Here is a 144,179-nt window from a genome sequence, read left to right on the forward strand (position 1 = left end):
TACCCAGTTCGAATACCAAGGACAACCTTTTCTTTTCAATCTGCCAAATTCCTTACAGAGAACACAAATCTAGACATCTTTGTTGATGACTCAGACGCCGGCAAAGTTGTCGTACATCTGTATTTTTCTGACTCAAACACCTACAGAGTTATTGTCGTTTATCTGGATGGGCAACTCATGTTTAAATATACAGGCCATGCCATTTCTGATTTTTTTTATCCAGAAACTATAGCCAGGACAAAATATTAAGTGCAAACTACAGTGGTGAAGTGGTGAATTCATACACATCTCAGATCTAAAAGGAAAGTTTCTTCCTCTAATAAGTGGAAGTTAAATAGCCAATAGGTATAAATGCTAACAGTTACCTGACCCAAACAAGAGGCCACTGGGCCACATCGTTTACCTTCTTGTAGCCGACGTCAAATATAAAATGTAAAGCGTCCAATATCTTTTTGAAAAAGGCACAACGTCACCTTTTTTCTAAACCAAACGAATGTTCTCATTTTCATATAAAACAGACACCCTGTATCAAAAACGTAAATTGCTAAGAAAATCATTTTATTTTCTGTTAATGCAAAGAAAAAAGGAACAATAGCTTTTTCAGAAATATATACAATATTGACTATCATCGTTGTTCAAAATTCCGTCATTTACATTTTTTTTCCCTTTTCACATTCAAGTATTTTCCATTTCATTTTCTCTTCGGCAATTGCTGCTCAATAAAATGATCAGATGACATGTTACCTACAATTCCTTTTTCGCGGTAAAACCAGATACGATTTTTTTGTCGAAACATTGTTATGCAGGGGCGTGGTCACTTATTATGACGTCATCTCACACGATGCTGTACCCGCCATCCATGGGCGTGGTCAATCCTGTCATGTTGTCAGCAGCTCGTGAACACAGAAAGACAACGTAGTCCCCGATCTGTGAGAATAAGATTTGTTATTATTATTTTTCTCTATCTCTTTTTCTTTATAAAAAAGAACAGGCAGTTTGACCTTACATGATATTCAGTTCACGCAAAAATCAAGTAAATTCACATGAATAAATACATGAGGCAAAACTGAGCAATGTCAATATGCCATTTTTTTCTTTCATCAGTAAAAATCTTAGAAATCATGCAGAAAATCTTCACCTGAAGATATCATTTCATAAACGCTTATCAAAAGTTGATTACGTTTAAAGACGTTTTACAACTGCGACATTCAAGAAGTTTCGATGTGTAATACACATTTTAAACGTGGCTAGTGTTTGGACACAATTTACACGCATAACACATGTGGTGATGATTTTGACATATATTATATGAATTAGATTCCAGAATACCTTAAACACATTATAAATAGGGAAAAGGATTAAACACGTTATACCTCTTACAAATAAAGCATTGACACATTTTACTCGCATTGAGTTAAAGGGACGTAAACAAGATTTGAGCCCAAAAATTAATGTTTAAAATGGTTAATATATGTATTTTTAATATTTTTCAAATTTGAAAGTCAAATATTGAATTACAAGCAAGATACAGAGTTTGAAATTCTTTCTTTTGTAAACAAATCTCGAGTCTTGTTATTGTTTATATACGTGGTTTATTGGTATATGTTTCAAGCAAATGTTGCTTTCATCTGTTGATAATATTATTTATAAACATATTAAATCAGATTACCTTGTCTACCACGATTTTGTCAAAGAAATGATAATTCTTTCTTTACATTTTTTGTAAACAAATATACGACTCGATCTTTGTTAACATAACAATGAATTCGTCTCCCTGTATCTCTCTCATTACTTGACTTCTAACATTCAAACTTTGGTCAACTATTCCAAATGCATTAGTAAACAATTCTATACATAAAAAGTTGATCTCAAATCGTGTTCAGGTCTCTTTAATAGGTATCGAAAGGTTTTATATATTTACCAAATGTGTATTAGGTTGACTTTTGACAATATAACTTTAGCATGCCAATAAGCAGAAAACGTGTCAGCAATGAAAACTGTTAAACATAGCTAATCGAATTTAAAAAATAAAAAGCTAAACAAAGCATGTATGTTAGAAAACTATGTATTTTGTATCCGACAGCAAGGTCGTGCTATGAGTTGCGTATATAAGTTGACAGTGTATAAAATTTCCTAAGCAAGAGAGAGGAAACATACTTACCAGATGTAAACATACTCATATATTAGAATGTCTTTGAGGCACTGACCTGTTTTGGTGTAGTGAACGTTTTTGTCGGACAAGAGTTTCGAATATTTTCCTAAAAGGAAAAAAAATTGTATATCAATGAAATCATTTTCTTTGATTTTTTCTCTAAACTTTGTCAATTTTACAATTTTACTAGATTTCTTTAAAATATTACTGATATTGAGGAAAGAGAACAATTATAATTTACAAAGGTACCTTTTTGTCTTTTATAATCAAATCAAGTTATTTTATGCTGGTGTTAGTTTTGCGTAATTAAAAGCTAAATATCAAAAAACAGTTTACCATTGATTAAATAAAAGATTTCAAGCTCTTAATAAAGTCTTAAGTAAATAAACTCCAAAAGATTTCATAAGAAAAAAAAGACATGGATAAATTTAGGAGAGACCTCACCCCGTCTTCCCGAAAACACTTAGAAAAAAAGGTAATGTAAATGATTTCTTTTTGCACAACCTTCATAACAAAAGAAAAAACCATAAAATAGTATAAATTTAAGATTCCTGTCCAGAATTAATTCAGCTGTTTAGAATATTTTTCTTTTCAGTGTGTTATATTTATGAAAAAAAAAAACATATGGTTAAAAAGCTACGTATACACAAACAGATCAGCGCATGTTATCATTTTATTATCTAGACTTTAAATGTTCATGAAAATTACAGGTTGGCGATATTTCTACATTAAATCTAATAGTTAGACACATCTAACTAAAAGTTATCAAATTCAATGTAATATTCTTACCAAAGTTTCCTCACGAGACTGTCCAGTTTCTTCCTTCAACGAATCCAAAAAGGGTTGAATAACTTAAAAAATAAATGATAAATTTTACATGTAACACGGGCTAAGCATTAAAAATTTTTTTTTCTAAGCAATTAAAGTTGTCCGAAAGGTAAATGAACATCAGAGATCTGTCATTCAGTCAGCTTTCCGTATATTTAATATAAGTTAACATTCAGTTGAATTAAGGGCACAGGTTATTCCATCGTCTCAAACCACGAGTCCGTAAACCTTTCTCTTTGATGGAAGAAAATCGTGTGTATTGGTCGTGGGTTTTTAAGATCGTAAATATTGACATTATAATCCATAGATTTATCTTTCAATATCTAAGGAACAAAATGATGCCATTTTTGGGGTTTTGGTTTTTAGGTTTTTTTTTTTTTGTTTTTTTTTCTATTTTGTTAGGATGTAATTTCGTGGATGCCCCGATGTTGAGTTCAGTAAGAAAACTAACTCTTACAAGATTTGTTTTTCGTCGAGGATGTACTGTTTTTAGCTGACAGATGTCCACGAATACCACGAAAACTGAGTCACTACGAATGCTAATGATTCCACAGTATAGGAATTCGGGTTGTTTTGTGCCTATCGGATACGACCGAAAAGTTCCAACTTACAAGGAGTATCCACAAAGTACGGACAGATGGCGTTGCAAGTCACTCCGTGCGGGGCCAGTTCCACTGCTATGGCCTATAATTGAAGAAAAAGGAATTTCAGCAACCACTGACAAATAAATAATAGATTCTCATTTTATATCCACACATTTATGATTCATTAATATATATCTATAAATGTTAACAAGGTTGCGAAATTGCTCACTGATGTATTTGACAGTGAGACACACAATGCTGGACCACACTTTGTAAAGGTGATGGTGTTTGTTTGACATACCTTAGTGAGGCCAATGAGTGCTGTCTTAGAAGTGCAGTACCCGATGGTACACGGAAAGGTAAGCATACCGGCCACCGAGGACATAATCATAATTCGACCCCATCCTACACAGCCAATCAAATCAAAACAAAAACTCACCTAATATGAGTATATTTATCACATTTTCATAATCAAATGTACCAAGTATCTGTCATTTGTCTTTCTATACCTCTCTTCATAGAGTACTTCTTCGAGTTTTTTATCCGTCTGAATATCCATAAATATTTTTGCCTATTTCTGTCTGTCACTCTCTCTATCTCTTTATATCTACATTTATATCATCTGATTGTCTGTCTCTATCTCTAGATCTGTATATCTTATGTCCGTCCATCCATCTCTCCGCATCTCTTTCTCTTTCCCTTCATTTATTTTTCATTACATTTATGTTTCCTTGTTCGCTTATCTGTCTATCTGTCTATCTGTTTGTGTGGAGATATGTCTGTCTGTCAGACTGTCTGTAGATATGTCTGTCTGTCTGGAGATATGTCTGTCTGTCTATCTGTCTGTGTGGAGATATGTCTGTCTGTCTGTCTGTCGTCTGTCTGTCTGTCTGTCTGTCTGTCTGTCTGTCGTCTGTCCGTCTGTCTGTCTGTCTGTATATATTTCTGTCTGTCTGGAGATATGTCTATCTGTCTATCTGGATTTATGTCTGTCTGTCTGCATACTGTGGTTTCATCAATATTCATTGAATACCAATTTTCGTTGATTTCGTTGTTAAGTTGATCAACGAAATTAAATGTTCATTAAAGTGCAATTTCTATTCACTTTTTGTATTGATAGGGTCATTAGCCACGAATTTACGTATCCTTAATACAATGATTTTCACTTTATACCCGAAAATTGATACCCTTGAATATGAATGAAACCACAGTATATGTCAGTATTTTCTTTCTCTATATTTCTCTCATTTTTTCTCTCTTTTATCTACACAAAATATCCATATGTTTTAAAAGTGGAAAACCATCTAGGCCTATAGATCGTAAGCTTTTATTTACCTTTCTTTCTCATGGATCCGGCAAAGTGTTTAGACAGCATAAATGGAGCCGTCAAATTTAGCGCCATTTCATTGTCCCAGCTCTCCAGAGTTTTCTCTTCCATTGGACAGCGCTCAGTCATGGCTAAAAAATATGGATTCTTTATGCACGCATGCGTAGTCACATCCCGACACATTCTTTCAATGTATCTCTGGCCAGGCACCATTGTGAAAACTTTCAATGAATGCTTTGAGTATTATGATTGTGTGGGTTCATTTTAGACTATCGACATCGAAACATAATTCTGTTTTTAATCAAATTTAAAAATAAAAATACATTTTTATACAGGGTCAGGTAATCTTTGAACAGCCTCACACTAATTTTCCCAGCGGACAATAACTGTATCCTATTAATGACAAATTTGTACTATTCTTATCTTTACACACTATAAAACAAAATCAAAGTATGTATTTACGTAATGTTTAAACAAATTACATGTATATGACTGAAAATATGTCAAGATTGACTGGTATTTCACTAAATGTTAACTTGCCTGCATTGTTTACAAAGTTGCTGCTATAGTGGGACATTTATTAAATTCAATTATAGTTTTACATTTAATTATATTAATTAGTACGAGGGTTGTTAGAAAGTTATTTAGACAAAACAAATAGTTATATTTTTAAGCGTCGATATTTGGTGAAAATGGTAAAACATTTAAAAAAAAAAACCCACAGCAAATAATTGAACAAATTACTATTTGATAAAAAGGGAATTTATCAATTTGTCCAGAACGGTTTATGAATAAGGTATTTGGCCCAGGCATAAACTAGGAGATTAAAAAAATGAATAATTATTTGCTTACTACGTAAGTGTCGGTAGACGATCAGTTGATAAAACAGGAAAGCAATTAATATATCCTCATTTAAAATTTGTTATTCATTGTGACAAATGCAAACTTGTATGCAAGTTTCTCAAATTGTTGAATTGAAATAAGGATATAGTAAAGATATATTTGCCAAGCAATAGAAATCTGACTAAGACGCTATTAAGATTATTGTATGTTTTAAGTTCATTTTTAGGCGTTTAAAACAATACTGGTAGAGGAAAGAATAGCGTTAAAATAACGTTTCGATGAGTTGGCGGTTAACCCGGGTCACTGAACGAAGGCAAGTTTGTCAGCTTACTAATAATGTTATTGATCAAAAAATTTCATGTCAATTAAGGATATCCTAGTTTACGTTTGGGTAAAACTTATATCAAGGTACATAAAAGTGTTTAATAGGGGTTAACTCCAAAAAAGTTTCTACGTAATGTTTTGACTGACCTTTCTCCAATCAGATCGTAGCTGGGCGGAGTTAAGACATTGCCGCTTGTGACTTGAGAGAGAGAGAGAGAAAGAGAGAGAGAGAAAGAGAGAGAGAGAGTGAGAGAGAGAATTGAGTATATATGAATTATCTATTTGTTCGAGGTAGTAAGAGAAAATGTCTCAAACATTTCCGGAAAGACCACGCATTTAAGATATAATTTGTTTAGTAATTCTATGTTTAACCATCCAGGAAGAAAACCTAGGTTTACCTGGCCTAAGTAAATAATGTCCTTAAGGTATCTTTACTTATTAGAACCATTTTAACAATACCTTGGACTTTCGGTTGGACGTAGCTATTTATTTCTCTCGTCAAAACAAGTTAAAAATGACGCGGTATCAAGTGGAATATGCACCGAGTGCGTAGTTTTAGCTCAGAAGCCAGACAAATCTTGTTGATTTCAAACAGCCATGGCTGAGTGGCCAGCAATGAAATAGTCAGGCCTACGTCACATTGCTGTTTGACATAACTACCCAAAGTTCAAGCTCTTGTTAAAATGGCTCTATGTCTGTTTCTGGCTGACTACAGAAATATATCGGTTTAATCTATGAGATCGATCAACCTGATATATATTTCTACAGTCATTCAATAACAAACCTAATAAATGTTTTGTTTACCCTAGGTCTGTCAACTAAGACATTTATTCTCCAAAAAAAAAAAAACAGAAACCAAAAACAACAAACGATGATCTATGGAATTCAAAGTCGTCAACGTTATCTCTCTCACCTTTCAAATACCCTGTGAAAGTCTTCGCTGTACCATTGTTTACCAGCGATGTTTTGATGCTTTTCAATTTAAACGGTTTCTCCTTTTTCTTCCCAGAGGTTTGAACATATCTCGACGTTGCCATTTTATTCTGCTCCAGATATAACAATATGTCAATTCAAAGAGTCAACTACTCTAATTTAAAAGTAATTCCAAAGGGAAACTACTGCAAATATTTTACGAACTTACGAAGTACGGTCGCAGAATTAAGTAATGAACGTGTAGAAATGAGTGGGTGAAGCGCGGTTCATATTGCTGGATATTAATCCCACCGAAGGACATAGGGATATATTAGCAGTAATTTAGTGAATTTAACTTACTTTTTACAATCAATTTGTTAATTTTTCTTAAAAGAAAGGTGTAAATATAATCAATCAATTGCTTTCTTTGATGATTATTGCGGGTTATGATGGTTGCGTTCAATGCAGAAAAAAATATATCACCCGCAATGTCGCCACCTTTATATCCCCATAAGTCACCAAAGAAAACATTTTATTGCAACAGTTATAATATCCTGCATTTACTTGTAATGTATAAACCAATGAATGTGTAACATTTCATTCGGGGGGGGGGGGGGGACAAATTGTTTATATTTGGTTAAAAAGGTGTGTTTTTATGCTTGAAATCTATTGGTTTTTACACTTGATCTATTGGTTTTGGACACATTTATAGGGCGTTTGATTGCCCATTTCATTACGAAAAGTATGAATTATGCTTTAATTCTACCCTTAAAATGCTATTGAATCTAAAGATATCCGATATAAAGCTGTACATTTTTTTGGAATTTGTTTTAAAAAACGTGTAAGTACGTGTATAATCATATATATAAGAGTTATTGGCCGTTAATGAGAGAAAATTAATGTGTCTAAAAGATAATTTTTATGAGTCATATTTACCATTATTATCAATTTTATTCCAGGGTATTAATACTTATTTATGTATTAATTGCGTCGGTTAGCACGAAATTAAATAAATGTCAAGTATTGTACACAGTGTTCCTTATCTATGTAAAAACCAGTACTGTTCCTGTTCTCACACTAAATATCATCTTACCTGCATTGTTGACTAATATGTCGATTCCAGATGGGACCTCGGACGCTATGGTTCTGAACAAGTGGTCAATGTTCTCCCTATTTAGAAGATCACACTCAAAGAAGAGGACATCCTTGCCAGATCTGAATGTAAATATATATCAAAATGTTGCATAGTTTTAAATGTAATATTTATAAACAATGTACTATTTTATTAAATCTTCCAATTCGAGAGAAAATAAATGTGCGGGTTTTACGTGTATGTCAACAGAAATCTGAATTAACATGCTGGGGCTGTAATGTCATGTAATATTAAAAAAAAACCACGAAAAATGAACCCCCGAGAATTAAACTGACGCAACATACATATACATTAAACATTGGTTTACATCTCTCTGATTTTCTCCATGTTTTGTTTGACGCTGTCTGACAGACTACGGTCGGTGCCCACTACAGCAAATCCAGCCTCAGCTAGTGACACAGCTATGGCGGACCCAATACACCCGCCAAACCCGATAACTAAAGCGGTTCTACCTTTCTGGGACATGGTTACCTGAGTTACCTGAAAAAATTAAGGTGTGCATTAAATCGAATGATCAATGTTGGATAAAAAAATGTATAAATTGAATAAGTTGGTACATGAAAGAGGGGGGATGTTAAGGGTTGGGTTGTAAAATAGGCATCAGGTATAATATCATTAGGCATTGGTTATTGCCCAAAGGTTCACAATATGTATAAAGTTTTTCGTTATTAATCATAAAAATGCTCCTTTCATTGTAGCAATGAATATAATAAAGGCTATTTATACTATAATAAATAAAAATAACTTGAAAAAATCCGTCTATGCAAACTTTAAGTGCATCTACTTAAGCGCTCTCAATATGCACACATGCCTGCACGTGTACATCCCTTGAATGAATGAGCAGTGCGCTTATTATCTTTACATAACCACACACAATAATGTGCAAGCATGGTGCACTGAGATAACCTTGACCCAGAATGTCGACGAGAACCGTCTGTACTCTAATTCTATAACTCGTGACCCAGTTCAAACAAATCAACCATTGTTTTATGTAATTCTGTTTAAAAGCACCAAACTACCAGCCCTTCCCTTCTTTTATAGGATCCATTAATCCTTTTAGTAACATTACTTATTTTTGAGTGATGTTGGGCTTTTTCATGTGATCCAACGTTAAGGTCAGACGACACGTTCCTGGGGCATCTCTTTTGTATCTCCTCGTAATAAAGAATACGAGGAGAATAAGCAATAAGAATACATCTGATTTTAATCGAAATTCGTTTCCAAAAAATTACTTGATTAGCCACTGTCTTTGCTCTTCTACGATTGGAGATCAATTTGTAATTTCAATAAGATTATATAGGAAATTGCATACTCTAGTATCTCGCCCACATACTTGGTAAGATACCAGGTACTTTTTTGCAAGAAAGCTTGACATAGTAGTAGTAAATAAAAAAAACAAATTCCTGGAAAAAAGTAATAATTGAGGAACGTGTCGTGTCTCACCTTTTGAGTAGGTTCAATATCATCAAAACTTTAAAGTTGTCCACGATAGAGAGAGAGAGAGAGAGAGAGAGAGAGAGAGAGAGAGAGAGAGAGAGAGAGAGAGAGAGAATTATCAAATGTACACAGTATAAAACAATAGTTGTTATCTATGCATTTGTAAAAAAGATAAATATTCAAAAAAATATCTATACATAATATGCGATGCATTTTTAAATTCCTCTAGCAATGCCAAATCAAGAATGTTTTAAATGCCGTTTTGATGAGGATGGCGTCGAAAAAAAGATCGTTGACCCCTTCAAATATGAAATGACATTACTGCGACTCACATGCACGTACTTACTCGTAAGCTGGTTTAAATTTGGAATGTATGTCAGTACACTAACATTGAGAAGTTGATTTGCGCAAGCGCTAATAAAATCTTAACCACAGCCAAGATTTCTTAGGCAGTTTTATGCAGTATTTATCTTATCAAAGTGCTATTTGTGTGCCTTTGTGCATTAGGAAAATAGTCTATTCACAATATGCGTGTTTTTATTACTCTAGCAATGACAAAATCAAAAACATATTATTATTTTTTTTATTTCAGAGAGAGACAGACGGACGGACGGACAGACAGACAGACAGACAGACAGACGGAGAAAGAAAGAAAGAAAGAAAGAAAGAAAGAAAGAAAGAAAGAAAGAAAGAAAGAAAGAAAGAAAGAAAGAAAGAAAGAAAGAAAGAAAGAAAGAGGGGAGGGGGAAGAAGGGAGGGAGAAAGAAAGAGAGAGAGAAAGAGAAAAAGAGAAAAAAAAAAGGAAAGAGAGTATGAGAGAGAGAGAGAGAGAGGACAGAGAGGACAGCTAGAGAAACCCATGAAACAAATAGCAGGTATTTGTCTTCTTATTCCCAATTCAATCCTCGAGACCGACCAAACGCCCGTTAAGGTGTCTTACACTTGCTACCATGACGGTGTATCGCAGAAAGGAATAAAACACCATCACGGCGTCAAAGAAAATACCCCAAAAGTATTCTCTAGAGATATATATTTCAAAACGAAATAATTTTCTTTAAGTTAATTTATTTTAAAGCATACCGATTAAATCTTAAACGATTTTGTTGATCCTGGATGCAATGTTTCTTCTACCTGATATACATGTATAATATGTAATGCGTTTGTGTAATAAGAACACGTGTTTTAATGTGAATTTAAAAGTCTTCATACCCCCCCCCCCCACAAAATGAAATTCAAAAAACAAGAAATATTAAGCAACACATTAGATAAGAGTAATGGATGCAAATGTATCCACAAGTAAGAGAGAGAGAGAGAGAGAGAGAGAGAGAGAGAGAGAGAGAGAGAGAGAGAGAGAGAGAGAGAGAGTAAAATGAATATCGTTTACTGCTACTTGTGTATTTGATCGCGCACGGTGATCGGAACTCGTACAAAGATTTTCTGGTGATATTTGATCTGTTTAATTTTTGTAACTTTTCTGTTGTTGTCCTAGTTATTTCGTTAAATTCAAAGTCCGACAACTCAAACTTGTTTACCAATAACAAACACAGAATCGACGGTTTACCTGGATACATGAGTTGAGTAAATACAAAATAATATTTGGGCGTTGATCAAACATGAAATTTTTTTTTTTTAATAAAAGCTATGTGCGCTTAAATTTCTATGCGCCAATGTAACAGCACTTAGATTTGCGCAACAATAGGTATGCGCCAAAATTTCTAAATGCGCCAAATTTGCTAGACATGGTCTACACCACTTATCAGTATAAAAAGAACATTTTTAAAAACACTTATTACTGTTTTATGTACTAGAAATATATGATTGTGATACGATCAACAATAATCTAATTTGCAGCTTATGTTTAATTGTACATGTGTTTATATCAGTATTTGGGGAATATCTTTTCCATGATTCAACATTTGTTGGCATTAACAGAATATATAAAACAAACTGCACATGCATTTTCTTAAACAGTGATGTACATGTAATCATTATTTAAGGAATGTCGAACCATTCTTGAAGTATTATGAGAATTATTACGGTCGGAGATTAAAATTTATGACAATCACAGTGATAGTCAAAATCAAATAAATTCTGATGGCTTATGTTTCGACAATAAAGACAATCTCTTTGTCTGTGAGTATTTTAAACCCTTGTAAAGAAAATGAAATATTTATTATATAATTTTTTCCACTTTTGTTCATATAACTTAATTAACATTGCGTGGTAATTTTATAAATAGATATTTGAAATTAAATCACATCGACTTTTTGAAAACTATACAGATATTTTCGTTTCTAAAGGATTAAAGTATTCTCCGGAAAAACAAAGTTCAACGAACATTTTTCTCTACGATAAATTCATTCAAAACATTTCGTTTTAAATTCTATAAGAGCTTTATTCCCAGAGGTTAACTCCTGCAATTTTCACCCGACTGTTAGATGAACCATGAGCCTAAACCTCCTCTGTCTAATATTTATCATAGGTCATGCATTATTTTTGAAAACTGTGCTGTAAAAGAATACCAAATTTTACATTGGCACTCGCTTTCTAGAAATAATACGGGAAAATACCCCATGCTTTATGGAAGAACCTATCTTCCTTGATATCAAACATGTTTATGCCCTGCGTTTGTTAAAATAGACAATAATTTCTTCTTTTTTTTAAATGCCATAAGAAAAGAGTTTTTTGAAAAATATACAGGAAAAGAATGCTACATGAGCTTGCAAAACTCATAAAAATTAAATACATGTACATGTAAATATACTTCCTTATTCCACTTCATAACAGCGACATGCTAATCACGTGATTCCAAACATTCAGCAAGAACAGGAAGATCTTTTACCATCAGGACACGCCATACCTAAGGTCTGTAGATTTTATGACAATTATTCTATAGTGTAAACTAAATCAAAGATAAAGTGCAGAACTTATATTTATGAATGATCTCCGATATCTATATATCTGTATGTAACTTCTCTAAAGATAGTGAGCAATGATAGCAAACTTGTGAATATGTACAATGTACTTGTCTTTGTTCTTAGATTTAGATGCATAATTTATTATGCAATAAAATGTAGCGTGAGAAAAAGTTTAGAGATAAGTAAAATGGCAAAACACTTTCTAACCCTCTGCATATGTGAAACTGATTAGTTGGTCTACAGAAGGGGCGATGAATTTATGCATTTTTCCCAACATAGGATACAAACAGATATTAAAATGTGTAACTCAACAATGATATAATTTTGGGAGAGAGAGAGAGAGAGAGAAAGAGAGAGAGAGATCTGTAACAAAATTTTAAGTATTCAGGTTAACTTTTTAACAGTTGGCGCAATAAATGTTATAAACCGCATTAAATTGTATTAATATAAATCCTGATTCATATGCTTGTGTATTTTCATGTTGTAATCTCAAGTGTTCAAGGACTTTGAAACAACTTTACAAATAACAGAAATGGAGATAGTCTGGTTCAATTACCTCTCTTCAAAAAAAAAAAAGATAACGATACAATATCATAAAGTGGCCTAGCAAACACATTGTATCGTAATTAAGCTATGCCAAGAGTAATAAAAGATATTGATCTTTTCGAAAATAGCGTTAACTTTGTCAACATGGCAATTACAAATGGCGGATAGATACATTTATATAATCTTTCTTAAGGGCTCCTGAAAGGAAATATGTTTGAGTAGTATACTATTTTTACCAATACACTATCTTTTAAAACGGTCATTATATAACGACTTACGCAACGCTCTTTTAGAAACCACTTTAGGCTCCGTAAATTTTAATAACAACGTTACTCCGCAACTTTCCGTGACAATGTGCTCAATTTATTTATAAAGTTTTCAGGATAAGACCAACCAAACTTTCAAGCTAACGTTTATATTTGTACTAAAATTCAAAACTGTGACATATAGGTCCGATGGGTGTGATAATATATGTTATATTTCAATGTGTAAAACCACATTTTCACTTGTTAGCTAAAATCATTATTTAAAAAATATAATGCTGACATATAAATAAGTGTCTCTTAAAACTTATGAACATTTAAATTTACCAAATTAAAATTGAGAAAAGAATGCATGCAGTTGCATAAGGTATTCTGATTTTTCATGCAATGTCACGATACTTAGAAGTTTATTTTATTGATTTATATTGTACAAAACACCCAAAAGAAATGCAGTTGCATAAGATGTTCCGAAATTTTATGCAATCTCACGATTCTCAGAAGTTTATTTTATTGCTGTACATTGTCTAAACACCCATGATAAAACTTCATGACAATCAAAATTGCCAATATTTGTGATTTCTTTAGATAAAAAATAAATGACAAAACATCGTACACAACATAAATTAGACGTCCATGCATGTTATTTATAATTGATGTCCTACCTGTAGCTTTCATATTCATCGATAATTGTGTATCGATTAAACGAAAACATTCCGATTGCTTACATCTTATGTTTTTTGTTTTTCTTTTGTTCCTACTCAACATGCGGTTTCACTTTCATTCAAAAGTGACGCAATTCATAACGTGTATACATGTAGCTTTGATAAAATTATTCACCATTTTAAACATATTTCTTACATATGAAAACGAAAGTCTCTTCGTAATGTATAAGTTTAACAGCTGATGCTAAAGGAAAGAGGCGAGCGTTTGCATATAAATAAAAGAACAGGTAAATATAATCAATGTGGTGTCTGCACGATTGCTGTGGGACAATAAACAGAACTGTTATGAAATCTGGCTGTCGGCCTATTTGAAAAACGTTATTTTCACCTAACTAATTGTTTGTCTCATGCTTTATTCCATTTAAGAAACTTTAGGAAAAAAGTGGTTGTCCGCCATTTCGACATAAAAAGTGCCGTTTTAGTGGAAACCAGTATCATTCTTCAGACTTATCATGCCTTATTTATGATTTAAAAATTAGCTGAACCGAATTATAAATGCTTGTTTTACGCTTTTACTCCATTTAACAAACATAAGGACAAAATTAAAAAAAAAAAATGGATATCCATCATTATGAATTACCATTTATTTTCTATAATACATTCCATTATCCGACATTAGAATCGCCATTTTGACCTAATTAACGATATTTTGATATATCATTATTTTAAGACTAAGCACACTTTGGACACAATGAAAACTATGCTAGATCAATGCATTAGCGTGGCTCGTTTTTTCCCATTAAATTTTTAAGCTTAAGCCTGGTTGTACGCCACTTTGAATCGACATGTTGACTACTTAACGCCATATTCATGAAAGCAGCATATATTTTCTAACTCAACAAACTTCCTTTATGATAAAAACCATGTTTGACCAAATAAGAACTATTTGCCGTTAAAACATATTTCTAAACTCCTTCTTATAAATCAGAACCAGACTAATAAACTTGAACATTAATTTTATTACTGATTTATCTGTTACCCTGAAAGAAAAGTATAATTTAAAATTATTGATCTCCAAACCAAAACCCTAAGGCCATATTTTTTAAAAAAATAAAGTATACTTACTACACAGTGCTTGAAATCTTGTGCATATTATCAATCTGTCTTAGATTATTGATATGCAATAAATTATTATTTTTAAGCTGTTCGGGATTTAAAAAAAAGACTTACCTAGAAAATAAACGAAACAATTTACACGAACGAATGAAATAGAATAGAATGTTTGAATTAGATCTATATGTATACCTGCTTGCATTTATTTCACACCGTTATGAGGATAATGAAGTTTTTGATGAGTATTTTTTTTTAATTCTTAAAATGCTATTCAGGCTCAACAATGCATCATTACCCACTCCTGGTGCAATGAAACTACAAATACGACAGAGAAAATTCAACACCATATATTGGGGCACTTGATACCTATTAGCACAGAAAAATATTCAAGCAGTAATAAATGGAAAATAAATATTCTGAAAATTATGTCAATTCTTAAAGTAAATAACTTCTGATAAACTAGTGTTAATACTCTTTCTCAACCTTCGTTACATTTTCAATTTCTTATCCATTCGATGTGGCAGCCAACTTTATTTAACATTAACATTCTTATACAAACGATGGGTTTTAAAGATACTTCAAAATAGTTAGACAAACATTTTCTTTTTTAAAATGACATTAGAAAAGAAATATTAAATCCGCTACCCTAATCTGCCACCAAAATATTTATACAAGTAAAAGCTTATCACATGATCTCTTACAGGTATAACAAGGCAAGATAGAACAGGCACATTTTGCTATCGCCATGCTGGATTAGATAAGGTTTGTATTTTACCTTTTTCGTCTTTTTTTTATTAAAGAAAATTTACAACTATCATCAAATTTCATTGTTTTATAAAATTCAACATTGGATTGTTTGCTCTTATTATCCTGCTAACATTTTGCTAAGTTGTCAAAAATAACTCTACTTAAAAGTAATTGAACGTTCTCTAAATTAAGACTGATGGCATGGCTCTGTCATTCAGTCATACTTCAGAATGTTTTGATGAACAGTCTGTTGGCTAACGATAAACATTTATCCTGTGTATACATATGCTTTGGTGCATGATTGGTTTTTTGTATTAGGTTAAAAAAAAACAAAGAAGATAATAGCCTGCATGTTTTATTATTTACAAGAAGTCTCTTGGGTGAAATGACAAAATACTTGCACGTTTCACGATTTAAGCATCACTTAGCTTAAGGAGATGAATTTCCTTTGACAATTTAACACGCCATAAGTTTACATGATGCACTGTTTTCTTTATATAGAATAAATTTTTTTCAGTAGATCTGACTATGGATCATGAACTCTGCGCACAGGACGCCTTACGATGCAAACTATGTGGTGTTACCGGTGTCCTCCTGTACTGTGATCTTTGTCAGGAACATATGTGCAAATTATGCGTGGGGGAACACATTTCCGACGAGTCCAAAGATCACAAAGTGGTGCCGTTCAAAAAGCGAGGATGTACTTTGAAGTGTCAAAAACATTGTTTTAAAATATGTGACCTATATTGTGAACAATGTGACATTCCTATCTGCACACTTTGTGTTTCAGCTAAAGAACATAAAACGCATGATGTAGTAGATATTTTGAACAGGTTAGAAAGCAAAAAACATGAGTTAGAGAAAGATCTGGATGAACTAGAGAAATTCATTTATCCGACGTATCAGAAGATTTCATCCACCCTCGCAGCTCAAAAAGCTGATCTTAAAGAACACTCCCAAAAATTAACAATAACAATTGACAGACATGGCGAAGACTTGCACAGAGAAATAGACCTCAAAAAACAATTTATGAAATCGGATCTTGAAGAAATGAATTCGAAATACTTAAGGGTTCTTACTAACCAGGAAGATGAAATCCAGCGCACTATTTCTGAAATTACACAAAAAATTGCTGATTTAAAGAAAGTGGTAAACACAAATGATGTCAGCCTCTTCTCTGCCTACAAATCAAGGAATGAGGAATTCGGAAGATTTCCTCCTAAACTGTCGGCTACCTTACCACGCTTCACTCCTCAGAAAATTAACAAAGAAGAGATCTATTCACTGATGGGATCTCTATCAGCGTTAACTATCGCAGAAGAAGAATATGATTACACGTCTAATTCTCCAGGTTCGGAGTCCTTTTCAACAAACAAACCGCTAATTGATGAACCAAGAATCATTACCGACAATAAGACCGAGTATGGAGGCTCAAATGGACTTCGTAGCGTGTCATGTCTGAATGATGAAAATATATGGACTTGTGGCTGTGACAAAATCATGAGACTCCTTAACCTCAAAGGAGAGATTGTGAAGTCCATCCAAACTAAGTCCGGGAATGATCCAAAGGACATAGCAGTGACCAGCGCTCGGGATCTTGTTTATATTGATTACCACGATAAAACGGTGAACATAATGAAGGATGCACAAATACAAGAGCATATCAGACTAGCAGGATGGTCGCCTCTCTCTGTCTGCAGTAGCCCCTCTGGTGACATACTGGTTATTATGCGTAGTGACGATAAAACACAAGCGAGAAGTGTTCGTTACTCTGGGTCTACAGAAAGACAGATAGTCCAATTCAATGACAATGGGGAGCCTCTATACTCATCTGGTTACATCAAGTATATCAAAGAAAACAAGAATCTAGACATCTGTGTGTCTGACCAAGAAGCTGGCGCAGTAGTGGTGGTCAATGAAATCGGGAAACTCCGGTTTACATACACTGGTCCTATCTCTGGCAACAAGAAATCATTTACTCCAGTTGGTCTTTCTACAGACAGCCAGAGTCGGATCCTGATAGGGGACGGTGACAACCACTGTATTCACATTCTTGATCAGGACGGACAGTTTTTCCGCTCCATTGACAACTGTCATTTGCACGCTATCTGGGGGTTGTGTGTGGGACCTAAGGGCACCGTCTTTGTAGCTGAGTTTCGCTCTGGTAAAATCAAAGAAATCCAGTATTGTGTGTAAACCCAGATATGACGTTATCATTTGTTTGCTCTTATTTTAATGTATTAGATTTGAATGATATTAAAGACATTGAAAGTATATTTTATATGAAATCAGTTTGTGTAATATAACGAAAATATACTTTGTTTGTACTCAAACCAAACGCGTTAAAATTTTATTTCTAATCAGACTACATGAGTTCGGGTTAAGGTTGAACACCTCAAGGATCTTAAGATATTTCATCATTTCTAACTGTTAGAGAAAATCGTGTTTATAATTCATTTTCACATATGTGGTACCACCGTTAATATCGCCATATTATTTGGGGTGTCATTTTTTTCTTTTGGAAAAAATAAAACGTCACTTTAACCATACGTGCATTTACCTTTAGAAGCTTCTGACAAAAATCGTAAAGAATTTACTAAAGGTTTCTAATAATGTGTGTGAATAAATTTTTTACGGAATTATTCGAGAAACGTTTCACATATCTTCACAGATATCCATCAGCATTTCCAATTTTGGTAAGCTGAAGGCTCCAGAACACTGTAAAATATATTAGAAAACGCCAACAGTCAGAGTTTTACAGACTATTCCTTACATAATAAGCTTACGGAAATGCACAATTAATAACAGACATATTGGTTTGCGGCGAAACATCTTCACAGACCCTACATAATTAAATGTACAAAGAATGTTGGCTAACTGTAAAAAAGAATGTTACCCGCAATTATTTTCCCTAAGCGACATATGTGGGAACCAGAAGAGGTTTGGGTAGGAATATCAAGATTGCCTAGTAATATATTAATCAAATGCAAACAAGAGAAAAAAGATGTGTGCCCTTTGGTGCCTTGATAAATCTTTCCATATTTTAGCATATTGGTTTCCATTATATAGTACTTTCTGCCTTTTAGAATAAATGAACTTTGTCATCTGCATAAAGATATTTGGACAAACGTGGAATATCACCAAGCAGGTGCAAAAATAAGTAGCGTCAGAAAACTAGTGAATAACACTGAAGAACACAAAAATAGGCATTGTTTATGATTCATACAGGTTTTGAATATAGCGATCATTGCAGATAAAAATTAACATATTGACGTGGATGTGTTATTTTTCTGCAATATTGCTTCCTTCATATCTTCATGAATCGCAGAAGAAAGCATTTGATTGTTAAAATGAACACCATTAAAATATCAATAGAACACATGGACACTTTTATGGCAACAGTTACAGAATGTATGCATTGTTTTATGAAGTCGTAGAGCAGATGAACACAAAGATGCACCAAATTTTTTTAAAAAAGCATATCAGCAGCGTACTATTAAAATCGTTATTTATGAAAATCATTTCTTCCTGGTTAGCGCGATCAGCTGTAAAAGGAAATAAAGATAATCGTTTTTGAGTTTGTCGGGAAACATATCATTAAATGAATGACGTTTGTGCTGTTGGAATAGTACAGGGTGTCCCAAAACATATGTTACACTTTTAAACTGCTATACAATTTTGATACCTTAAGGTTACAATTATGAAATCTACAACATATAACAAAATAGTTCTAAAATTTTTGTTAAGCATACATTTTTTACAGTTTCTTTGTTAATCGCCAAAAAATTTCTTTGGAATAACATAATGTCATTTCACAACATATGTTCCAAATGACGTCCCTTTGCCTTCAACATCGTCTGAACACGATTTCTGAAGTTTTTTATCACAGCTTTACATGTATCAACAGAGATTGATCTTATTTCTCGTGTAATTGCTGTTTTTAGGTCCTCTGTTGTTTGTGGGGAAGGAGAGTACACTCTGTCTTTTAAATAACCCCACAAAAAGAAATCAAGGAGTTTTAGATCGGGGGAGTGCGGTGGCCAAACATTTGCTGTACGATAAGAAATGTATTGGTCACCAAATGAGTTGTCAAGCCACTGAAGAACACAACCTGCAGTGTGTGTCTCTTTTAAATGCTGCATCACACTTATTTTGTTAGGAATCAGTTTTAAATCAAATTTGAATATTCTATGAACACTGGATTTACTAACATTGCCATCTAGTTCATGCAGTACACGTCTAACTGATTTTTGTGAAGTTTCAGTATTAAGTCTATCAATGGCATCAATGTTCTCTTTAGTACGGACACTTCTTGGTCTCCAAATACCAGAATTGTGCCTTGTGTCATTTATAGTGCCTTTACCTTCACACTTCCTTACAAGTTTGTAAATTAGCATTCTGTTGAGCATTTTCATTTCAGGATGTCGTTTTTTCATTGTTCTTGTGACTAAAGTCACAGATTTACACTCATAGTAAAGTTTGACAATATCTGCCAGCTGTTCACATGAAGGTTCCATCTTGATAAGTGTGATGACATCATTATGCCGGTTTAGTTTTAATAGGTTTAATAGATAAATCATATTGTCATATGTATAGGACCTGGCATTATATATAAGAGCATGTTTATATATGTATTTATGATAAGATATTTACTGAAAATAATCCAAACTTGTGAATTAATGCAAATGCAAATTATTGTTTAAGTTTTCATTTACTTCGAAGATTTTTCAATATTTGATTGTCAAAAGGCATGAACAAACAAAAAATGCATATGACTATCGACTAAAAACTGGCTGAATAATATTGTACCCATCAAATTTAACCGAATATTGGAAGAAAAAATATCAAATCCATAAAATGGAGTGGAAGGTGTATTTCTTTCTCTTACTCCATTTCTTAACGGGGAGAAGTTGATGCTAAAGATGTACTTACTCCTTTGTATGATTACCCGTTTTATATATAAATACCAATCCTGTGATTACCAGTATGTCCTTTTCATTGATTACCCGTATGTTCAATGCAATACATTACAATGTCAGTATTTGCTAGCCCTTTTTATTGGCCTCTCAGTTGTTATTATGTGGTCTCAAGCATTAAGATTAACCAGGAAAAGCAAGCTAGTTTTGGACGGTCAACGTAAAAATAAAGGTTTGTACATTTTTTGGATTGACTTTTATAGCAGCTATTTTCTAAATTTACATTTATACACGACAGGAAATTAAAACTATATATCTCGTAAAACATATATTTGACTTCAAACAGTACATGAACCCATAGTTTAAAAGAAAATCAATCCGATAAATTAGATCTGGGGCTGAATTATGTACACATATACCACATTGATTGGCACGTTAAATATTTATCATGTATATGATTTTTCAAACATAACAAACGATTTATTAATCAAAAAGAGTGTTATATTACATTAATTGTCAGATGATATGGTCGTGCCATAATGTATTACATGCACTATTGTATAAATTTAAGAAATAAAGGTTCAGTTAGGATTCAATAGCTGCCACATTTAACTTTATAGAGAATCATTTATAAATAATATTTTAGGTCATTTATTTTTCGACTTGATAAAGGATCAGACCATGGATCTCCGGCGGTGAAGGCAAGATGTGCTACGATGTCATTGGTGGGAGACTCCGATCCCACCTTTATACGGTGAATTTTGTAATGAAAAATGACTATAACAAACTGTCAACCATCTCAAAAATCCATTAAACGAAATACAAATTCAAAGCAGAGCAACACAGACCTCTAAAAAGATAGAGGTAGGATCAGGTGCCATGGAGGAGTGATGATCGTCTGCTGACCGGTCACATCCGCCGTGTGCTCTTTGTGGAAAAAATGGGGGAAAACAGAAAAGTCCGTAGACAATTAGGTTATAAAATATGATCAAACAGTTAGTATGGAAAACGTCAGTCAGAATGCGACCCAGTGAAAGATGATATTTGCTGACAAGGTCGTTGTATCGATAATAGAACATACGAAAAGATGACTTCAAACGAGACTGTTGATAGTTCTATTTTATCAACTTGTTTGTCAGTAGCTTGCCTCGCCTAAGAAACTGTTCATACGAAGAGCATGCCATTGTGTATCAAATTAACTGAGAGACAAAAACACAATATGTAAGTGCAACACTCATTTGTGCGCAGAGTCTAGAAAAAATTATCTTTTAGGTTAATCCAAGGAGAACAAAGAAGGACACGATTTGTAAACAATGTCATTAAAAACAACTTACTTGACAAAAGTTACACAATGTTGCAAAGGTTTTCAAAACACACCTTCACACTGAAATATTCCTAATAAACTCGGTAAAAAGCGTTTTTATCCCATTAAAACCGCTCTCTGCTGCAAATATTTAATCTTTTCGCCCAAGAAAAGATAACCACTATTTCCTTGTGTATTATTTAAATATATGTCATAGAGTGTAGAGCGGATACGATGCCTCTGTGCTTGCACAGAAAAACAGGAAATTAAAAATAGGCCTCGATGATAAGAACTCCATACACCTTAAAGTCCTCATTAAGCAGGAAATTGAAATAACATTCATCATCTCTATAATATATAAGCTGACATTTTCTGTACCAATTTTTTCCACTGAGAAATCCAAAACCTAGAAAATATATGTATCAAAAGTGATTTCATTTCCATGACAATACCAACTATCAAAACCAAAGAACATGGATACTCAATGGATTATTTGAAGTTCTCTCCTTTAGACAGGTATCTCATCGAATTCCACACATCGTTAACGAGATGGAGTCTTGAGAGAGTTGCACAGTGTGTCCTAATTAAACAAAGATGAATTATGGAAGAAAGATGGTGACAGAATCATTGGACTTTATAACATTAGAAAAAGAATCGTTGAAGTTAATTCAAACCAAGTCAGGGGACAGGCCATGTGATATAACAATGACACAGAATGGCAATCTTGTTTATACAGATCCTAAGAGTAGAACTGCTGACATCCTGAAAAATACACAGACCCCACGGTGACTCTAATACGGGCACTGGCGACCTACTGGTTACTAGTATCAAGCACAAAACTGATGGCGAACAGACAAAAGTTGTTTGTTACTCTAGTTCAACTGAAAAACAGTGCATTCAATTTGATGAATAAAGCACCCTTTTTTCAATGGGTAAATATGATAACTTTTATTGCATCATTTGTATTATTTGTAGTCTGCATGTATTTAAACTTTTTTTAAATATTGATACGAATATTATATCAATTGACTGAATGATACCTCCCCGAACAGTACTCCTATTTTACTTTAAAATTACTTGTATTACGTAGTATTATTTCATATCTACGTCTATGTACGCTTTAAAAATACAATTATAAATAGTGAAGAAAACAGATACTGTGTACAATATATATAAATGCTCTACAAATATATGTACAATATTGATACGAATATTATATCGATTGACTGAATGATACCTCCCCGAATAGTACTCTTATTTTACTTTAAAATCACTTGTATTACGTAGTATTATTTCATATCTACGTCTATGTACGCTTTGAAAAATATAATTATAGATAGTGAAGAAAACAGATACTTTCTAAAAAGGATATAAGCCTTCCAGAATAGTACTCTTATTTTACTTTAATATTACTTGTATTACGTTGTGTTACTTCATATCTACGTCTATTCACGCTTTGAAAAATACAATTATAAATGCTGAAGAAAACAGATACTTTGTACATTATATATAGATGTATGATTCATTTATACCGCTGAATAGCATTACTGATCCATGGGGCCCCTGGCACCCCATGTGATGTATATCTAGAGAGCCTCTGCGGAGGTATTGTCTCGAATCCAAATGTATTGTGTTTAATAAATACATGGAAAAAAAAAGGAGATAAGCCTAAATTCCTTCAGTTTTCACACAGGTAAGATGTACAAATGCGACAATGAGTGATGATCACTTCATAACCTTCTGTCTCCCTCACCTTTCTTTAGGCAGCTAATGTTGGTTTTTTCAAATTAATGTTAATTAACATTGTTTAAGATTTAAATTAAAAAGTATGTCTGAAAATTTTCCTCTAAACGGAAAAATAACAATATAAAAAAAAAATGAGAAGATACTCACTCTAATGATTTAATTTATAAAGCTTACACTGGTATGCAGGAAAAATGTTAATTACCAATGACATTGCATGGATCCCTTTTTCATGTTCAACATAGATTAAAAATAAGTAGAATGTTTTAAAAAAAAAACACACCGTTGTTTTGAGAGAATATGATAACGATATTAAAAAATCAATTTAATTCTTGATTGTAAAATATTTGTGTTAATTTTGGATTTCAGTGTGAATTTCGCAGTAAATTATTGCAGACTAACAAGTCTCGACGGTAAAGTAAATAGTCGGACTTTACACTGATTCGTATTGAGTAAACATTCATATTGAATGATGTTTGTTTACACACATACTGATAACAGAATATAATCAATTGAACCGTTTTATTATCCTTAAACTCTATCAATATTACCCTTGTATATCAAACCAGCTGAACAAAAATATGAATGAGACGCAACATAAGCAATGTTGTACGCATAACGTCTTTCAACGTTAAAAGGTGAGACTATCATATTTTTAATGCCCTCAAATTTTCAACATTTAACACAATCTGTTATTCTTAATCGTTGATTAAAAAAAACTCATTATCCTAAAGAAGGTGTTGCAGTTCCTATGCTAATTTTCCCTAAAGGAGTTGCAGGTAAAATGGAAAAATTAAAGTTACAGAATTTGATATCATATGTTTTTGCTTGCAACGTTGAAAATATTATATCTGCTCACCTTTATCGATAATCCGCGACATACATATAATCGTCTGTTGCAGATGACATGACAAATATGTATTGCCAATAGCAGGGAATCAGTACATTATTTCGATGTCACGTTTTATGTACATAACAGCTGATAATCAATGCTAGTTGAAAGCTTTAATGACGAAGGGAATTGACATATTTTCTAAACTTTTTGTGATTTCATTCTTATCTCATCTCCTTCGTTAGAAGAGTTCAATTGAAAGGTGTATACTATTTTGTACCACGACATAATGCTATCGATCCGGAACAAAATGGCGTTTCAAACGGATGTCAGACATATTGTGACGATGTAGCCTTCCACTTAAAGTAACTATGTATCACAGAATTAATCATCTTCTCTTTATGCTATTTCTTAACACATTGTAATACCTAGCAATCGTTTAAGATATAAGCCTATAAATCAACGCGTGTTAAAAAAACTGTGCAAGGCAGATTGAATTTATTGCTTTTGATTAGTCGCAAAAACTATCAAAACACCGGTAATAAGATATCAAGCTGCCTAGCCTTATTTTTTTTTTCAGACCATGGATCCGTGGCGTAGTGCCCAGGATGTTTTACGGTGTCATCACTGTGGTGGGAGCACTGGATCCCCATTGTTCTGTGACAATTGTAACACACATCTATGTAAAACATGTGTAGGGGAACATCTCTCAGATTTTCTTAAAAATCATAAATTGGTGTCATTTGGAAGGATGGGATCTACATATAAATTTTTAAAACATTCCTTAAATGTATGTGACCTTTTCTGTGAACAGTGCGACCATCCTATTTGTAAATTCTGCATATCCTTTAAGGAACACCACGGTCATTATGTAGAAGACATTTTGAAGAGTTTAGAAAGCAAAAGGCATGTATTACAGATGGAGTTACAAGCATTAGAGAAAACAATCCAGCCTATATATCAAAAGATTGCAACTAACATCCAAGTTCAGAAGGTGGACTTGAAGAAAAACAACAAGATACAAATAACAGCTATTAGGAAACATGGAAAAGATTTACACAGGGAAATAGATAACAATACTAAGAAACTTGAAGCCGATCTTAATGAAATGGATACAGAACTCCTGACTGTTCTCACTAAAAAGGAAGATGAAATAGCACACATCAGTTCTGAAATCTCAAAGAATATTGCTGATTTGAAGAATTTAATTGCCTCGAATGATGTAAGTGTTGTCTCTGCACATAAATCCAGAAATGCGGAATTCAGAAGATTAATCCCAAAACTTAAGATTTCCTTACCACGATTTACTTCTCAGAGAATCAACAGGGAAATGATACAGCTTGGCTGTCTTTCTGTGGTATCTATTGAAACAACAGAACATAACTTCGTGACAAATTCCCCAGGTATTGATTCTTCTTCTTCAGACAGACCAACTATTGCAGCTGTGCCATTTGTCATCAAAGAAATAAATACTACATCTGGAGAATCTAGTGGATTACGCAGTGTTTCCTGTCTAAATGACGAAAATATATGGACTTGCGGACAGGACAACATTATGCAACTTTACAGCCTTCAGGGAAAACTAGTGAAGTCAATCAAAACCAAGTCGGGGAACAGGCCAGAGGACATAGAAGTGACAAGAAATGGGGATCTAGTCTATACTGATGAAAACGATCGAACTGTGAATGCAGTGAACAATTCACAAATTGAGACTTTAATCAAAACCAACGAGTGGACACCTAGTAATGTCTGTAACACATTCACTGGTGACTTTCTGATTTTATTGTACAATGATGATAGCAAACAAACAAAAGTTGTGCGTTACTCAGGCTCCTCAGAAAAACAAAATATTCAATTCCACAATGGACATGCTCTCTATTTATCACATGGTAGTAAGTGCATCTGTGAAAACAGAAATCTAGATATTTGTGTATCTGACTGGGGATCTAATACAGTGGTGGTAGTCGATCGTGCAGGGAAACTTCGGTTTGTCTACACTGGTCCTCCCTCTAAAACCAAAGACTCATTTAGTCCACGCGGGGTCACCACAGACAGCCAGAGTCAAATACTGATAGCAGACTATTATAACCACCGTATCCACATCATAGATCAGGACGTTTTTTTTATTCGCTTTATTGAAAAATGGGAATTACAGTATCCATGTGGTCTTTGTGTTGACACTAAAGACAACCTAATTGTAGCTGAGTATCGTACAGGCAAAGTAAAGAAAATCCAATATGATGTTTGAACAAAAGCCTCAACAGTATTTATTGAATACGAATTCTGTGGGGAGGGGGGTGGGGTGTTCTAGATTTGATCCAAAAAGAAGTGTTGTTTTGCATTCTAGATATTAACATGTTGGTACATGTGTAAGTAATGGCCACGTAACGTAAAACTTGGATTTTCACGGATGAAACCAAAGTATTATATTTAGATAATCTATATGCAGATACATTTTAACTGTAATTGTAGTGTAGATTTGATGGAATAACAAAACGTATATGATCGTACAACATATGTTACCCATTGCAAAATATGATTTGGGAAAAGTGGGAAAGGAAACTCGATACAGTAAAAAGGTATATGTGTATGCACGTTTAAAAATCTTACAGTCTGTATTTTTTAAAGTAAGATAAAGTGTATTCAATTTTGTGTTTGCAGATTAGTTTTTATTTCATTTGAGGCCAGACTAAGTTTTATGTTGATGAAATGACCTGTAAGCAATACTCAATTAATCCAATTGTGTAAAGCTCTTTCTACCGCTGAAACAGGTAATTTCACTTCTAAATATTCCTTAGTGTGTTCGTTTTAGATTTAATGGTTTACGTATTTTTTTTAACAAAGCTTAAAATTTCGAGGTTAATTGTTGCGATAATTTAGTGTCGAGTATTTACGGTTTTTGTAGAAAACGTCGATTGTTTTCTTCTCTCTACTGTTTATCATTGTGATCGTATCGTATGCTTATTCTGTTTAATCGCCCATTACCTATCATTGTATGTGTTCACCTGCTATTAAATGATAACAAAAACATGTTTGTATTCTTGTTTTCATTTCATGAATATTTTTCATTTCAAATGACAATAAAGATACAAGAAATTTACGATGCAAAGTACATATATCTCATTTTTGTAGAGGACCGTTTTTGCACCGCTTTTGTTTTCTATTTTTCTGTAGGTTTTTGTTTTAACACCGCTTGTTATCACAACTTTTTCCCGCACAATACTTATATATCAAAATTCAAGTATTCTACAAAATAAAAATGAAGGGAAATAATTGTTTTCACATTTTTTTTAAATTTTTCAAATGGCGGTGATATAAAATTTTAAACAGTACGTCAACTGATTTATTTTTAAACAAATTTTTACGAATTCGCTATAAACTTATTCATACAGAAGTTCTTTAATGATTTCATGAAATCTGTTTAAAAGTCTTTTGCTGGTTGCACATATAAGGAAGTTTACTGTGTGTATGTGTATAAATTTTAAATAGACTGGTTTATCATTGCACACATCTGATGTCAGGCTGAGCTGCATGATGATCGCGTGACCTGTTTGACAAGGGAAACAAATATCACAAATATTCTAAATATCAATTAAAAACATTTTTCGCTCTTGTATTCAATTTAACAGAATATTTCATTTCACGAATAGTTCTGGTTGGTTTGATTTTTTTTTTGGGGGGGGGGAGTGGGGGTGTGAGGGATGGGGAGGGGGACTCTTACGGGGATGGTTTTTTTTAATATAAATGTAAGTCTCTAATATTATGAAAATTGTGTAATTGTTAGATGCTTTTAACTGTAACTAGTAAAAATGAAATAAAGACACTAAACATTCTTATAATGTTGTGTGAATTGTTTTGCAACTTTTATCAATTATTTATTTTTTTCGTTTTTGAGAACTTTAAGTTTATTTTTGATGCCCATAACTTAAAACACTTAACTTAAACACAATATACAACACGTATTGTCTGAATACCGAGTGACGGAGACCTAAATGCGACATTTCTGGCAGTGTTAGATCTAGATGGGATCGTTTTAAAGAAATCGTATGCCGAGCTACCTTTATACACACTCAGATAAGCATTTTGTATTGATTGTTGTCAATAGCTTATCTTGTTGGCATAGCATTGGCCATTTCACAACTTCATCCTACACTGATAAACACAAGAGGAGGCATATCGGTCATTATAGAAACAACGTTAACAACAACATAAGGTAAGACATATATATTTGTTATATTTAGTAGTATATTCGCACTATATAAATCTATATAGATAAATAGTCAATAATTGTAACATTAGCTCGTCCGAAAAATATTGACCGGTCAATATTTTCTTGATATTGACCGGCTAGGAATAATATCTAGAGAACGTTCCCTCTATTTCAAATAATCGCCTCTGATTTGTTGCTTTGTAAACGATGACGTAAATAACTCTTCGCGACTCCAAAACAAGGTGACGTCATAATAGACAGTCAGTCAAGGCAAGTAAATAACGGACGCGCAATGCGACGGTTTGCTATCATAAAGGATATAAGGATTTGCGAATTACTGTGAAGTAAATTCAAGTAGAACATCTGTGTGTTAATACTTTCGGTCGGCGGAATATCACAAGTGACCGTTTGATGCTGAGAATATTTTGGAAATGAACTTTGCACAAAAATGAATTTGTGAATTCATTGTTGAGCTGAGAAAATTACGGCGATCTGTTTTCAATTACTTTCTTAAATTTTGGTTTGTTTCTTCATATAACAAAACAAATGTCGACTGTGTTTTCGGGCAACATTGATTATATTAGCCCCCAAGGGACGAAATATTGCCCGACGCGAAGCGGAGGGCAATATTTCCGTCCTTAACCCAGTCAATATTTGTATAATATTTTTTATGGAATCAGCCTCTCATTTTTTCATTGCTTTAAATAATATAAATTCGTTTTCGATATTTTTAATCTTTAGTTTTGCTAGTTCATTTTCCGATAACAATCGGGGAGGGTTTCAAAAAAATGAATTGAAAAGGTGATAAGAAAAAAATCAATAATACCTGGCGTTTTTTTTTACGGACAAATATTGGAAAACGAGAGTCAGATAAGATTTAAAGCGCAGGCAAACATATCTATGAATTTAATCCTGGTTCTGTTTTTAAAATTTTGCGAGAATGTAACCGTTAATGTTATATTAAGTTGTTTAGTTAAGTTTGTTTAAAAATAATTTTAAAATGATTGAAGATATACAACGGCTTATTTTCCTCATCCTGGTTATTACTTGAAACACATTTCTATAAAAAAGAAGCTGTACATGCACCGAGAGTTCGAATCTTTCCACGGCAATAATAAGCTCGCAATTGCATGTTAAAGATGTTCCGGATTTTAGAATTTATATCATATCGATTCAACTTTGGAATATTAATTACATCACGTGATTTTGAGTGACAGCAGTTGTCAATGGAATATTGGAGATAGTTTTATAGAAAAAACATGTAGTGATGATAATTCATGCACGGGATAATTTATAATGCGCGTGACATATAATGACAATAATAAGACAATAAATTGTCTTAACTCCTACTGATAAAAAAAATTATACACTTTATATGACCTTCACGTTATTTAAAGTGGGGCACCTAACGAAAAAGGGACAGGGAAATGCTCAGCGAATCTAGATGTTAAAATATTCTTATGATAAATTGATAACACAGAGATTTGTTTTATCTCTTACAAAATATATTGTTCGCAGTTGTGTTTTGTCTCCACCTATTTTGATAATTTTCTAGCCAAATCTATCGAAATCCGAGGTCTTGTCTTTCTCTTGCTGAAAGCCACGTCGAAATGTTTACTATCAGTGCGCATGCAGTGCTAAACAAAAGACATGGTTAGCACTTTTCACTGTATAGGCCGTCTAGAATTATTAGTTTTAGCGATAAATTAACAAACGTTAAGATTTTACAAAGCGTAATCTTTGCAAAGTTCATTCCTTTAACTTTGCAAGATAATTCACATAAGTCACGGGATTAACGCATTTCATCGTATTTGCGCTAATTGAGATGTAGTGTCTCTTTAGATAAAAAGAGAATTGCGAAGAGCAGGATGAACAAAAAATATTTTCAAAATAATGAAAACTAACTAAAGGCTGTAGGCAAAAAAACTGGCATAATTACATAAACAAAAAATACCCATTCAATCATAGCTAAATTGCAAAACAAAACGATTGCATTATTAATCTACAACTTGGTGTGTTTGGATATTTCGAATTCGAAAGATATAGAATATAATAATCGTTGAAAATAAAGATTTCCTTTTAATTCAGATTTTTTGAATTTTTACAGGATTAAAATAAAAAATTCGTCCGTCATGGAGGAGGGAAACATCGAAGATGCCAATAGCCCTATTCATTGTGACCTATGTAATGAACCTAATCCGCCATTACACTGTGAAGAATGTCAATGCAATGTATGCTTAGCTTGCGTGGGCAAACACCTGTCCGAGTTATCCAAAGATCACAAAGTTGTTGCATATCAAAAGCAGGGATCAATTCCTAAATATATAAAATGTCAAAGTCACGCAAGTGAGCGTTGTGAACTCCACTGTCAGAGATGTGACTTACCAGTTTGTAACACTTGTCTTTTGTCCAACGCTCATAAAGGTCACACTCTGACTGAACTAATGGAAGTAATTAGGTCAAAGAAAGAGGTCATTGAGAAGGATTTTGAAGAAATACAACAAATCACGTATCCTAAATACGAGGAAATTCTAATCCAATTAAAATCTGACCAATTAAATGTAGACTCCTATTTTGAAGATCTAACAGAAAAGATTACCAAACAGGGACAGGAATGGCATGTGGAAGTTGACAGACTTGTCTCCAAACTACATAATGATATCTTAGCGAAGAAAAAAAATCACATTGCTTCCCTCCAGCGACAAGAAGAAGACATCGCTAGCACAATATCTGAAATTAAGCAAAGCATTCAAGATCTGAAAAGAATTTTAGATTTAGAAGACTTTTATTCGACAGCCGTATATAAATCAAAAAATGCGGTATTCAACAGATTTCCAGAGAAGCTATCTTTCCCGAGTTTTCATCCAAAGAAAATCGATACAGGGCACTTAAGTAGACAATTCGGTGTATTTACGACCGAGAGTCGATGTTCTTTCCAATCCAACCTTTTATTAAAGAGTTCATATACCATTGAACAATTTGAGTCTGGGCATAGATGGATACGTGGCTTGGCCTGTTTGAGCGAATATGAGATATGGATTATTGGTAGTGATAATTCTTGGAGTTCTGATAGTGATAAGCGTATGAAGCTTTTCACTACCAAAGGTGAACTACTTCGGTCAATTAAAGCAAATGACAAACCTGTTGCTATAGCAGTAACAAAGAAAGGCGATCTTATGTATGCTGATGATTATGAAAATATAAACATAGTGGAGGACAATCAAATAAAGGAAGTCATAAGGTTGAAAGGATGGAAAGTTCTAGAACTCTGCACCACCCTATCTGGTGACCTCTTGGTTATCATGAACGATGGCAAAAACTCGTCAAAAGTTGTACGTTACTGTGGCCCCACTGAGATACAGACGATACAGTTCAATGACCATGGTCAATCTCTTTACTCTCCAGGTGGAAAGAAATATCTAGTAGAAAACAAGAACTTTGACATATGTGTTGCTGATCATGACGCCCATGCCGTAGTAGTGGTAAATCAGGATGGAAAGCTTAGATATAGGTACACCGGTGAGACTGCCTCTGAAAAATCGTTTGACCCAAATGGCATTGCTACGGACAGTCAGAGTCGGATTATAATCGGAACAGATAAAGACTGCAATATACATGTACTAGACCAGGAAGGACAGTTTCTTAGCCAGATATATATGCGTGTGTATAGCCCGAAAGGTTTCTGTGTCGATGCAAACGACAGCCTTTATGTTGCCGACTACGAAAAAATTTATAAAATTAGATATTGTTCGTGAATATGACTAGATAAAAACATTACAGTGACTACATGATTTTTTTTGTTTCATTTAAATTCGTTAAATATTTTTGACCCACATATAATAGGGTTTTTAGACAAAAAAGGATATGAATGCAATTTCAAGGTTTCAATATGTCAACTATTCATATGCAACATAAATCGGTCGCATTCAAATATGATCATATAATTTCTTTCCTGTATGTACATTGTCAAAGTCTTGCGTTTGAAAAATGATTTACTCATATACAATCCCATCTTCCCTAATCAAGGGTTCCCGATACACCACGCTTCTCATTATGAGAAGCGTAGTGTATCGGAAACCCTTGGTTAGCGAAGATGATACAATACAGATTCTCAAACTAATGTGGCTCTCATGATTACATAACGTTCTTCAAGTCGACGTAATTATTCTGCATGATGTGATATTTTTTTCTTGCATTTTACCATAGGCCATTTTGCAAATAAGAAACATAAAAATGACAATTGTAATGTTTTTTTTTATGGATTTATCATCTGAACATGAGCAGTATGCTATGCTAAGATACACGAATATCTTAAATATGAGAATATCATTTCTTCGCATGCTTATTGATTTTCTATTTTAAAGTGTATCAGTTTATATTATTTATTTAACACCATTTAAATAACTGATTATTTTTTTAATAAAAGGTTTCTAAGACTATTACTTTACAAAAACAGTTTTTTCTATCCCAGAACAGGATAAATTTGGGAGTAAAAGTGCTGAACGCAGTGTTTTAATTTTAAAAGGGCATAGTCACGATTTGGGTCAATATTATTTTCATTTTATTATTTTCAATGCATTAGAAATGCATTTCTAATGATCAAATAAAATTTGAGAGTCATTCGTAGAGTTATTAGCAAGATACAGGGCTCACAATTCTTTGTCATGTAAACAAGGCTCTTGCCCTGTTTTTGTTTAAATAGGTTCATTATATCAGTAAAAAAATCGTTCTCCAGCTTATTTTGTCTATCGTGTTATTTCTTTTAAGCATAGATAGAAAGTTCCTAACGGTCGCCTATTAAGAATATCTTTTTGAAGCATTGTGAATATAAAAATCAAAAAAATAATTGTTGACCAAAATCGTGACCATGTCTCTTTAATATATTGATTCAGGTTTTATTTACTTTTGATGCATGTAATTGTATTTTTAAAATTCTTTAAATTAAAAATCTGATATTGTTTTTTGTACATGTATCTTCTTTTTTTAGTGATAATGTAATTGAAGAAGAAATGAGCTGTATTTAGCCATTCTCATACACAAATAGTTTTCCGTTTTAGTATTTTTTTCTGTTCAATGAACTATTTCTAAACTGCATCTTGAAAAGTATGTTTTTTTTCTGTCTAATAAATGATTATAAGAGTAAGACACCTTTCATTCATTACATCTTTTACAGGGTTTTGCCATGCTATGGTATGTGATTTTGTAATTTGTTTGGAATGCCGTAAGAGGTGTATACTAAGCTATCAGAAATGAAATCCTTAATCTTATGATATGATATGCAATAGAATTTGAAATAAAGCCCCAGCATAAAGAAGAGGTCCAATAATTTCAAAGTACATTATCAAAAACAAACCACAGAGATAACCAGTACTTTGCAATGTAAACATTTGTTCTTTTTAAAAAATCATTCAAAACTGAATTGAAATGATATGTTGCATGTTATGGTATAGAATTGATTGTTATGCTTTAACGAATGCGCTATGCAATTTGTATGGTATAAAACTTAACTGTTATTCTATGCTTAAGTCTATGTTGTAAGAAATATGCTTGAACTGACTTCTAGTATATTACATGCATTATCTCAAACCGATTGTGTTTTTGCTACTTTTTATAAGAAAAAATAGTTTTCATTTGCATACAATGCAATGAAATGCAATATGATTTTCAAACTTGTCAGTAATTAGAACTAAAATACGCATAGTTAAGTTTCTTATCCATTTTTTCTTTTATACTTAAATTCAATTAAAAATCACGTGTAAAACCTTTTTGTTTCACATATACATGTAATCATTAATACTGATAAGTTCACTATTTTGTTTTGCCGAACGGATTTCTTAAAATCTACATTGTCTTTATATTAGTTTCTCCGGCAAAAACGCTTGAAAAATATACGATATGCTTTACCAAATGATTTACTTCTTCTCATAATGCCTTTTTTATCGGCTAAATAAATTATCCATATCTTATAGTAGCATGCCTTGCCGTGATCATAATATAACACGCATGCGTAATAATCTGCTTGGCATTTTGGAATGATGGGCCTTATTTTCTTAATTGTTTGTAGTTTTGTGGTTTATTATGTATATACTGTTCAGATATATATCGTGTAACATTGGTAAGAACGTCAATGAGAACTCTAGTACTCCACTATTGCTCGGTCACATCGATCATCGACTTAAATTGTCTTAGTCGATTAATCGTTATAAAGTGAAGAAAGAAATTCAAAACATTGTTTTCTCTATAACGCGGTAATTTTGGGGCTTCGAATAAAAAATAGAGTTTTCTTTTCTCGGCATTTTTAATCACATTACACTCTGTTAAATCAAACGGGTGTCCCTAGAATGTTTTTCAGTGCTACAAATTGTCCTCTGTTGAATTTGTAGATGAAGCATTTTTTTTTGGTATTAAATAGAAGTGCTTCATTATGTAAACATATGCTTAAAGATTAATGTGTGGTTCTCGTAAACAGTTATTTATTGGATTAGATGTTTCTATTAATCAAAAATTTGATCCGATCAACTCGTTCAAGGCGTTTGTTTTTCATATAGTCATTAACATTAATTGTTGATTTGGCACGGCACGGGATAATAACTAAAGATGAAACAGGTCACATTTGATTTGTCTAAGATGATATGGAGCTAAACTATGTGTAAACGTCACAAGAAAAGGGAAAAGCTAAGACATTAGCTAATGGATATCTAGATAAAATGTTCTTTTTTTAAATTTATTTGAAACCAAATACATCTATAGTGCGTATTATCATAAGTTTTTAAATTATGTTTATTATGGATGATGGTTAAGATACGGTGTATGTGACAGTAGAATTAGGACACACAGTTTCAAATAAATGAACAAGTACTATATCGCTATCGCTCGACTGAGGGCTCCAATTAGTCGACTTAACCAACCGAGTAAAATTGACATCCCTAGTAAGAAATCAATTAATTCCTTAAATAATATATATTTATTGAAAAACTTAAAAACTTATAAGTGAGGCCATAAAAAGAAAAACTAGGGAATGGTACAGGTTGCGTAAAATTAAACCAGAAAAAAATACTTTTTTTCCTTGCCTCAAATGTGTGAATGTGAGACATAATTTAGCCAGTTCAGAACTAGTGTGCTAACACTTTTCATTATTTATCTTGTATTCAAAGGTTTGTAGTGTGTGTAAATTAAGCATAGTAAGTTTGTCGACAATTTCACATATAACATGCATGGTTTAATTTATGTGGTCAAATTAACATAAGCCCATACATCCCATAAACTGGTCGCAGGTGAATGATGCTAATAAAAACTGCTAGGCAAAATCCGACTTGCAAGGTAAAATACGGAAGTTGATACAATAAGACAAGGACACATTTGTTGTTAATAAATGAGTGGAGAGAGTTGTAAATTGTAAATCAATAGACGTGATCAAAATGGACGATAGAACATAATATCTTGGTGTGCCTATTCTGCTGAATATTGTGGCTAATGATAGTTTTAATAAAATGTAATACATTTCATATTTATTTCGTTTCGCTAAAAATATAATTACCCATACACTATAAAGATACATTGTATCTATATTTAAAGTATTTAAATTCTTGAAGAGGAGTTTATCGAGACCCACAGGGTCTAAATTTTCAAAAACTGCATAAAATGCAGATGATGGTTACGTTACATCTTATACTAATAATTTCTTTACATGTTTCATGTAAAAAAAAAAAATAAAAAAAAAATTAAATTGTTTTACTTACTAAAAGTCATCTTTAATTGTTGCATTACTTGGCATTTGTAACATTGCATTTACATTTTTTAACAACATGATGTAGCGATACACGTTCTTAAAGAGGTTACTGGTATCAATTTAAATGATAGGTGGTATAAGTTGCAAAAGTTGTCATAGTCACCCAAGTGAGCGTTGTGAACTCCACTTGTCTGTTGTCAAATTCTAATTAAGGTTAAATTACACTCTGACCGATCTAATGGAAGTTATTAGGTCAAAGAAGGGGGAAATTAAGAAAGATTTTAAGAAATACAACAAATCATACATCCGAAATACGAAGAAATTCTAGTTAAGATAGAAACCGATCAATCAAATGTAGATACCGACTTCGAAGATCTAACATAGATAGTAACCAAACAGGGAGAGGAATGACATTCAGAGATTGACGAAATCATCTTCAAACTTCACATAGATGTCTCTTAGAAGAAAGAGAGACACTTTACTGCCCTCCAATGTCAGAAAGAAAGAATTACATGTATAATATCTGAAAGGCAGAGCATTCTGGATTTGAAAAGAATTTTAGATTTTAAAGACTTTTATTCGACCGCCATATACAAATCGAACTAGATGCTGTCATTAGACAGTAATACCAACACCAAGGTTTTGCCCATAAATAACACTGTTAACGTTTTGTACCAGTTTATGTAAAAACGAAGGCTACATGCAAGTTTCGGTAATATACTTGAAAATCATAATTTTCATAACTGAAGGATGAGACCCCTTTCCATATGATAATACACATGAGCAGCACTTTATGTGCACTTTGAGGTTGAACTGTTTACATGTGAACTTTAAATTAATCAAAAATCTTAACATTTCATATCACAGAAAGTATATGGTCTATATAATTATTACAAACACAATTAAATTATGCCCCCTCTCCGTGGGAGTTGCCGGCTTTAGATTTGCTTCTGTGTAACTACATGTACATGTACATAATCGTGTGCATGGATTTAGAGAAGGGGTGGGAGTGAGGGGTCCAGACCCCCCCCCCCCCCATGACAATTCATTTACCCGTTTTATCAATAGTAAAATCACCAAAATACACCTGGGACTCCAATGCCCTTACAGACATGTAATTGCTCTAACCTATTGCGATTCAATGTTAGGTAACATTACTTTGGGGGAAAATATTATATTTATTCTTAATTGTTTATTTCAAAAGGAAGTATACATTACATGTCCTGCACCACCTTAAAGCTGTTATCTACCTAATAAAATAGTGCAAGGGGTTTTGAAGAATAGGACATAAAAATACATGCATGTTACAAATAACTGATCTTTGTCTGAAGTTACGTACACAACACAGCTCTACAGGCCTCATTAGTGGGTACTAGCCTAGTTTTACCTAATTCTTCGATTAGATGGGTTTCACGTGGTGTATGCGTTTTCCATATGCAGAAAAGGATTAGTTAACATGCGTAAACATTACTTTTGTGATGATCAGCTAATAGGATTCACATTGTGCTCTTATTGGATTATCATAATGATGTAGACCAACATAGGTAAGCACAATGCATGTATAGTAGCACAATATTATGAGACACTGGTATGTACATAAGCATTATTTTCACTTTCTAGATAAGTGATCTCACTTTTCTAGCATACTATCATCTTTAAATATTTAAATAAGCTTATCATCGTTACCTATCCTATCGCATTTGGAAAGTTTCTGTCATTTTAATTGCAAAAGTTATTTTTTCATTTGTCAGACTTTCACTATTGAGTTGACCCAATATTGACCCTTTAACAATTTCGTATTAAATTTGTGTATAACATGTATCAAGTGTCAAATACAATGTAGGCCATGACCCTATGGGATTGTTCTGACCCCATGAAACAGGAAAATACAAAAAATCCTCTTATGTCATTATGATGCATCAAATAGTGTAAAGTACATGACCCCCCAGGTGCTGTCTTTAACCCCCCCCCCCCTTATGAAGTAGGAAATGATGATACACTGTATATTTTGATAACTTTTGAGATCCTCATCCCTAAACCATATGATTTATTCTTGCTCTTTTGTGTCATCAAATTAAATATAGTTTATGCCCCCTTAGAGACACCCTGACATTCTAGAACTAGAAATGATAATGAATTTTATCTTATTCATATGTAGTGTTTGATCCATGTGGGTAATTCCTAGCCTAATGATGACACTGCTTTGTTTAGGAGACTTTACAATTGGCCGAAATAAGCCAATTCACATGCATATAACATTTTGTTAATAAATCACAAAAATTAAATTAAGCAATTTCCAAAAAGTTAATGTGCATAATAAAGAGAGAAAAAGCAATCAATAAATGATTTAAAATTTGCTACTGTACACATGTAAGAACGTAAGAAGACTAAATATTTGGAACCAGGTTTAATTGGGGAGGAGGGTGTGGATGTTGAGTATAAACATGTAAAATTTCAATCATTTAATGTTATTAATTTTAACTTGTCAATGAATATAAGCTATTGATCCCATGGTAGAAATATGACTTCTGATAATATCTCAATAGATAATTTGTCAATCATGCAAGATATAATCTGATTTTTTTTTAAGAATAACATTTTTTACCAGTTTAAAAAACTTTGTAGACCCCAAATCATACAAGAAATTAATGATGCAAAGTACATACATCTCATTTTTGTAGAGGACCATGTTTGCATTGCTCTTGTTTCTATGCTGTATGAATTGGTTTTCCAATTTTTATCAATTTTTTTTTTCATTTTTGAGAGCTCTAAGTTTATTTTTGATGCTCATAACTTAAAACAGTTAACGTGAATACAATATTTAATATAATATAATGACACATAATCAGACGTATTGTCTGAATACTTTTGACGGAGACCTAAATGCGACATTTCTTGCAGTGTTAAATCTAGATGGGATCGATTTAAAGAAATCGTATAAAGAGCTACCTTTATACACACGCAGATAAGCATTTTGTATTGATTGTTGCCAATAGATTTTCTTGTTGGCATAGCATTGGCCATTTCACAACTTGTTCCTACACTGATAAACACAAGAGGAGCCATATCGGTCATTATAGAAACAACGTTAACAACGACATAAGGTAAAACATATATATTTTTATGAAATCAGGCTCTCAATTTTTCTGTGCTTTTGAATAATATGAATTCATGTCTTCGATATTTTTAACCTTTAGTTTTGCTAGTTCATTTTCCGATAACAATCGGGGATGGTGTCAAGAAAATGAATTGAAAAGGTGATAAGAAAAAAAATCAATAATACCTGGCGTTAAATATTCGGGGAGGGGGGTTGTCTAATTTTATTTTTCTGTTTTTATCATTTGAAATGCTTGAGGAATGCATTTCTAATCATCAAATGAAATTTGGGTGCCAGTCGTTGGGTTTTAAGCAAGATACAGGGCTCACAATTCTTCGTCATGTAAACAAGGCTCGTGCCCTGTTTTTGTTTACATAGGTTCAATATACCAGTAAAAATCGTTTTAAAGCTGGTTTGTCTATCTTATTATTCATTTAAAGCATAAATAAACAGTTCCTAATGATTAACATATTTATTTTAGGTCTAAGACTGGAACTTTCACTTCAACATTCGAAATGTAAACAAACGCTTTGTTTACAAAGTGAAGAATTGTAAGCTCTGTAACTCGCTTATAACTCATCAGATGACACTCAAATTTTGGTTACCTATTAAAAATGTCTTACTAAAGCATTGTAAACATCAAAATCGAAAAAATAGTTTTTGACCAAAATCGTGCCCCTGTAAAGCGCAAGCTAACATTTTTATGAATTTAATCCTGGTTTTGTCTTTAAATTTTGCGAGAATGTAAGCGTTAATGGTATATTAAGTTGTTTTGTTAAGTATGTCAAAAAATAAATATAAAATGATTGAAGATATACTACGGCTAATTTTCCTCATCCTGGTTATTTTTTGAAACACATTTCAATAAAAGAAATTAAAGCTGTACATGCACCGAGAGTTCGAATTTTTCAACAGCAAGAAAAAGCTCCCCATTGCATGTTATAGATGTTCTGGGTTTTGAATTTATATCATATCGATTCAGCTTTGGAATATTAATTACATCACGTGATTTTGAATGACAGCAGTTATCATTGGAATATTGAAGATAGTTTTATAGAAATAAACAGGTAGTGATGATAATTCATGCAAGGGATAATGCGAGTGACATATAATTACAATAATAAGACAATAAATTGTCTTAACTCCTAATGATAAAAAAAATTATACACTTTATATGCCCTTCGCGTTATTTAAAGTGGGGCACCTAACGAAAAAGGGACAGGGAAATCTCAGCGGATCTAGATGTTAAAGTACTCTTATGATAAATTGATAACACAGAGATTTTTTTTATCTCTTACAAAATATATTGTTCGCAGTTGTGTTTTGTCTCCACCTATTTTGATAATTTTCTAGCCAAATCTATCGAAATCCGAGGTCGTGTCATTCTCTTGCTGAAAACCACGTTGAAATGTTGACTATCAGTGCGCATGTAGTGCTAAACAAAAGACATGGTTAGCACTTTTCACTGTATAGGCCGTCTAGAATTATTAGTTTTAGTGATAAATTGCAAACGTTAAGATTTTACAAAGCGTAATCTTTGCAAAGTTCATACCTTTGACTGTGAAAGATAATTCACATAAGTCACGGGATTGACGCATTTCATTGTATTTGCGCAAATTGAGATGTAGTGTGCATTTAGATAAAAAGAGAAATGCAAAGAGCAGGATGAACAAAAAATGAACAAAAATTAAGGTTGTAGGCAAAAACGGCATAATTACATAAACAAAGAATACCCATTCAATCATATCTAAAATGCGAAACAAAACGATTCCATTATTAATCTACAACTTGGTGTGTTTGGAAATTTCGAATTCGAAAGATACAGAATATAATAATCGATGAAGATTAAAATTTCCTTTTAATTCAGATTATTTGTATATTTGCAGGATTAAAACCAAAAACTCCTCTGTCATGGAGGAGGGAAACATCGAAGATGCCAATAGCCCTATTCATTGTGATCTATGTAATGAACCTAATCCGCCATTACACTGTGAAGAATGTCAATGCAATGTATGCTTAGCTTGCGTGGGCAAACATCTATCCGATTTATCCAAAGATCACAAAGTTGTTCCATATCAAAAGCAGGGATCCATTCCTAAATATATAAAATGCCAAAGTCACGCAAGTGAGCGTTGTGAACTCCACTGTCAGAGATGTGACTTACCAGTTTGTAACACTTGTCTTTTGTCCAACGCTCATAAAGGTCACACTCTGACTGAACTAATGGAAGTAATTAGGTCAAAGAAAGAGGTCATTGAGAAAGATTTTGAAGAAATACAACAAATCATATATCCAAAATACGAAGAAATTCTAGTCCAATTAAAAACTGACCAATTAAATGTAGATTCCTATTTTGAAGATCTAGCAGAAAAGGTTACCAAACAGGGTCAGGAATGGCATGTAGAAGTTGACAGACTTGTCTCCAAACTACATCATGATATCTTAGCGGAGAAAAGAAACCACATTGCTTCTTTCCAGCAACAAGAAGAAAACATCGCTAGCACAATATCTGAAATTAAGCAAAGCATTCAAGATCTGAAAAGAATTTTAGATTTAGTAGACTTTTATTTGACAGCCGTATATAAATCAAAAAATGCGGTATTCAACAGATTTCCAGAGAAGCTATCTTTTCCGAGTTTTCTTCCAAAGAAAATCGATACCGGGCACTTAAGTAGACAGTTTGGTGTATTTACGACCGAGAGTCGATGTTCTTTCCAATCCAACCTTTTATTAAAGAGTTTAAATACCATTGAAACATTTGAGTCTGGGCACAGCAGGATACATGGCTTGGCCTGTTTGAGCGAATATGAGATATGGATTATTGGTAGTGATAATTCTTATGGTTGTGATAGTGGTAAGGGTATGAAGCTTTTCTCTACCAAAGGTGAACTACTTCGGTCAAAAAAAGCAATTGACACACCTGTTGCTATAGCAGTAACAAAGAATGGCGATCTTATGTATGCTGATGATCATGGAAATATAAAGATAGTGGAGTACAATCAAATAAAGGAAGTCATAAGTTTGAAAGGATGGAAAGTTCTAGACATCTGCAGTACTCTATCTGGTGACCTCCTGGTTATCATGAACGATTACAAAAACTCGTCAAAAGTAGTACGTTACTGTGGCTCCACTGAGAAACAGACCATACAGTTCAATGACGATGGTCAATCTCTTTACTCTCCAGGTGGAAAGAAATATCTAGCAGAAAACAAGAACTTTGACATTTGTGTTGCTGATCATGACGCCCATGCAGTAGTAGTGGTAAATCAGGATGGAAAGCTTAGATATAGATACACCGGCCAGACCGCCACGGAAGAATCTTTTGACCCAGTTGGCATTGCTACGGACAGTCAGAGTCGGGTTTTGATTGCAGCAGATAAATCCCGTAGAATACATGTACATGTATTAGATCAGGAGGGAACGTTCCTTAGCATTATTAAAATGCCTATGTACATGTACAGCAAGACAGGTTTATGTGTCGATATAAACGACTGCCTTCTCGTAGCCGATTCTAATAAAGTGTATAAAATCAAATACTGTACGTAAATAAGGCTTTTGTATATATTGTTACAAAATAAAATATTTTATTAAAATGAGCTAGATAAGATGTTAAGATGTTTTATTTGGCCATTGCTCACTGTACATTTAGGCATCATATTTATATGCAACATAAACATGTTATATCCATAATGCATATACATAGAAAATTTGAAACAAGAGCAATACTGTATTGTTTTAACAAAGATTGTCATAGCGTTAGCATTTCTTGTCTTATTGACAGACCTTTTTTAATAAAAATTGCTGTACATTTGATGAAATTTTGTTCATTGCTGTTAAAAAGATGGTCAATAAAAATTAGAACATCTTTTCTTACTGATGGACAGTGAAACAAAACATTTTTTCTTAAGTCCTCCAACATTGGACAGTGAAATAGAAAATGTACTTCATTTTCAATTTGTCTTAAATTACAAAGTTGACATAATCTATCCACACTATCAATTCCCTCAAATCTACCCTTTTCAATACGTAATTATTTGTGTAAGGAACACCCAAAAGAGGCTAATGCCTGTTTTAAGGGGTAGCTTAAAAAGGAGAGGTAACTCTCACATGCAAGTTGTTTTTTAAACATCACATAGAAAGCACACTTTGGTGAATTGTCTAACCATTCCTGTAGGGCACAGTCTCTTACCCTTTGGTTCAATTCTGACATAAAGACCTTTGGATCTCCAGGGCCACCACATAACCAAACGTCCCCAAAGCCGTAGTGATTTAAGACTGATTTCAATTTAGATACCCAGTTTGGAGTTGATCGATTGCTGCACAAATCCAAATTGTAAAACATCTCGAAACACTGTCTTGGATATCTTGAAGTTTCCATTTTTTGTATTTTCAGCCAGTATTATATATTAAAATGAGCTCAATGCGTATGATATATCAGAATCATTATCTCGAACTTTGACATAAATAAATAAGTCGTAAATCGACATAGATAAAGGGCACTTTAATATGTTGATAAAAAAAAAAGTCCTATGTCACATAATGACACTTCATTTTGTAATAATATTAATTAAGTCAAATTTAAGTTTTGGTAAGTTACTTTATCCATTAAAATTGAGATCATCTCAAAGAAAATGTTATACTTACATGATTTAATTGTGTTCTGGTATGTCGACATATTTATTTTGCATGATAACCTTCTTTTCTTGCATATTGACAAAGTCCGTTGTGCATTCATGCAAAATGGCAAAAATGTTAAAGGATCATGATCACAATTTTGGTCAAAAATTATTTTCCCGATTTTAATGTTTGCAAAGCTTCAGTATGATATTTTTATAGGCGATCAAAATTTAAGAGTAATTCGTTAAGTTTTAAGCGAGTTAAAGAGCTTTCTTAACAATTCTTTACAATATCAACAAAACTTGTTTGTTGTTTACATTTTGAACGTTGGAATGAAAATTCCAGTTCTACACCTAAGATGAATGTGTTAAACGATAGGAACTGTTTATTTATGCTTAAAATGAGCAAGAAGATAGACAAATCAGCGTGAACAAGTTCACCCCTGCGAATGTTATTGTCATTTAAATTTTAGACCACGTGGTTTTATTTGACCCTTTCAGTTTCGCAGTAAAAATCGTGCCTCGTATTAATAGTCTATTTCATAGAATCTAGGTACTTGTAATCAAATCTAAAATCTAGAGTTTTATTGATTTGAAGCTGTATCTTCATTAATTGGTGGATAAAATGTGTTCTAGAAATAAATGTGACAATACTAAAAATAGTTTTTGTCTGCTGTTGCAACGGTTAACATGCTTAGTAGAGAATCCCCCTGAGGATTAATTTTCGATTCGCGCCTGACCTAGTAATAGTATCAACAGTGAAACAGATTATACTATTTTATGCAGAATGTTCCTTGAAAATGGCTCGATATACTAAGTTTTACAGCAAAACAGACACCCACTATTTTTTTAAACATGATATTGCACACCACAAGCATCAAACATGGCTATGATTTTATTAAGCAACCTATATGATGTTTATATTTTCAACCACTCTACACGTGGTTGAAGACGAACGATAACTCTGTTCTGAATATTATCGTTTAATATAAATAACCGCTAGATGGTGAAATAAGACATACATCTTAAAAGATTGTCATGTTTTAACATAAATCAAAGTAGGATATGATAAGAAAAACGACCAGTACTTACGTATTTTGAAAATATTGTCTGAACACTTATACTTCCGCTCGAAATTTTACAGAAACTGAACAAATCTCGGTGAAGTCTTGTGAACTTTCATTCGAGCACCTCTGGATTTATTACATAATTAGCAACGATAAAGAAAACATTCCGAACACATTCGCAGGGGTGAAGTTTTTACTGGTATATTGAACCAATGTAAACAAAAACATGGGTGACTTACATGACAAAGACACCCATGCAAATGTAATTGTCATTTAAATTTAGAGCACGTGGTTTCATTTGACCCTTTCAGTTTAGCAGTAAAAATCGTCTATTTCCTTGAATCTAAGTACTTGTAGTCAAATATAAAATTTAAACGTTTATTGATTTTAAACTTTATATTCATTAATTGGTGGATAAAATGAATTCTAGAAATATATGTGACAATAGAAAATATAGGTCTTTTCTGCTGATGCAACAACTAACATGCTTAGTACCGATCCCCTCTAAGGATTAATTTTCGATCCGCGCCTGACCTGGTGTATCAATAATGAAATAGACTATACTATTTTATGCAGAATGTTCCTTGAAAATGGCTCGACATACTAAGTTTTTATACAAAACAGAAACCTATTTTTTTTTAAATCATGGTATTACACATCAAAAGCACTAAACATGGCTATGATTTTATCAAGCAACCCAATGTTTATATTTTCAACCACGTGTAGAGTGGTTGAACACAAACGATGACTCTGTTCTGAATATTGTCGTTTAATATAAATAACCGCTAGATGGTGAAAAAAGACATACATCTTAAAAGATGTTCATGTTTTAACATAAATCAAAGTAGGATATGATATGAAAAACGACCAGTAATCACATATTTTGAGTATATTATCCGAACACTTATGCTTCCGCTCGTAATTTCACAGGAACTGAACAATTCTCGGTGAAATCTCGTGAACTTTCATTCGAGCGACTCTGAATTTATTATATACTTAGCAACGATAATGAAAACATTCCGAACACATTCGCAGGGGTGAAAGAATTGCTTATTTATAACTCTACGATTGACTCTCAAATTTCGTTTGATTATGAGAAATGCATTCTTTTGAAACAGATATAATTTAAGCAAAAAATATAATTAATAGGTGAAGGTTTTAAAACCATTTCGATATTTACGTGTCATATAATCGAGACTCTTTTAATATGGCAATTGTGTAATTTGCATTTTTAAAATGTATTTAACTAAATATTGTATAATATTGAAACTGTCTGATGTTTGCAAAAGCGATATATTGTAGGCGGAATCGTTTACTAAGTGCGCTATTATACCATTATTGCTGTATTTTAGTTTAATACGATGATTTAGCTGAATGAAAAATCAGCAATAATTACTTTATTATATGATTCAGCGACGAATTGATACCGACATATATTAAATTGAGTGTTATCAAGCAATGTTCAAGTTTGAAGCCATTGCCGAACAAATTGAGAAACACGATGTTTCATTGGACGATCAAATGATGTATTGACCTCATAGGCCACGTGCAGGTGGATATAACGTTCTGGTTTTTTTTCGAGATTCAAGTAGTCTGATTTGAGCCAATCAGAGAGCTAGGAATTTAACAATCATATAATAATCCTCTTTTTGCAGGACAATCTATATGTATACATTTCCTTAAGGAAATATACATTACATTATTGAAAATTGGTTCAGATAAAGGTATGATTTTTGCAATAGGAATATAATTATTTGGAAACAGTAAACATGTCACTTATGCAAAACCGCCATCAGCTCCTGTTGTGTTTCAATTTAAATTAAAATAATATTTCGCGAATAAGCTGTGGGGTTTTTTTTTCTTGGTATTCCTTCGGGGATGATTTTTAATTTCTAATAAATGACTTAAAATGACACTTAATAGTTGATTTTTTTCCGACTTTCTAAATAAATGTAATAAACTAAGTAACAGAATTTTTCTGCTGTACAATCTCGCAGAACTTTCATACAACAAATTAAGCATTAACATGTACGCTTGTTAACATAAGTTTAAAAAAAACGACAAACGGATTTGCAAAATAAATTTATTATTTTTTTCTTTCATTTTTTTGGAATAATCTGGCCTCAAAACAAAAGTGCAGTGAGCAAACAAAAAGAAAAAATGGGGGGAAAAAGTACGGAAAAAAATACTGTTACCTACAGATTCAGAAAATCAAACTCTGTCCATTGTAAGCTGCCTGCCAGAACTGCACTATATATAATATACAATCTTTACCAACAAGTCGTAGAAAAATGACAAAGCTTTCGGACAAAAGGTTCCATAATTTTGCATCATAAGATTAAACAAAAATAGAAAACCACACAAAAACCCACACCGTTTTCAGTTTTGTAAATAATACAAATATGATATTCTATGAGATGTATCATAAGTCACAAAAAGATAGATACGTTTTTAAAACAAGTTTCTTAATATCTAAATGGTGCAAAATTTGCAACTTCCTGAAAAAAATACAACCATATTATTTCACACTTTATTAAAATGTATAACACAAAGATTAAAACAGTGGTTTCTATGTGGAAAGTACAAGAAACGTTTTCTTTCTTCAAACTTAAAGCTAAAATGTTTTGTCTTTCCGACTTTTCCAAGACACTCACCTGCTTAAAATTGAAGAAGATTGAAAGATAAAATAGTGGATTATGAATTGATTTTTGACAAAAAAAATTGATTCTTGCAATTCAATGGACAGTAACATTTAAAAACCCATAAAACAGAAGATATAACCTTGTTAGAAAATAACTATTAGTTTCTCAGGCAAATATTAAAATATGGAACGCGACAGATTTGTATCTCTTCTAATTTTATTGCAGCGTTGCAAAGTAGAATAACTCAATATTCATATTTTGACTATAATGTAAAATTGGGTGATTTCCCTCTTCACAATAATAATGAAATAAATGCGGCAACAACTGATTTTATCTGGCAAGGATTTATCATAAAGCATCATTTTTTGGCGTTTCATGACTCGTTTAAAACAATAATACTTCGACTCTCATTTTTTTTTATCCAAGCCTTGATTGAACACATTGGTCATACATCGGAGAAACAATACCAGAGGAAAGTATATATATCAAATAGATACAGGAAAAAATCAATAATCTTAGACAACAATGCGCATAAAAATATCCCCATGTAGATAATAATAAAATCAGTAAATATAGTTGTGTCTCAAGTTTTATGGGGATCACCTTCTTTAGATCATTTAGTTTTTTAACAGAGAGGAAGGGAATCAACGGTGCAAAACAAGTGCTAGGGCCAAAACAAGTGCTAGGGCCAAAACAAGAAACAAACACCAAAGTGTAACACACCACAAAAAAAAACAGCAATTAAAAAAAATTTGCAGCTTTACACAAGTATTTTTTATATAAGAAGCCATTTCATCACATGATAGTAAGCACTTGACTTTTTCCAAAAAACTTATTCCGATATGTTTAATGTGAATAAAACATTGCTTTAAAAACATCTTGTGTAATTGTGTTTTTTAAATGTCTGGATTTTTACCCACAAAACACATAAAATGACTTAAAGTTTTCTTTCTTTAAAAAATCCTTTTAAAAAATTACCAGACAAAGGAAAATTAATTTTATCATCTGTTTTAGACCTTTAGCATTTTCTGGTTATCTAATCTACTCAAACACATCCTTTTCCTGTTAAAAAATTACATTTACAGTCAGTTTATAGATAAATAATATATCAAGCAATCTATTTAAAGTTGTGTTTCTAGAAAAAAAAAAACCCATATATTTTGCATTGACAATATAATAAACTCATCAAAATGCTCTAGTTTCTTGCAAAAATCCTAAAAAAATGAAAATAATGTTGGTTTTGATACAAATCTGTTTCAAACAAAAACACAAAATCGATAACAAATATAGAATTGATATGAACACAACTTTTAAAGATATGATTTAGTTATCAAAATAGCTTTTTTCCTGCAGCAAAATTGTTCTAACAAAATTTCAGAAAAAATGTACAAAATTACAGCCACTCTAAAAACAACAAGCACTTAAGTTCGGATGAACACAAGAATAGCACTAAAAACAGCAGGACAAATCTTATTCTCTTCCACTGTTTGATCAAAAATTGCATCAAAAACTAAGATCCATATTCTGAATCCAACTTGAAAAATGATAAACATTAACATTTATCAGCACAAATAATGTTAACAGAATTCAACTCTTATTCAAACAACATATAAGAAAACTGAATAATGTTCATAAAAATAACATGTTCCAAATTCAAGGACAGATATATGTATATATATACATTCAGCACACAAGGGAGCACTTGTTCTACTACCTAAAGCAAGGTTTTCGCAAAGCTACCAGCTTAAAATTTAAACTTATAATCAGCTTAGATTCAAGATTAAATCAAGTAAAGTCAGAATACAATCAATTTTATGTGAAATGATGGGAATGTAAAAGTTCGGATATACAAGTTTCAATCAGCAAACATTCAAGTTATAAATGGATAAATCAACTTATAATCAAGATTAAACTAACTTACAATCAAAATTAAATCAACTTTTAATCAACTTTGATTCCAGATATAATTCATTTATAATCACAATTCAATAAAATTAGCTTTTCCTATTTAAGATGTAAAAATTACAGACATTAAATATACAAGTTTTGTTTTATTTCCACTTCATGTTTCTTTGTAAACATCAAAATGAATTAAAATCTTTAAATATTGGAATTAATTTAAATAAAATAATTGCATTATATGATCTCATTAAAACAAAAACACAAAGGGTTTTTAGAAAGAAAAAAAAGACTTTTTGACAAGTTGTTTACACTTGGCATTAAATTACACAAAATAATAATGCTAAAAAAAGATGTTGAAATCTTGAAAACAAAAGATGGAATGCTAAAAGGTTGGTTACAATATACAAGTATATAGAGACATCACATTCTTTGAGAGATTTCTAAAACAAATTTATAAATGTCTATTGAGTATATCCTGTCTACCTGGACGGAAAGAAATGAAAATAAATTATAAAAAAAAAATACTCTGAACACAATAATCTCTTCCTTGAGCACTATCGGAAAAAAACTCTTTATCTTCTGATCATCTGTAAATCATGGAATTCTCATGGATATAATCCAGGCTCCACAGTCCTCCTAGTAAAATAAAAATTTTAAATATTCTTAAGGTTTGATACACTTTAAAGTGGTTAATCATTTCAAATTTTAATGTAGAATGATTCTCGTATTCTAGTGATAGTATATGATATTCTGTATACGGGGTTATTTTTGCCCTCTTCCCCTTTTTTTTTCCTTCTATGGGCTGCCCGGCAACAGTTTCTCAGAGTCTTTAATTTACCCAGACACAGTATATGTTGGGTAATCTAACATTGTTTTTTTTTTAATAAAATTGTGAATTTTACCCAGTCTTCAATTTTCTGACTGGCACAGAACAGCAACAGAACAATTTTGCATCTTCTGTATCAGAGGCTCACCTTAGAGACCAGGCCATTAAGGTATCTCACTACACCTACACTTATACTTTTTAAGACACTACGTCACAAGATGGCAATTTAAATGTTTTGTTAAACTGTTTATATTGTTCGATTAGGTTGTATATCGTCGTAGCTCAGTGGTTAAAATATTGGGCTTCTGAACTGCAGATCATGTGTTTGAATCCTGAAGCCTGGAGATTTTGTTCATGTTAAATACATTTTTGAAAATGTAATTTTTCATCCAAATTTCCCCTTTTTTTGGCCTATGAGACTTAAATAATTATCATCCATTATGATATCTATCATAATCAAGTAATTTTCTGCTGATCTGAGAAAATATTTCACGGTGTAGTGAGCCACCTAAGGAACCTTAGCTAGGTCCTCAGGCCAAAAAATGTCCATATTAGTACTAAAATTACAAATTAGAAATTCTCTTTTTCAAAATAGATATAGAATTTCATCATTTTGGCAGCATTTGACGAGAAGATGCATAACCTTTTTTTTTTTTTTTTTTTAATTTGTTGCACTTTACTAGTAAAACATGGGGTGACTGCAATCAAGTTCGTAAAATTAGTCAATTAAGCAGCATTAGATCAGATGCATCATTACCTGGGGAAAATATTAATTTTTTTTTTTTTACAGTCACAGAGGCTGCTGCAATCAGGAAAGTAAATAAAATTCATTAGTTCAGCAGCATTTAACCAGATGCTGTAATATCTGAGACTTAAGTGGTCTTAATACTAACTAGGTGAAGACTTAACTTATATGTTTTACACATAGGTAGCTGCGATCAGGAAAGTAAATGAAATTCACTAGTTCAGCAGCATTTAATCAGATGCTGGTTACCAGATACCTGAGAAGTAAGAGGTCTTAACACTGTCCAGGTAAAGACTTACCTATGTTTTACACGGAGGCGGCTGCAATGAGGTTCGTGGTCTTGGTGTTCCGGGTGACCGGTTTGTGGTGACGTAAGCTGTCCAGTGCATGCTGCCAGTACCAGCAGTTCCTACAGAAGTACTTGAAGCACTGCATGTCACGGCAAAAGTACGGACCTTGCTGTGTGGCACACAGGCTGCATATGGAGTCCTCCAGATACGGATCCACCTGGATCTACAAAGAGATGAAACACATTGAATATAGAGACTTCCAGATACTGATGGTTACAAATGGAGTGCTCCAGATGTGGATCCACCTGGATAAACAAAAATAATGAAAAAAGAGATATAAAATACAATGATGTTCCATTGCTGGTTGAAATCTAGGTGTCCATCCTTAATTTTGTTTAAAAATTTGATCCTTGTACATAGTCCCTAAGTCCCGTCCTAACTGAAAATTTGAACTCCGAGTCAGTAAACTAGAAGTAAACCTGATGTTTTACCTTGATGCAATGAACTGACCTTTTTGGTAAATTTGGGAGTCTTGATCTCGATGAATGCTGCCTGTACTGCCTTCATGTAACTCTTCTTACTGCTGAACGTCACTCGGCCACTTCCTGTTGACAAAAAATTGAAATTTATAATATATACCATCAACACAGCTTTCTTTGATCTCTATAATGTTCAAAATTTATACAATTCTACATTATAAAACAACTTCTGTTTTAAAAAAAATAATTTAAAAAAATACTTTGGGGTTAGCTAGAAAATTTCTTAAAGTTTACTAGAGCTATTATGTTGCATATATTTATCTCCATGAATAATAAGACCTTCAAATTATGTTGTATTTTGTTTAAAAAAATAATCATCATAAGCTTTGTCAAAGAATCTAGTCCCCAAAATAAGTTTGCCACAGGTATCTCATGTTGTAACAAATGTAAAATCCATAGATTGGCATAAATAGCTCAGTTTCATTCATACATGTCTCGCCAAAATTTGTGTTGCGGGTATAGGGAATTTTGGCGAGCGCTTGTTCTGTTGAACTCGCCTCATATGAAATGGGGACTATCATTTGTTGGGATTTAACATACACCTGATCTGCCAATCACTGAATGTTCCTTAATGAACATAAGGAATTAATATTCGTGTAAAATTCAAGAAGCCAATATCTCGGATATTAATCAAAATCTTGCTTCAAGTTTTTAGACAGATGAAAACTATTTGGATTTACGATAAAAATTCAGTGTTCACAATTTGAGTAAATTCTAGTAATTTGATCCAAAACTGTTGAATCTCCGAATTAAGTACTCCAGTAAATTGTGAAATCTACAGTATTCAAATAAGTCATTACCGATATACATGATGACCATTATATATCTCACCTATCGGATACTTGTGTTTGTCTGTATCGATGCCTGCATACACTACATTGGCAAACAGGTCGTTCATGATGTTAGCGAGCGCCTCAGCGGTCATCATTCCATGCAAGGCTCCTACGAACACCGTCTTGTTGGAATCCAGTCTCTGAGACGGCTGGCGGACAAAGTTACTGTCGCTTAGAACCCATGGAATCACCTGAACCTGACAACATATGTAAAGTTCATATCTGATGGCAGACAAAGCCACTGTCACTAAGAATCAATAGAAGCACTCGAATGAAACTGTGAATTAAACAAGTGCTAAGTTAATAACTGATGGCAAACAATATTCTTGGTGCTTAGAACCAAATTGAATGATATAACTTTAACTTTCAACAGATCATGTGTAAATTTTATTATACTCTTGACAAAGCTACCGTCACTGTGAAAATGGTTATTAATGGTGGTGGTTGTAAAGAACTCATTTTCTAAGTCAAACAATATGGTTGGGTGTTAAATAAGCGGAAGCATGATTTACCACGTACTCTATAAAGGTTTTATTTTTTACCATATGCGCTGGGTTATTTTAAGCATTTTTAAGCTTACTGCATAACATGTGTAATTTTCCCTAAGCCTAAATAACCACTTTTAAATTAACAGTATTCAGAATTAAAGATCTCAGTTGAATCATTTAGCAAACAACTCTGAAGTTCATACTGTGGTTTCATCAATATTCGTTACATACCAATTTTCGTGGATTTCGTTTTTAAGTTTATCCATGAAATTAAATGTTCATTGATGTGCAATTTCTACTATCAATTTGTATTGAAAGGATCATTTTCCACGAATTTACATATCCTTGAACATGTGATTTTCACTTTATCCACGAAAATTGATACCCTTGAATATTAATGAAACCACAGTAGTTCATTACTATGATTACTATTAAAAAAGCTAGTAACAGTCCCTCTGAAATTTAAGACAAATAAGGGCTATAATCTTTTAAGGGGTCTTCAAATTGAACTAGAGGTACTGTGAGCAAGCTCACAATTGATACCCCCCGCTAAGAAAAAAATCATAACGCGTGTATTTTTGCTATTATAGAAAATATTGGATGAATCTATTTCACTGTCCATTTTCTATAAATAACAACTGCTTTATTTTTGAAAACTGTTAATTTTTAGCTTCTAATATTTCCATTAATACAAGACATGACACAGACAGAATTTAGCTTTTTTGAAACAATGACCTTGAACTTTCTCAATTGACCTTGGGTCAAGGTCATGACAAACCCTTTAACCGTAAGCAATCTTTGTGTGAAGTAAGAACTTCCAATGTTTCCCCATAAGAAAGATATGGACCGGACACGAATTTTGCATTTTTTCTGCCAGTGAGCTTGACCTTGCCCAAATGACCTTGGGTCAAGGTCATGACACACCCTTAGGTCATAAGCAATCTTTGTGTGAAGTAAGAACTTCCAATGTTTCCCAATAAGAAAGATATGGACCGGACACAAATTTTGCACTTTTTCTGCCAGTGACCTTGACCTTGCCCGAATGACCTTGGGTCAAGGTCATGACACACCCTTAGGTCATAAGCAATCTTTGTGTGAAGTAAGAACTTCCAATGTTTCTCCAATAGAAAGATATGGACCGGACACGAATTTTGCACTTTTTCTGCCAGTGACCTTGACCTTGCCCGAATGACCTTGGGTCAAGGTCATGACACACCCTTAGGTCATAAGCAATCTTTGTGTGAAGTAAGAACTTCCAATGTTTCTCCATAAGAAAGATATGGACCGGACACGATTGCACAGACAGACGGACAGACAGACAGACAGACGGACAGACGGACAGACGGACGGACGGACAAGGTGATTCCTATATACCCCCCCAAACTTTGTTTGCGGGGGGTATAATAATAGTCTACAAACAAGCATTATTAACACAGCAAATATGTTCCCATTTTCAGCAACAATGGAGGGTCCATATTGAATACTGTATATACAAGGTTATTTTCGCCCCGTGTAATTTTTGCCCCTCTACACTTGCAGTGTTGCTTGTCATGAATTTGCCCAGACACAATTGTGTTTTAAAAGAAATAACTGAAGACATTGGAATTTGCCCAGTCTTAATCTCGCACGCTGACCACAAGGGCAAATGAGGCAAAAATAAAAAGGGGGCAAATATTCTCCTGTGTACAACAGTCTAGCAAAGAACACATATTAGGACCATACCTCTTTGGCCCTCATCCTTCGACTGGAGATCTTGAAGTAGTAGTCACCACTGCTGAAGTCGTGTGTACAGTCCTGTAGCAGCCCACGGATTGCCTTCTCTGACTCAAACAACAGGTACACATACCCTGTAAAACAATGTACAGATGCAATACACTACAAAAAGAGAGCAGGTATAACACCACAGGTAGACAAACAAAAGTTGTAGATATACTGTAAAACAATTAGTCAGGTGTAAAATTACAGGTAGATATATCATGTTAAATCGGCCCTTTTGCTTTTGAAACAAGCAAACTTAAGGTCAACAGGACCTAAAAACAGATGAGTTAGAATTACCCACAAGAGTGTCATACAATACTAGTTTCATTTGACTAATACTGATTTTGTAGAAGGAAATTTTTTCAACTTACCATCTTTTCCTGGCCATTCAATCTTGAAAGATCCAAACTTTGTAAATGCAGACTGTAGTCCAGCTGTTTTCAAAGAATAAAACCATGAAGAAAATATTTTAAAAAACTGAAAAATGTTAGTAACCAGATTTTATGAACAAGTATAACAGTACACAACAGTGGAACCTTTTCAATGTCAGTTTCAAATACGAAATGGAAGATTGTTAATTTGAATAGCAATAATTGATGCCCCTTGCCCTCTCTAAACAGTTTCAGAAAAAGGAGCGTATTGTTTATACATGTATGATTGTCAGTGATTTGGTTAGTATGTTAGTTAATAGACTAAGTTAATAGTTAACAGTGGATAGGAATCACGGTAGATACATTGCTATCCCCTCAAGATCTAATAGATGACCTCCCTTAAGGTCACAGGGTCAAAGGCCAAAGGTTAAACTACTGACCTTCGGTGATATCCCAGGGTACACCACCCAGAAACACTTTACAGGAGTAGGTCGGGTTCTTATAGTTCTTCTGAGGAAGCTGTCCACTCCAGGTGCAAGTAGCCTCGCACATTGCTGAAACAGAACAAATGGTACATTGCAAAATCATTAAGACATTGGGCATCAAATTGGACATTGGGCAACAGTTTGGACATGGGGCATCAAATTGGACATTGGGCAACAATTAGGACAATCATTGAACAATAAATTGAACATAAGACAACAAGTTGGACATTGGTTAACAAGTTGGACATTGGCCAATCATTAGAATTCCTTAATTAGTTCAAAAATTGTGTGGTGTAGGAATCCATCATTTACAAATTGATAAAGTATGAAAGTATCTTTGTAGGTAATTGATCAGCAGCACTACCGTCAGACACTGTGTACATGCTAACGCCAGTGTTTAGGAAGAGCTTAGGGATAAGAGCCTTATATACACATATATACTGTATATCCAGTAATTTTCCGGATAATCTAAGTTTTTGCTTTTTTCTTTTAAATCGCAATTAACCGAATGTGCAGAGATTACATATTGTATTATTTTTTATATGAAACTTTTATAATTAAAAAAATTGACTGATGCAAATTAAAAATGCTACAATTTTTCCCCATTTTGGCAAATTTTGTGATACGCGAAAAAACCATATACCGTATTTTCCCGACGACTCGTCGATGCGGACGACTCGTCGAATTGCCCATTTTTAGCCAAAATATTAACAAAATCCTACGATACGTCGATCGCAGACCATACGTCGATCTTATCACTTCAAAATGGCCTATAAAACTGCAGTAACATTATCAGTGTATGATGCCACGATGTCACCGATATTGCTACCAATTATTATCAATGATTAACATTTAAACAATTACGCTTTATACTTATGCATCAAATTTTCAAATACCGGCAACTTCTACAAAGTCGCTTGCATTGTAAACAATTCCCGATATCGCGTGTTATGCAAAACTAAACTTACTTTGACAGAAATATTTTATTCCCAAGCATTAAAATAAGTATCCACTCTGACTATCTCCAGTGTATTCGCCATTACGTAACCAGCCACCTGTTGACTCGGCGCGTGGTCAATGTTTGTTTAACAATTTCCGGTGTCATAGGCATGCACCTGTCTCCTGTCGGACTTCAAAGGGGGATCTCAAGTGCAGAAAGCTTAGCAATTACTATGATTTGATGAAACTTGTTTACTTTGTATCCAGTAATGCAGTTACACGCTATTGTTTTAGATAGACACTGTTAGAAATAAATCAGTCATTTGTACGACTTGATAATGACGATATACGACATACATACGTTTCCTAAAAAAATTATCTAACAATAATCAACGAATTGGACAATAATTAATCAATGAACTATAATCACTCTTACAACGGTACTCTTTATATACACAGGGAGTGAAATTGCCGTAAAGATCTCAGCCTTAGGGCAAGATTATTAACACAACCGGTGTCAGCCTATTGTATAAACAGTAGTATTGATAATTGCCGATTACGTAATTTAAGATTGAATTTGACCATTAAATATTTCTGATTTATACTTTCCACTAACAACTCTTTACAAATAAAATAATTAAAATTAAAAAAACATCCCCCGGACCTACTGCAATATTTTCTTCCATTCAAACTTGGTTTCAATTTTACTGCGCAATGTTATCTTCCTACTAGTTATACATAGAATCATGTGACGATGTGTTTATAAAAACGGAACGGTAAAACTTTTAATTGATTAAAGACAATGTAACATTTTTTAATAACTGTTGTTATTATTATGTATTTAAGTGTTGACAGATGAGTGAAAATGATAATTATTAAAGATGAACAGTGAATTCAACAACGTAATTTTCAATCACACAGCCAACTCAAGATGATTAAAACCAAGATTTTTAATGCTATTTTTAAAAAATTTCTGACTACGAGCCTACGACAAGTCGAACAAGACGATAAGTCGGGTGCTCTGCTTCAGAGGAAAAAAATACCGACTAATCGTCGGAAAAATACGGTATACGGTATATTAATATACATATGCTGAAAGAGATATGCATTGTAAGAGGTAGAGAGCTCAGCGTTACATAACTGTACATATTTTGACAAAGGTTTACATATTGTTTGACTGACACTTCTGTGGAGTGAGTTGGTTATGTTAAACTACAGAGAAGTCTTCTCACCACTAGCATTTCTGTGGTGTCTAACAGTCTTATATATACTGTCTGCAAGGTTATATTTTACCCCTTGTTTTTTTTCACCCTTCTACACTTGCAAATGGTTTCATCCTGTCTTAAATTCACGCAGACATACTTATGTTTAAGGAGAGATTACTTGAAACAAATTAAATGGGTTTCACCAAGTCTTAAATTTGGATACCGACTACGAAGGCGAAAGGGGTAAAAATAAATGGGGGGGGGGGGGGGGTGAGCATTTCCCTGTAATATACAGTATCTTATGGATCATTGCTAATGTTTGCAAAACGCTAGGAAAAGAACTTCAGATTAAAGGGACTTGGACACGATTGGACTTAAAATGTTCAAATTTTATTTTTTTATTTTCAATGTTTATGGTGATAAATATAGATGTTTTTAATGCTATGTCAAAATTTAAAAGTCAAATATCAAGCTATAAGCAAGATACCGAGTTCATAGTTCTTTGTTTTGTAAACAAAGCTCGAACATTGTCATTTTTTAATACATATGTGTTGTATTGGTGTAAGTTTCAATCAAATGTATCTTTTTTTTGTTGATAATAGTATTTATTAAGATATTGAGTTAGTTTAAATCGTTTTTTACATGTCATTTTGTCTAAGAAATGGTAATTCTCTACATTACATTTTTTGTAAACAACTATAAGACTCGAGATTTGTTTACATTTACAACCAATTCTTACCTCTTTATCTCGCTTGTAACCTGATTTTAACATTCAATATTTTGGTCAATCATTTAAAATGCTCCAGTAAATCATTTTGTACGTCATAAAAAATAAAAATAAAATTTTTGATCTCAAATCATGTCCAAGTCCCTTTAAAGAAGGGAAAGAGGTTCACATGTTGAAATAAAGCTGTACACACTAGCATCTAAAGCATCATTACTGTGGAGTCTTAGCTATATTGTAAGGAGTCATATCAGCAAGTAGTCATGGAGTCTAGCAGAATAAGGCTATAGAGCAATAATCTGTATGGGTTACTGTTGACAAAAGGCTTGGACAATGCAGGGCTCTACATTAACTTTTTTTCCTACTTGTCCATTCGGACAAGTGACCAAAACATTTACTTGTCCGAACTTCAACTTCACTTGTCCGAAAAATTTTCAATAATAAAGATCAAATATTGTCAACTTGAAAACTACAGTACTCTATTACTAAAATAAAATCATTTATTGATTACTCTAGCTATAATTAATAACCTGACTTTTTAAATGGAGACTTAAAGTGTCTTTCCTATATGTACATGTATTTGTTCCATATACTGTAACATTAAACATGATTTGTCAGCTGTAGCTTTGTCATGGCAAATTACAAGACATTTTAAATTTAGCATCAGGTTTAAAAATACATGTAACTGTTATATTGATTTCTCAGCTGTTTTTTAAACTAAACATGGATAGTCATCATAGTCTATCAATGATGAATGAAACCTAAAATAAGTTACATTTCTTTCCATAATCCTTTATCTTTGCTACCTTTTCTTCCTTTCTTTTTCTTAACATATGTGTTTGGTACTTTGTAAGAACTAAGATCCACACCTTGAAAGTTGTATGAAATTAGTGAACTTCAATCCCGATCAAGAGTAACTCAATTGCATTGCAATTTGATGTCGGGATCGAAATTCAAAATAACTAATCGATAAACTTATAACAAGACTACGGATAAATATTAACTTATAGCAAAACTTTCTTTTCTTTTTTAAATGTTCGAGACTTCTTTACATAAAAAATGCACTTGTCCAGTCGGACAAGTGGCCATCAATATTCACTTGTCCGCACATTTTTTTAACTGGTACCGGACAAGCAGACAAGCGTTAATGTCGAGCCCTGCAATGAGCGCTTTACATGCACATATAAGGCCATCCTTAAAAAAATGTTTGTTTGGAATTGCCGCCTTGAGGATTTTTTAGACCCAAGAGGGAGACAAGGATTTTTTCTTATTTTTCAAAAAAAAAATTCTAAAACTGGTAAAAATAAAAATCTCCATATAAAAAAAAGTTCTTAATTCTGGGTTACTCAATTTTATCAGGGGGTTATTCAATGAGGCTGGAGACAACTCCAAATAAACACTTATTTTATTTTGGCCTAATAAATAAAAATCTGAAGGAAAGATTACTAGCTCGAGCCTTACCAGCAGCATTTCTATGAAGCCTCGCCGCCCTGTCTATGGCGTATGGGTCAGTGTTGGCCATCAGGAACGGGTTCACCACTCCCCCGTATGTGGTCCGTGCCTGGGGGATGACCTGACTCAGAGCACTGGTGTTGTCCCTCACAATCTGTTGTTGCTGCTGTTGTTGCAACTGTGCATTGTAAATCTGTGCTGCAACATCCTGTGCTGTGGTTTGCTGCTGCGGTTGCTGGACCCTGTTGCCCAAGCTTAATGTGTTCTGCAAGAAAAAAAGTTAAACAGTTAAACATGGTTACAGCATACAATCTTTTAAGGTCTTTTGATTGTCACATGATGGCATTCCGGAATATTTTACCATTATCGGATATAATATCAGTGTTATGTGATGCATGGTTTTGCCAATATTTCTTGATTTATCATGGTTTATACTTTTGTTTACCACATTTTAAGATATGTAAAGTGAAATGATGCCAATGTTTAACAATATATACAGAATAATTTGAGTTAAAATCGCTGAATTCAATGAAAAACTGATAAAACTGTTCATAGGCAAACTTGACAGAGATTACAATTCATAATTTTGACCAAACAAGGTAAACATTTCTTTGCAGATTTTGATAGGATATATAATGAATTACAATTGTACCAATTTTCAGTGAGTTTGAACTTAATTATTTCAAAAGTTATAGACGTTTTTTGTTGCTAAAATGTACATATTCATGGTTGAAAAATTGGATTAAAATGCACCGTTAATGCGATAGCATTCAAACTGGCAAGTTTAAATTCCCCTAAAATGTTTATAAATCATAAATCATAAAATAAAGGATTGAAATTAATTTCTTTAAAAAATCCCTTTATAATGTAGAAAATTGGAGAACTGTCGTTGCTATAATTGCCCTGATAGTGTACCTGTGTTAGCTCCTACAGTATAAACAAAATATTTTCAACATATCAATATCTAAGTTCAATTTGAATGTTTACATATTAATCTTCAAATTTAAACAAAAATTACATGGATTAAACTATAAGTCCCCTTAACAAAAAACTAGAATCGAGAGGCCTGATTTACCAATTACAATTAACTATCACTTACCATCATATCAATAAGGGCGGCCTCTGACCCCTCACTGCTGATACCACTTGTGTCGGAGTCACAAGGGGAGCAACTCCTGGTCGGTTTGTTTCCCTGCTGCATAATGGTGGAGTAGATCATTTTCTCCACGGGGGAGAGGCCCCCCTCGTTCTGGGGACTCTGGGGGGAGAGTGTGCCATAGTCACTGCTGTAAAACAATCAACAGTAAAACAAGCTGCAATATTTCATTAATGATGTATTTAAGGTACTTACATTGTCAGCACAGGAAAACCCTGTTCATCACACACAATTCTAACTTTGTAATTTTCTTTTTCTTAATCTTTTGAAGTTGTTTACAAGTTTCTCTAAATTGTCATTGCATAACTCTTTGTTCCGGTGACAAATTCTCATTAATGCATCTTTGTTTTGTTCAGTGAGCCTATTTCTTTTTTTGGTGATAATATTTGACAAAAGCGAAATTCCCTTTATTACAAATGTATTTTTTCGTAAGTCCAAATACAAGCACAGGTTAAGATGATATATCAGAGGAAAACGGTCTCTTAAGACAATATTCAGACAGAACTCCTTGTATACGCTTTGAATAGTTATACCTGTGCTTGTATTTGGACAAAAAATTTCGATATTTTCGTCAGACCAGTTGTGTCCTTCTCGCAAAGTCGTTTAATGTAATATTTTGCATTAGGCCAAAAAAAAAAATATGTGTGTTTCCTATTTCATCAAATTTTAAAATAGGGTAGGTAGGTCGGCTTTTTTTTTTTTTTTTTTTTTTTTATGAGCTTTTAGGTTTTCCCCTTTCCTAGCATATGATTTTTCTATACTATAAGAAAATGTATTTTTGTATGGAGCAATCGTGGATAGAGACAACTGTTACAGAATTAAAGCTTTCTTAAATCTAAGGTTTATTTGGAATGTATACGAAGATTTTATTTTTATGTGAATAGAAAATATAAATATGACAGTCACTATAAATTAACAGAGTATAATACTCATTTCCACAGATATATCATGAATTGGTTATTAGTTCTATTTTCCTGGTCAACTGACATAACAGTAAACATTAATATCGTAACTGTAAGTGTTGAATTCAGAAACAGAGGAAATTCTGGTTGATCAGACGAGAGCCTTAGAAGTAAATCTTTTCAATAATTCCAAAAAAAATGAATACATAATTAATGGTTTAAGACTGAATTTAAAAATTTCATTTGCAATTGAACTGCAGCATTTTAGAATCATATTTATAATGTGAATGATTGTTGGGCCTATTCAAAGACTTACGATGTCTGCAGTCTCCACACCAAGAAATATAAAAAAAAAAAATTTGCCTCTGCTTTTTTCTTGTACATCTTTATAGCGAGCGCAGCTCGCCGGCGCGCAGCGCCGGCGCGAAGCGAGCTCTACCGGCAAGGTGTGTGTGAATAGAAAATTCGGACTAGTTGCACATTCATTCAACGGATTTTTTTGGCGTCAGTAAATCGGACCAGTAATGCATCGTTTTAATCGTCCCAGTAGTTCCCTGTAATCATGGCAATTTTTATCACTTCACACTCTCACGAGAATCAGCAAGACAAATTTAGACAGTAAAAACAATAACGATGTAAGCGACATACAGTCAATGTTACCTCTAGAGTTCACCTCAGTACACTTTCAATCAAAAATAATCATGTGACGTCACAAACGTTTACACATTGATCCGATATATTTTTTCGGAGTCAGTAAATTTTGACCCACAATTCATAGTACCAATGGTTTCCAACCTCACGTTCCAACATCACGTTCTCCCGAGAATCAAAGCAAAACCTTTGAAAAGCTTATAAGATGTGTAATTTTAAGAACATCATGCTTTTTAAGTAAATAAAACAGTATACTTCGCATACTTTTATTTCTCAGGGGAGTTTTAAAGAGTAAGACGACACTTAACCAACGTCAGCTTTGACGTCACAATAAGCACTGATAAGGGGAAATTACTCTAATTGAAGTTATTGTAAATCTGCTGAAATGACCAAAATCCTCTTAAAATCTTGCAAAGGCTAAGATAAAGAACAGCTGACGAATAAGGACATTTCTTCAGATACAGGAAACAGTTGTAAATTGCACTAATTTGGATGAATGCTCACAAATATTTTATTCACTATAATTACGGTAATTTCCTGAAACGTAACGTTATACGTAGCAGCGCCTTTTTTTAAAGGGAGTGGGTGGGTTGATGGCAGCCTCATCCAAAAAATCTTTGCAAGCAAAAAGAAAAATAAATCATGAAAATTCTAATCCTTCAGCTCTTTAGCAGTTCAATGGTTTCTTTATTTTCACTTCCATTTATTACATGCGGGGGGGGGGGGGAGGGGGGGGGGGGGGGGACAACACCATGTTCTTTTAACATGATAAGCAAATATTTTTAAGCGTAAATTAAAAATAAAATTAAACATTTATTATTTTTTTTTAGTGGAGGGGCAAATCCATGGTAAGTCGATTTTCTATGTATAAATTGACAAAAATGAAAAAAAAATTAGCATGGGGGGAGCTCTATGATGAGTCAAGTTTTATATGTAAGTTTAAGAAAAAATGTCTACTGCAAAAAAAAGGGGGAAATCAATCAATCAATCATAATCACAATCACTTTAAAAGAGGAGATGCAGTGCAATGAATATTTATATATTAAAATCTTTATTATTTAACAACATTGTATCTGAGATTAAACTATTGTTCTACATATAAATAAATAAATTATAACAAATCTTATAAACTATGAATAATGAAAATTTACTGAAAAATAGGTATGTTTTATTTTTTGGCATTCAAATTTCACGTTGTTAATTTTATTTTATTAATTTATTATAATTCATTGTTTGATCACATGCTGTGCTCGCCCCAACGGTCGCACCGTAAAACATATTATTAATTTTTAACACATCACTGCCCTATGAAACTATTTATTGCATTGATAATTTAGCTAAAATAACCAAGGATAACTTTCATCCATACTGCCAATCTACACTTAGAAATCTTTAAAACGCTTTGATGAGCGGTGTTTTCTATTGAATAGTTACAAGCGTTTTTTGAACTCTGTTTTGTAAGACTCTATTGTTTAAAGCAATTATGGTTGGTAATCTGGATTTGGAATAAAAAGTGTTAGGGTCGGCGCATAAAAAATAGGGTCGGTCGGGAAACCGGAAACACACATATTTTTTTTTTTGGCCTTATGCGACATGATTTCAGACAGATTAAATGAATAACTCGGTCTTTTCCCCCTCAACCATGCGTGTTGTCTTGGTCTTTCATACACATCATATAACACCTGTATTTTCAATGTTGACGGAAGAGTCTGAATGACGGAGATTCATTGCGTTCAATTGTAGGTAAGTCGTACGAGAAAAAATCTAGTAAATAAGAACAACGTAAATATTTTACTCATTTTTTATTGGGAAAAAAAAACCCCAGATCAAATTGGGAAAAATCTGAAATTTTTGCTAAGGAGAAAAGGGCCGATATTTGGACCCAAATTGGGTGTAGAAAAATCACTGTAAAATACTAACATTTTATCAATTTCAGATTGCAAGTGCAGTATGTTTAATATATTTTATCAATCTACAACAGACATCGTTTAAATATAATACTATAATATTCAAAAATTTATTTTAAAACCTCTCAACATTATTTTAATTAATCACTAAGTTATACACAGATTGAATATAAACAAGACATATGAGAGAGAGAGAGAGAGAAAGAGAGAGAGAGAGAGAGAGAGAGAGAGAGAGAGAGAGAGAGAAGATAAAGAGGGAAAAGACTGCCAAAGAGTTGGTTCCATCTGTTGAATAAGTAACAATTAAATTAACCTTTCTTTTATTGTAATATGAAATAGATAATGAAAACACAGTATTTTTAACAGTTGGCCAAAGACTTCTTGTTAATTTCCTTACCTGTTTGGGGTTCCAGGGCTGGTCCCCTTTATGGCGCGGGACTGTTTGGGCGGGGTGGTGTACATGTCCTTGTAGGAGTGGGTGCTGTACCCATAGTTAGGGATCTGGGGCTGGGGCTGACCGCTGTGGGCCGCATGTGTAGAGTGGGCGGCGTGGGTGGGGTGGGAGCTGGAGGGATTCTGGGAAGGCGCCTGGTTGGAGTTGGCCACCGAAAACAACTGGAAACCTATTATAGAGGATAAAGATATAATACAGTATCATAATGAGTATAATATAGAGCCATATAATACAGCTGAAAACCTGTTAATATAGAGGATAAAGATAAAATGTAACTAGTATGCAGATTTTACCTGTGTAAGTAATTACCTGGTAAAGGTTCTTGTAGAATACACAACATGTTACCTGTATGCAGGTGTTACCTGTATAAGTAATTACTTGGATATGAGCTATTGTAGAATATATAATGTTACCTGTATGCAGACATTACAACATGTTACCTGTATGCAGGTGTTGCAACATGTTACCTGTATGCAGGTGTTGCAACATGTTGCCTGTTTGCAGATGTTACCTGTATAAGGAATTACTTGGGTATGGGCTATTGTAGAATACACAACATGTTACATGTATGCAGATGTCACATGTTACCTGTAACAGTGTGCAGGTGTAACAACATGTTACCTGCATGCAGATGTTACCTGTATAAGAAATTACCTGGGTAGGAGCTTTTGTACAATACACAACATGTTACCTGTAACAGTATGCAGGTGTAACAACATGTTACCTGAATGCAGGTGTTACAACATGTTGCCCGTATGCAGGTGTTACCTGTATAAGTAATTACCTGGGTAGGGGTTATTGGCGTAGGGCTGGCCAGCACTCCCGTACCCCCCGGCAGTACTCTGGTAGGCGGTGTTAGTAGAATACACACTGTTGTACAGCTGTTCGTAGATACTCGGGGTCGGGTCTTGGTGTGTACGTACTGGCATCTGGTGCATGGTCTCTGTAAGGAATCAAAACTACGAGATCAGGGGACACATTACAAGTGTTTAAATTAAAGATATAGTTTGACTGAACATATATCTGGATGGATTATCTAAATGGTGTTGACAGCTGTATAGTACGTGTAAATGTCCATCATTAGGCCATGCACATTTTTAATATTTCTTTTTTTAAATGTGTAATATGATAGCATTTGAGTGAGCATACACTGTATACCTATGGATGGATTTCCTAAATGGAACGCTGTGGGTTTTGGAGTGTTGTATACATTCAACAATGTCAACTATTAAACTATTAATCAAATATCTACATGATCTACATGTAGCATATTTTAATTCAACACCAATATAAATCTAAAATGAAGTTCGATCAATGTAAATTTAGATCTCATTTTATTTTTGTAACCTGTGGCCATTCTAACAATCTAATAGTACATGTCAGTTAATACAGTGAGCCCTATTGGTCATATGCAGCTGTAAACCTAAAATTTTGATTGGTCAAGATAAACGTCGGCTCCAATAAATTAATGCTTTAATCCCCCAAGATTCCATTGGTTAGGGTGATCAAGTTTTGCAGTTCACCATAATTGTTGTAAGGAAGTGTGGTCAATTTCTACAGTAAACATTACGTTTTGATTGGTCAGGAGGTGCGGCGGTGGGTCCCATGTCCGGAATGCTCAGTGATCCATGAAGCATTGCATTGATGTTCTTCCAGATGTCAAAGTTATTAGCATACTTCACACCTTCCGGCTGATGGTCAAAGTCGTCCACTTTAATTGAAGGGATGTCTGAACTCTAAATAAGAGACAAAGAATATCAGCATTAATACAGCAGTAAAATAGTTATCTCTGGTGCAGGGATCAATAGTGGGATGGGGGGGGGGGGTTAAACCTCTATCCTGTCCCCCTGAAAAATCTAACTTTTAAAATTCACACAGGCCATTTCATAGTAAAACTATCAAACATTATTTAGTGGAAGACTTTCAAAATATCAGTCGGACTAATCCTAAATTTTCCACATTGAAAGGAAATTTGTTCAATCTTCTGTTGTTTTTCATGTTTTGTTTTAATCAACCGCATTTATAATATTTATACATGTAAAATATCAGTCACAATTTTCCTTTTCACCAAGCATCAACAGTTGATAAAGCATTCCTTTATGTTTGGTTTTATTTATTCCACTATGGTTGTGTTTGTATTCAGTTTTAATTCCTGACATGTTAGATTTATCCGAATTTGAATATGAAGTTAAGTCAAACTGGCCAAGTATATGGTATGAAGCTCATTTCAACATTCTATATGGAAAGCAATGTCAAACAGTCGTAATCTTTATCCACAAATCTTAAACAAAAACTTAATACACTGCCAAACCTGGTAAACTTTGTTTACATATAAACTTTTTTTTTACATTTCTATTTCGCTTGCACGGAATTCCCTGATATTTTGCCTGCGTCGTCGTGATAAATCTGCTGATGTCGGGTGTTTACAAAAAATGATATTTTCCCACGGTGTCATAACAAGATGCAGTGTATGAACTTGACGCGAAATCCTCTTAAATATTTCGCTTTAACTACTTATTGTTGAAGCAAAAAATAAGTTGACCAATAGACAATATTTTTGTTCACTTACCAAAGCCGACATTTTTTAAGGAACTCGCACGTGTTTCAAAAGAATATTTTTAAAGGTTCTTTGTCCGAGATAGATACCCTCCCGACCAAATACCTCGCACCCGGTGAGTGCAATTTATACTGTGACGTTCCACAGTCTAATTTTACCTCTTAAATCATACCTGTTGATTGGCTCCGATTTGTGCTCAATTTGCATACGAATGAATGAAGTCTTCTCAGGTAGTTTGTAATCAGTATCAAGTGTCCCGTGCTATGACGTCACAGGATCACAGGATCGGTCCATCTCAAAATAGGGGATGCAAGCTCCTCCGTCACTTAATTTTTTTTTAATTCCGAACTCAACTGAAGTCATTAAAAGGAAAGTAATACATAACTCTGACTTGTGACTGAGTAATAACTTGAGGAATGTTGATGACGGCGGGGCCAGTCGATCTCAGATACAAGTTTGATATAGATATAATATTATACATATTTGAATGTTACCCGGTATAGTGTGGAATTGTCCCTGGTTTAGGCCTATTTTTTTTTTTTAGTAATTCAGGCACGTAATAACATCATTTTTGAAAGTGTGTACAGTGTATATGGCAGTCTTATCCAGAAATTCTTGATATAAGATTTTTTAAAAAAGGACAAATCCGTTGGGGGGGGGGGGGGGGGGGGGGGGGAGGAAAACCGACTATAACTTCATTTTTTACTGATCAGTGTTCACATCCTGTCCTCACTTCAATTTTAACATGCTCCATTTAATAGTGTGGGTGTGTGTGTGGGGGGGGGGGGGCTCCCCCTCCCGATGTTACGTGCCTCCAGCTCCTAAATATAAATAACCCCTGTATGTTCAAGATATAGGTACTGCCTTTCAAATTAAAAAAATATATAATCAAGCATAATTTCATTTCTTTCCCCGAAAAGTGATACCTAACAACGTAGCGCAATGTGTTAAGAGGCTTTAATTTTATAACTTGTAGCATTCCAAAAATTTTGAAACGTATTTTTGTATTAAATATTGCAAAAAATGCATTTGAAATTCTTAACCATAGAAAATATTCTGATTTTATAATGTACTAGAATGCACAGCAATGAGAAGTGCGCATTAATCCCTCCCTTTTTACGGAAAACACAGAGCGGCAGTCCAGTTGCATGGTAAAGAAATGTCACCCCCCCCCCCCCAATACTCATGGTTTTTAAGATATCGAATAATTCTGTAATTTGTTTGTTTGTAACAATCAGGGAGAAGATCGGGTTGCGTGTGCTGTTGCGTTGCTACTTCACTGAAGCACTGTAATTAAGCACGTGCTTACAACTTTTTTTTACTGATTTCAAACTTAAAAAAAGACTGGCGGTTTTTTTTCTTATTGCAAATCATGACAACCTCTTGCGTTTGTCAATAAAATTTTCCTGAAGCATCCCAACTTCTAATACATTTAATATTTAATGGGATATCTTCCAAGTTCAACTGGTAGATGGTGAGTTGAAGTACGAAATTTTAAAAGAATTTTTCTAAATTTCAGGGGCAAAATATCTAAATTTTATCATATCCAAAATTTGTTTTAAAAATTTTATATATGACTCCTTTTGATGAATTGTTTATATTAGCCACATAAATGTTTTTTGGCTTTTAAAAAAGAGCCCGTTTCACAAAGATTTCCTAAGATGTTTCTTAAGATAGCACTTAAGATATGCCCAAGTTATAACTTAGGAAGTTCCTTAGATTTGTCATAGTTGTTTCACAAAACTTTCTTAGCGTAAAGCAGTTGACTTAGTCTTATATTAAGGTACATTGTAAGCCACTATCATATCGTATTATTAATTGTAAATTAATACCGCTCACGTAAGTTCTTTTCAATATGACACGAATGTAAACTAAATATAAGTGAATGTAAAAACTCATTCCCTTGCTCGCCTAGAAACTTCTTAGAAAAAGTAAAATGTGTAAAAAGAGTGTAAATTCATGTAGTATAGTGTTTGTGTGCATACTTACTAAAATTTTGTATACTAGTTTACCTTCACATGCAAGAATTACGTAATAAACCCGTAAAATCTTTATAAACGATATTTTTGAAATTTGAGAGAGAATATATTAATCGTAGCATCTTTCTTGTTTATTGCTACATATTCATATATTACTTTATCTTATAAACATGTATTATTTGGATATAAAGATGTATGATTTTACTATACCATACGGTATATTACAAACGGAAGACAATAAACACATGTAGTGACATAAGGATTAAGAACGGAAAGATGGGGAACTTTCAGACTAAGTTTGATTGATGTAATTCGTGTTTTTTTTGTAATGGTTGATATATAAATGTGTTGTTATTTTTTACTTCATGTAAAAGAAAGCATCGCAAATAAATGTATCTCGTCTGAGATTCAGAGCTAGAAAAAGCGAGGATAAAATGCAATTATTCTGAATGAAACAGCATTCCCATGGAGGATTTAATTTGGCGTCGACATTGATCCACTTCCAGGTTACTCCTACCCCCTCTGTCTTCTCTCCCCCACGAACAAAAATCAAATGAACAACCCACCTCCTTACAGAAAACATAAAATTTCTCCCTTAACAAAATGTTTATTTCGCGGATGGATAGGACAAATCATATAGTCATTCTGTAATTGAGTATTTTTTTTTTAGTATTTATTCCTGTTTAAGATATCAGTGATTCTCGGGCATGAATAATTTACTTATCATCAGTGCACTAGTTTTAACTATACCCGCTATCCATCTGCGTGTGCGACCAGATAATTAAAAAAAAATTAAAAGTCTTCACAAAAGAAATTAATTAAGAAATATATGTACGTTTTTATAGTTTTAAAGTATTAAGTTTAGAAGTAAAGAGAAAAAGGTCTTAATGATACGTGAATTGTAGTATTTTTGTTCAACTTTAATATGCGTATAATTCATTTCAATAAAAAACATAAACAGTCGCCATGTTAAGTTTGTTCCTATGACATCGATTAACCTGTCTTTAAGTTAAGAAATAACTTAGGAATTTCATAAGATAAGACTGAAATAGTGAAACGGATACGCAATGAACTTAGGAAAAAGTTCTTTCCTAAGATATAACCTTGTCCTAAGTATGTTTTGTGAAACGGGCCCCAGATCTTGAAAATATAATTCCAAGGTCTTTACAATCTTTGACAATTTCTAAAACTCTGTCGTTAAAATAAAAAAAAAACCTCTTTTTCACATAGGTCCCTTGGAAAAAATCAATACTTTTGTTTTATTTATATTAACATTTTAATTCCACTCTTTTCTATAACGTTCTAACTCTGATAAATTTTCTCTTTGGCGGACTCCAACATTACAAGAGAAAAAGTCGGACACTGTGCCATTCATCTTGATGAGTGATTTTTAATTAATTAACTCCTTTTTACATATTTGTAATATATACAAGCAATTTTATATTTATACAGGTACATAATTCCTTTTCTATTAATGTGGAAAAAACTTTGCAGACCAGCAATATTTTTTTTTCAACAAGGTAATTTTTTAAATCATCGATGCACAATGAAAACAAAATTTTAGCCAAACAGTTACAGAGTATACATTTGTTCTTTTAACCAAATATATGGTTTGAGAATAATTATATATGTTGCCCGACATTTGATTGATGCAATAAACTAACAGTACTAACTACCTCAATGATTCTCTCTCTCTCTCTCTCTCTCTCTCTTTCTCTCTCTCTCTCTCTCTCATTAAGTCCCTGCCACACTTTCACGATTTTGAGCTACGATAGTGTACGAATTCAATAACCGCACTTATTCGGGGTTCATCGTAGAAATAGTCGTTGCAAATCGGCAAATGCAGTAAATGTTTTGTGCACGTTCAAAACAATCGTGGCAACAGTACGATTTTTTAAGTATTCGTAGACTTTCGCACGACACTCGCGCTCTGCACTTGTGCATACAGTCGCAATAAATCTTCGACATTCTTAGGAAACTCGCGAAACTTCGTAGTACTTACCTTGCTACGAATTTTCTACGATCGACCCCGAGTATTTTTTCGAGTTCATTCGATTGTTTCTCAAATCCTCACCGAAAAAATATTTCCAGTTAAGTATTTTTTGCAAAAATGCAATTATTAATTTGTTTAATGATCACTTTATAAATGAACACACCATGTAGTTACATATTCGTATAAATTCGTATCTGTTAGTGGAAATATCGTGTATCAATCGTACAGTTTCGTTCTCATTCGTAAGAGTATCGTATAAAAATCGTTTCCTATCTTATCTGCTCGTAGGAAGATCTTAAAGTGTGCGTTACTTAATCGTCGAAATTCGTACATGAATCACCACAATTCGTCCTGTTATCGCACAAACATCGTACATGGTTGAGCGGACATGTAGCCAAGTTGTATTAGATTCGAAAAAGTACTGCCTGTAGAATTATTGAAAGTCCGACATGGCAAATAATGGCGATTTGTTACTTTTAGCAATTCGTGGGCAATCGTTGCATAAATCATGAGAGTGTGACAGGGGATTTAAAATCCCACAAAAACGAAATATGCAATACGTTGGGCTTTGTTGGATTTGATCACGCAAATATACCTCATAAAAATGCAAAGAATGATTGATTCCTTCAATACATTGTAATTCATAAGTATTTTAAGCTGAGCCATCTAAATAATTTATCAACCCGACAATACAATACAACAATACAATACTTCGTGGGCAGACAATAACAAACCAAAGAGGCTGTATACAATTGTTGTTTTAAAGAGACTCAGTTTTCACCAAAACCCCTTTTAAAATATTAATTTGCCTAATTTGAAAGTCATTCATACTGTTCACGATTGAGACACATTTAAGTATTGATTGGATTTGATGATGAAATAGAGATAGTTTGTTGGGTTTTTTTAAGTTTAATATTCACACAACGACTTGTTCAAAAACAGACGTTAAAGGGACACGCAGAAGAAAACATGTTCCAAACATCACATTATGTTTTCGTCACTCTATTTCTTGAGGTTTTCTGTAAGCAGAGAAGTGTTTCTTACTCGGTAGTGGACATCGAGGCGACTAACTACCCATTAACGGTGTCTTATCCAGATTTCAGTATTTTGCAATGTGGAACGCTGTGCACAGAAGATAGCTATTGCACAGAGTTTCTTTTCAACAAAACAAACAAACAGTGCAATGCAGTCCATTGCGTAAGCAAGCCAGGCTACTCGTATCAGTTTTTGAGTCTGAAAAATGACCAAGTACTCCGTTTCCGGAAAGGTAAGAAATAAATTTATATCGAAACTTGTTCTGTAATTTGGCCGGCGGTTTTATTCAACTAAACTTAATGAGAACCATTTTAACAAGACATTGGACTTTCAGTATAGGACGTAGCTATCTATTCCTTGCGTGAGAACAAGTTAAAATGACGCGGTTTCAAGCGAAATATGCACGGATTGCGTAGTCTTAGCTCAAAAGCCAGACAAATCTTGCTGATTTCAAAGAGCCATGGCTGAGTGGCTTGTAATGAAATAAACAGGCTTACGTCACATTGCTGTTTGACATAACTACCCAAAGTCCAACCTCTTAAAGCTTGTTAAAATGGTTCTACCTTTTGACACAGATTTAAGGAGCGGTTTTTTTTTTATAAAAATTGTTTTTAGCTCACCCGAGCTGGAAGTTCAAGTGAGCTATTCTGATCACATTTTGTCCGTCGTCCGTCTGTCTGTCCGTCCGTCCGTCTGTCTGTCCGTCTGTCCGTCTGTAAACTTTTCACATTTTGAACTTCTTCTCTAAAACCACTTAACCAATTTCAACCAAATTTGGCTCAAAGCATTCTTATGGAAAGATGAATATAAATTGCAGAAATGAAAGAAAATTTTCATTGAAAGCGGAGAAAACCTCAAAACTGCAAAAAAAAAAGAAAAAAAAAAGGGGGCGCATTTTAAAAAGTCTTCTTCTCAAGAACTACTGAGGCAAATTCAACGTAATTTAGCATGAATAATCCTTATGGGAAGGAAAATATAAATTGCAAAAATCATGGGCTAATTCTGTTTCAAATCTGAGTTATTACGAAAATAATAAGAAAGAAAATGCGTGTTTCAAGCAATTTATAGCATCAATGAGTCTTGGTAAAATGGGTAGGCATGACCGGGCCAGGGCAAAACAAAAGATTGACAGTTATTAATCTGCCAATCTCATTAAAATTTCAAGATATTTACTGACCAGTATATTTGTATTCGCTGTAAATATTGCTGCAAAATAATGCGTAATTGGAATTGACGATTGCCGATCTGCCCCGGCTTTTATTTTGCCCCGGCCCGGGTTTGTTTACCCATTTTACCAAGACTCGTATTCCATAATACTAAAACGAGGTTCTTTGTTTAAAGCAGCCATGACACTATATGATAAACGGGTCGATCTGACAATGATGAATTTGTTTGTTGTGCAACAGTTCGTGTACGAAGGGAATCTTTGAAACATGCAAAATACATTGGTGCCGATTTTGTGAAGTAAATTGAGGCTAAATAATTCAATGCGTTGACAGTTTTCACATATGACGGTGGTGTTAACTTGTTGTGATTTTCGTTTCGTTTTCATTTACGCTTTGCGTTAACCTGGGAACTGTCGCTTGTATTTCCTGATTTTTACGTATCAAATCAAACAGAGACTTCGGTAAATCAAATAGTTTACTGTTTTCCTGCGCAAATTAAGCAACATCTGATGTATTAAGAAAGAACTAAAATGCAATTCATTCAGGATATCGGTAATTCGGTATCATCTTTTGCGTAATGGTAGAATAATGCAATATGTTTTGTTAAGATGCTCGGCATTTTCTCGAGTTTATTCAGTTTAAATAGAGTTTAATATCGCTGACGGAAATATGTAGGTATATACATGTATATGATTCATTTTGAAAAATAAATTGTGTTCTTTATTTGTTACAGTGCATGTTTCTTGTGTTTAATTGTTTACAATTTCTATTTACTTACCATATTTGAGTGTTGAGCTTCGAATTATAAGCAAGATACAGAGATTTGCTCACAATTCTATGTTTGTACACAGATCTGAGGCCATTCATTTTTTTCCCATTTTAAATGCCGAATAGGAAATACCAAGTTAAAAATCTTAAGCTGAATGTAATAAACTCAAGTGAACAAAATATGACTCAAACCTAGCAAAATTTTGAGTTCATCTTGCTTATAATTCTACGATTGACGCTGAGATTTTGGTTGATCATTAGAAATTCTATATGAATTAGAGTATGTTAAATACTTGTACACAAAAAAAAATTAAAGAATGATATGCTGTATATAACTACTCTCTGGGGCCCCCTCTTTATACAATGAATAATGTGAAATGTGAGTAAATAAAAACGACATCGTTAAAACAGTTTCCATAGTTCTGACACATTTCTGTTGCGGGGATAAAAGAATTATCGCTATTCCTAAGAAAATATTACAGCGGAAAATTATCCTGGTTTGTAGCCATTTGTTATTTTTGAATAAAAATGAAAATAATGGGTGGGCCATAGTAAATTAGAGTGATGTGCCTGTCAATACGGTGACATTGCTTTTTATAGCTCTTTAACATGTCACGTGACAACATTTTTCATTCCAGTGTATTCATCAATCAAGTGTGAGTCACGAGTTTACGCGAAGTAAACAACAGTCATTTAACTAGAGCAGAGCTCGTGGCAAAGCCACGAGTAGGTCTTCCTTTGTTGCTGCGGGTTGAACACTGTGTAATCGTTTCAAAAATTCTTTAAAAAATGATATGTTTAATGACGAGTTAAATTTTCAAAGGGTAGCAAGCATTGTTATAAACAGTGTGTACTCATGATCCATTTCAGGAATTGTATTTTTTTTTTTAAACCGAACCCACCTACAAAACACATAACCTTTTCTCTAAGATAACTTCTTTATTTAAATCTTTCTAAATTTTTGAAGACAATGTGCAAGTTTAAAATTGTTACCTGCTGAAAAAATATAGTAATTAGTCAAAATTGATGGCATCTCAGAACTTTTCTATAGGGAAATGTGTGTCGTCTGATATTAATTAATGATACGAGTACACTTGGACATTGAAAATAATATATAATCAGCTAAAAAAAAAGATCAGCTGTAGAATTTATGCAAAAGTGAGCATCTAAATTTTTACACCGGATGGTACTGTTTCATAGATACCCCACTATGTAACGTGAATTAAATATTTTATTGTTATTTACAGAAATGAATAGTACTTCTCTCGACGATGCAATAATATGCAAAATCCTAATTTTTTTTATGTCAGTGGGTTGACTTATTAAATTGAAAAAACTTCAATTGTGTTTGCGTAAATTGGAATTCTTTGAAGGAATTAGACAGTCCGTTTTAGAGAAATTTAAAGAAGTTATGAAACTGGTCAGTTTCTAGATCAAACTGCGTATTGATGTATTTAAAGACTATCATGTGTATCGTCTGTAGCCACGGTCCGGAATCCGTATGTGCAGTCATACATTGTATGTACATCGATACACCATTACCTCCTCACCTACAGCCATACAAATAAGGGATGCAACCTTCATATATACATGCATAGTATTATAGTTCTGGAAACTATTTATCTTTTATTTTTATATATTGGGTATTCATTGTTGATCTAAAATTAGTACTCCACTGGCTGTAGCTAACCTTGTAAGTAAATTAAGTTGCATTACAACCTCATAATACACAACTTCAATTTAATTTTTTTTATATTAATTTTCATGCAATTAGCAATAAATAAAATCCCCAATAACGCACATCTATCTCACTTAAGTGTAACTTTGAGAAGCACATATAATTTTAGGAGGCAAATATGTCGCTTTATTACAGTCTGCAAGTCAAGTGAACTATCATGGTCTTTCAAAGAAATAAGAAATCTGTCGACAATTGCAGTACTTTGATGATTTCTATGGCGATCGACTGCATTGCATAATGTAGTCCTATTTCCCTAGAACAAAATTTCCTTTGACTTCAAACTTTTAATTATAATATATTATGAATTTTTCTGTTCATAACTATAGAAGTTTAGCGTGTTCAACAGGTTAATTTATTAGCCACATTTTCAGGTTACGATTTCACATCTTTAATGTGAAGATGATTGACTTCGAATAATAGTCTTATTGTTTATAAAAGCACCCTTCCAACTGTTACTTAAATACATATGTTCCGAGTTGTGTGCGCTGAAGCGACACAAGATTTTCGGTCGCACGTGGCGATTGAATTAACACAGACTGACCGAATAAACAAACGGGTGGGAAAGTGAAACACTTTAAGGAGAAAATGTTACACATAAAAAGAAGTCACCAAAGATGATTTTTGACAGATCTAGATATCTTTTCGCAAATTAAAAAAAAAATCCAGCGCTAGCACATGTCAGCGGGGCGGCAGGAGGGGGGACGCAGCAATGAGTTCGCTTCCACACTGAAACGAACAACCATGTAGAAAAACTACAGAGTGATTAATATGTGACCGATAGAATCTAATCTTATGTTGTTTAAAACTCATGTGAATATTCTTTAAAATAATCATCAAATGCCTAAATTCAGGACAATTCAGGACATTCTTTTATCGTGCTAGCACCTACCGCAAACATGTAACATGGAACTTTGATTATAATTTGATTTGATTTTTAAAATACCTTGTACGCTATCGTATAATTAAATCAATGCTTAATCAACTGTACAAGTAAAATAAATTTATCTTTTCATCTTAAACTTTATATATAATAGTTGAAAACATAATAAAATAAAGTTCTGTCCGTGCAATTTAAAACATGAACGCGTGATAAGGCACATGTGGAACACGAACCGACCGCGGATCACTTGTCCACTCGCGCTGGATCTCCTCGGCCATGTGCGAGGGATGATCATCATTTAATTTTTTTTTTATTTTTTTTTGTTTGGGAGGGGGGGGGGGGGTTAAAAATTATAGATATACAAACCAACCATTAATTCATGTCTGACGATGTTTCCGATTTGGAGTAATATCGTTCATTAATATTCATTTACACTCAAATGTTTAATGAAATAAATACAAGATGGACAAACTTTTATAACATAAAATTAAAACAGTTCTTGTATTTACGGCGTTCATATTCATCTAAGTGTGCGTCGCAGTGTGCGAATCTTGTGTATTAGATAACCGCTTACCGCTAGGTAGTGCAGCCGTGGCTGATCTCCTCGGCCGTGGACGAAGGATAGATTACGTAAAGGTACAACGCACAGACACGCACAGCTCAGAACCCAGGAGGATTTTAAAAGTTTGCAGTATAATGACCATATTCTATCAAATAGAAGTTCTTTATTTTAAACTTAAAATCCACAATTGATCTATATCTGATATTGCTTGAGATTGAGAAAGACATTGCTTTTATTAATTAACTGAACGATTTCCTAATTGACACCCACTCGCATAGTCCATTAACTTTTATGTGTAATCAAAACTAAAACAATTCTTGAGTTCGAGGCTAAATAAACTCCTATATAACAGACGCAACTCTCATGTATTAGATAACCGCTGACCGCTACGCGCAGGTAGTCCAGCCGCGACCATGGTGACCGATTTTCTCGGCCGCTGGCGTGGGACAGTTTCGTTAACTTAGCCAAATTGCCGTGAGTACTGGTCAACGCGTAATACTGTTTACCCTCATATTATGCAATACCAGAACACAAAAACAGTTTTATGAGATAAATAAAGTCACAAACAACATTTTTTGCAGCAACGCCCATATCGAAAAATTTACCGTTTTAGAGTTATGAAGCAAAGACTTTTAAGGGGTCTAGACCCCTCATTTTAGGGGCTAGCCCCTTTTTTATGGTATCAAATGAAAGCTCTTAATATTCTGCACAACTTTTGTTCTATATGTGTCCAGAAAAAATTTACAACTAAAAAGTTATTAAGCAAAGATGTAAGCAAAATTTAACATTTTTTGAAACATAAATTTCAATGTATTTTTTTAAGAAGTAAACGTGGGTTAATCAAACATGTAAAACCAGGAGGACAACGTTCAACATGTCTACTTTAAAGATTTGTAGATTAAAACTACTTGCTACGGATCAACTCGGAGCCTTTGCAGGTACACGAGACCCACTAAAAAAATATTCAAAGGGGAATAACTCAAAACCGGAAGTAGCGATTTCATAATATTTTGTGCTATAGTGAGCTATTGTCATTTCCAATAAACCCTGAAAATTTGAATAAATTCTAATGACAAACAAGTGAGATATTACAGTTTAAAGAAACGTCTAGAAGAAAAAGAAGAAGAAAAATAATAATGAAGAATTTCCAACAGAATCAGTACAAGGTCTTCCGTTGGAAACGGAAGACCTTAATTATAATGGAGAAGACAAATTAAATTGTTGAATATTTTTAATTTGAGAAATTGAGCATATTGTGGTGCAATTTTCTTTTCCACATATATACATGTAGGATTTTTTTGATAAAATACAATAACTATTATATTTAAAAAAAAATACAATAACTAGTAAGTAGTTGAGGAAGAAAATGTACCTATATGCTCTCATATATTTTGATCGCTTTATTAAGTGGGGGAGGGGGGGGGACGAAAATACAGGGAATTAGAAGTTATATAACAGTGTACCCCTACCAAATATTTAGTTCTATATCTTGCGTAGGATTTTCTTATTCTGTGTAAAAACAGTATTTCATGAAGGAACAATGTCAAAGATTACGTGTATGCAAAAATAAGTGTAAAATTCGAATACTTTACAATATTTATTTTTTTGTAATTCTACCGAGGGCCAATGGCACAATATCTTTTGAACGCCCATTGTTGTTAAGGTGAGCGATGTGGCCCCATGGGCCTCTTGTTATATTAAAGTTACCGGTAAGGTAAAAAAAAAAGTCGATTCACTACGCACATTCAATTTAGCTAAAAACGAGAACAATTTGATTAAAAGAAAAATTCAATGTACAGTAAAAATTATGGTACATGAAAAATTATTCTGCCATGTGACAATTTTTCCCTCTAGATTAAAATTTAGTAAAAGACAAACAGATTTTAGAAATCCATTGATTAAGATTAAGCAAGATCATATTTGGTTTGATTTTTTTTACCATGATCATATGCATAAAATTTTTAAATTTTGATTTTCAATTTAAGGCGGGTTTATTCAAATGTTGTATTTATTGTGGACGCGAAAATAATTGTAAAAATTATTTATTAATTTCTATATCTTTTTAACCCGAATGATATATACTGCGTAATTTATTGTGAAGATATATTTTTATTTAATATATTTAAATAAATAAATAAATGAAATATTTTTTAGCATGAAAAATACGCCACATATACCTTTAAATTTATGTCTACGGTAATTAATTAGCGATTTATAATTTTAAATTAGAGTCCATGGTAATTAATTACCGATTTACAAGATTAATACTTACCGTAATTGTTAATATTTAAATTTTGATTTTCAGTTGAGTTCTTTATTAACTTTAAGCTGTACAGCTTATCAGTGCAGATTGAGATGTTAATGGTGATTCATTACAGATTTAAACTGGACGTACATGGGACATTATTATTATCATGTAGAAAAAACTGCCACTTGGGAAGAAGCCAAGGTAATTTGTAAAGGAAGACTAAAAAAATGTTTGATAAAAATAATGTTGGTTTTTTTTATTATTATTATCTTTGGGGGAGGGGGTTGTTTTTTTGTTGTTGTTTTTTTGGTTTTGTTGTTGTTAAATATATCTTATTTAAAGCAAATCAGCCACCACATTAAAGTAAGTAATTGTGCATATCTAAACTTGCATTAGCATAGAAAAAAAATAAAAGCAGTGTAGCTTGGGCCTATGAGATTTTGATAGAATTAACACTGTTTATAGTACAGACATAAATACGTTGTACACATTGGTTAGAAGGAGGAAAACTAATCTTCAGGTTTAGTAATATCATTCATTTTTTGTCTTCTTTTTTTACATTTATTTCTAAATAATACTAGTACTTATGATTATATCATAACAGTTGGAGTGTCAGAAGCTGTACATTAATTATTTTTTTTTAAAGTGGAGGGGGCAAATCCATGATAAGTCGATTTTTTATGTGTAAATTGAAAAAAAATGAAATATTATTTTTTTTAACATAGGGGAGGTGGGAGCTCTATGATGAGTCAAGTTTTATACGTAGGTTTAAGAAAAAATGTCTACTGCAAAAAAAAAGGGGGGGGGGTGAACTGACGCTACAATCACTTTAAAAGAGGAGATACAGAGCAATGAATATTTATATATTAAAATCTTTATTATTCAACAACATTGTATCTGAGATTAAACAACTGTTATACTTATAAATAAATAAATTATAACAAATCTTATAAACTATGAATAATGTAAATTTACTGAAAAATAGGTAACGTTATGTTTTATTTTTTTGCATTCAAATTTTACGTTGTTAATTTTATTTTTTATTGATTTATTATAATTCATTTTTTGATCACATGCTGTGCTCGCCCCAACGGTCGCACCGTAAAAAATATTACATGTAGTACAGACATAAATACGTTGTACACATTGATTATAAGGTGGAAAACTAATTTTCAGTTTTAGTAATATTCATTTTTTGTCTTCTTTTTTTACATTTATTTCTAAAATAATACTAGTACTTATGATAATATTATAACAGTTGGAGTGTCAGAAGCTGTGCTCTTACCTTGTGGAGATCAACAGTAAAGAGGAATCTGATTGGCTGGCTGCCTCATTTCTCATGAAAGGTAATTGTTATATATTTGTTTGATGTCTTGCAGATGGAGGGGGGTGGGGGTAGATGGCTATTTGTATCCGGTGATTTTGGTTATTATAGACGATTATATGTATTTTGAAATGAATATATACATTTTGCGTGTTTGCGTCATTTTTGGGTTGGGTGGTTTGCCTCTAATATTGTTATAAAATTGACGTTGCTCAACTCATTTTTATGAGTGACACTATTTGCGGGATCTACTACCTTTCATTATATCATCAGTCCAGCACGGATTTATACAGGTGTATAAATTATATCATTAAGAAACAATTCTTTGTGTATGATGAGGTGATCAAATACGGTCGGGCGTGGTTAAAGATTTGATCAAAGATTTGATTACGCCCGACCGTATATTAATCACCCTATCATATTCAAAGACTTCTGTATCAATATTTGAAATAATTTTCAGCAATAGTTCAACTGAATATTAAATTCTTGATATTTATGAGTTTCATTTAGTATGGTAATGTAAAAAGCCCGCTTGCGTCCCAGCATTGCGACATCGATGAAATGTTTTGAACTATGCGTTCCTATAGCAACTTTTCGGACGTTTCCGGCAAAGCTCGGAAAAACACCTCGAGAGCCGATTTCAGCTGGAACTCAAGTAAGAACTCAGTTAAAGTCTGTCCCAAAATATTTTTGCCGAATATTTTCTTTAATTATTCGATATCTGTAAATACTTCTTAACTCAGACGATGTTCATTTAATAGTATGAAAAAATCCCACTCATCCTCTAGATTGTCATGTTTCAATACACGGCTAAAAATAAAAAGTCCACGGGGAATTTGCATTGCATCAGCTATGATTAAGCCCAGATGAAAACGATGAAAAATTATGCGAGGTATTCCGAGTGACTTCCGAATGGAGAAAAGATGTCAAAATTCTCCGAAGTCTATTTTAGTTCCTATGAAATTTTTAGAGGAAAAATGATAATGTGTGAATGAAGTTATCTTTGAAATTTTTCCTTTGATGTTAACTGCACTTTTCCTACAGGTGTTCACACAGCTATGTGGTTTTTTTTTTATTATTAAAAATCGTCCAAATGTACAACATAAATATCTTGGGACAGACTATTAAAGTATTAATAATCAAGGTGGTATGGGACATTTGTCGATATTAATGTGGATTAAAGTACATCATAACTGATATACATTCACCGGTTTAGAATTTTTTAATTTTACAATATTTAAACAAGATAGCTTTAAAAAATATTTGGAGAATCTGTCCCTCTTTTCTTTCCTTGCCAAATGTGTCAAACCTAATGGTCTACCCCTCTTTCTCGTCGTCGCTGTGGTTGTGGATATGTGTGTCACGTAACCCATGTAAGGTTTCACACAATTGCACAAGGAAATAATTTCATCATATGTTACTATATAGCTTTAATTCAGTTAATTAATTAACTATACTCTCAGCACATAATTCATGAAAGAGAAATTTTAGTTAAATGCTTCAAGAACAATTTTAGATCAGAAAAATAATGCCTTATGCGGCTTTTAAGAGCGATTATTGAGAGTAAACATACCTACTCCCAAGTACACGTGGGTTCCACATGGTGACAAAACAGGTTCAGCACCATCCAGGAAGTTGCATCATGCGCATCTAAAAAAATGGTTCCATTGAAATTAGTGTGACAATTCCATTAAAGTATTAATTCTCCTAGCCACTGAGTCCAAAATCAATACTATAGGCCTAAAATAAGGTGCCAAAATAGGAAGAAAGAAAAGAAATTGTCTCAGTCTATATATATGGAACTACAATTGGCTATTTCCTTGCGTAAGACCTTTAAGGCGGGATTATTCAAATCATTTGAATTTTTTATCGGGAAGTAAAATAATATATTTTTTTTTATTTCTTGTATCTCGATGTTATTCGATTGACTTATACACTTATAGCCCATCCTTGTATAAAGTAGTGAAGCAAATAATCAGATCATGTTATTGTTATTCACTAAAAACACACCACATTTACCTTTAATAAAAATAAATCCTGGTTTTATGAGATATTTGTCAATGAATTGGCTCTGTTCATTAAGGACGTTGGATCCTGCGATCAGAAGTCTTTTTTTCTAAAGTGTTTTTTAAAAATCTACAAACATAGCTTAACCAAAATTCAAAACAAAATTTTGGGGTCTATATGCTTCATTTGGCGCTACGGTGTATTGAATATGACCTTTCTGCACTGAAAGTGCAGATTGCAAATAAAGCGCTTTTCCCTCTATATTTTATTTTTCATGGCATCAAATACAAATTTATACGATTTAAAATAAATAAAATTAAAATTATCATGAAGAAAAATGTTACAATTTCTTCACCTAATTGACATTTTGACCTTTTTTCACTGATAAAACCCTATTTTTATCCATTACTAACTCAACATATAATGAAATTATTTAAAAGTCTCAAACTTTTTCTTAAATTATGACAAACTTGTCAGAAAAATCTTAAAATTTCAGAAAATAAAACAAAAAGTATGAGTCTATTATTTAGAATTTAAGATATTGCATGAAAAAAGCTGATTTTTGGCAAAAATTGGGAATCATTTTTCCTTGACTTTTATGAAATATAAGTTAAATTTGCCATTATGTGTCGATAGAAGTATTGAAAAATTGTATAATTATGTTTTTCGTAACAAAATGATAAATCCTAATGCACAAAATATTTGGAAATTTTGTTTGCACTGGAAAAAAGGAAGCTACAGTTACGGTATTCTAAAACAACTGGGTTATGAAAAATGTTTATTTTCTTCTTAAAAACCTTCCACCACAAAATATAGTCCCATACTAAACTTTGTAAATATGTAATTTTTCCTTTACTATTTCATTTCAAATAGATTGATTTGCATTATAACATTTGAATTAATGAGTAGAATCAATATATGATGCATGATTTCTAGAATAGAGGTTAACCAAAATGGCTACCCAAAAACAGAGGAACGAACCTCTTTAAGTAACGCGCTATGTGTGAAATAATACGAGTTGTTTTTAAGAAGTTTTCGGGAAGCATCTCGTTAACATTGTTCGGTGCGATAAGTTTAATACCCCCAGGAATTATTTGCTTAGTACTTTATGACCTGATTTGATTTAAAAAAAACACCAAGATATTCAGCTGTAAAGTAAGTAAACCCCGGTGCATTCTCCTGCTTTTAACGTTATATGAGAGTTTCATTTGCCTATATTTATGACATCATAGGAGTACAAACTCAAGTGTCGGATAATGTCGTCCGAGGTTTTTGTTTTTGAGCTCTGTCGGAAAGGCCCAGGAATTTCAATTGCTAACGTGCGAGTACCAATCATTGCCCAAAAATACACAATTTTTCTCTATTACTCTCTTCATGTAAGCTGTCATGTAAAAAGTTCTTGGCGAATCTCTGCACTGATCATTTATTTAATTTGAGGAATAATTTTTTTTTATTTTCATCGATATCGACTTACTTCTGGCTAAAATTAAACCCTGTCCATTACCTTCGATTTACCGGAAGTTCGAGTACCCATTCTTGCCGCTCATATCTTTTCGTTATTTTTTCTAATTAATCTGTAAAAAGGTCACACTTTTAAGAGAATCTATCAATTTAAGATAACATGTAAGAATATAACATAAAAAATTATATCATCAACGCAATTCAATCATATTATAAGCAATATTGTATTATTAAATGTCCCTGCAGCCACATGCGCACAAACGGGGGGACATGTGCTTCACATCTCTTGGGACAAATGATTAAAAATTAAAGAAATGCATTGTTTATTTATTAAAGGCTTTTTAAATATTAGTTTAAGTGTGTCCAGTAAAAGAAATAATGTGAGTGAAAGTTATTAGCAATGCCTCTGATTTAGACCGCAGGTGCGTGTGGATAAACCTTTGATCCACCTCAGGTTGCAAACAAAATGGCGTCTTACAAGCAAGCAGACGCTCGACTTTCTTTCTCTAATATTGTGTAGTAGGAATTGTATCTTGCGTATTTTTTGTCAAATATCATAACACGGAGGTTAATATTCTTCGAATTTGGACCTAAACAAAAAATGACCTGTCATCAAAATGGATTACAAGTCAAAGATTCAGTGGCATGTGTCATTGTACGGATACAGCTGATATATGTTTTCATAGACTTATCTTTATTAAGGTGAGTTCCGAACTGTTGAAGTAGATTTCTTCATTCCCAACTTTTATAGTGTTTATTCATTTTGGTTTGTAGCTATAAACTACGAATAGATAGCGGAAATCTTGCTGTTTTTATAACAATCGGCAATAATGGGTACTAGGCAATGATCGGTACTCGGCAACAATGGGTACTCGGCAATAATGGGTACTTGCACATTATATGTTCAATGTTTATCACAGACAAGGACACTGGACAATTTTTTAGGAACCGATGGATATGCGACACAATTTTGTTTGTTTTTGGTTTTCTTTTGCTTGGTTTTATGTGTGTTCCATCTGTTTATTTATTCATTGGATAAAAAGAATTAAAAGAATAAAAGTGTTGATCGTGTAAATCAAAGAACTATGATTTATGGTATAGGTAGGAGAAACACAACTTTCTGTATACTAGTATTTTATAAACACAACTATTTTGTTAAGAAAAAAAAAGTCATGTTAATAAAAATCATCGGATTATAAACTTGGTTGCACCCGTGAAAAAATCCCATGAAGCCCGGCAAAGGTTTCTTATATTTTAGAAAGATTAAAAAGTCGTCCGGAATTATTCGCATAACCGTGTTTTTCAAGTTTACGTTAATTCAACCGATAAACGATACTGTGGAATCATTCAATTTCGTGGTGGCTCAATTTTCGTGGAATTCGTTGGTACCTCTCATCCACGAATTTACATCGTCCACGAATTCATAAATTAGTGATTTAATATCATATGTCCTTATGTTGGTATAAAAAATTACACGAATTTACGTCCCCATGAACCTGTAAAAGCTTAAGTTAATCAATCCACGAAAATTAGCACTCACGAATTATAATGATTCCACACTAAGCGTGTGCGATAATCACTGTGACGTCAATCTTTACATTAGCAAATAGGTTTCCTTATATGAACCTATAGACTAGCGAAAACGTTAAATTCTGTATCAACTTTTTCGTAACGTCACAATAATCATAGCACGCGCTTATTGCTTGTCGGTTATAACAGTTCTTCGCGAATTGTCTATTTCAAACGTAAATATAAGTAATAAACAGCAATGTTAAAAAGTTCAGCGGGATATGAACTTGGTTGATACGTGATCAAATCTTTTAAAAAGCCCTACGGGCTTCACAGGATTCGATCACGTGACCAACCAAGTTCATACCCCGGTGAACTTTATAAATTGATGTTTATTTCTTAAATGAACTTTTTCGTGAAGTCACAATGATCATAGCACGCGCTTATCGCTTTTCGCTTGGATTATTTTTAACATAAAATCTCGGTAATTTTAATAATTCTGAACGATTTGTCTTTTTCAAACATAAATATAAGTAATAAACAGCAATATTAAAAAGTTCAGTGGGATATGAAGTTGGTTTGTACGTGATCAACCCTACTTAGAAGCCCTTTGAGCTTCACAGGATTTGATCATGTGACCAACCGACTTCATGTCCCGGTGAACCTTTTAAATTGCTGTTTATTTCTTAATTTAAAAAGCTGAAATGAGCAATGAACATCCTGTTATCAAGTTAGTTGGAATAGGAACTTAGTTAGTCACGTGATGAATTCCTGTGAAACCAAGTTCATATCTCGGTGTTCATAACTTTATTTACTTATGAGAGAGGCAAACTACCTAGAATTATTAATTATAAAATGTCAAACAATTAGCGAGTGCAGTAGTCATTGTGATGTCATTTAACATTTCAGAAAATTATTGAACGCCTTTGCTATTTTATAGGCTTACATAAGGAATAACATTTGCAAATGTAAATATACAGCAATAAGCGTTTTTGCTATGTTATAGGATCATTTTGAAATACAAAGAAATTAATCTGTCTTGCTATTCTATAAGTTTATACACAGTATAGGGAAACATACTTGTACATGTAAATATTCCTAAATGAAGCAATGGAAACTGTTGTGTCTTTCTTTGGCAGACAGTTGTGGCAGCAACATTTTCACTAGTTGCACCGCATGGACAGGCGGAAACGACAGAAGCACAGAGAGACAATATTTATGGGATCATTCGAACACGCTTATCAACTTTAGTAACTGGTACCCGAGAGAACCGTCTGATTCATCAGCTACCGAAAACTGCATTACTTTAATGAGGGATGGACGATGGAATGACGGAATATGTCATTTACCCAATTCTTACATTTGTGAAAAAAATGATATTTAAATATTGGTTTTCAGTTCCGGTTAGAAAGATAAGTGTTTCTAAATTTGTTTCTGCATGTCGAGGAAGTAAACTCTTGGGAGAGAACCACCCACGAATATCACGAAAATGGAGTCAACGTGAACTAAAGATTCAACAATGTGTCATATAAACCTTTAAGTTAATTGTATGATATTACATAAGCCTTGATATAACACATTGTGACCAGGTTTTTTTTTTCTTTTTCAAATCTCCAGTAATCACTTGAATCTTTTGCAAAAAGCATGATAGGAAATGGCATTATTATACAATAAAATGCTTAATTTGGGAATAACAAACATACATTTTATTTTATCTCTTCAACTCCTTGTATTTTTTTTTTACATTTAGTACAATTTGAATTTGGGGAACTCAACAACATTTCAAAACCAGATGACATATATATTTTGTTATTGAAATCAAACATAAATCTATAATGGAATCAATGAGACATTTTGGCTTGAATTATCTTCCTTTTGAATTGTTAAGCTTTATGATTTTTCTCTCATAAAAATAAATTGATAAGTATGATACGCGGTAATTGTTAAACATTATTGGCCTAAGCATCAAGAAGCTCCATTTTTGCGAAATCATAACAATTTGGGTATTCTAGATATATTCTTTAATAAAAAAAGGACAAAATTACGAAATTTTTTCCTTATTTCTGTCATGCATCTTAGACAATGAAAGTTTAAAGCATCATTGTTAATAATAATTACCCCGGTTCACTTATCAAATAAAGCTATTGTTATAAAACATCATTAAAAGAACTTATATATTAGATTTCATAAACCTGTAAGCACCTTTTATTTAATAGATCTTGATCTTAAGACACAGGTACACTAGTATTGTTGTGCGTTATTTAAACAATAAAATGCTTTCTTTGGTGATTCATTCGGGATATGAAGGCTGCTACATTGAAGAAATGGAATGAGAAATTGCAATGATCGCTACCCTCATAACCTGCATGAAGCATCAAACCACACAAAATTAAATTAAAAAAATTTAAAAAACTAGACTATTATAGACTATTATAAAAATTTTACAGATAAAAAGTGAATTTTACAGATTAAAGTGTAAAATTTACAGATTGATGTATAAAAGGTTACAGATTAAAGTGTGAATTTTAATTCACACTTTAAAGTGTAAAATTCACACTTTAAAGTATAAAATTCACACTTTAATTGTAAAATTCCCACTTTGAAGTGTAAATTTTACACTTTAATCTGTAAAATTTACACTTTAATCTGTAAAATTTACACTTTAATCTGTAAAATTTACACTTTAATCTGTAAAATTCACCCTTTAATCTGTAAACTTTACTCTTTGAAGTGTACAAATCACACTTTAATCTGTAAATTTTACAGTTTAAAGTGTAAAATTCACACTTTAATCTGTAAAATTCACACTTTAAAGTGTAAAATTTACACTTTAATCTGTAAATTTTACACTTTAATCTAAAAAATTCACACTTCAATATGTAAAATTCACATTTTAAAGTGTAAAATTCAAACTTTAATCTGTAAACTTTACACTTTTATCTGTAAATTTTATACTTTAATCTGTAAAATTCACAATTTAATCTGTAAAATATACACTTTAATCTGTAAAATTCACACTTTTAAGTGTAAAATTCACACTTTAAAGTGTAAAATTTACACTTTAAAGTGTAAATTTCACACTTTAATCTGTAAATTTTACACTTTAATCTGTAAATTTCATACTTTAATCTGTAAATTCAAACTTTAATCTGTAAATTTTAATCTTTAATGTGTAAAATTCACACTTTAATCTGTAAATTTTACACTTTTATCTGTAAATTTTACACTTTAAAGTGTAAAATTCATACTTTAAAGTGTAAAATTCACACTTTAAAGTATAAATTTCACACTTTAAATTGTAAATTTCACACTTTAATATGTAAAATTCACACTTAATCTGTAAATTTTAATCTTTAATGTGTAAAATTCACACTTTAATCTGTAAATTTTACACTTTAATCAGTAAAATTCACACTTTAAAGTGTAAAATATACATTTTAATCTGTAAATTTTACACTTAAAAGTGTTAAATTTACACACTAGCTTTTAAATTTGGCTCATATATACACATACATTGGAGAGTATTTATCATTTCCGATGGTTTGATCGAAGCATTATGGACTGAAATATTTTATTTAGCAAATATTTCAAACTTTGTCTTAAATACAATGACATCATTACACCGTGATATTTAAAAAACCGTGGATTTTTCAAATAGATATCAGTGGTTTTATGCCTCGGCTTTTTTCCACACTTTTTTTATGATGATTTTACAATAAAATAACAAATAGTGTTGAATTACTGATCATTCAAAGAATATACATTATGTAGCATTCTGTCTAAACCTCGATTTAGCATAAGTACGTTCAGTACTTTGAGTTGTGTACGTACTACAAAAACTTGATTAAATGAAATTGTACTGTATACAAATGAATAACATTGATGCTTTAAACTAGTTAAAGTCTTGTATACATTTAGCAGGCTTGAAGACTGTGTATTTGCATAAAAGTGAACAAAAAGTCAATACCCCAAAATATTGTTACAGATAATTCTACATTTTATGTTGCAGCCACCTTATAAATATAATTATGTGGTGGCCGGCTGGCCGTCAGATAAATTAGTGGTGATCGCTAGTTTTTAGTCAATTAAAATATCACTTTTTGTGAAAATTTTAATCTGATTGAAAAAAAACGAAGGAAACGGCTTGCATTATAAAAAAGCCCTTAGCGTTGAACATTTTTTTGGCCATGTGACACTGATACATTTTGTCTAAGAGAATTTAATTATAACTGTTTCAGTTTTTGAAAAATTGAATACTGTTAATGAGAACTCATTTCTCGATTGCAATGTTTATTATTAAAGCAAGATCAAAGAAATGTCGGACATTTAATTAAAACAGCCATGTGGTTTTGACATAGTATTTTACAGATTGATGTGTGATTTTTACAGATATATGTGTAAAATTTAAAGATTAAAGTGTGAAATTTACAAATCAAAGTGTGAATTTTACAGATTAAAGTGTGAAATTTACACTTTAAAGTGTAAATTTTACAGATTGAAGTGTAAATATTACAGATTAAAGTGTAAAATTTACAATTTAAAGTGTGAATTTTAGAGATTAAAGTGTAAAATTTACAGATTTAAGTGTGAAATTTACAGATTAATGTGTGAATTTTACACTTTAAAGTGTGAATTTCACAGATTAAAGTGTAACATTTATAGATTAAAGTGTAAAATTTGCAGATTTAAGTGTGAAATTTACAGATTTAAGTGTGAAATTTACACTTTAAAGTGTAGAAAATAAAAAAATGTGAATGTATATGTGGCACTTATACGCTTTCGTAAATATGCTTCCGTACTTTGCAGATGACACATCACTTTTTGTAGTAGTTGATGATAATGATAATAATTCAGCTAAATCATTTACAGCTGATCTTGAAAAAATCAAACAGTGGTCTAATCAATGGCTGGTGGATTTTAATCCAAACAAAACAATAAATGTGAACTTTTTTTAGAAAGAAAAAAAAACCCATCCCCAGGTCTCTTCTGATAACACTTTAAACAATATAACTCAAAAAATAATCATTGTCACTTAGGACTTACTTTGCAATCAAATGGGGGATGATCACATCATATATCAAATATCTACGAAAAAGCATGCCAAAGATTGAACATGCTACGTATTCTTAAATATAAAATAAATAGGGAATCATTGATTAAAATTTACTTTGCATTTATTCGCCCTGTGTTAGAGTATTGTGATGTAGTCTGGGACAATTGTACAGATGAACAAAGTAATTTATTGGAAAGTATACAGATTGAAGCTGCACGAATAATTACTGTTCTTAGACGAAACTCATCTAAACAATACCTATATCAGGAATTAGGCTGGGAAAATATTAAACAATTATATCCCTGAATACTTATCTAATATTGTTGGTGAATGTTTCCCCCCCCCCCCCCCCCCCACATAATACCTACAATCTTCGTAAAAATTCCATCTATCGAACTCCTGTTGCAAGAACAACATCTTACTTCAATAGTTTTATACCATCTACAATTATGTTGTGGAACAATTTACCTTAAAATGCAAAACATATAACTACAGTTTCAGCATTTAAGAACAGCCTCAAAAATATTAATAGTAAAAAATTGAATATGCATAAATTATATAACCATGGCAAAAGATTAGAAAATATTTGGCATTGTCAGTTGAGAAATAACAGCAGTAACTTAAATGCTGACCTTTACTCACACCACCTTATTGCTCCTCCACTATGTCAGAAGTGCTTTCTTGAAGTGGAAGACTCTAAACATTATTTCTTACACTGTCCATTATATGCCTCCCAAAGAAAATCTCTATTTGATTATATGAATGACAATTCCATACCAATCAAAATTAAGAATCTACTTTTTGGAAGTGATAAACTAACATTTCAAAATAACTTACTATTATTTGATAAAAAAAAAAACCAACATTTTTCATAAAAAGTACAAACAGATTTAAGTAAGTTAATAGGTAAAAATGTACACATCGTATGAAAAATGTATCAAAATGGGTACCACTGACTTTTCATACACTCCCTTCTTTTCATTTTTTTTTTGCTTATTCTCCCCCTCCCACTCCCTCCCCCTTCCCCCCAAATTTCCATTTTTTCTATTATGTTATCAATTTATGAATTGTTTTTATCACATGTATTTTCTTTTCCTTCTCATTTTTCTCTACACTACATATACTATTTTTTTTTATCTTCAACCTTAGCATTTAATCCTAATTATTATTTTTCTAATTTTGATTTTCATTTCCCTATTATAAGCTGTTTTTGTTTATTTTTTGAACTGTACCTCCTTCCAGTGCTATTCATAATATTTATCTATTATACAATCAGTTGCAATATATATGTATATATATCTTATATAAAATTATATAATTACTCATATTATACCTTGACTACAGGAGAGAACATAAATAGGCATTATGCCTGCTGTTCAATCCATTTCAATGTATCTATATACTTGAATAAAACACTTCTTAAATTAAATTAAAGATTGGATGTTCAAGTTTTTGTTAGTTATAATATCTCGTTGAGAAAAGCTTTTTGTCTCGGGACCGGAAACAAACGAACGGAAATGATCAAGAAATTGAAAAAACGTATTTTAGTACATTTACCTATGATATGTTATTGGTCGTCACAATTTGTAAAATGTTAAAAAAATTCTAAAGTTGAAATACAACCTTTTATTGCTTGAACACTTCGAGTGAGAACCGGAAGTGACATACGACCAAATGGAACCCATTAAAGACATGTTTATTCAAATTTCCATTATCCATACAAGTTTTGTGTCTTGATCTCTCACAGTTTCTGAGATCTTGTGGGTAGTTTGTTTTTTAAAAAGAAGGCTACCTGAGATATTTGAGATGTCTCACCGGAAGTAGAATTTTTTTAGATGATCTTTTAAATTTTTATAGCTAAAATGTTACTCCCATGCTAAATAACCAACACATTTTAAAAAATCAAAATTTGTTGTACTTCCTGTGACGCCTGGAAGTTACGCCGGGTTAAACAAAATAGTGCTAACACATGTCCATACATAGGTCTATCATCCCACAAAGTTTGGTTATTCAAGTCGTTACCGTTTGTGAGACATCGTCGAAATAAGGCTTTTCATCTCGGGACAGGAAACGGACAAACGGAAGTGCTCAATGAAAATTTAATTTATTATTTCTTGTTTACTTGCCTATCTTACATTACTATTTATCAAAGTAACTAAAACTATCGAATAAAAACAGTTAAATGGATAAACAGCTTGATTTGTTTGAACTCCTCCGGATTGGACCGGAAGTAACGGTCGACAAAATGAAACTTATTGAACACATTTTTAATCAAATGTCTATGATCAGTGAAAGTTTCATATCTTGATCACTTACAGTTTCTGAGATCTCGCGGGTACAAAATATGTTTTAAAAAAGCTTCCTGAGATAATTGAGATATCTCACCGAAATTAGAATTTTTTTGTTGGGTTAACATTGCATAGATGACATATGTTAAGATTTATACTTATATCTTTATTCTACGGAAAATAAATTAAATATGTAAAAACAAAAATTTTTCAAGTGCTTCCGGTGACAACCGGAACTTACGCCGAACAAACCAAAATAGTTTATACACATCTACAACTTAAGGTCTAGCATCCCTCAAAGTTTGGATGTTTAAGTGTCTATCGTTTCTGAGATATGGATGTGACAAGCTTTTTGTCGCGGGACAGGAAACGGACGACAGGAAATGAATTTTCAAAAAATTAAAATAATTAGCTAGAGATATGATCATTTTCTACTAGTCCTGAAAACTTGAAGTAAATCTATCTAGCCATCTCTGAGAAATCTTGTGGACAAAAACTGGGAAAAAAATAATAACTAGACTCTTGTTGTTATAGCAACAAAACGGTCCTCCGTGCCTCATGTATAAATCTGTACAAAAGATCTATTTCTCTTGTAAACAGAAAACTGATATAATTTATAATGTAAAGGAATTCCCAAGAAATAAGCACAACAAAAAAAACAAAACGTCATTTTTTGAGTACTTTCTGTGACGACCGGATCATACAAAACATAGTAAACATATCTTCATACATTGTTTTGTCTTTCCTCAAAGTCTGGATGCTCAAGTTTTTGTTAGTTATAATATCTCGATGAGAAAAGGTTTTTGTCTCGGGATCGGAAACGAACGAAGTGATTAAGAAATTGAAAAAAACGTATTTTAGTACATTTACCTATGATACGTTATTGTTCATCACATTGAGTAAAATGTTAAAAAATTCTAAAGTTAAAAAAAAAAACTTTTATTGCTTGACACTTCGAGTGAAAACCGGAAGGGACGTACGACCAAACGGAACCCGTTAAACACACGTTCATTCAAATGTCCATGATCCATACGAGTTTTGTGTCTTGATCTCTCACAGTTTGAGATGTTAGGGGTAGTTTGTTTTTTAAAAAGAAGGCTACCTGAGATATTTGAGATCTCTCACCGGAAGTAGAACTTTTTTGGGTTTTTTTACCATGTGTAGACGACCTTTTATATTTTTACAACTTAAATGTTACTTCCATGCTAAATAACCAGCATATTTTTATAAAATCAAAATTTGGTATACTTCCTGTGACGACCGGAAGTTACGCAGGATAAAATAAAATAGTGTTAACACACGTTCATACACAGGTCAATTATCCTACAAAGTTTGGTTGTTGAAGTCGTTACCGTTTTTGAGATCCCGTCGATATCAGGTTTTTTGTCTCGAGACAGGAAACGGACAAACTGAAGTGCTTAATGAAACTTAATTTTTTTATTTCTTGTTTTCATTCCTATCTTACATTATTATTCATCGAAGTAGCTAAAACTATCCAATAAAAACAGTTTAACGGATAATCAGTTTGATTTTTTTTAACTCTTCCGCTTTGGACCAGAAGTGACAGAAGGCAAAATGAAACTGTTTCTACACATATTCAATCAAATGTCTATGATTAGTAAAAGTTTCATGTCTTGATCACGTACAGTTTGTGAGAACTTGCGGGTACAAAAAATGTTTAAAAAAAGCTTCCTGAGATAATAGAGATATCTCACCGGAAATAGATTTGTTTTGCTTATTTAACATTGCATGGATGACATATGTAAGGATCTATACTAATATCTTTATTCTATGGAAAGTAAATTAAATACGTAAAAACAAACATTTTTGAAGAGCTTCCGGTGACGACCGGAAGTTATGCCAAACGAAACAAAATTTTTAAACACATCTACAACTATAGGTCTATCATCCCTCAAAGTTTGGATGTTTAAGTGTTTATCATTTCTGAGATCTCGATGTGACAAGCTTTTTGTCGCGGGACAAGAAACGGACGACAGGAAATGAATTTTCAAAAAATGAAAAAAAAAACATCTAGAGATATGATCATTCTCTATCAGTCCTAAAAAGTTCAAGTAAATCTATCCAGCCATCTCTGAGAAATCTTGTGGACAAAAACTGGGGAAAAAAAAAAACATTACAATCACTATAAGGTTTTCCGTTGAAAACGGAAGACCTTAATTAGAACTTAAGCTTTTCGACAGCCCCAGTTTCCCTTTTTTATTTAAAATGTCAAAAAAAATTATCCCTAATCTATTCCAAACTTTCTGAACACCTTGGTATAACCAGTTGCTTAGATAGGAATTTATGATTAGTGCAATGTCAAAAGCAAGATAACTCTAGAACTTTACAGGTAGCTACACTTCTAATTTCCACACTAATATATTCAAAAAACAAAAAAGTATTCATTTCTCGGTATGACAATAGTATTTATGCTCTACATTCTTACAGCAAAGCGAGATAACTCTTACTAAATAAAATTTTGAAATTTAAACAAGTTATGATCTTTAGGCCTTCAAAACCCCTATAAGGAGTCAAAAAGTGCCCCTTGGACCATAATTTTAAGATTGTACTTTTTATTCTGAACAATAAACTGAAAAGATTTCTAAAATCAAAAGAGAAATAAACAAGTTACAGTTAAAGGGCTGTTCTGTACATTTGCCCCTGCAGATCCCTAATTTTCTCAAATTGTCTACCCAAAAACTTTTCCAGTCTGCGCATTGTGTGTATTATTATACATCTGAAATATTGTAATGCTAACTTGTAAACTTTTTGAGAAAACGAACGACGCGTGATTTTAGTTTAACATTGAAACTCCCATAGACAATTTTTCATAGGCTCATAAAACCGGAAGTACTCAATATATTTCATTGAAATGTGGAATATATCTCGAATACTTCTATCTGAACAATGTCTGAGCGTCTTATAAAATTCATAAGGTTTTTTGAATTTTTTTTTCGTTTTCATCCCACCTTATCTCAAGTTTGAGCCGTAATATCTTAAAAATGGTAAGAGATAGAGAAATGGTTACGCTTATGATTTTGAACATCTGGACAAGATGCATTTAATTCTTAAATTTGAATGCTCTAACTATAAAAATAATAAAGATATTATGTTTCATTGAATTTTTAGTATTTTCCTTGTCAAAACCGGAAGTGCCGGAACCAGAAGTCCAAAACCTTACCTACGCGTGTTATTCAAATGTGCTATAATATTATAACATACTTGTTTTAATATGTTTTTCCGTTTTCAAAAAATCGCTGACGAAACTTTGTCGTCAACAAAAAGTAAGGGCTTTTCGACAGCCCCATTATCCTTTTTAATTCAATGTTAAAAAAAAAATTATTCTCTAATTTATTTTCAAGTGTTCTAAACGCCTTTGTATCCCCAGTTGCTTAGAAAGGAACTTATGAGTAGTGCAATGTGAAAAGAAAGATAACTCCAGAACTTTACAGGTAGCTACACTTCTAATTTCCAGAGGAATATTTTCAAAAAATCATATTGAAGTAAGTATTCCTTCCTCAGACACAAAACTTAGTATGCTTATAGTGTTAATGCTCTACATTCTTACAGCAAAGCGAGATAACTCTTACTAAAATAAAAATTGAAATCTAAACAAGTGATGATCTTTGGGCCTTCCAAACCCCTATAAGGAGTCAAAAAGTGGCCCCTCGGACCATAATTTTAAGATTGTGCTTTTTATTATATACAATAAACTGAAAAGATTTTGAAAATCGGAAGAGAAATAAAAAAGTTACAGCTAAAGTGCTGTTTTGTGCGTTGGCCCCTGCAGTTACCTAATTTTCTCGAATTGTCTACCTAAAAACTTTTCCGGTCTGCGCATTGTGTGTATTATTATACATCTGAAATATTGTAATGTTAACTTTTTGAGAAAACGAACGACGCGTGATTTTAGTTTAACATTGAAACTCCCATGGACAATTTTTCATAGGCTCATAAAACCGGAAGTACTCAATATATTTTATTGAAACTTGGAATATATCTATTTGAACAATGTCTAGGCGTCTTATAAAATTCCTAAGGTTTTTTGAATTTTTTTTTCTTTTTCATCCCCCCTTTTTTCAAGTTTGAGCCCAAATATCTCAAAACCGGTAAGAGATAGAGAAATGGCTACGCTTATGATTTTGTACATCAAGACAAGATGCATCTAATTCTTAAACTTGAATGCTCTAACTAAAAAAAATAATAAAGATTTTGCGTTTTAATGATTTCTTAGTATTTCTATTGTCGAAACCGGAAGTGCCGGAACCAGAAGTCCAAAACCTTACATACGCGTGTCATTTATAATTGCTATAAGCCTATTGCATAATAGTTCAAATATGTCTTTCCGTTTTCAAAAAATCGCTGACAGAAATTCTGTCGAGAAAAAGAATAATAAGAAACATCAGACAACAATAGGTCTTTTCGACCGAAAGTCGAAAAGCCCTAATAAAACAGAGAAATAACAATAAGTCTTTTCGACCGAAAGTCGAAAAGCCCTAATAATGAACAGAAGAATAACAATAGGTCTTTTCGACCGAAAGTCGAAAAGCCCTAATAACTAGACACTAGTTGCTATAGCAACAAAAAGGTCTCCCGTTCCTCATGTATTATTTGGTACCAAAAAAATCTATTTCTCTTTTAAAAGAAAAGGGATACATGTGCAATATATACTGTAAAGGAATTCCAAAGAAATTATTTCTATGTAAAACAAAACAAAAGACTATGTATCAATTTTATGAGTACTTTCTGTGACGACCGGAAGTTACGCCGGATCATTCAGATTATTATAGTTAACATACGTTCATACATTGTTTTGTCTTTTTCTCAAAAGTTGAATGTTCAAGTTTTTGTTACTTATAGTACCTCGTTAAGAAAATAGTTTTGTCTCGGAACCGGAAACGGACAAACGGAAATGATTAAGGAAATTAAAAGTAGATATTTTTAGTACATTTACCTACGGAATGTTACTGTTCTTCACATTGAGTAAAATGTTAAAAAAAATCTAAAGTAAAAAAAAAGTCGTCTGCTTGAATGCTTCAAGTGAGAACCGAAAGTGACGTATGACAAAATGAAACCCGTTAAACACATGTACAAACAAATGTCCATCATCCATATAAGTTTGGTGTCTTGATCTTTCACAGTTTTGGAGATCTTGCGAGTACTCTGTGTTTTATATAATAAGGCTATTTGAGATATTTGAGATGTCTCACTGGAAGTAGATTTTTTTTGTTTTTTACAATGTGTAGATGACTTTTTGTATTTCTAAAGCTTAAATGTTACTTCGAGGCTAAGTAAACAGAATAAATTTAAAAAAATCAAAATTTGGTGTACTTCCTGTGACGACCGGAAGTTACGCCGGATAAAGGAAAATAGTGTTAGCACATGTACATACATAGGTCTATCATCCCACAAAGATTGGTTGTTCAAGTTGATATCGTTTTTTGAGATATCGTCAAAATAAGGTTTTTTGTCTTTGGACAGGCAACGGACGAATGAAAGTGCTCAATGTGATTTGTACCAGTATTTCTTGTATACTTGCCTTTTGTACATATTTGTTCAAAGAGCTAACTACAAATATCAAAGAAAAAAAGTTAAACTCACAAACAGCTCGATTTGTTTGAACTATTCTGGTGTGGACCAGAAGTGATGGACGACAAAATAAAAGCAGTTAAACACATCTTTTATCAAATGTCTATCATACGTGAATGTTTCGTGCCTTGATCATTTTTAGTTTCTGAGATCTTGCGGGTACAAAATGTGTTTTATATAAGCTACCTGAGATAATTGAGATATCTCACCGGAAGTAGAATATTTTTGTTGATATTACATTGCAGAGATATCCTATGTATAGATTTATACTTAAATGTTTATTCTATGGACAAAAAATTTAATGCATAAAAATAGTTATTTTTGAAGTGCTTCCGGTGACGACCGGAAGTTACGACGAACAAAACAAAAGTGTTTAAACACGTCTACAGCTATAGGTATATCACCCCAGAAAGTTTGGATGTTCAAGTCTTTACCGTTTTTGAGATCTCGAGGTGACACGCTTCTTGTCGCGGGACAGAAAACGGACGAACGGAAGTTAATTTAGAAAATATTTCACTACAAACTTCTAGATGTTTATATTTTCAGTCATTCCTGAAAAGTTTATAAAAATTCATCAAGTCATCTCTGAGAAATTCACAAGACAAAAAGGGGAAAAAAATAATATAACTATAGCAACAAAAAGGTCTTCCGTTCCTCATGTATTATTTGCACAAGAAAATCCAGCTATCTTGTAAACAGAAAATGGATATAATATATACATTTTGTCTTTCCTCAAAGTTTGGATGTTCAAGTTTTTGTTAGTTATAATATCTCGTTGAAAAAAGGTTTTTGTTTCGGGACCAGAAACGAACAAACGGAAGTGATTTAAGAAATGGAAAGTAGATATTTTAGTTCATTTACCTACGGTACGTTACTGTTCATCACATTGAGTAAAATATTTTAAAAAAGTTAAAAGTTTAAAAAAAAAGTTCTATTGCTTGAACTCTTCGAGTAATAACCGGAAGTGACGTAGGACCAAATGAAACCCTTTAAGCACATGTTCAATCAATGTCCATTATCTATATAAGTTTTGTGTCTTGATCTATCACAGTGTCTGAGATCTTGTTGGTACTTTGTTTTTAAAAAAGAAGGCTACCTGAGATATTTGAGACGTCTCACCGGAAGGAGAACCTTTTTTTACCATGTGTAGATGACCTTTTGTATTTCTATAGCTACAATGTTACTTCAATGCAAAATAACCAAAACATTTTTTAAAAATCAAAATTGGGTGTACTTCTTGTGACGACTGGAAGTTACGCCGGATAAAAAAAATAGTGTTAACACGTGTACATAAATAGGTCTATCATCCCACAAAGATTGGTTGTTCAAGTCGTTACCGTTTTTGAGATCTCGTCAAAATAAGGTTTTTTGTCTCTGGACAGGAAACGGACAAACGGAAGTGTTCAATGTAAATTATATTAAATATTTCTTGTATACTTACCTTTGGTACATTATTTTTCATTAATCTAACTAAAAATTTCAAAGGAAAACTGTTAAACTTATAAACAGCTCGATTTTTTTAACTCTTCCGGTGTGGACCGGAAGTGACGGAAGACAAAATGAAACCAGTTAAACACATCTACAATCAAATGTCTATCATCCATGAAAGTTTCGTGTCTTGATCACTTATAGCTTCTGATATCTTGCGGGTACTTTATGTGTTTTTAAGAGCTACCTGAGATGATTGAGATATCTCACCGGAAGTAGAACTTTTTCGTTGATTTTAACATCGCATAGATAAGTTATGTATAGATTTAGACTTAAAAATTTAATTTATGGAAAATGAATTCAATGCGTAAAACAACTATTTTTGAAGTGTTTCCGGTGACGACCGGAAGTAACGACGAACAAAACAAAATAGTTTATACACATCTACATACACAGGTCTATCATCGTACAAAGTTTGGATGTTCAAGTCTTTATCATTTTTGAGATCTCCAGGTGACAAGCTTATCGTCGCGGGACAGGAAACGGACGACCGGAAGTGAATTTTGAAAAAATGAAGAAAAAAAAACACTCTAGAAAATATTATTTTCTATCATTCCTGAAAATTTCAAGAAAATATCTTTAGTCATCTCTGAGAAAAATGGGGAAAAAAATAAGAATAATAATAAGAAACATTACAATCATTATAAGGTCTTCTGTTGGAAACGGAAGACCTTAATAAAAAAAAACTTACAATCTCTATAAGGTCTTCCGTTGGAAACGGAAGACCTTAAAAAGATACATTACACTCACTATAAGGTCTTCCGTTGGAAACGGAAGACCTTAATAAAAAAAACTTACCATCACTATAAGGTCTTCCGTTGGAAACGAAAGACCTTAAAAATAAAAAGTAAGTAAAATTCACGAAATTACCGTTAATGTACATCAGTACGCTAGCTAAAAGAAACAGCCAAATCCTCTCCAATGGGATCTTGATTATTATTTTGTGTAGTCCGTTGTTTTTCTCGGGCGCTGTAAGTTTTGGCCAATTGATAAACGAGGGGTGTAGACTCAGTCCTGTCAAATTCTTGTTAGTTTCAGTCCTTGTAGATTTTGACCAATCGATATACGCGACATTTAGATTTCAGTCTGTTTCTATAGATCTATGAATTAACTATAATTTTCCGTAAGAAATAGAGGAAATCATACTCGTTAGATGTAAATATAGAGTTATATTAGTTATATATAGATGTTGTGTGTAACAATTTCATTAATAGTTTTTTGGAATGAAAAAATGGCAATAACAAACTGTCAACAATCTCAAAAACTCATAAAACGAAATACAAATTCAAAGTAGAGCAATATGGACCTATAAAACGATAGAGTTGCCTAGGATGATTCCTAAAAGATTCTCATAAGATTCTCAAAAGATTCTCATAAGATTCTCAAAAGATTCTCATATTTTCCTTTTTTCTCTTAGTCGATACGTAAACGAGTCACCTTAATAAAAATATGAAGCTGCAAATAAAGTTTGAATTTCATTTAATGTTATTAATCTAAAGGACAAGGAAAAGATATTATGTTAGTTGCCGGGGGTGGGGGGGGGGGTGGGGGTGGTTATTAGAAGGGATTTTTTTTTTTACAAAATTGGTTAAAAATGAATAAGTTTTACAGATAGCGTATGATTGTTTATGTCCAAGGTAATTATTATAAGTCCAGTGATGAGCTGTCTGCTCCGGATCAAAAATATGAATAAACGTCCACCACTAATCGACCACGGTGCGTCAGATCTTAAGCTTGGATTTGATGGCATTACTTAATTAAAGGGGCATGGTCTCGATTTTGGTCAAATTTATTTTTCCGATTTTATCATTTACAGTACTTAAGAAAGGCATTTTTAATAGGCGACCGAAATTTGAGTGTCATTTGATGAAGTATAAGCGAGTTACAGAGCTTGAAATTCTTCGCTAGGTAAACAAAGCGTTTGTTTACATTTTGAACGTTGAAGTAAACATTTCAGTTTTAAAACCTAAAAGGAATGTTTTAAACGTAAGGAACTGTTTATCTATGCCTAAAATAGATAAAAAGTTAACCAAAAAAAGCTGGAAAAATATTTTTACTGTAATATTGAACTTATGTAAACAAAAACAGGGCACGAGCCTTGTTTACATGACAAAGAATTGTGGGCCATGTATCTTGCTTATAACTTTGAGAGTGACTCTCAAATTTTATTTGACCATTAAAAATCATTTCTAAAGCATTGTAAATAATAAAAGCATAAAAATAGAATTTGACCAAAATCGTGACCATGCCCCTTTAAGTGTTTGGAGATATTGTTCAAAGCGTATGAGACCGTGTTGCTAAAATGGGGAGGCATAAAACACGTCTCTCCATAGTCACCTGGAACTGTATTTCCGCCTCCTCATTTAATGTACAAGTGTGATAAAATAAATACATTTCCTCGCATTCTCAAAGTTAAATTGGCTCAGTGGGTTTAACTAATAATATTTAGATTTCAGAGATTTTGTAATGAGGTTTTTTTTTAATATCATGATTCATTAAATTTTAATAATTTGTAATTTGTAATTTAATATAATTTTGTAAATTATATTAGTATTTTTAAAAAAAATAATACATATGAAAATGTAATAAATTGAAAAAGAGTGGTCATCAGGAAGATGCTTTTCATTTTCCTCTTTATATACAGATTGGGACACGGGCTACTCTCCATGTAGAGGAGGAAAGGTGTGTGCATGTTGAGAAAGAGAAGATTTCGAGGATCAAAATTGATATTTTAGGAATGAACTCAATGTCTACCAAGTTTATACTTGTATAACCCGAGTTAGGGAAGTTTACGCTTCATAATCCACAAAACAGGCACTGAAAAACCGTAATTTGCTCTAAACCAGGTTATACTAACATAACTTGGGTAGATATTGAGTTCATTACTTTTAACTTAATTTTCTGTAATTTACGGTACAAATTGAGTACGTTTTTCTTTTAAGAAAGATATTAATCGGTTCAAATTTCAAACGTAACCTCAAGCAGATTAGTAGGTGTTTGACGTTGGTGCATTGTGACGTGTCTTGTGACGTGCAAACTAGGTTATACAAGCATGTGTTCAAGATGGTTTGCATTTTCACGAGATTTAAACAACTTTTAAATTGTAGGGCATATTTTCAAAAAAGCTGTACCCCCATTTAACTATTTTTTTCTATCCAATCAAATACCGCGTTACAACCATAATTAAATTATAATATCATAAAAGTCATTATGATAAATTGATAGGTAAAAAATCCGTATGATATTGTTTAACCAAAAAAAATAATAATAATTAAAAATGTTTCTTTCATATAAAATTGCAAACTATATAAAATCAAAGTACTGAAGTACTGACGGGAGTTGATTTTATCGATTGTTATTTATTTTAAGATCAAAGATATGTTATTTTGCTTGGCAAGTAGTTTATAATCTGTATTTGAATTACGCACACTTTTATAATATGAATTCTCGGACTTTTACGACAAGAATTTCGAGAAAACCTTTTATGAATTATGCTGTGTAATATTTAGAAATAGAATTGATTCCATCAAACTATGTATCAGTAATCAAAATATTTAAAAACTTGTATGAATCCATGCAATAATGAACTATGGTCTCGTTCAACCATCTGCTCAGCTGTCTCCGTTAATCTCCGACAAGCAAGACGTACTCTCTGCCAACACCCAATCGCAACTTCTCGGGCCTTTCCGGCAGGCTCGGAAAAACACCTCGAATGTATTAACATCACCGGATGTTAGAATTTTATACAAAATGGAGTCGCTTCCCAATAAGTATCGGCTAGACAGCCTCGGGTGTCGCTTTTGCGGTATATTTTAGGGTATATCATTGACTTTAACGAAGTCTATGTGAAATCTCAACAGATCGTAAAATGTGTTGTATTTCACTCAAATTTTATAAAGAGGGGGGTTGTCATGGACGCTAAGGTAATACATTCGAGGTGTTTTTCCGAGCCTGCCGGAAAGCCCAAAGAAGTTGCGATTGTGCCAACACCAGGTCGCGTGATAGCTTGAACCTCTAAATATAGACTGACTCTCTGCTTGTCGGGGATTTACGGAGACAGCCGATGGTTGAACGAGACTATATTGAACTCCGGCGTAGGAATACATACGACTGCAAAAATATCTAAATTGTTTGTACTTTTTAAAATCTGACTATTTTAAAGGTATTCATGAATAAGTTTAATTTAAAGAAATGATTCAGCACACATTACATCGAATTTATTGATTATTTTCTGAAATTCAAGAACTAAGTCTTGTCAGCGGTGATGATTTGTGCTTAGGTCCAAACACTGTTCCAGTTTCGGTTTGCCAGAGTAACTGCATAGGAGAGTTGATTAAAATCAACTCCCAAAAATGAATCGCCTGCTTTTCGTCGAAAATTATTTCTTAGCATATAGGAATATTATATGCTAACAATTCATAATCATAAGGGGAAGTGTACGCATGTCCCCATCTCAGCAAACCCTGCTAAATATAGAAAAGTGTTACAGCAGAACTAATTTAACTTTATATCTTCTTTTTTTTTTAAACCAGAACTACGTCATAGAGTTGCATATTGTAAGGTCTCGAGGTCGCAAATTAGTCATCGTTGTTTGGTTGTTATAACAACACGAGTCTGGATAAGTCTTGGTTACGAACATGAGTCGTCGCGGACCCATTCATCGGAAGTAAACGTGAAATAAAGTCGTCGCGAATAAAATTAAGTTAACAGTAATGCAGAAATGGGTTAATTTTTTTTATTTCATTTAGCTTATATACTCATTTTTTATCACAAAATTAGCTAAACATGCAGAGATAACACTCGTTTGATAAGGTTTTCATGTTGCACTGTGTATTCATACGACATGTGGCGACATGATTGATTATTATAAAGCTTTAAGTCGGGTGATTGACGTAGATTGAAAAAGTAACAAAATCATAAAGTTGAACGCATAAAGATGACATGTATTTGAACATAATTGAAATAAAGCATTTAACGCTGTTTTATAACTGTCTTTCATACGCCAATACGAATCTTCTCGAAAATGAAATGTTTGCTTAGCTTTGAACTTTTTTATGCGTAAAATTGCTGCCATCTCGTTGTAAAAGTGTCGCACGGCTCAAACCTATGATGTTTATAAAAAAAATCGCAGTTTAACAAAAAATAAAAAAAAACATGTGATAAAGGAAATAAGGTATCGTAGTGGGTTTGTTTCTCCTAGCGAAGGCTTGGGGGATACAATCACACATATCCAAGGCTTGGGGGTACAAACAAACGTATCCAAGGTTTGGGAGGTTCAAACACACATATCCAAGGCTTGGGGGATATAAGTACACACAAATCCAATGCTTGAAAGATACTGACATACATATCCAATGGTTGGGGGATACAAACACACATACATATACATATATACAAACACACGTATCCAATGCTTGGAGAAAATAATACACATATCCAAGGCTTGAAAGATAAAAACATACATATCCAAGGCTTGGGGAATACAAACAAACATATCCAGTGCTTGTGGAATATAAATTCACATATCCAAGGCTTTAAAGATACAAACATACATATCCAAGGCTTGGGGGATACAAACACACATATGCTAGGCTTGGGAGATACAAACACATGTATCCATTGGTCGGGGGATTTAAATACACACATATACAAGGCTTGAAAGATACAAACATACATATCCAAGGCTTTGAGGATACAAAAACACATATACAAGGCTTTGGGGATTTTAACACATATCAAAGGCTTATGTGGTACAAACACACATATTCAAGGCTTGGGGGATACATATTATAAAAACACATATATCCAATGCTTGAGGGAAAGAAACGCAGATATCAAATGCTTTGGAGATACATATATAATATACATATACAAACATATACAATGCTTTGGGGGAAATAAATACCTACATATCCAAGGCTTGGGGGATACAGGTACACATATGCAAGGATTAGGGGCTACAGAAACTTATATCCAAGGCTTGATGGATAAAAACACAAATAAACAAGGCATGGGGGATGGAAACACACGTACCAATGGCTCTGGGATACAAACACATATATCAAAGGCTTAAGGAATTAAATATCAAAGATTTGGGGGATACAAAAACATATTTCAAAGGCTTGGGAATACAAACACACATATCAAAGATTTAAGGGACACAAATATCCATCTATTAAGCTTCGAGGATAAAAACACATATATTCAAGGCTTGGTTAATATAAACACACACACACGGGATGGGGGACTCATACAAACATTTTCAAGGTTTTGTGTATGCCAGCAAACATACAAGGGTGGGGGATACAAAAAAAAATCCAAGACTTGGGGATACAAACACATGTACGGCTGTTGGATACAAACACACATATCCAAGACTTGGAGGTACAAAAACATATCCTAGGCTTTGAGGATACAAACACATGTACCCAAGACTCTGGGATACAAACATAGATATCCAAGAATTATTGGATAGAAACACATAAATACAAGGCTTGGGAGATACAAGCACACATATCCAAGGTTTTAGGGATACAAAGGCAGATATCAAAGGATTTCATGATACAAAAACAAACGAAGGCTTGTAGGATACAAACTCATATATCCATGACTTGATGGATACAAACACATATCCAAAGCTTGATGGATATACAAACATACATATCTAAGGCTTTCTAATACAAACACACATATCCAAGGCTGTGGGATACAAGCATACATATCCAAGTCATTGGGGATAGAAACACCCATATCCAAGCATTGGGGAATACAAGCACACGTATCTGAAGCTTGGGGGATACAAACACATATTTCCGTTAATAAAATATCTATACCATTGTGAATCAGGAGATAATCTATATCATTTAAATTATATTCCAGTTTCTTTATATGGATGGAATAAACAAATATGATACATGTACTTAAAGGTTTGAGTTTATAAACAATGTATTTTTTGTAACCCCCACCCCCCACACACCCCTTAAAAAATTATGGTTAAACAATGTACCTGGATTTGTATATTTGTACACTTATTTTGATGTTTACGCATTGAAATTGAGCAACAACCATCTTGGTTCTTTCTCACAAAAATTAAAAATCATTAATAGCTTACGCATTTCCATAAAACAATAAGATATAAACAAGACTTTAGGATTTCCACCAACCAAATACGAAGAACTATTGACAAATGCATTTTGAAAAAAGTTAATCTTCTTTTAAGTTCTCCGCATTCCCAGCGTTTAAGAATTTTCATGGAAAACAGATAAGTCTGGATGCAAAACAAAATTATACATCAACATTTTGCAATATCGTGCAAGCAAAAAAGAAAAAAAATAAAACTATCAAGACGTGTTTTACAATAATTTAGAAATATTTGGAATTTTGTTCTGAGGAGATTCTTTCAAATAAACAAAAGGTAGTGTCTCATAATGCACAAAAACAAATTTGGAATACCGCAACATAGAGAGAGCTTCCTTTATAATGTACTACATTTAACCGTCGATTAAACTTTGATATTTTGTAATACAAATGCAGTCACGCGTGTAATTTCAAAACCGTGCAGTTACAATACAATGCTAGTGTTAACTTTAAATAATTAATCTTTAGTGTCTGTCAACCATTTGTTTTGAACATCATCAAAAAATTCATATATCATTTTCCCTTTTAGCATAGTATTGAAAATTTTAATAATGTATATTTGTTTTCAATGCATCAGTTATTGAACATTATGTCAGGTATCACGAGGTATATAAAACGATGGGTGTTGACAAGATTTTGCTTGCAAACAAGCTCAGCCATTAGTATATCACGTGATTCACATAATCATTGTTCATTAAGGAACTTCTATGCTGTCAATCGATCGTCACAAGAAGCATTTTCCGAACTCCGCCCCGTCGAGGGACGCGTGTTTTCGACGCTACAATTTAAAATGGCAATGGGATGTAGGTCCAGATGGTGTAAGCGAGTCTTCCTCATTGTTTGATCATACGAATACTTCTTCGAACATTTTAACTAAGATTAACTTTCCTTCAATGATACTTCATTGTTAAAGTAATCGTATCATACAGATTTACCATTTGTTGGACTCTCAATAACGGCAACATTTGATTGATTTTAATTTTGTTGAACACGCTATTTCCAGATTCTGTACTTCAATTGCATTCTTTAGAAATTAAATTTGCGAACGTTTTAAGATAGCGTTAAAACAATGCCAATTGAACAATTTTGTGGGGTGACAGTTACTGTTCTTATCGAAAGAACATGCACGTCAATTGACCTGGTTCACATGCCACTTTGAACCGTCATTGTTTAAAGCAATATTAGCTGCAATTTTCATGTTGAATTTTATTTTTAAAAAGAAATTGTTATTTTTTACTAAAATGACAAAAAATATCATGGTTTTTAAATTTTTGTTCGCTCTAAATTTGTCGGAAAAGCCATTAAGAAGCCTTAATTGGAGCAAAATTGAATTATTGTCGTCCTGTACAAAAAATGATCTGCTATTTATTGCTTATAAGTGAAATCTTTCTCCTGACAAAAACTAATGATTTTTTTTTAAATCTTACTTATCATAAAAGTTTAAGTTACAGGCGGACTTATCATACTTGTACGTTTTTGCAGCAAAATGAAATTCTAAAAAAATACAGCTCATATTCCTATAATGATGATAACATTAGTAACACAGTACTGCATTCTCGCCGGTCATTTAATATAAATATGTGGTATTGTGTATAATATGACAGCAATTCAAAACAAGAGTGTCCCGCATACCGACGTTCCGTTCCTTGAGTGATACTTGTAGTATAATTAAATGCACAGTAGTTTTCAAAAGAAAATCACTATAACCATAAGTTAAAGGGGTCTTTGTCACTATTTTCAAATGTTATACTGTTAAATTAACAGTGTAAACCACCTTTTATCCGCGTGCGAGAAAAATTTGCAAGAATCGCCAGAGTCTCACTGTCGCAAATATTTCTCCCCGCGAACCAGTCTAAATTAGACAATCTAAACACTATTACAAACAGTGTGACAGACTACAATGTGATATAGCGATTATTTAAAAGGTATTCCTACAGTTCTAAAATCTGTTAAGAAAGATATGAAAAGGCTCTCTTTATTATCTCTTTATGGTAACAAAACTGTAATTACATGTTCATTTTCCTTTATAAATAGGTCGTTGCTTCATGCTCATATTAAATTTTATCAAATAGCTTCATTTTCCTTCATTAAAGATTTTTACAGATTTCTAACTTTCAAAATGAATTCTAAAAATATATTTTAAGAACATTTGTATTTAAATTTGGAACAAAATTCATATCAAATAATTAGAGAGGTGTTCTATTATTACTTTTCGATTGCTGATGCAAATTGAGACATATTTTTCTGCTGCTCAGCTATTGGTGATAATGAATTGTGTGTTCAGAATTATTCTTACCTGGGGACTTGAGACAGGTGAAGGTAACATTAGATAGCAATTGCTGTAATACACTATTCGTCTGTCATTTTAATCGATGATAACAATTAAGCAATTTGATATGCTATTAAAAAAAATAATGATAATAATTGAAGGTAACAAATAAGCAATTCACTATGTAAGCATTTTTATATTAATAATACCGCTAAAACCTGATTTTAAAATCATAGATTATAACACATGTTACTGTACCAGTTGAACTGTTGATACCGACATTTAAAGCATGTTAAAGGATTTTGCTTTGAATGTTTTCGTCTGACTTATCCGTTAGGTTGAAGAACATTTTAAATCCTTGAATGAACAATCACTTACATATTAAGGAGAAAACAGACAAGACGAACAGTAAATAAACGGTCGAGGACAAGAAATCTACATAAGGTTGACATATGACATTAACATTTCATCTAAAAACTTAAATCAATGTCACCATACACTTTATACTTACAATCGGTCTTTTCTTAAATTTGGAACATTATTATTCGTTCATTGTGAACAGTTTGGTATCGTAAAAACAAAATAGAACGAGTTAGGAATTATTGTCCAAATTTGGAATTAAAAAAAAAAAAATTGAACGACTGTTGACTTTAAAATACACATATTTGTTTGAAGTCAATATACAATATAACACGGTTATAGCAAACACGCTAATAATGAATTGACGCTCACAGCGAAGTGACTTTCATTCCTCGTGACTTTATTTTTTTGTTGTTAACTTGACGGATATAACGAATAGCGCTTAGAACGAAGCAAAGTTGTCCGTCCTTGGCACTCCATAATAAGCTTCTTTTACTGTATAAGCGGACAGACACTCTGACGGACGGACAGATAGCCAGAATGATAAGGGAAATCGTCCTGTGAGCTAGGTTTAAAACACAAATGTCCATGGACTAAAAGTACCACATGTACTTGTCTCAATAAGAATGCTTTGTGTTTTATTGAAGCATTGAATGCAAATACTTATTTTTGGATGCCGTGGGTCCTATGACACACCAATGCGGTGCAAACAAATTGAATACCGCTCGTTAGCGCAGTATGATACTTTATCTGCACCGCATTGGCGTGTCATAGGACCCCCGACACTAAAAAATAAGCATTCAATGCCTATATCTATAATCATACTGATTTTCTTTTGTGTGAAATATATGTGTATCGTCGCTGTAAAGCCATTATATAAGCTCTCAGTCAGGGATATGAAACATACACGGAACAGCCATATTAACATGTTATTTAGTACGCTTCTGCAGCTAAAAACATAGTGCCAGAAACTTTGTAGAAAAAATCTTTTTAATTAGGGAGTAGATATAATTTAATGATTATTTTTCAAAAGTACATATCAAATTGGTTTAGTTAGGTTGAACATTTGATTTAATTTTACAAAAATAGATATAATCAAAACACCTGGTTATGTCTATATTTGTGCTCATGGTAAATGAATGAACAAAGTGTATTCATAGAAAATTGAACGTCAAATATTTCCAATGCAAACATAAGCGGAAATATACACTGAATGTAACTATTGCACTTTCAATGAAAAAAATACACATTTTCACCGATTTTCTTTGAAAGAAGGCTTGTAAAACATATTGAAGAAAGTTATGTCTGTTTAATTCCGTTTTGATGAGATTTATTGGAGTTTTAACGAGGCCGGGTCTAATTCATCCTGCCCTAGATTTTTGAATGAAATTTTTTACATGTATTTCTACTGATATAATTATTATTTTAAGATAAAAAAAATAAGACATTTACCACACCGTTTGTTTAAGGGGTCATCTCAAATTGTGTTAATTCTTAACATAGGACCCTATAGGGTTTAGCGTGAAATGTCTAAATTTTGCACATTTTTTGCAATTTTTTTAAACTTCTGCCCTAAGGATTTATTTTTCTGTTTTACATATTAAAGTTATGGCTAAAAGACATCAAATGGTCAAATAAAAAAACCCTTTTACCTCCTGGTTTGTTCCAGGGGTCTTATCAAAGTTTTTTTTGTATTCCCAATTTCCCAGATTTGAAAGATAATTGCTATTTTCTTATTAGACAATGACGGAAACGGTGATCTTATTAGTATTATTAAAACAGTCAGACATATTTAAGTAATACATAAATATATAACATCACATATTAACCCTCTGGCTGCGGCAGGGACATATATGTCCTTTTACCGCTGGCTGCGAGAGGGACATATATGTCCTTCACGACGTCATAAACGTAAAGTCACTTCTCCCTTTCATTTTCAATGAATTTCATATCATTTTTACTTGAATTTTACAATATAGATTGATTTTAATTTTTAGAAACATCAACCTTTTGTTACAGTGAATAAAAACTATTGATTTTTTGGCAAAATTTTTAAAATACGCAAAAGATACAGCAATCTGATTAAAATCAGATCCTTTTATCCGCTCACTTAGATCGCTACACTAGTGTAGCGATCTAAGTGAGCGGATCAAAGAATCCATCAGCCTTCAATGTGGATTATATCAGACTAATGTAAAATAAAAATAAAAGACTGGTTTGAGCTGATATATATTTGCGACTTTGAGCTTCTTGCGATTCTCGTGAAACTGAGTCGCACGAAAATAAGAAAGTTTAAAGTATATCATACCTCCTTTTCAATTATCCCGGTTATGAGTATGAAAACATCATACAAACTAAGAAAAAAATGAATTATTCAGTCGCCATTATTAACAAATAATTAGTCGTCATTACCTCTCCAACCTCTCAACCCTGTTCTTCATCAGAATAAAAAACCGATAATTAATGCATGCAGTTTCTCGTAAATTGTAAGAGTACATTATAATTTTATTATTACACTAATTACCGATATCGGAATGCACATCTAGCCTGGTTCCCGAGGCCTTGCACAATCGGAAGGCCTCGGGAACCAGGCTAAATGCACACCATGATTCTCAATTTTTTGTTTTAATATAAGTGATATGAAAGTGTTATTCCTCTGCAATGAAACAAAATGCAGAGTATGGTTTTCCATGTTGACTAGCGGTATTTGCAAGTCATCAGATCGTTTTCAGAAATATGGACTCTTTAATGCCGTACTCGAAGTTTCCCTATCTAAGATTTTCTAAAAGTACATGTATGTATATGAAAGGCCCTGGTAGAAAATCTGATATAAATTTTGCGAGAATCAATTGTAAGCTCTGAATGAACTACCAAACTATCGCGATGTATTTGCAGTTTATAAGAGCCTGTAGTTTTGAAGGGAATATATGGAGAAATCCATAATCGATTCTTTCTGACATAAATGATGTCTTGTAGAAACCTTCAAACATACTAACCATATATACAAACACATGTATCATTGGATGTCGTCGTGGCCGTCATGCAATGATTTTGTGATGGTTTATTTGTACGTAGATTTACTCCTACCTGTACACATACTCGAACAATTATGTACATTCATCCACTTTTGATATAAGGCAGTTAGCACAACTTTCAAAATAAATTTGAATATTTTTGAGAAAAAATTGTTTTAAGGGGGGGGGGTGTCATTAAATCTACGTATTCTTTTTCAGATATTACTTTAGTAAAAAATGAAACGACTATCATCATTTTGACCGTGTATATACATGTATATATAGCACGCTAGGCACTGGATTTGGAGATCCCTTGAATACACAATAAATGCTTACAAAATCTCACTGGAAATGTACTCATTCAATTTGTAGCAGTGGTGTTTTTTTTAAACAAATGTCAACAAAGTAAAAACAAAATCAAGGGATTGATTAACTACGTATATAATTTATTTCTTTAAATGTTTACTTTCACAATTTATCACATACGTTGATGTTTGAAATGTGAATAAATTTTTGCAAGCAACGTCTACAATCATATAATTACCATATATTGGACATCATTATATGTGCTATACCTATTATACTATTCCAATGCTTAACCCTAAGATTTTTTGTTTTTAAGACAACCTAAAGTATTCCGATGTGTTTAATCATTTAATTGTCGTAGTTTAAGTACAAAATAATTTTTGAACCTAATAGAAGAGCAAGTTTTGATCATGACATTAAACGGTCGTGGTGCATGAAACAGCCATAACAAGCACACATAAGACGAATTGACAAATCGCTATTAGTTGATACTTTATATACTTCATAAGATGTTAACATGTTTCAAAACATTTGATTTTAAAGTTGGTTATTTTTTTGGCCGGATATCAGACACCATATCTTTTAACACGATTAAATAATCCAGTATTTTTTTACTGCATCCAGTAAAATTGAAAAATTATCAAGAAAAAAGATTTATACTTGGAAAAACCTACATGTGTATACTGTGTAACAGTTGCATAAATGTAATTAAAAGGGGAAGGATGTACATAAAAAAGTTAAAGTGCACAATGCCAAAGAAATGAATTGGACGGTAAACAATTGGTATATTCTTATAATTTAAGGGGCTACGAATTCTCTCTCTCTCTCTCTCTCTCTCTCTCTCTCTCTCTCTCTCTCTCTCTCTCTCTCTCAGAATTTTCTCTGAATGGGGAATCGTAGTTGCAGACTTTTTTGTTTTTGTGTTCTGAATCTGTCTCTGATGAGATGCAACCATGCGAAATGTAAATGCAAAGAAGGAAAAACAATACCATCATACCTTCTTTTCACATATGTCACCAAGTTCCATCATTCATCATTCATGACTGATATATTTGCATGTGCATGTGCAGTAAGGAGGTTTTGGGAATTCTCTTTTTTTGTTCAATGGGGTTCTGGAGAATTCTGGAGATGGAGTGATATGTAGTTTTTGTGCACTTTGATCAATATACATGTACCCCCCCCCCCCCTCGAAAAAACTCAAAGACAAATTCGTTGATACAACAAGAAATGATATCGGATTTAGTATATTTTCTAAGAATCTTTTGTTTACATGCTTAGGAATATCTAATGATTGTTTTTCAACAAATTTATAAAGATAAATTTAAATACTTTGTCAAAGACAAAGATGCATCATTAAAAACGCACAGTTATTATGCATGTATATACATATGTTCTTGCATATAATAGACAGGTGCCTTATAATCTACTCATAGTTTTCGGTAAAGGTTATCGGGTTCACTGCGCAGACTTATTACACGTGCGAAACGATCAGTGTTGATACTATATTTAAAGTATATATATAAAGTCCCACATTGACGCTATGCTATGGTAATAGAAAACAGTTACACATATGTCAACGCTTTTCAATACAATTATTGATGAACATTTTTTAAAACCTAAATATCCATCAAAAACAATTTTACATATATCTAGTTCTTTTCATGTAAATACAAGACTCAAAATAAAAAAAACCCACCATATTCAGAAGATTTCCACAGCTAATATGAAACGTACGAAACCATGAAGTGTTCGGCTTAAATTTTGATAACATATAAAGTGAATAGTTCTTAGGGATGTTTGATTATTTTTCTATATATATATTTGTTTAAAATGTCGCAGCATACGTATAATTCCCATGCAAAAGACTAAAACGGAGCTATCAATATGTTTTCATAGTCAATATTAATCTTGTGAACAACAAGATGGGTGATCCTGCATGTCCGACAAATTGCCAGATGATGATGGCCTGATATACTAAGTAGATCCAACAACAATATAAAAACAGTCCGCTTTATATGTAATGATCACAGTGACTATTGATGGATACTAGTAATACATTCGTTTGAGTGCCCGTAACAATAATATAGATAATGAAATCGCCCTTTTTATAAACTTAAGGGTAACTGCACGGACATTCAAAAATTGCGAATAAATAAATTTTTGAATTGGGCATATTTCTTTATATGGTAGGAATTGTCAATGTCTCAGCCGCAACTTTATGTAATTACTCTGATAAAAAGTTCATATTTATAAAGTACGAAGTCTTTTTTATAGGTATGTGTCGTTAGACTTGAATCACCATAGGATAATGAGGACACCCACTTTTTTTCAGACATAATAAATTGTCAGCGCATGCTGTTCTTTTGTTCTACTTTTAATGATAGTTGTATATCTATATTTATAATTATAAGATTTTGTTAACAGGAGATCAATTATAGACAAACATGCGCTCATGGTTAAACAGAGGAAAAACTACACGCATTGATGAAGTTTTCCGGTCAATTTTTTCTTTGATACGTCGATCAATACTGTAGAAAAATTATTATCTTCATTTCTTAAATGACAATAAATTTCTATTGGAATTTTTATCAAACTTATAAAAAATGACGAAGTAAAATTGAGCAAAGAATTAACGCAACAAGAATGACCGAACAAGATATCTGTGAGCCAATGCTCACTAGTGATACCCCCGCTCTGATGTGAATATGCAAAATAAGCAAAGTTAACCTTTAACATAAAGCTGGCATCCGATTGGTACAGAAATATATCCCACAATATGGCATGCCTAAACAAATAGTGTGTTAAAATTTCAAGCATTTGCGATAAATAGTTGCTGAGAAATCTTTGACGGAAATTTGTTTGAAAATTTTGGCTAAAAATAAACAAAGTTATCATTTAACAGGAAGTTGATGTCCAATTGGTACAAAAATACATCCCACGATATAGCATGCTTATACAAATATTGTGTAAAAATTTCAAGCATCTGCGATAAACAGTTGCTGAGAATTCTTTGACAAAAATTTGTTTGAAAATTTTTGCTAAAAATAAACAAAGTCGTCATTTAACAGGAAGTTGACATCTGATTGGTACAAAAATATATCCCACAATATGGCATGCCATGACAAATAGTGTGTTAAAATTTCAAGCATCTGCGATAAATAGCTGCTGAGAAATCTTTGACGGAAATTTGTTTGAAAATTTTGGCTAAAATAAACAAAGTACTCATTTAACAGGAAGTTGACGTCCAATTGGTACAAAAATACATCCCACGATATGGCATGCCTTAACAAACACTGTGTAAAAATTTCAAGCATCTGCGATAAACAGTTGCTGAGAATTCTTTGACAAAAATTTGTTTGAAAATTTTTGCTAAAAATAAACAAAGTCGTCATTTAACAGGAAGTTGACGTCTGATTGGTACAAAAATATATCCCATGATATGGCATGCCCATACAAATATTGTGTAAAAATTTCAAGCATCTGCGATAGATAGTTGCTGAGAAATCTTTGACGAAAATTGGTTTGAAAATTTTAGTTAAAAAATAAGCAAAGTCGTCATTTAACAGGAAGTTGACGTCCGATTGGTACAAAAATATATCCCACGATATGGCATGCCTTAACAAACACTGTGTAAAAATTTCAAGCATCTGTGATAAATAGTTGCTGAGATAAATGCGACAGAAATTTTTGTTACGGACGGACAGACGGACAGACAGACACACAAGGGTAAAACAGTATACCCCCTCTCCTTCGGAGCGGGGGTATAAAAAGGACCCAAAATACGGCGATCAGTGCAGTCATCCTTTTCTGATCTTCTTTTAATTGTAACCTATTACTACTTTTTTTAAATTTAAAAATACTGTTGATATTAGTATTAAGCCGCACATGCATTTATGATCTTTTAGAATTATGTATCAAACAAATGTTGCTTCTGGGCAACGGCAATAAATCCAAGGATACAGTCATAAAATCTTGGGAAAATTGTGGAAAAGACAAGTAAAAAATTAGGGCATTGTAATCCACACTCCGAAATAGAACGCGCACTTGTTACCTTCCTTGAATTTGAGAAAATCCCGCGTAAAAACGTCAAAAACTTATGACGTCGTTTTTAATGTCGCAGTGACGTAAAGTTTTCTGTTCAATAACGTCGCAGCCAGAGGGTTAAGGGTCATTAATATAAAATACATTGTTACTGTCTTGAAAAATATGAATAAGGCTATATTTAGGCGGGATAAGAAAACGTGACAGAGGGCTAGGCTTGTTCGACCCGATCCCAAATATAGCTTATACTTCGAGACATTTATGTTTATTCCACAATATAATATCAATTTTCGCATCAAACAAGCTATTTTCAACAAAGTTCGCTGAATATCTGCAGTTGAAACTATCACGCTATGGCGTAGACAAAGCAAAACGATGACGTCACAATACAAATGAAACGCTGCAAAAGCGTGCGTACTCGTTCTGTTCTCGGCTTCGTTAAATATAGTCCATGTTAATTCGTCAACACTGAAAGAAACTCCCATTTGATTGTGTTTTTTAAAGACTAAGGCCCCAGATCACCTAACATATCTTGAATGCATAAACCTGTAGGCACCTTTCATTTATTACTTTGGTCTCCTACATGTAAAAGCAATCACAGAATCACTTGTTGTGGTTTGAAATTAACTTAATGGGATGGTTCTTTGCGAGCTGATTCATTCATTTATGCCCCAGTCACACATTCACGGATTAAATGCCGGATTAGCTACGGAAGCGATCCAGAGTCATTCGTGGCGATATGTATTGACCCGTGGCTTTTCCGTCTGTCATCGTATCCAAACGTAGCAATACTTGTATAGCTGAGACAATTTTTGAATATGTTCAAAATTCCAATACGGATGAAACCACCGTTGTACTTCCTTAAAAAAACTTACTAAACCGTTTTAGAACATAGAGGTCCGTTTTAACTCCGTATAAATCTGTAGTAATTCGTATGTATCAATTTGTATCCATTCCGTAGTGCATCCGTACTAACTCCGCATCATTAGATTTTCCGGTGTGAACCGTGGAAAATATTCCGTAGTAGAACCGTGGATTGATCCGTGAATGTGTGACTGGGGCATTACGTATAAAGAGGTGGTGTGATTTTTTTTTATATTGTATTTATGACAAAATCTAAAAAAAAGATGCAAAATTTAAAGCAATATGAGCTGTATTATTTAGAATTTTACTTTCCTGCAAAAACCTGCTAGTATAAGAAGTCTGTATATAACTTAAGTTTTTATGATAAGACTTGAAAAAAAAAACATTAATGTTTATAGAAGAAAGATTTCTCTTCTGCGGAATATATAGCAGATCAATCATTGAACAGGACGACAATAATTTTATTTTTCTCCAATTAAGGCTTCTCAACGGCTTTTCCCACAGAAATATGGCAAACAGAAATTTATAACCCATGATTTTTTTGTCATTTAAATAGAAAATAATATTTTGTATAAAAGATTTTCAACATGAAAATTGCAGCTTATATTGCTTTAAACATTTTATGCTTGTGTTTATGCTGCGGCTGATTTTTACATGCAGATGACATGTGATTGCATTGTGACTTTTATCTGTGACAATTTGTATAAACTTTGTAATCCAATCTACAAAACAAACCGAAATACAAGGATACATTTAATATTAACCATAGTGAAAATATAGACATATAAATTAATCATTCTATTTTCAAGGACAATGATAATAGACAGTAATATGATAGATGTAACCTTAAACGTGAAAAGGGAAAACTGTTAATCTGACAGCAAACCGGTTTTTCTTTCTTGGAAAAATATACGCATTACAATTTGTCGAGCGTGAATTGATCGGCATAACCTAAGGCCAATATATCTGCCTGAAATTATCATGGTCATAATTTGGTATATTCAGCTTATTTTTCATATCATCAAATACTCAAAGTATGATTTTTATTTCTTATGTCCACATATACAAACCATTGAACTGAAAGTGACTTATTAACCTGAAAACTATTGAATAAGTTATCTGGACAAACGATGCAGCATGGGTGAAATAAGAATAAAGAAAGTACTTAAAAAAAAATCTGGCGTTCGTGAGTTTATATTCTAGCAATTTGATGCAATGCATAACAATAAGGAGTTTTACAGAGCATCGAATAATGCGCCCAAATTAATGACATTTACATTTTTTATTTAATTGGTTTGCAGTAATCTTGAAATATATTGTTAAACTAAAAAAAAGAAGGTCACAGCAAATCCTCTAAAATGTTTTTTCATGACAATGTTAATAACCCTACAAAAGTGTAAGGGTTTGTAATTAATATAAATCTTAACTCTTATATACAAAAATATTAATGTGGGGTAATTGTCTTCCTTAAATATGATATGTTTAATTCAAGCAAATCAGTTCTGTTGAAAGATAAAATGTATATTACAATAAATGTCATCTACCACAATTTATCTAATATGTGTTGTGGAGACTTCTCAGACCTTTCTCTCATAAGTTTCTTCTGTTGTATTTTTAAGCTATGTCATTGAATTTAATGAATTCGAGCTCACATCTCATGATTTGTAATAATGTCAAGTTTTATAAAAAAAAAGGGGGGGGGGGGGTTAATAAGCACCTGTGCAATACATTTAAGGTGGATTTGTTTCGAGCTCTACCGGACAGGCCCGAAAAGTAGTAGATTTAATAAAACTCAAAATCAATAATTTCTCATTTAGATGTTTTATTGAACATAAAGTATTCTTAACCTTGATTACTGACATACAATTTTCAAAATCTAAATGCTAACATTAAAAAAAAAAACACAACGTAACGAACAAATTCAATACCTAAGTATTGTCTACCCTAAAGATGGCAATACTACAGTTGTAAGAACCAGATTTAATTTACGTGTCTTGGCCTTTCAGTAAGACATCAATGATTATATCTTGCCTCAGAACAATTAAAAAATGACGCTGTTCATAAGCAAAAGATACACCGATGTCGTTGTCTTAGCTCAAAAGCAAGACAAGTCTTGTTGTTTTCAAAGAGCCATGGCTCATTAATGGTATATAATGAAAAAGACATGCATACGTCACATTGATTTTTGATACAACCTTTCGAAGTCCAAGCTCTTCTTTAAGAATGGTTCTAAACTATAAATGATAATCAATAAATAGATTTGATATTTAAATTCATTTTGTGCATCTTAACTTACAAGAAATTAATTTTCTTTTAAAATGAGCACTCAATGAGATGTGCATGCTTTTTTTTTTCATTTCTAAGATTTCAATAGAGAAACACTTGATGCTTGATGCCGTAAGATATTTTTTAGATGATTGTCCCACTTTTGAGAATTGGAGGTAAGTGTACGTGTTGAAATTTAAATACAAACGTGAATAATGACTTTCATTGAAAAAAAATGTGATTTGAGATTATCTCTCTCTCTCTCTCTCTCTATCTCTCTCTCTCTCTCTCTCTCTCGATTTTTCGCTTTGTCAGCAATACATCTGCAACTCGACACGATTGTTGATATTGCAGCATAATTTTTATAACATAAATACACATTTCATTCAAAAACTGAAGAAAATTTTCCTAAAGATATACATATACCAGAAAAGTTCCAACGTTTAACAGCGTGGTCTTTAAAATACAATAATGCAAATCTGTATAGGATTAGAAATGGTGTACGAAACACTAAAAAAAAATGTTTGATGAATAATCAGATGGGTTCTTCGAAAATTATTTTCACCTTTAACATTGGCGGCAGGTGTAGTCGTAGACAAAATAACAACGAAAAAATAGTTATAATTATAGAAAAATCATCAATTTAATTCCAAGGTTAATGTGTACAACGTGATACGAACAGATGTTTTGAAGGACTTAATCAGCAGCTAGGATTGTTATATAAGAGTGTTTGTGTTATAGACACCCTCATGCACATTTCCTCTGCTATTCAACACTGCTCAACGAAATGGGTCTTCTAGTTGTCTTCGTTTTCATTTTTGGTAAGTATTTTTGAGTTGTAATCTAACCAGAAAAAATAGAAATGATCAAAGGATTACCATTCTTTATTTTAGAAAACAGTGCTTTGTATTCGCTAGTAGCCAAAGCTCAGGTGGTCGGGGCTGGATTTATCCGAATTACATGTATAACTGGCACATTTGAAAACTTCAAACTAAAAAAGTGTTTGAGTTGCTCCAAAATTCGATCTTTTATATTTGAATTCAAGATAACGTTTAATTTGAGAAAATATTGAGGAGGGCGGCGACATTGAAATTGATATAATTGACATGACAGTGGTTGCCTTATTTGAATATTTGAATATAAAGATGTAATGGGACATGCCGTGAAATCAATATTTGCGGTAGCTGAGGTTTGAATAAATTTGATTTCTATCTTGTTTTCAGGAATGTTATATTATCAAAGGTTCAGTTTACTTACATTTTTTACGCAAGGGAATGGCGAATTTGGCATGACAAAAATTATTTGATATATTATGCTAAACAAATGAACATTAGTAAGTTATTTGTTTAAAGCAATCTTTTTTGGCAGCAATTGGCACTACGGTTCTAGCAGGTGGGGAGGACCATACAATTGCGCAAGCAGCTTGCACTGGAATGGGCTCAGAAAAAAGATACACCGCTGCAATTCCTCGAGAACGAGGGGGAAAGTCATGTCAGGATATTTGTAGTTCAGTGACCGACATGGACGAGGATAATGACTATCCCGGAACGTATGTAATTAAAGTAGAACAGAACTTATAAAAATGTACATCTAGTTTAAGCAAAGAAAAAAATATTACATTCACTTGTTTAGAAGGCGTTAACAAATTCTGATTAATTAGAAACCTAAGAAATATTAGCCTGAAAAAGTACTTTTCTTTTACATTGTAATTTGGAAAAATTCAAATATATGGTAGTTTCAGCTGCAGCAAAATAGGGGATCTAGAAAAATGAGGTTAAAAACATTAGCAATAAACGGCCTACCTTGTAAAAACTGGATTCTGAGCCAAGTCATAATTAAAGTTATATCAAGATTTTGCCGATCTTTTCTTTTAAATAGTAAGCCATATTGTATCGAGGGGATTCTGATCTATCAGAAAAAAGGACCAAAGGACACATTGAACACTAAATGGATGAACACATGGAAATATGGCACCAAGGGTTGTGTTCAAACAAAATGGGGACCAAACTTCTGCTGTTGCTCATTGTAACTGATTGAACAATAAAAAAGAATGATATTTCCAAGTTTCCTTTACGTTTTTTTTCCTCTTGGGTGCTATTTTTAAGATCATTTATTGGAAATTAAAAAGAACATGTTTTGGTTCTACTGCAATATTAAAGATTGCACCTGATTATTAAATATATGTAATACCGTATGTTTGGTGTGAAGGCAACATGTTATTGACTTGACCTGAGGATATAATTGTTGCTTTAAGACGATTGCACACATCTGATTGACGGTCCATCGAATCATATTTTGCCGAATCCAAGGTCAGCAACTGTTGGTTTTCTCTTCACTACTGATGCAAACATAAGCAAAACTTTAAGTGAAAAAACTGTATTAAGGAGTATGTTTATAAGGATTGTATAATTTCATCAAAAGGATAAAAGTAAATAAAATATGTTGTCACACGTATTTGCTCCATTGTTTAGAGAATCGACTGTTCCTCGTTGCTATGTCTGCTTACGTCCAAAGTCCTTTTAACATGCAGCTCAAGATCTTAAGTTCAACCAACAAAATCAATGAATAGACTTAATATGTCTCAATTCTTTATTTGAGATTGTATATTTTTTTTCAGACTAAGAAACTAAAGTTGTAGAAGTTTGCTTTTATTTTTTAATTTCATTGCAAGCCCTTGGATCAGGCAGAGAAAAAATGCCCTATATGAGAACTGATATTTTTTTATGATCTAAAACCTTGACCTACAAATTTGGTCTGACGGACGTTGATGTATAGACGGATTGACGAACGAAAAGGAGACATAGATCTGTACATTGGCATGTTGTGCGCAATAAATATGCTTAGTTTTGACACTAATAGAGTTAATGCAATTACATAACAATTAGCGGATTAACGCAGATGAATAAATGAGCGTTTACCTAGGCGATGGTCAGTCTAGGGTCAAGAAATATATTCTCTGATTGGATGATTTATACATGTCAATTATTTAAAGGGTCACGCCAGTAAAATAATAGTATATGTTTTAGAGATGATTGTAAGTTAGTCTAAGAGAGAAGAGAGTTAGAGTTCGATAGTTAGAGGTTCAGAGTCAATATACAAGTCGTCCGTCTAATCCGTTACGTTTTCCCTCACTGTCATATGTAGGTTAACATTAAGTTATAATTATTAATAAGCGAGTACCTCCTTTTTAATGTGTACGGACTAGAGAGTAATTAAGGTCTTCCGTTTCCAACGGAAGACCTTGTACTGATTCTGTTGGAAATTCTTCATTATTATTTTTCTTCTTCTTTTTCTTCTAGACGTTTCTTTAAACTGTAATATCTCGCTTGTTTGTCATTAGATTTTATTCAAATTTTCAGGGTTTATTGCAAATGACAATAGCTTACTATAGCACAAAAAAATTTGAAATTGCTACTTCCGGTTTTGAGTTATTCCCCTTTGAATATTTTTTTAGTGGGTCTCGTGTACCTGCAAAGGCTCCGAGTTGATCCGTAGCAAGTAGTTTTAATTTACAAATCCTTAATGTAGACATCTTGAACGTTGTCCTCCTAGTTTTACATGTTTGACTAACCCACGTATACTTCTTAAAAAATTACATCGAAATTTATGTTTCAAAAAATGTTTAATTTTGCTTATATCTTTGCTCAATAACTTTTTAGTTGTAAATTTTTTCTAGACACATATAGAACAAAAGTTGTGCAGAATATTAAGAGCTTTCATTTGATACCACAAAAAAGGGGCTAGCCCCTAAAATGAGGGGTCTAGATCCCTTAAAAGTCTTTGCTTCATAACTCTAAAACGGTAAGTTTTTCGATATGTGCGTCGCTGCAAAAAATGTTGTTTGTGACTTTATTGATCTCATAAAACTGTTTTTGTGTTCGGGTATTGCATAATATGAGGGAAAAAGTAATACGTGTTGACCAGTACTCGCGGCAATTTGGCCAAGTTAACGAAACTCTCCCTCGCCCGCGGCCGAGAAAATCGGTCACCATGGTCGCGGCTGGGCTACCTAGCGGTCAGCGGATATCTAATACACGAGAGTTGCGTCTCTCATATACGAGTTTATTTAGCCGCCAACTCAAGAATTGTTTTAGTTTTGATTACACATAAAAGTTTATCGACTAAACTGTAAACGATTCGGTGTCAATTAAGACATTTTTCAGTTAATTAATAAAAGCAATGTCATTCTCAATCTAAAGCAATATTAGACATAGATCAATTGTGGGTTTTAAGTTTAAAATAAAGAACTTTTATTTGATAGAATATGGTCATTATACTGCAAACTTTTCAAATCGTCCTGGGTTCTGAGCTGTGCGTGTCTGTGCGTTGAACCTTTACGTAATCTATCCTTCGTCCACGGCCGAGGAGATCAGCCACGGCTGCACTACCTAGCGGTAAGCGGTTATCTAATACACAAGAATCGCACACCGCGACGCACACTTAGATTAAGAATGTGTTTGAGTTTATATAGCCGTAAATACAAGAACTGTTTTAATGTTATGTTATAAAAGTTTGTCCATCTTGTATTTATTTAATTAAACATTTGAGTGAAAATGAAAATTAATGAACGATATTACTGCAAATCGGAAACATTGTCAGACATAAATTAGTGGCTGGTTTGTATATCTAAAAAATTTTAACCCCCCCCCCCCCTCCCAAATATTAAATGATGATCATCCCTCGCACATGGCCGAGGAGATATAGCGCGAGTGGACAAGTGATCCGCAGTCGGCTCGTGTTCTTCTACATGTACCTTATTACGCGTTCATGTTTTATATTTTGCACAGACAGAACTATACTTATTATGTTTTCAACTACTATATAGGATTAAGATGAAAAGATAAATTTATTTCACTTGTACAGCTGATTGAGCATTGATTTAATTATACTTTAGCGTACAAGGTAGTTTAAAAATCAACTCAAATTATAATCAAAGTTCCATGTTACATGTTTGCGGTAGGTGCTAGCACGATAAAAGAATCTCCTAAATTGTCCTGAATTGAGGCATTTGATGATTATTTGAAAGAATATTCACATGAGTTTTAAACAACTGAAGATTAGATTCTATCGGTCACATATCAATCACTCTGTAGTTTTTCTAATACATGGTTGTTCGTTTGAGTGTGGAAGTGAATTCATTGCTGCGTCCCCACCCCCTCCTCCCGCCCCGCTGACAAGTGCTCGCGCTGGATTATTTTTAAATTGGCGAAAAGATATCCAGAACTGTCGAAAATCATTTTTGGTGACTTCTTCTTATGTGTAACATTTTCTATTCACTTTCCCACCCGTTTGTTTATTCGGTCAGTCTGTGTTAATTCAATCGCCACGTGCGACCGAAAATCTTGTGTCGCTTTAGCGCACACAACTCAGAACATATGTAATTGAGTAACAGTTGGAAGGTGCTTTTATTAACAATAAGACTATTTTCGAAGTCAATCATCTTTACATTAAAGATGTGGAATCGTAACCTGAGAGTGTGGCTAATAAATTAACCCGTTGAACACGCTAAACTTCTATAGTTATGAACAGAATAATTCATAATATATTATAATTGAAAGTTGGAAGTCAAAGGAAATTTTGTTCTTTAGAAATACAACTACATTATGCAATGCAGTCGATCGCCATAGAAATCATCAAAGTACTGCAAGTGTCGACAGATTTCTTATTTCTTTGAAAGACCATAATTGTTCATTTGACTTGCAGACTATAAAATAGCGACATATCTGCCTCCAAAAAATATATGCGCTTCTCAAAGTTACACTTAAGTGCGTTATTGGGGATTTTATTTATTGCTAATTGTATGAAAATTGATAAAAAAAATTAATTGAAGTTGTGTATTATGAGGTTGTAATGCAACTTAATTTACTTACAAGGTTAGCTGCAGCCAGTGGAATAATAATTTTAGGTGAACAATGAATACCCAATATATTAAAATACAAGATTAATAGTTTCCAGAACTATAATACTATGCATGTGTATATGAAGGTTGCACCCTCATTTGTATGGCTGTAGGGGAGGAGGTAAAGGTGTATCGATACACATACAATGTAAGACTGCACATACGGATTCCGGACCGTGGCTACAGACAATACACATAATAGTTTTTAAATACATCAATGCGCAGTTTGATCTAGAAACTGACCAGTTTCATAACTTCTTCGAATTTCTCTAACACGGACTGTCTAATCCCTTCCCCGAATTCCAACGTACGCAAGCGCAATTGAAGTTTTTTTTCTCAATTTTATAAATCAACCCACTGACATAAAAATAAGGATTTTGCTTATTATTACATCGTCGAGAGAGGTACTATTCATTCTGTAAATAAGGTTATTTAATTACATTATGTTACATAGCGGTGTCTCTATGAAACAGCACCATCTGGTGTAAAATTTAGATGCTCGCTTTTGCATAAATTCTCCCGCTGATCTTTTTTTTTTTGCTGATTATATATTATTTTGAATGTCCAAGTCTACTCGTATCATTAAATAATATCAGACGACACACATTTCCCTATAGAAAAGTTCAGAGATGCCATCAATTTTGACTAACTACTAAATTTTGTCCGCACGTAACAATTCTAAACTTGTATATAGTCTTCAAAAATTTAGAAAGATTTGAATAAAGAAGTTGTCTTAGAGAAAAGTTTACGTGTTTAGTAGGCGTGTTCGGTTTTAAAAGAAAAATACAATTCCTGACATGAATCATGAGTACATACTGTTTATAACAATGCTTGCTACCCTTTGAAAATTTAACTCGCCATTTAACATGATGTCTCATTTTTTAAAGAATTTTTGAAATGATTACACAAACTGTGTTCGACAAATAGTTTTCATACAGCATTTTCTTCCTTTCTTTTCAAAACATGTTTTATATACAGGCTTTCAATCACAACACGTTTTTATAACAAAAGCAGAACTGAAAGTTTAGTCATTATAGTCGTTTGACACCATATCACATATATTATCAACCCGCAGCAACAACGGAAGACCTACTCGTGGCTTTGCCACGAGCTCTGCTCTAGTTGTTTATATAATTGTGTTAACTGGAATAAATGTGAAAAATACATCGAGTGTTGAGCTAATTCCTTAGTAATCGCCTGGTACGGAAAATACCACATACGGTACAAACCCGGCGGTTAAAATATGCCAAAAATTGCCGACTTTTAACTCGTAATTTACGGTGTCTTGAGGTTTTAAGACACGTTTTGAGTACCGCATATTGTTTGGCGAGACTCAAGAGATTTGTTACATGCTTCCATTCCTTCGTATTGATTCGAGATGCGTAAACAAAGACGAACAAAGTCATGTATGACGTCACAGTGCTCTCGCGCTATATTTCCCGCGATAAATTTAGAGGTGAATCAAACATCTGTAATGCGTGTACTAGCTATTTCAGTATAGGCTGCAATACCTGCCTCATTGACATTGTATGATTTATTTTTATTTATTTTTTAAAATAGAGAGTATATAAATATATATAATATTACTTTTTTGGCTTTGGTGGTGTATTTTCAATGCTTAAAAACTTCGTACGTGATTATAATAAGGAATGCCATATTTCCAAAACTTATTTCCATTTATAAGTCGTTTATTAGTATATTGTCATATTTTGCTGCCGAGGGTCAATTTGACACTATTTATATTATAGCAAATATCCCGTTGTCATTTTTCTAATGTGTATCTCTAAAATGTCCACATCTGGCATGCCTGTCTCTGTTAATAAACTCTGCTAATGAGAATCGGAAGCAATTAAAATCCCAGTAATCACTGGTAGCACAGTTGACACCTTGTTTATTACCTGTTATCAGCAGCAAAAAACATGTATCTACCGATAAACAATGAACTGCCATCTTCTCTTTCACAGGAAATATGGTATTATTCAAAGCGAAAACGGTAAAAATTCCGGATTTCTTAAAAATCGGTAGAAATTAAGGGTAAAAAATATATCGGTAGACAAGCGGTAGAATGGGTTCAAAATCGGTAGACTCCCGAAAAAATCGGGAGAGTTGACAGGTATGTATTAGCAAGAACCATACTTTACTGTCATATTTCGATCCATTTTAAAGCTAATTGTGCATACATGTACAGTAGGCAGGTAAGTACATGTACATTTATATGAGAAGTGAGGAAATAAACAATAGGAAATTTTGAACTAAAAAAAAGGAATAAAGAGAAAAAATAAACAGTATAAATTTTTTTGTAGAGATTGCATATAGTCATACCATTAAATTCAAAAGTGGGAAATTACACACCTTCAAACAGGGACCGGGCACTCTCTCTCTCTCTCTCTCTCTCTCTCTCTCTCTCTCTCTCTCTCTCTCTCTCTCTCTCTCTCTCTCTGGAGAGGGGTAGGGGATTGCGTTGTATGTATCATAACCATTGAAATTAGTACCTTTGGCATACTAATTGTAGAGCAATACTCTCTCAAAAATTCTTTGACGTTTGTTGATAACTAAATAACACAAGGTTGACAATGATGCAAGGTATGTGTAATTCTTGCTGCGCTCGCCAGAACGGTAGCACCTTTAAACATATTACAAGCATTTTGAGAGTACTGCATAAGAAATACACGTCCCCTACCTGTTTGTAGAAATTTGTGAAAATAATGCACTGTTATGAATATCAAGTCGACTTACAATATAAATGATAATTTTCTTTAAACTAGTGGCCATATTATTTTTTCTGTCAGATAATTATGTTAACTTGTCAGATCTTTATGTTGACTTGGCAGATGGTTATGTAAACTTGTCAGATCTTTATGTCGACTTGTCAGATGATTATGTAAACTTGTCAGATATTTACGTCGACTTATATGATATTATGATGACAGGTAAATGGCAGCTTGTGGCACTAACACGCTTTGACAACAAAATATTGAGTTTCTAGTTACTATGGTTATTTTCTGACAAGTCAACATAAAGATCTGACAAGTTGACATAAAGATCTGAAAAGTCGACATTATCATATGAGAAGTTAACATAATTATCTGACAAGTGGTGGCAGATCTATGCCACCATAGAAAACCCAAAGAAAGACAATAAAGGAATAAAATTTTGTCCCCATTTCTTTCCTATTTGATATGAACACTACTTCACAAAATATTTCTTTGACTAGTGTGTGCTTATGCATTTTCTACCCTATAAGAGTAAAATGTAGATTATTTTCTAAGGCGCAGTATCTATTTCAAAGTATTCTCTGAAGCAATCATGTGTTAAATACACAAAACACTGTCATAACGTTTTACCCGTGTGATCATTTGCATTCATTATTCGACCATTCAAAAAATGAATAATATAAAACATGCTTAATGTGACTCCAATAAGCAAAGCAGAAAAAGACATTTTTCTTAATAAACTTACAGAAAGATGGATTAAACACTGAATTATTTATATTAATTCATACAAGCTTCTCCACGCTTTGTATATGTAGCTGAGAAACTTAATGTCGTTCTAAAATATGTATGATTACACCACTTAGTTTATTCAATAGAACTTTAATTTTGTTTTTTTTAATGTAATGTACTGCATGTTATCATTGTAATAGTGTCATTCAAAATAAAAGAACTACAATATAATATATATTAAACAAATCCAATAGAACAGTTCAATTTTGGAACCTATATCAATATTGTACAGATAATGTTGTTAATTCTAGAGATTAAAAACATTTTGTTTGTGAATTGTGCGACTTGTGCTTTGACTTATAAGCAGACACCAAAACCATTCGTGTCAATTTTAAACATGTTTGTGAAAACGAAACGCTATACGTTTTGATAAATTTCTTAAATGTTTAGGTTATTGTAGCCAAAGCTCTAGGGTCCGTTTCACAAAGCATACTTAGGACTAATTTGAATCTTAGAAAAGAACCTTTTCCTAAGTTCATTACTTATCCGTTTACACTATTCCGGTCTTATCTTATGGACTTCCTAAGGTATGTCTTAATTTTAAGACACATAAATTGATGTCTTAGGAACAAACTTAACATGGCGACTGTTTATTTTGTATTGAAATAAATTACATGCACATTAAGGTTGAACAAAAATACTAGAATACACGAGTAATCAGGACTTGTTCCCTTTATTTCCTAACTGAAAAGTTTAGAACTATCCAAATATACATATATTTCTTCAATTAATTTCTTTGGTGTAGACTTTGGTGTAAATTTTTACAATTTTTTAGATTATCTGGTCGCAGGCGCAGATGGATAGCGGGTATAGTTATAGCTAGTGCACTGATGATAATTAGATTATTCATGCCCGAGAATCACTGATATCTTAAACAGGTATAAATACTTAATGAATTTTCAATTACAGAATGACTAGATTATCCCTCCGGAAAATAAGCTTATTTTTTACGGGAGAAAATTAGATTTTTTTTTTAAGTAGGTGGGTGGGTTGTTCATTTGATTTTTTGTTTGTTGAAGGGGGGGGGGGGGGTAGAAGTAACCGGGAAGTGGTTCAGGAATGTCGATGCTTAATCCTCCATGGGAATGTTGTTTCATTGCGAAACTGTTGCATTTTGTCCTCGCTTCTTCACTCAGCCGAGATACATTTATTTTCGGTGTTTTCTTATAGTAATTATATTTATTATACCGTATATATTAGAATCATTAGAAAATTATATTGATACATTTACTTGTAATTCATTGTCTGCAACATTTGAGTGACAGCTTTGTAAAATATACATACAAACATTAATTGATATTTAAAAATACTCATAATTATAATTTACACTGAAAATCGTCCAACATTCAGCTGATCACGCAGTCAAGCGCCATCGTTAATCCATCCTTTGTAGTCAATTCGAATTCTACCATTGTCATAGGGAATAGCGTCATTTGGAATTGAAATTCAATGTCTAATGCACACGTATCCTAAGACGTACTTAGGACACACAATAGTCCTTCGTGAACATGCCTGCAGATCTTGAAAATATAATTCCAAGGTACTTACATTCTTTCACAATTTCTTAAACTCTCTTTGAATAAAAAAACAAAACTCTCTTACACATAGGTTAAAATCAATATTTTTGTTTCATCTATATTAACATTTAATTTCCACTCTTTTTAATAACTTTCAAACTTTGATAAATTTTCTCATTGGCGGACTCCAACATTACAAGAGAAAAAGTCGGACACCGTGCCATTCATGTTGATGAGTGATTTAATTCCTTTATACATATTTGTAAGATATACTAGTAGTTTTGTATTTATTCACGTACATAATTCATTTTCTATTGATGTGGAAAAAACTTTGCAGACCAGCAATATTTTTTTCAACAAGGCAATTTTATTAATCATTTATGCACAATAAAAACAAAAAGGTGATGCAAATTTTTTAGACATGCCATGTCGTTTATAAATGTAGCTCGTACACAAGCGCAGTTATTTGATATAATTAAAAAAGCAATTCAATATAAAAATCTCAATGTTCAATTTTAGCCAAACAGTACAGAGTATATTAGTTTTTAAACCCAGTATATGGTTTGAGAGTAATGATATGTGGCCCGACATTTTATTGATGCAATAAACTAAGAGTACCAACTCCATGTACCCAAATGATTCTCTCTCTTTCTCTCTCTCGTTCTCTCTCTCTCTCTCTCTCTCTCTCTCTCTCTCTCTCTCTCTCTCTCTCTCTCTCTCTCTCTCTCTCTCTCTCTCTCATATTAAGCCCCTGTCACACTGTCACGAGTTGAGCTACGATACTGTACGATTTCAATAACCGCACTTCATCGGGGATCGGGGTTCACCGTAGAGATAGTCGTGCAAATCGCCAAGTACGGTAAATGTTTTGAGAATGTTCAAAACAATCGTACCCACAGTACGATTTTTTTTAAGTATTCGTAGACTTTCGCACGACACTCGCTCTGCCTTCGTGCATATAGTCGCAATAAATCTTCGACTTCTTCGAAAAATCGCGAAACTTCGTAGAACTTACGTTGCTACGAATTTTCTGAGATCTACCCCGAGTATTTTTCGAGTTTATGCGATTGTTTCTCAAGTCCTCCCCAAATGTCCTCCAAATAAATGGGAATGTAGTTCGAATTGCTGCGAATACTATACGAAAACAGGCGATCGAGGGCGATTGCAATACGAGAGTTCTGCGAGTGAACTACGAGTTAGTACGAAAATACGAGCCTAGTCAGTGTTTCGTAATAGTATTCTTCTTTTGATTACTAAGTACATCACCCAGTGTCTATGTAAGTTACTTGCAGAACATCGTCTTTCGAAATTTTATATATAATTGTAATGTTTTCATTACAAAAAACCAAAACATTTTTGTTCTTCATTAATAATTTTCATGGTATAAATCAAAAGTTACTGCTGCCGCTTTCATGATTATTAAATCATTTATGAACTATAACAAACCAACGTACGATTTTCTTGTTCGTTTTTAAATACAACAATTAATAAACGTCTGTCAGCAAACTATTAAAACAATTTTAGTCACAGTTGCAAACATTGTCTCAATTTGGCATTCGTTGGTAATCTTAACCCACACTACGTGAACTCGTTTTCAAATTCTTTTTATAATTCATTGGAATATTACTCTGTATAATCTTCTGTTGTCAAATTAACAAAAAAATAAATCCAGGTAAGTATTTTGCGCAAAAATGCAATTATTAATTTGTATAATGATCAGTTTATAAATTAACACACCACGCAGTTACATATACATATTCGTATAAACTCGTAACTTTTCGTGGGAATATCGTGTATCAATCGTATAGTTTCGTACTCATTCGTAAGAGTATCGTATAAAAATCGTCTCCCATCTTATCTGCTTGTACGAAGATCTCAAAGTGTGCGTTACTTAATCGTATTTGAATCACCACAATTCGTCCTGTTATCGCACAAACATCGTACATAGTCGAGCAGACATCGTAGTCGAGTCGTACTAGGTTCGAAAAAGCACCATCTGTAGAGTTATCGCAAGTCTGACATGGCAAATAATGGTGATTTTTAACTTTTAGCAATTCGTGGGCAATTGTTGCATTAATCGTGACAGTACATGGGATTAAAAGTCCAACAAAAACGAAATATGCAATACTTTGGGCTTTGTTGGATTTGATCACGCAAATGTTCCCCATAATAATGCAAAGAATGTTTGATTCCCCAGATACATTGTAATTCATAGATATCTGAAGCTGAGCCATCTAAATAATTTCATATTAATAGTATCAATATAAACTATAAAGCAGACAGTATATTTCGTGGACAGACAAAAACAAACAAAACAAGCTGCATACAATTGTTGTTTCAAAGAGACTCGTTTTCTCCAAACCTCTTTTTTAAATGTTAATTTGCATACTTTAAAAATCATTCATATATACAGGTCACGATCGAGACACATATAGTATTGGGTGGATTTGACGATGAAATATTTACAAATCAAGAAATCGATCTCGTTTTTAAGTTAAAAATTAACGCAACGACTTGTTCAAAAACAGACGGTAAAGGGAAACGCAGAAGAAAACATGTTCCAAACATCGCATTATGTTTTCGTCACTCTATTTCTTGAAGTTTTCTGTAAGCAGAGAAGTGTTTCTTACTCTGTAGTGGACATCGAGGCGACTAACTACCCTTAAACGGTGTCTTATTTAAATTTTAGTATTTTGCAATGCGGAACGCTGTGCACAAAAGATAGCTATTGCACAGGGTTTTTTTTCAACAAAACAAACAAACAGTGCAACGCAGTCCATTGCGTAAACCAGACAGGCTACTCGTATCAGTTTTTGAGTCCGAAAAATGACCAACTACTTCGCTTCCGGAAAGGTAAGAAATAAATTTATATCGAAACTTATTCTGTAATTTGGCCGGCGATTTTATTCAACTAAACTTAAAGACCGGGGTTTGGTATAGATAGCAGCCAATGAGTAAAATGGAGGAAATTTCAATTTTCTTGCCACCTTTCACTTCAGAGAAGAAATTTCTGAATTTAAACGTTTATCAACAAAAATTTTAAAATAATTTTGTTCCATAACTCAAGTCAACTGAAAGGCTTCTTCAGGCAATAAAAGATCAATTATAGATGCTTTATTTCTCTTGAAATTTTCATTTAAAGTTTTGAAGTGAACCAGAAATTCTAATTTCCTCAGATTTGATTGACAGTTGCTTATTGTTTTCATTTCTACCGGAAATGCCGGTATTGCTATAGACGCACTCACCATAAATGGCGGACAGCTTGTCTTACCTCAAAACTGAATAACACAAAGTAATCCTTGTAATTGTTTTTTTACTTCGTTATCACTTTGCTAATCATATACAAATAGAAAGAACACACACATGTTTACAGCCTAGTTTCCTTCCTGCTGCTTTACACTCCGTATCAAGTTCCTTATCAATGAATGCATGGGGCCTTCATGGATGGATTAATTACAGTCATACTTCGAGATTATAAAATGTTATCAATGATATACAGCACACTGATTGAAAACATTACCAATTATCATTAAAAATGTATGAGGGTTTTACTCCCAGCGATGTCCAATATATGGCACATTTTTTAGATTTGGAAGCCACCTTCTCACTGTCTCTAAAACACATGACGGTAAAACATCCCTACGATGACAAACTACGCCACACAGCCTCGGATTTTGGTGCATAATCTCAAGTTTTCGGCTTTTGTATCTAGGGTCTTGAAATACACCTCTGTGGAACAGCATAGTCCAGAAAAGTTTATATTTTTCTTTTCTTAGTGAACTATTCCGTCTGCTTGGTGGTTCACATTTGGTTTCCACCACATCTGATGGTTTCTTTCATTGGTTATACAGGGTCTGCATAAGCAATGGGGACATTCCTCAAAACTGTTGTCCTGGGGAATGTGAAAAGTCCGTTCAAAATTCCCCAGCACGTCACCATTCTCATCTGTCTAATCAGCATTGCTCTGAATTCCTTCACCTGTTGCTTCTTCCAAATCCCAATTATTAAAGTTAAAGAACTGTATAATTGCTTCTCTTTGCTCTGAATTGACCCTCAGTGAAATTACACTTGTGTCTTCTTTTTCCGCCATTATTTTTTCTGAGTATTTTGGAGGGAATTTTATTAGGGCAGAGGTAACACAAAAGGATATTTTAGTACTGGTATATTCTAAAATACTTCACATCAAATATTCACAGTTATATTGTAAAACAAAATTTGAAAGTATTGGGAAAATGCTTTTTTCTAATACAAAGATAGTTCAGAAGTAAGTTTACTGCCAATAATTTCATGGTAAATATCTCATTATTATGAAAACACCTCTGTGGAACCTCACACAAGTTTGCTGATTTGAAATAATAAAAATTAATCAGGTTCCTTGTGATCTTTTAATTCTCTTATCAGCACGTGCTTGTGGTATGCAGCTATCTATAAATAACTAAACTCTGCAGTGTTATCAGTGTGGAGGTGTGGCCTGCCTCCTTATATGCTTAATTGCCGTCCGTGTGGATATTTTATTTATTTTAAACATATTTTGTTGAGTAATCAAATGGATTAGGCAACAGGCAAATCCTGTATAAACCCTCTCCAAAAGTGTGAATATTTTACTAGGTCAACCCCGGTCTTTAATAAGAGCCTTTTTAACAAGACCTTGGATTTTCTGTATCTATACCTTGCGTCAGAACAAGTTAAAATGACGCGGTTTCAAGCGAAATATGCACCGATTGCGTAGTCTTAGCCCAAAAGCCAGACAAATCTTGCTGATTTCAAAGAGCCATGGCTGAGTGGCTAGTAATGAAATAAACAGGCTTACGTCACATTGCTGTTTGGCATAACAACCCAAAGTCCAAGCTCTTGTTAAAATGGTTCTACATTTTGACACAGATTAAAGGAGCGTATTTTTTATAAAAATTGTTTTTATATTAATGTTACCGGTGAGGTTAAAAAAAAAGTCGATTCACAACGCACATTCAATTTAGCTATAAACGAGAGCAATTTGATTAAAAGAAAAATTCAATGTACAGTAAAAATTATGTTACATGAAAAATTGTTCTGCCATGTGACAATTTTCCCCTCTAGGTTAAAATTTAGTGAAAGACAAACTGATTTAAGTACTTCTTTAATTAAGATTAAGCAAGATCATATTTTGTTTGATTTTTTTACCATGATCATATGCATAACATTTTTAAATTTTGATTTTCAAATAAAAAAAGAGAAAATAATCTGAATTTTGTAGAAGACCGGTAAAAGCTTCATCAATTTTTGTTTACGTATGATTTTTTACCAAATAAGAGTAATTAAATAGCGATTCATAATTTTAAATTAGTGTCCATGGTAATTAATTACCTATTTACAGCTTTAATACTTACCGTAATTGTTAAATATTTAAATTTTGATTTTCAGTTCAGTTCTTTATTAAGTTTAAGCTGTACAACTTATCAGTGCAGATTTAGATGTTAATGGTAATTTATTACAGATTCAAACAGGGCGTACATGGGACACCATTATTATTATGTAGAAAAAGATGCCACGTGGGAAGAAGCCAAGGTAATTTGAAAAGGAAGACTAAAAAATGTTTGATAAAAATAATGTTGGTTTTCTTTTTTTTTTGGGGGGGGGGGGGGGGTGGGGGTTGTTGTTTTTGTTTTCTTGTTTTTTTTTTTTTTTTGGTTTTGTTTTTTTTTTTTTTGGTTGTTGTTGTTAAATACATCTTATTTAAAGCAAATCAGCCAACACATTAATGTATTTAATTGTGCATATCTAACTTGCATCACCATAGAAAAAAATAAGAGCAGTATAGCTTGGGCCTCTGAGATTCTGATAAAAATAAAACTTATAGTACAGAGTTAAATACGTTGTACACATTGGTTATAAGGTGGAAAACTAATCTTCAGGTTTAGTAATATTCATTTTTTGTCTTCTTTTTTTACATTTATTTCTTAGATTATACTAGTACTTATGATTATATTATAACGGAGTGTCAGAAGCTTTGCTCTTACCTTGTGGAGATCAACAGTAAAGAGGAATCCGATTGGCTGGCTGCTTCATTTCTCATAAAAGGTAATTGTTATTTGTTTGATATCTCGCAGATGGAGGGGAGGGGGTAGATGGTTATTTGTATCCGGTGATTTTGGTTATTATAGACGATTATATGGATTTTTAAATGAATATATACATTTTGCGTGTTTGCGTCATTTTGGGGTTGGGTGGTTTGCCTCTAATATTGTTATAAAATTGACGTTGCTCAACTCATTTTATGAGTGACACTATTTGCAGGATCGGCCACCTTTCATTATATCAACAGTTATAGTTCAGCACGGATTTATACATGTGTATTAATTATATCTTTAAGTTACAATTCTTTGTGTATAATTAGGTGATCAAATACGGTCAGACGTGATCAAAGATGTGATCAAAGATTTGATCACGCCCGACCGTATATTAATCACCCTATCATATTCAAAGACTTCCGTATCAATATTTTTCAATCGTTCAATTGAATATAAAATTCTTGATATTTTTTGAGTTTCATTTCGTATGGTTATGCAAAAAGCCCGCTTGCATCCCAGCATTGCGACTTCGATGAAATGTTTTGAACCATGCGTTCCTATAGCAACTTTTCGGACGTTTACGGCAAAGCTCGGAAAAACACATCGAGAGCCGATTTCAGCTGGAACTCAAGTAAGAACTCAGTTAAAGTCTGTCCCAAAATATTTTAGCCGAATATTTTCTTTAATTATTCGATATCTATAAATACTTCTTTACTCAGACGATGTTCATTTAATACGAGGGTCAATCAACAAATATTTTCCCAGAAAGTCATACTTAACAGATTAATCTGTGCACCAACACCTATGTTATTGATATGCGAAGTTTTAGTCCATTTGATGAAACGGTACTTTTGCTACCCCTTTTTAAAAAAAAACCTGTTTTGTCACCACGGCGCACGGTAACGTTCAAAACATGACGTCAAGATTATATATGCACAGTTTAAAGATATATCCATCTTTATATCACGCTTAGTCTCTTTTGCCTTTCTCCTTACAATTTAAAATTCACTGAACCACTCAACATCTTATTTGCACACATTTGTTCGAGAATCATTAGTTAGTTCTTCAAAGTTTTCATTTTCTAACCCTGTATCTATTAGTTTACAGTAAGGATTACACTGAACGTTGATTGAGGTTTATTATTTTTTGACCAAATATTTACAGATATTCTACTCTCTTTCAGATTGTTTTATATTCAAAATACAATTACCACCACCCCCACAACATTTATTACAGTGAAACACAAACTTGAAAATAATTGTTGACTCATTTTTTGCACCATTGGGCATTTTCACAGCTTGTGTCGGGTTTTACCTCGGTTAAATTCATTTTGTTTGTACCTGGCGTTGCGCCGTGACGTCCGGCGATGTCGATGTTTTTAGTCAATTCTAAAGAGGATTATATGTCTTTAGATACTAATATCTGTTCGACAAAACAATATATCCCGTCATTATTTGGAACATAGAATACCAAGACAAAACTTATATTGAGGTCTTAATATTATTTGGTTTTAAGACAATTTAAAGAGATATTATTTTCAACATTATATGGTTCATTGTTGACATAACACAAATTTTGACCGTGCGCCGTGACCTCATTTTTGCAGGATTAGATTCTAAATAATTCTTAGAAATAAAGGAATTTATTTACTTTTTTCTTGCAAATTGTTTGAAACTATTGCTAAATTATGTCTACCAAATTTAGTAATGATATGACGTTAAGTAACACAGCTATGACAAAAGTCTTCGTATTTTTTGATTGACCCTCGTAGTATGAAAAAATCCCACTCATCCTCTAGATTGTCATGTTTCAATACACGGCTAAAAATAGAAAGTCCACGGGGAATTTCCATTGCATCAGCTATGATTAAGCCCTGATGAAAACGATGAAAAATTATGCGAGGTATTCCGAGTGACTTCCGAATGGAGAAAAGATGTCAACATTCTCCGTAATCTGTTTTAGTTCCTATGAAATTTTTAGAGGAAAAACGATAATGTGTGAATGAAGTTATCTTTGAAATTTTTTCTTTGATTTTAACTGCACTTTTCCCACAGGTATGTGATTTTTTTAAATTAAAAATCGTCTAAATGAACAACATAAATATCTTGGGACAGACTATTAAAGTATTATTAATAATCAAGGTGGTATGAAACATACATTCACCGGTTTAGAATTTTTAATTTTACAATATTTAAACAAGATAGCTTTAAAAAATATTTTGAGAATCTGTCTCTCTTTTCTTTCCTTGCCAAATGTGTCAAACCTAATGGTCTACCCCTCTTTCTCGTCGTCGCCGTGGTTGTGGATATGTGTGTCACGTAACCCATGTAAGGTTTCACACAATTGCACAAGGAAACAATTTCATTATATGTTACTATATAGCTTTAATTCAGTTAATTAACTTTACTCTCAGCACATAATTCATGAAAGAGAAATTTTAGTTAAATGCTTCAAGAAAAAATTTTTGATCAGAAAAATAATGCTTTTAAGAGCGATTATTGAGAGTAAACATACCTACCCCCAAGTACACGTGGGTTCCACATGTTGACAAACAGGCTCAGCACCATCCAGGAAGTTGCATCATGCGCATCTAAAGAAATGGTTCCATTGAAATTAGTGTGACAATTCCATTAAAGTGTTAATTCTCCTAGCCACTGAGTCCGAAATCATTACTATAGGCCTAAAAAAAGGTGCTAAAATAGGAAGAAAGAAAAGAAATTGTCTCAGTCTATATATATGGAACTACAATTGGCTATTTCCTTGTGTAAGACCTTTAAGGCGTGATTATTCAAATCATTTGAATTTTTTATCGGCAAGTAAAATGATATTTTTTTTTTATTTCTAGTATCTCGATGTTATTCGATTGACTTATACACTTATAGCCCATCCTTAAATAAAGTAGTAAAGCAAATAATCAGATCATGTTATTGTTATTCACTAAAAATACACCACATTTACCTTTAATAAAAATAAATCCTGGTTTTATGAGATATTTGTCAATGAATTGGCTCTGTTCATTAAGGACGTTGGAACCTGCGATCAAAAGTCTTAAAGTTTTTTCTAAAGTGTTTTTTAAAAAATCTGCAAGCATAGCTTAACCAAAATTCAAAACAAAATGTTGGGGTCTATATGCTTCATTTGGCGCTACGGTGTATTAAATATGACCTTTCTGCACTGAAAGTGCAGATTGCAAATAAATCGCTTTTCCCTCTATATTTTATTATCGAAATGAACTATGGCATCAAATACAAATTTACACGATTTAGAATAAATAAAATTAAAATTATCATGAAGAAAAATGTTACAATTTCTTCACCTAATTGACATTTTGACCTTTTTGCACTGATAAAACCCTATTTTTATCCATTACTAATTCAACATATAATGAAATTATTTAAAAGTCTAAAAAACTATTTCTTAAATTATGACAAACTTGTCAGAAAAATCTTAAAATTTCAGAAAATAAAACAAAAAGTATGAGTCTATTATTTAAAATTTAAGATATTGCATGAAATAAGCTGATTTTTGGCAAAAATTAGGAATCATTTTTCCTTGACCTTTATGAAATATAGGTTAAATTTGCCATTATGTGTCGATAGAAGTATTGAAAAATTGTAAAATTATGTTTTTTGTAACAAAATGAATATATCCTAATGCACAAAATATTTGGAAATTTTGTTTGCACTGGAAAAAAGGAGGCTATAGTGACGGTACTCTTAAACATCTGGGTTATGAAAAATGTTCATTTTCTACTTAAAAACCTTCCACCACAAAATATAGTCCCATACTAAACTCTGTAAATATGTAATTTTTTCTTTACTATTTTATTTAAAAATAGTTTAATTGGCATTATAAAATTTGAATTAATGAGTAGAATCTATATATGATGCATGATTTCTAGAATAGAGGTTAACCAAAATGGCTACTCAAAAACAGAGGAACGAACCTCTTTAAGTAACGGGTTTTATGTGACAAAAACGAGTTGATTTTAAGAAGTATTCGGGAAGCATCTCGTTAACATTGTTCGGTGCGATAAGTTTAATACCCCCAGGAATTATTTGCTTAGTACTTTATGACCTGATTTGATTTAAAAAAAAAACAAGATAGTCAGCTGTAAAGTAAGTAAACCCGGGTGCATACTCCTGCTATTAACGTCATATGAAAGTTTCATTTGCCTATATTTATGACATCATAGGAGTACAAACTCGAGTGTCGGATAATGTCTTCCGAGGTGTTTTTTCGAGCTCTGTCGGAAAGGCCCAGGAATTTCGATTGCTAACGTGCGAGTACCAATTATTGCTGAAAAATACACAATTTTTCTCCATTACTCTCTCCATGTAAGCTGTCATGTAAAAACTTCTTGGCGAATCTCTGCACTGATCATTCATTTCATTTGAGGAATAATTTTTATTTTATTTTCATCAATATCGACTTACTTCTGGCTAAAATTAAACCCTGTCCATGACCTTCGATTTACAGGAAGTTCGAGTACCCATTCTTGCCGCTCATATCTTTTCGTTATTTTTCTAATTAATCTGTAAAAAGGCCAAACTTTTAAAAGAATCTATCAATTTAAGATAAAATGTAAGAATATAACATAAACACTTATACCATAAACGCAATTCAATTATAAGCAATGTTCTATTCAATGTCCCTGCGGCCACATGCACACAAACGGGGAAACGTGTGATTCACATCTCTTTGGACAAATGATTAAAAATTAGAGAAATGCATTGTTTTTTTATTAAAAGCTTTTTAAATATTAGTTTAAGTGTGTCCAGTAAAAGAAATAATGTGTGTGAAAGTTATTAGCAACGCCTCTGATTTACACCGCAGGTGCGTGTGGAGAAATCTTTGATCCGCCTCAGGTTGCAAACAAAATGGCGTCTTACAAGCAAGCAGATGCTCGGCTTTCTTTCTTAAATATTGTGTAGAAGGAATTGTATCTTGCGTATTTTTGTCAAAAATCATAACACGGAGGTTAATATTCTTCGAAGTTGGACCTAAACAAAAAATGACCTGTCATCAAAATGGAATACAAGTCAAAGATTCAGTGGCATGTGTCATTGTACGGATACAGCTGATATACGTTCCCAACTCTTATAGTGTTTATTCATTTTGGTTTGTAGCTATAAACTACGAATAGATAGCGGAAATCTTGCTGTTTTTATAACAATAGGCAATTATGGATAGTACGCAATTATAATAGATACTAGGCAATAATGGATACTGGGCAATAATGGGTACTCGCACGTTATATGTTCAATGTTATTCACAAACAAGGACACTGGACAATTTTTTAGGAACCGATGGATATGCGACACTATTTTGTTTGTTTTTGGTTTTCTTTTGCTTGGTTTTATGTGTGTTCGATCTGTTTATTTATTCATTGGATAAAAAGAATTTAAAGAATAAAAGTGTTGATCGTGTAAATCAAAGAAAACTATGATTCATGGTATGGGTAGGAGAAAAAGAATTTTCTGTATACTAGTATTTTATAAACACAACTATTTTGTTAAGAAAAAAAAAACACGTCATGTTTATAAAAATCATCGGATTATAAACTTGGTTGCACCCGTGAAAAAATCCCATGAAGCCCGGCAAAGGTTTCTTATATTTTAGAAAGACTAAAAAGTCGCCCGGAATTATTCGCATAACCGTGTTTTTCATGTTTACGTTATTTCAACCGATAAACGATACTAGTAAGCGTGTGCGATAATA

At 32.8% G+C, this 144,179-nt stretch overlaps 8 protein-coding genes and 1 pseudogene across 12 annotated transcripts; 7 read left to right on the forward strand and 2 right to left on the reverse strand.

Annotated features, from left to right (window-relative positions):
* Window positions 1-666: 666 nt before the first annotated feature.
* Window positions 667-9,969, reverse strand: LOC128173438 (3-oxoacyl-[acyl-carrier-protein] reductase FabG-like). 2 transcript variants are annotated; one of them, XM_052839131.1, is made up of 9 exons: window positions 9,907-9,969; window positions 8,431-8,603; window positions 8,064-8,185; window positions 4,900-5,022; window positions 3,866-3,969; window positions 3,592-3,664; window positions 2,942-3,003; window positions 2,208-2,258; window positions 667-927 (listed from the first exon to the last, which is right to left on the reverse strand). In XM_052839131.1, exons 2-9 carry the CDS (start codon window positions 8,586-8,588, stop codon window positions 835-837), a joined length of 786 nt encoding a protein of 261 aa, XP_052695091.1. In that variant the 5' UTR covers window positions 8,589-8,603; window positions 9,907-9,969; the 3' UTR covers window positions 667-834. The 2 variants fall into 2 exon arrangements, with proteins under 2 accessions (XP_052695091.1, XP_052695089.1); XM_052839129.1 differs by lacking the exon at window positions 9,907-9,969 and adding an exon at window positions 9,758-9,868.
* Window positions 9,970-15,669: 5,700 nt separating this feature from the next.
* On the forward strand, window positions 15,670-18,085 carry LOC128173427 (uncharacterized). 2 transcript variants are annotated; one of them, XM_052839113.1, is made up of 2 exons: window positions 15,670-15,824; window positions 16,330-18,085. In XM_052839113.1, the coding sequence occupies exon 2, from the start codon at window positions 16,338-16,340 to the stop codon at window positions 18,003-18,005; it is 1,668 nt and encodes a 555-aa protein (XP_052695073.1). In that variant the 5' UTR covers window positions 15,670-15,824; window positions 16,330-16,337; the 3' UTR covers window positions 18,006-18,085. The 2 variants fall into 2 exon arrangements, with proteins under 2 accessions (XP_052695073.1, XP_052695074.1); XM_052839114.1 differs by having other exon boundaries at window positions 15,733-15,824; window positions 16,327-18,085.
* A 7,437-nt stretch (window positions 18,086-25,522) lies between these two features.
* LOC128173994 (uncharacterized) lies at window positions 25,523-26,851 on the forward strand. The gene has a single exon (XM_052839644.1). The coding sequence runs from the start codon at window positions 25,523-25,525 to the stop codon at window positions 26,849-26,851; it is 1,329 nt and encodes a 442-aa protein (XP_052695604.1).
* A 1,821-nt stretch (window positions 26,852-28,672) lies between these two features.
* On the forward strand, window positions 28,673-43,661 carry LOC128170770 (uncharacterized). Of its 2 annotated transcripts, none has more exons than XM_052836541.1 (2): window positions 28,673-28,816; window positions 41,526-43,661. In XM_052836541.1, the coding sequence occupies exon 2, from the start codon at window positions 41,551-41,553 to the stop codon at window positions 43,183-43,185; it is 1,635 nt and encodes a 544-aa protein (XP_052692501.1). In that variant the 5' UTR covers window positions 28,673-28,816; window positions 41,526-41,550; the 3' UTR covers window positions 43,186-43,661. The 2 variants fall into 2 exon arrangements, with proteins under 2 accessions (XP_052692501.1, XP_052692500.1); XM_052836540.1 differs by lacking the exon at window positions 28,673-28,816 and adding an exon at window positions 39,566-39,646.
* On the forward strand, window positions 30,925-32,568 carry LOC128170772 (uncharacterized). Its single transcript, XM_052836542.1, has one exon. It carries the CDS (start codon window positions 30,946-30,948, stop codon window positions 32,566-32,568), a length of 1,623 nt encoding a protein of 540 aa, XP_052692502.1. The 5' UTR covers window positions 30,925-30,945.
* A 3,726-nt stretch (window positions 43,662-47,387) lies between the features above and the next one.
* LOC128172101 (cytoplasmic polyadenylation element-binding protein 1-like) lies at window positions 47,388-68,449 on the reverse strand. Of its 2 annotated transcripts, none has more exons than XM_052837868.1 (13): window positions 68,321-68,449; window positions 67,162-67,327; window positions 66,376-66,534; window positions 65,535-65,760; window positions 61,621-61,807; window positions 60,531-60,786; window positions 56,157-56,270; window positions 55,717-55,779; window positions 55,310-55,434; window positions 53,098-53,296; window positions 52,238-52,332; window positions 51,737-51,950; window positions 47,388-50,502 (listed from the first exon to the last, which is right to left on the reverse strand). In XM_052837868.1, the coding sequence occupies exons 2-12, from the start codon at window positions 67,226-67,228 to the stop codon at window positions 51,744-51,746; spliced, it is 1,698 nt and encodes a 565-aa protein (XP_052693828.1). In that variant the 5' UTR covers window positions 67,229-67,327; window positions 68,321-68,449; the 3' UTR covers window positions 47,388-50,502; window positions 51,737-51,743. The 2 variants fall into 2 exon arrangements, with proteins under 2 accessions (XP_052693828.1, XP_052693827.1); XM_052837867.1 differs by lacking the exon at window positions 68,321-68,449 and adding an exon at window positions 68,161-68,278.
* Window positions 68,450-73,076: 4,627 nt separating this feature from the next.
* LOC128170588 (low affinity immunoglobulin epsilon Fc receptor-like) lies at window positions 73,077-88,803 on the forward strand. The gene is made up of 4 exons (XM_052836368.1): window positions 73,077-73,387; window positions 80,648-80,718; window positions 81,776-81,863; window positions 87,958-88,803. Exons 1-4 carry the CDS (start codon window positions 73,090-73,092, stop codon window positions 88,200-88,202), a joined length of 702 nt encoding a protein of 233 aa, XP_052692328.1. The 5' UTR covers window positions 73,077-73,089; the 3' UTR covers window positions 88,203-88,803.
* Window positions 88,804-122,176: 33,373 nt separating this feature from the next.
* On the forward strand, window positions 122,177-123,549 carry LOC128170686 (uncharacterized). The gene is made up of 3 exons (XM_052836444.1): window positions 122,177-122,313; window positions 122,861-123,041; window positions 123,371-123,549. Exons 1-3 carry the CDS (start codon window positions 122,280-122,282, stop codon window positions 123,519-123,521), a joined length of 366 nt encoding a protein of 121 aa, XP_052692404.1. The 5' UTR covers window positions 122,177-122,279; the 3' UTR covers window positions 123,522-123,549.
* An 11,369-nt stretch (window positions 123,550-134,918) lies between these two features.
* The window catches only part of LOC128170976 (C-type lectin domain family 4 member F-like), a 10,571-nt pseudogene continuing 1,310 nt past the window's right edge, over window positions 134,919-144,179 (forward strand).

This window comes from Crassostrea angulata, chromosome 2 (assembly GCF_025612915.1).
Source record: "Crassostrea angulata isolate pt1a10 chromosome 2, ASM2561291v2, whole genome shotgun sequence".
Taxonomy (NCBI): domain Eukaryota; kingdom Metazoa; phylum Mollusca; class Bivalvia; order Ostreida; family Ostreidae; genus Magallana; species Magallana angulata.

What these genes read in the sequence shown, in the direction of transcription:
- LOC128173438 (XM_052839131.1), bottom strand. Translation starts at nt 8,588, where the DNA reads ATGTCCCAGAAAGGTAGAACCGCTTTAGTTATCGGGTTTGGCGGGTGT. An exon ending in CGGATCCATGAGAAAGAAAG is followed by an intron (nt 3,970 to 4,899) that starts GTAAATAAAAGC and finishes TTGGCTGTGTAG; the next exon opens with GATGGGGTCGAATTATGATT. An exon ending in CACTCATTGGCCTCACTAAG is followed by an intron (nt 3,665 to 3,865) that starts GTATGTCAAACA and finishes CTTCAATTATAG; the next exon opens with GCCATAGCAGTGGAACTGGC.
- LOC128173427 (XM_052839113.1), top strand. Translation starts at nt 16,338, where the DNA reads ATGGATCATGAACTCTGCGCACAGGACGCCTTACGATGCAAACTATGT.
- LOC128173994 (XM_052839644.1), top strand. Translation starts at nt 25,523, where the DNA reads ATGGAGTTACAAGCATTAGAGAAAACAATCCAGCCTATATATCAAAAG.
- LOC128170772 (XM_052836542.1), top strand. Translation starts at nt 30,946, where the DNA reads ATGGAGGAGGGAAACATCGAAGATGCCAATAGCCCTATTCATTGTGAC.
- LOC128170770 (XM_052836541.1), top strand. Translation starts at nt 41,551, where the DNA reads ATGGAGGAGGGAAACATCGAAGATGCCAATAGCCCTATTCATTGTGAT.
- LOC128172101 (XM_052837867.1), bottom strand. An exon ending in CAAACACAAGTATCCGATAG is followed by an intron (nt 52,333 to 53,097) that starts GTGAGATATATA and finishes TTTTGTCAACAG; the next exon opens with GAAGTGGCCGAGTGACGTTC. An exon ending in CTCCCAAATTTACCAAAAAG is followed by an intron (nt 51,951 to 52,237) that starts GTCAGTTCATTG and finishes ATCTCTTTGTAG; the next exon opens with ATCCAGGTGGATCCGTATCT.
- LOC128170588 (XM_052836368.1), top strand. Translation starts at nt 73,090, where the DNA reads ATGTTCCAAACATCACATTATGTTTTCGTCACTCTATTTCTTGAGGTT. An exon ending in AGTACTCCGTTTCCGGAAAG is followed by an intron (nt 73,388 to 80,647) that starts GTAAGAAATAAA and finishes GATTCATTACAG; the next exon opens with ATTTAAACTGGACGTACATG. An exon ending in TGCCTCATTTCTCATGAAAG is followed by an intron (nt 81,864 to 87,957) that starts GTAATTGTTATA and finishes TTTCTTTGGCAG; the next exon opens with ACAGTTGTGGCAGCAACATT.
- LOC128170686 (XM_052836444.1), top strand. Translation starts at nt 122,280, where the DNA reads ATGGGTCTTCTAGTTGTCTTCGTTTTCATTTTTG. An exon ending in TGTCTTCGTTTTCATTTTTG is followed by an intron (nt 122,314 to 122,860) that starts GTAAGTATTTTT and finishes CTTTTTTGGCAG; the next exon opens with CAATTGGCACTACGGTTCTA. An exon ending in GATAATGACTATCCCGGAAC is followed by an intron (nt 123,042 to 123,370) that starts GTATGTAATTAA and finishes TCTTTTAAATAG; the next exon opens with TAAGCCATATTGTATCGAGG.